Source organism: Oryctolagus cuniculus, chromosome 19 (genome assembly GCF_964237555.1).
Source record: "Oryctolagus cuniculus chromosome 19, mOryCun1.1, whole genome shotgun sequence".
NCBI lineage: Eukaryota > Metazoa > Chordata > Mammalia > Lagomorpha > Leporidae > Oryctolagus > Oryctolagus cuniculus.
Genome location: NC_091450.1, coordinates 8,110,187 through 8,227,539, shown reverse-complemented (window position 1 = coordinate 8,227,539; position 117,353 = coordinate 8,110,187). Strand labels below are relative to the sequence as shown.

At 41.8% G+C, this 117,353-nt stretch overlaps 3 protein-coding genes and 1 pseudogene across 9 annotated transcripts; 3 read left to right on the top strand and 1 right to left on the bottom strand.

Moving 5' to 3' along the window:
* Positions 1-1,058: 1,058 nt before the first annotated feature.
* LOC100350816 (uncharacterized) lies at positions 1,059-23,590 on the top strand. Of its 4 annotated transcripts, none has more exons than XR_011384516.1 (3): positions 1,059-12,142; positions 13,973-22,135; positions 22,675-23,589. XR_011384516.1 is itself a non-coding variant. In XM_008257961.3 (2 exons), the coding sequence occupies exon 2, from the start codon at positions 14,043-14,045 to the stop codon at positions 15,921-15,923; it is 1,881 nt and encodes a 626-aa protein (XP_008256183.3). In that variant the 5' UTR covers positions 1,059-12,259; positions 13,973-14,042; the 3' UTR covers positions 15,924-23,590. The 4 variants fall into 4 exon arrangements, 1 of the variants encoding a protein (XP_008256183.3); XR_011384515.1 differs by having other exon boundaries at positions 1,059-12,207; XR_011384514.1 differs by having other exon boundaries at positions 1,059-12,259.
* A 12,629-nt stretch (positions 23,591-36,219) lies between these two features.
* On the bottom strand, positions 36,220-78,398 carry LOC138847132 (transport and Golgi organization protein 1 homolog). Of its 4 annotated transcripts, XM_070064913.1 has the most exons (16): positions 78,240-78,398; positions 67,665-67,796; positions 64,228-64,249; positions 61,624-61,712; positions 61,283-61,360; positions 59,951-60,022; positions 59,412-59,484; positions 59,110-59,248; positions 57,870-57,968; positions 56,821-56,881; positions 56,677-56,712; positions 56,532-56,599; positions 56,315-56,397; positions 54,574-54,644; positions 38,370-38,526; positions 36,220-36,392 (listed from the first exon to the last, which is right to left on the bottom strand). In XM_070064913.1, exons 1-16 carry the CDS (start codon positions 78,303-78,305, stop codon positions 36,316-36,318), a joined length of 1,323 nt encoding a protein of 440 aa, XP_069921014.1. In that variant the 5' UTR covers positions 78,306-78,398; the 3' UTR covers positions 36,220-36,315. The 4 variants fall into 4 exon arrangements, 3 of the variants coding, with proteins under 3 accessions (XP_069921014.1, XP_069921015.1, XP_069921016.1); XM_070064914.1 differs by lacking the exon at positions 57,870-57,968; XM_070064915.1 differs by lacking the exon at positions 67,665-67,796 and having other exon boundaries at positions 78,240-78,392.
* Positions 78,399-83,586: 5,188 nt separating this feature from the next.
* Positions 83,587-117,106, top strand: LOC103348607 (ankyrin repeat domain-containing protein 26). Its single transcript, XM_070064911.1, has 11 exons — positions 83,587-83,824; positions 91,250-91,322; positions 94,674-94,737; positions 98,900-99,093; positions 100,288-100,451; positions 101,960-102,077; positions 103,668-103,805; positions 109,285-109,502; positions 110,645-110,873; positions 115,803-115,847; positions 116,940-117,106. Exons 1-11 carry the CDS (start codon positions 83,661-83,663, stop codon positions 116,991-116,993), a joined length of 1,461 nt encoding a protein of 486 aa, XP_069921012.1. The 5' UTR covers positions 83,587-83,660; the 3' UTR covers positions 116,994-117,106.
* On the top strand, positions 87,627-88,994 carry LOC100350561 (multiple inositol polyphosphate phosphatase 1 pseudogene; annotated as a pseudogene).
* Positions 117,107-117,353: the final 247 nt, after the last annotated feature.

The following is a 117,353-nucleotide window of genomic DNA, read 5'->3' as shown; positions in this document are numbered from 1 at the left end:
GGAAAGCACCAACCCAGATGGGAGAGGGAGAGGGTGCAGGCAGAGAAATAGGGTCAGAAGCCACAAGACGTCCACTCCCACCATGCTGCCTAGTTTTAAAATTTCTTAAAAATCAGTCCCATCTTAAAATCCACATGTTAAATGTTCCTTCGTGGTCTCCATATGATATTGGAAATGACACCCTAAAATTATATCAAAATGTGGCCCTTTCAAGTTCCCCAGAAACACCATCTGGGATGCCACATATGGCATGAAAATTTGGGGTTCCATATATCACCACATGCTTATTAAAAAATCCCCAATATTAATAAGCCTGAGAGGGTTCTTGCCTAAGATTTAGAGAAGAATTCTAAATACCAGCATAAATAAATGAGGCAGTGTGGTACATTTTAAGCTTTTATTTATCTTCTGGGGTCTTAACCAAAAAGTCATTGCCCCAACCTCGTTTAAGAGATGTCTCCCTATGTTTTATTCCAGCAATTTTGTATTTTCAGATCTCAGATTTAGGTCTTTGATCCATCTGAGTTGATTTTTATGTGTGGTGAAAGGTAGACATTTAATTTCATTCTTCTATATATGTTTATCTAGTATTGTCAGCACCATTTATTGAAAAGACTATGGGATTTTCATCAAAAATCAGCTGTTATATATGTATGTTTGTATTTATGTATTTTTTCTCTGTTTTCATTTATCTTTTTGTATCCATCTTCATGCCAGTTTCATTCTATTTTAATTACTATACATTTGTGAAATCAGGTATTGTTATGCCCCCAGCTTTATATGTTTTTGTGTAGGATCACTTTGGCTGCTCTGGGTATTCTGTGGTTCCATATGAATGCTAGAATTTTTTTTCTAATTGAATAAAGGATGTCATTGGTATTTTGATAGGACTTGCATTGAATCTGTAGATTTGCTAAGGAATATGAATATTTTAATGTTAATTCTTCTAATTCATGAACAGGGATGTCTTTCTATTTCCATGTGTTTTTGATGATTTATTTCATCAGTGCTTTATAATTTTATTGTTGTGATCTTTCACTTATTTGGATAAATTTATTACTAAATATTTTTGTAGCTACTGTGAATACTTTTTTCCTGGTTTATACTATTTATTTTATTTAGGATACACAAATTTCATCTATTTCATATATACAGATTCAGGAACACGGTCATACTTTCCCTCCTAACCTCCCTCCTGCCTGTACTCCCACCCTTCTCCCTCTTCCCTCTCCTATTCCCATTCTTACTTTTTACAAAGATCTTAAACTTACCTTTACAGGAGATCATTATTGGTGTATAAAAATGCAATTTTCTGTACATTGATTTTGTATCCTGTGACTTATTGGTTTATCACTCCCAACATATTTTTACTGCAGTGTTTGAAGATTTTTATCTAAACTCATGTCTCCTGAAAAAAAATAAACAGATATTTTTCCTTCCTCCTTCCCAATTTTCATCCCCTGTATTTCTTTACCTGAGTATTCTTGTGAGTACTTGAGATACTGTATTGACTAAGAATGGTTTATGGGGTGTCCTTATCTTGTTCCAGAACTCAGAGGAAATGTTTTAGCTTTTTCCCGTTCAGTATGATAGTGGCTATTAGTTTATCATATAGCTTTGATAATTTTGAGCTATGTTTCTCCTGTACTTCGTTAGTTGAATTTTCTTATCATGAAGGGATGTTGACTCTTTCTATGGAAGCATTCTCAGCATCTGTGGAGATGTTCATGTTTTCTGTTCATTCTGCTGATGTGATTTCATTGATTTTTTATAGATGTTGAACCACATTTGCATTCCTGTGATAAAACCCACTTCATCACATTACATGTTGTTGTTGAGTAATATGTATATACATATATCATACATATGTGTATACATATATATCTTTTTGATGTATTATTGCATTCATAATATTTCCAAACCCTCACAGCCTAGAAATTGCTTGAAATAAGAGAGCTGGAACTCATTACCCATGCTTTTGCAGTCCCAGAAAGTCAAAACACTTTCCCAAGGTCACAGAACAACAGAATGTACTAAAGAAAATATTCAAAACCAAATTCCCTCAGATGGAAGACCTCTCTCTCTCTCTCTCTCTCTCTCTCTCTCTGCCTCTGCTCTCTCTATGTAACTCTGACTTTCAGATAAACAAATCTTTAAAAGAAATCATTATATTCATTCCCAGCTGATACAGTTCCACATTCCAGCCTTGTTAGTTTTAGTGTTTGGCCTGGATTATTCTTTCCTGTGGGGGGCATCCTGGACACTTGTTTTGTCTCAGAGAACTGTGGCTGGAATTACCCAAAAAATGGCAGCAGGGGAACTCCAAACCTTCCTGAAATAGGGCTGGTTGGGATTCCAAAGACAAGGTTGCTAAATGCCAGGGTAACTCCTGCAAGGCACTTATTAGTCTCATTCTCAAAGAAGACTGCAGCTTCCTTGTGTGGACAGCAAGCAGGGTTCCCAGAGAGGGATATATCATGTGAGGCTCCTGGTTCCTGGTTTTGGTCTGCCCAGACTTGGCCATTGTGGCCATTTGGAGAATGATCTTCCTTCCCCTTCTTCCTCCCCCTCCCTCCTCATTCTCCTCTCCCTTCCTCTCCTTCTCCATCTCTCTTCCCCATTTCAAATACATGAATATATAAACCTTTTTTTAACAACAACAAAAAAAGCTGTTCAGGCAGAGGGGAGGAACCCCCTGTGGAGGCCAAGATGAGTCATTAGAAAAGCCAGCATAGAACCAGGAGAGTCTGGTCATGGAGGCTGGAGAGCAAGAACCTGGTGGCAAGGAGCAGCAGAATCTGTGGGTGCTTCCCCACGATGGAGGACAGTGCCACCTCACAGGGAGAGCAGGGGAGGGAGCTCAGATCTCAGGAACTTACCCAGCAGGGAGTCCCTGCATCCCTGGAAGAGCTGAGAATGGCTGGAGGTGGAGAGCATGGAGTCTGACCAGCACAGCCCTGGGTTGCAGGGGTGGGTGGTGCTAGAAGGGGAATGCTGGTCTCAGAGGGAAGGCTTCAGTGCAGAGGAGGCTGAGAGAAAGCGTTTGTTCTTACTTCAGTCTTGTGTGTAGGCAGGGGAAAAAGCACACAGGTATATCAGGCTGCAGATGGGCCAGCCAGGGGCTTAGATGGAGTACATGCAGGAAGGCACTATGGTGCGTGACCAGCCCAAGGCCAGCAGGGTGGGGGTGGGTGTGACAGTTTCTGTGTCCTGTGCCATATGTGTGTAAGGCTGAGAGGCCAGTGGCCTGGAGGTCTTGGAAGAGAAGGGCATTGATGAGGGCTGCACCTCCTCAATAGTTTTTCTAAAGTTTTAGAATAATTTTCTCCTTCACAAAGCAATTTTTTCTCCCATTTTGTTTTGGAAACATGCATCACTTCCATTTTGTCTTTTCTTTTGATTTAATATTGTTTATGTTTGATGGAGACCAAAGGCCTCTATCAGGCAGATTTTTCTGGCCCTCCTGGGAGCAGAGGAAGCAGGTTGTAGCAGCCTGCTGATGACGGCTGCTGTAAGACAGTGCTGCTCTGCAGCCCCAGCTGGTCCTGCCAGGTTTCCCATGAACCTCACCCAACTTTGAAATTAGTGACTCGTATCTTATCTACAAACTGTGCATATTTCCACAACATGCAGACCAAAAGAAGTGTTTGCAGTGGGGTCTGACCAGTTGGTCTCAGACATGGCCCAGCCCCCAGTTTTCCAATGCTCAAGGGCCAGAAGAAGAGGAGGCGTATCTGAGGTCACTGGCATTGATTTGATATTACAAACTCCTTAGCAGCATCGTTGTTCCATGCTACATTTAAGGCCATGTTGGAAACTGCCTAGTCTTGTTTATTTCCTAGGAAGTGAGAAGTAACTTGCTGAGCATGCTCTCCAGATGTTTCCTGAGGGGCCAGGTGGTGTTCCCTGGTTCATCTCCTTGCTTCCCTCACAGCACTGCCCTGGGTTTATGGGGGTTAAAGACCCAGAGTAGGTGTCACCCCTGGTGGGCCTGCAGGGAAACCTAGAAATGACATTGGCCTCATGACTCTCCAGGGCTGTAAGATGAACCCTGTGCATCTGCAGCCACCAACAGGATGGTGATGAATGCATTCCCACCACTGCTCTCCTTGCCATGATGGCAGCAAGTGGGCTACACTTTTAGAAAAGATAGGAAAGGTAGCTCCTATCTGGAGGTGCCATGAGTGCCCCCCATTCCTTTTCCTGTTTGTCCATCAACAGGCAAGACAGTGGCTAGGAGACAAGCCTAGTCTTAGATGCCCTTAGTTTCTACTTTCCTCTGAGTGTCCGCTGATGGTGCATGTCCCTTTGCTTCCCCCTCAAGACTGTATGCTGTTCTGTAGTCACCCCACCCCAGCCCTCTGGATCCTGATCCAGCTCCTGTACACAGACACACAGCTGCCTTGTGAGCAATGCGAGCCTAAGAGAGGGCCTGGTAGAGGAGCCAGGCAGAGTTTGAATCTGTAGCCATCCCTGAATGGCTCTCTTCCCCAGGCAGCTCCCTGGCTGTCCTGTCCCTGGGTGTCCTTGCAGGCTTGTTCCAGCACAGTTCTCAGTGTTGCCAGCTCCCCCAACCTTTCCCTACCATCCTTCGGGTTGAAATTTTCTTGTGCTCTTCCATGAGATGCTATCTTCTGTGCTCCCACAACCAAATGACATCCAAGGAACTGAGTGAGGGATGGCATTGCCAATGAAGGGCAGAGGGGGAGGGGAGAGGCACTCGGCTCTTCAGTTGGAGAGGGGTGAGTTTGGTAACTGAAGAGGCCCCAGAGATGTGCAGGCCCTGATCCCTCAGACCTGTGCTAATGACCTCTCAGGGAGAAGGGTCTTTGCAGACATGCTTAAGGACAGAGGGATAGGCCATCCCTTGGATCATCTCAGTGGGCCCCATGTGGTCACAGGACCTTCATTAAGGGGAGGCAGGTGGAAGAGCCAAGGGAAGGTGGCGGAAGCAGAGCTGGAGTCAGGAGATGCTGGACCCCTGGCCTTGAAGTGCAGGAAGGGCTGAAAGGGTGAAGAAACAGCTCTTCCCCCAGGGCTCCACAGGGAACCAGTTCTGCCTGTGCCTTGTTTGGACCTCCCCAAGTTCTTTCCGATTCCTGTGTGCTGAACTATAAGATGGCAGATTTCTGTTCCTTTAAGCGACTACATTTTTTCACAACAGCAAGCGAGGAGGACATTGAAGTGTTTTAAGCACACCTATACACATAGGCACATGCATATGCACATTTGTGCAGGACCATTTTGGTCATCGGGAGGGGGAAGTTTTGGTGGAATCTGTGCTAACAAAGTTTCAGGTGTTGCTACATTTTTATTTCATAATGCTTAATGCTTGCATTCAAAACTTTTATTTACTTGAAAAGCAGACACAGATTTCCCATCCACTGGTTGACTCCCCACATTCCTGCAACAGCAAAAGCTGTGCTAGGCCAAAGCCAGGAGCTGGGGATTTAGTTGAGTCTCCTCCAAGGGTGGCAGGAACCTCAGTATTCAAACCATTATCTCCTGCATCCCAGAGTGATTGTTGGCCGGAGTTGCAACCAGGAGCAGAGCTAGGACTTGAACACAGGCACCCCAATATGCAATGAGGGTGTTCCAAAGAAAATCTTAACCATTGTTCCAGCGTTTGCATTTTGAACACTTCATCTGCAATGCTATCTCAGGGTTGTGATGTTTTAAAATCATAAAACATGGGAGGAAAAATGAACTCAATATAATTTATGGCAGTGGTCTGGAAAGGAGAACAGCCATATTACCACAGTGGGACTTTTGAGTACCTATTCCTCATGACTTTGATCCTTGTATTAAGGTGTAAATTAGTGCAATAAAAACTCCTCAGATCGAACAAATATCGACCTCTGTGCTACTCTGACCCACGTGGAGATGTAGAGTGTTTCCATCTCCCTGGAGGTTGTCCCCCTCCCCGGATTCTGACTCCACACCTGAGTGGACAATGGGGCTGTGCCTTGACCCTCCAATGTTGCTTTTCCACCTTTAGTCCCTGGCACCCTCTCTTTCCTCTGTCCAGAGCCTGCCCTCCAAGTTTGGCCCTGGGCTTCCATATTGTTGTTTCCTGGAGGAGTCTTCAGGAGCTCATCCCCACTCAAGCACATGTTGGACTTTACCTGATTTCCCCGGCTTATGTTTTTCATAGCACACAGTTTGAAATAGCTTTAGTATTTCTGCTAACTGAATTCTGGTTTGTCTCCATCTACTGTGAAATGTCAGCTCCTTGAGGGGGAGGGGAATGATGGTCTTTACCTGTTAGAACCTGCCTGCCCCATTCAAGTTGCTCAGGAAACACCTCAGAGGTGTGTGAATGAATGCAGGTGTCTTACTGGGGACTGTCACATGCTCAGATGGCCTCTGCTGCCAGGTGGATCCTGTACATTTCTTCATTCTGTTTATTTCTGAAATCAATTTCATGTCAGCTGAGTCCTGCTCTTTCTGGCGGTCCCAGGCCATTGAATTTTCTTCCACATCAACTACCTTTAGACAGTCAGTCACAAACAGAAAGAGCTTTGTGATACTATATCTCCTTGGGATCCTGATAGCTAAGGAAGCAGTGAGCTAAGATGAGATGCATGGGGTGGGGGTTACTGAACATGCAAAGGGCAGTCAACTCGTTCAATCCCAAAGTCATGGCAGACAATAGAGAGCAGTGTACACCACACACTACGTGCTACATACTGCATAGTATGTGCACGTACACACTGCATGGTGCACAGTCATCTTTGGGGGTTGAGAGAAGTGGGTGCAGGGACCCACCCCTACACAACTGGTGGTTGGAGATGGGGGTGCTCTGGAAGGGCTCACATGATCTTCAGCTGGGGCTGGGTGGCAGTGAGGATGGGGCAACGGAATTGTACCATTGCCTGCCTCGGGGTGCTCTTCAGCATCTGTCTGCTGAGTGTCCAGTGGGCTGATATCCCTAGTGGGCCTGGGGCTTCTGTGGGCCAACTACACAGGCATCACTGGGCAAATCTAAGAGGCTACTGCTCACTACTCCATGGCAGTTTCTAATCTCCCTGAGTTTGAGGCATTTTCAGTTGTAGCAAGCTTTTGACCCCAAAGGGCAGGGATAGGGGAATCAGAAACTGTCTTGAGCTGCAGAAGCTTAGAGCTTTGGAGAAGGAAGGGTGGAAGTCAGCCTGGACAGATGTCCAGGGAGTGGGATCTGCATTGCTGTGTGCACTACCCTGACAGCCTCAGGAAGGGCTAAACAACCAAAGATGCAAGGGAAAGGGAAACAGGAAAACCCACCAGCAAGGCCCAGGGAAGGGCCGTGTATTGCAGCCTGGTATTGCAGAGGGGCCTGGGGCTGGTGATTGGCAGCAGGTCTGTGTGGCACTTCAGGAGACCAAGAGGAGGGCTTGGGCACAGGAAAGTACACATAAAGGTCAACTCCTAGCCACTGCATGAGTTCAGAGCCAGGTTTCAGGCCTTACCTTGATCTGTTTTGTGCTGCCTTAATAATATACTTGAGGCTGAGCACCTTATGAAGGAAAAGTTTATTTGGTTCATAATTCTGGTGACTACCATGTCCACAGAGCATGGCATCAGGTGAGGGCCCCCTGCCCATGTAAGAACAAGGAAGCAAGAGTGGAGACAGTGGCCATCTGGTTTTTTTTTTTTAAATATACTTTTATTTTTATGGACATAGTAACTTTCGTATTTATGAAAATACAGTACAATTTCCTACCATGCCTAAAAAGTGAAGTGATCAGATCAGGATAATGGGCATGTGTATTGCACAGGCAATTGCACACATGCACAGGTATTGGCATATTTTATACCTGTATCATTTTTTTGTGTTGAGAACATTGAAAATTGTTTTAGTAGCTATTTGGAAATACTCAGCTGTGGTCATCCACAGTTACCTTGCTGTGCTGTAGAACACTGGAAGTTATTCCCTCTATTCAGGTGCACCCCTGTACCCACTAACCCTCACCTCTGCTTCCCTCCCACCCTGCACCCTCTCCAGGCTCTGGTAACCACTGTTGTATTCCCCACATATCTGTGATCAACTTTTCCACTTCCACACATAGTGACAACTGTTGTATTTGTCTTTCTCTGTGACAGGCTTATTTCATTGAACACATTGCCTGAAAGTTCCATCAGGTTACAGCAAAAGATAGAATTTCATTCCCTTTTAACATTCCTTTGCATGTGTATATCACATGTGGTCTATCCATTCTCCAACTGATGAGCACCTGATTCTACATTGTGGTTACTGTGAATAGTACAACACTAAACATGGTGCACACGTCTCTTCAGCATACTTTCAGCTCATAGAGACACACCCAGTAGTAGGAGAGCTGGAGCATATAGCAGTTCCGTTTCTGGATTTCTCAGGATTGGCCACATAGTTTTCCAAAATAGTGATAGTCATTTCCATTCCTACGAAGAGATCCCCTTTCCCCACACCCTCATCAGCATTTGTTATTTTTATCTTTTTGATCAAACTGTTCTAACTGGAATGAGATGTTGACTTTGATTTGCAGTTCCCTGATGATTAATGACATATCTTTTTCCATATTCTTGTAGGTTGTTTGTGAATCCTGATTTCAGAATATCTGTACAGGTTATTTCCCCATTTTATAATCAGATAATTTTTTGTATTTAGATTCTTGAGTGTCTTCTTCATTATGGATATTCATAACTAGTCATTCTCAAAAAGAAATTTCTCTAAGGTGCACTTCTGTGTTTTTCAGTCATTTTAGAAGAGTCACCATGGGGGCTTCTAGCTCTCTCATTCCCTCTGTTCAGTCAGTTTGGTCTGTGACCTAGGCTCCAGGTCTTTATCACTTCAGGGCCTCTTAGTGGATCCAGTCTTGAAGAGGTTTTTTTTTTTTTGTTACATTTTAAAAATATTTATTTATTTATTTGAAAGCCGGAGTTACACAGAGAGAGGAGATGCAAAGAGAGAGAGAGGTCTTCTGTCCACTGGTTCATTCCCCAATTGGCCACATGGCTGGAGCTGCACTGATCCAAAGCCAGGAGCTATGAGCTTCTTCTGGGTCTCCTATGCTGGTGCAGGGGCCCAAGGAGTTGTGCCATCTTCTATTGCTTTCCCAGGCCATAGCAGAGAGCTGAATGGGAAATGGAGTTGCCGGGACTTGAACTCCCCCATGTGGGATGCTGGCACTGCAAACGGTGGCTTTACCCACTAAGCCACTGTGCAGGCCCTGAAGGTCTTTAAATTTTTTTGTGTGGGTCTTTGATTTCTTATATCAGTGTTATATTACTATTTCCATTGTAGAATTCTTTCACATTCTTGGTTAAATTTATTCCAGGATATTTCATTTTATTCATTTTAACTATTAAGAATGGGATTGTTCTTATAATTACTATCTCAGCAGCTTCATTATTGATTTATAAAAGTGCTTTTGATTTCTGCATGTTGATTTTGTGTTCTACAACTTTACTGAATTTGTTGAAATAGAATCAGTAATAATATCACCTGTAACAGTATTTTACTGGAGTCCTTAAGCTTCTCTAAATATGTAGAATAATATCACCTGCAAACATGGATGATTTCACTTCCTACTTTCCCATTTGCATACATTCTATTTCTTTCTTTTTCCATTTCTATGGTTAAAATTTTCAGTACTTTACTGAATAAAATTGGTGAGAGTGTATATCCTCTTGTTCCAGACCTTAGAAGTATCGCCATTTTCTTCACCAAACTGTCTATTCTTAAAATTCAACTTTTACTCACTTATCAGATGAATAATTGTGTCTATTTGTTTAATTAATGTTAATAAGGTGGTTCATTTTTCAGACATTCATTCATTATTTAATTGTACATTAATTTGCCTCTATTTTGCATTCTCTTTTTTCTCATTTTTTATTGTTTTTTTTTTATTTAGTAAATGTGAATTTCCAAATGCAACTTTTGTATTATTGTGGCTCCCTCCCAACCTCTCTCCCTCCTGCGGCCCTCCCCTCTCCCACTCCCTCTCCCATCCCACCCTTCATTGAGTTTCATTTTCAATTACCTTCATATACACAAGATCAACTTAGTATACACTAAGCAAGGATTTCAACAGGCTGTACTCACACAACCACACAAGGTATAGGGCATTGTTCGACTAGTAGTGTTGTTTTTAAGTTTCATAGTAAAACACATTAAGGACAGAGATCCTACGTGGGGAGCCTGTACTCAGTGACTCCTGTTGTTAATTTAACAATTGGCACTCATATTTATGATGTCAGCAATCACCCGAGACTCTTGCTATGAGCTGTCTAGGCTATGGAAGCCCCTTGAGTTCACCAACTCTGAACTTGTTTAGTCAAGGCCATATCACAGTGGGGGTTCCTTCCTCCCTTCAGAGAAAGGCACCTCCCTCCTTGATGACCTGTTCCTTGAAGAGGTTTTACCTATAGGTTCTGCATTAACATCCCAAGAGGAACTTTCGTAAACCACAAACTTCATTGTATCATTCCATAGCCCCACAATTTATTGAATCCTTAAAGCACACATAGAGAGATGCTGGCAGCAGAGTGCAGCTTAATGTGGTGCACGTAGAGGGATGCACCTCAACATGAGACCCAGGATGAGGGACTTTCTGCAAGGACTTTGGAGGGGTCCATTCACTCTTCCACCTTGTGAGGACACTTCAAAAAGGGGCCATCTTTTTCCTAATGTTTGCATGTTGAACTCAGTCATACTGGTGTGTTTAAAGGGGTACAATGCTCCCTTTCAACTCTTACACATATGGTAAATAGCAGGCCTCCAGCCTTCCCTTTCATTATCAATTTTTTGAAGAGGGCACCAACATAGAAGCAGAAAGTGAGCCCTTTCAATTACTGGATCTGCTGGTCCTCAATTTTACTCTCCCCAGCCTTGAGAACAGTGTGAAAATTTTCAAATACCCAAGACAAGGTCTTGTTACAATAGCAAAAAAGCACTGAAATCTCTGGGAATGTCTTGCTTTTCTCCCTACAATTTGAAGCATAGCTTTGCAGGCTACAGATTCCTTAGTTTGTGATTTTTGTATTGCCTTCTGCACTGCACCACATCAGCCCACTGCCATGTGGTCCTCCAGGGATTCCGATGAGCAATCTGCTCATGAACATAGGGGAAATGATGGAAGACACCTCCCTCTCAGCTCTACAGATATGAACAATGCACCGAGCTGTCACGGGCAACAGAACATTTTGTGGTAGTGTCATAATGCCGGGAAAGTGATCCCATCATGTTGAGACCTATCACTCAGATGTTACAGAGGAAGGAAAGGCTATTTGGGGTGTAGACTTTAGGAGGCAATTGGAACATTCTACATGTGCTAATTTTGCAAAAAATAAATATCAATTCCTATCACCTAAACAAAGATCTTTTGGGAGTACTTCCTCTTTAATCAAATGGACAGATACTCCTGGAAACTGCCGTGGAGTATCACTAACTGTGATTGGTCCATTTCTTGCTCTGACATTGGAAGGCACACTGTGATGTCATTCCAACTGCCTGTTTGAATCCCTGGCTGGGCGGAGGATTTTGTCCGTTTTTTCCAGGAAGCAGTTGGATGCTGACAGGCGAGACTTGGACAAAGCTACGTGTTTTTCCATATTTTGTTGTTTTTGCTGTTTTGTCTATTTCTTGTTAGTGTGTTGTTTATTTTGTTCTTTTATTGTTCTGTTCATTTTGTCCTCTCCCTTCCCCCACAATCTTTTACTTCTTATCTGTGCATTTTTATTTTATTTAACTATCTCGTCATTTCTCTTTTGATTTCTCTTGTCATTTCTTCTATTTATTTTCTGTTTTCATTTTCTAATTCTTTAATTCTTGTGTATCTCACCTTCTTTTTCTCATCTGTAATCACTTTCTTTACATAGGAGGATTAGTATTGTAAGTTTAGTTATAAGAGTTGGTGTTTTACTTTCTGTGACAGTTTTCCATGTTTCTGTTTTGTCACTTTTGATTATTTTGTTTGAATCACTGATTTGTATAGTGTAATTCATATATAGTGTTTGTTCAAAATATTAGCATAGTGAATAGAATTAATCTTAATAATTAGTGTACTTCATATACTGTTGTTTTTGTTATGCCCAGATATGCCCAAGATATTATTTGATATGCCCAAGAAGTTATCAGCAACCCATCACACTAAAATCCAAAAGCAAGGTTTTTATTAAAAAGGTAAAAGCCGCAACAGGGACCTCATCCAACCAACCGGCGCAGCGGAGGAAGGAGAAAAGGCCCAGGTCTTTTTTGGGGGACACTTTTAAAGGGGAGATACATCAACAAGGGCTTAAGGTGCGGGGCCTTTTATGATTGGGCAGGGTAGGGGGGGTTTCTATTTGGCTTGAGCTCAGGAAGTTACCTCATTTGGTAGTCTCTACTGAGCTGCCCTTGGTCTGCTGAGCAAGCTGTCCTTGGTAAGCTTTGATATCTCCGTAATGCCTGAATGGCTGCTTGTACAAGGACTCGGGTCTGCTATGGGAAACGGAGGTTGCTTTTTATTGTTTCAAAATAGAGTCACTTTGGCTCTTCAGTTTTGTCTGTTCTTTTTAGTGCTGTTTCTTTTGTTCTTTTTTTGTTTTGTTTTCCTTCTTTTCTTCCCCACAAATTTTTGCTTTTTATCTGTGTGTATTTTATTTAAAAATCTCATTTCTTTTTTCATTTCTCTTGTTGTGTTCATAATATCACATAGTGAATTAGAATTGGTCTTATTGATTAGTACAGTGAAGTTCATATACAGTTTTTTGTCTACTTGTTCTTTAAGAGCTTTATTTTTTTATTTTTTATTGTTAGTTTTCTCCAACTCAATTTTTTTTCTTTTTATCTCTGTGTATTTAATTTAAATATCTTTTCTTTTTCTTGTTATATTAGTAATATGAGTATAGTGAATAGAATTAATCTGTAGTACAGTAAATGTAGTGTTACCTCTTAGTTGACTTATTCATTTGTTTCTTTCATTTTATTTATTATTATTATCATGTTTATTTCATTCATTTGTTTTTGTTATGTCACTTTTGATTATTGTGTTTGACTCACTGATTAGTATAGTGTAATTCACATATAGTGTTTGTTCAAAATATTAGCATAGTGAATAGAATTAATCTTAATAATTAGTGTAGTTCATATCCTGTTTTTTTATCTGTTCTTTTTAGTGCTGTTTATTTTGTTAGTTTTTTGTTTTTCCTCTTTTCTCCCCCACAAATTTTTGCTTTTTATCTGTGTGTATTTTATTTAAAATATCATTTCTTTTTGATTTCTCTTATCACTTCTTCAATTATTTTCTGTTTTCATTTTCTAATTAATTCTTGTGTATCTCACCTTTTTAATTATTTCTCATCTATAATCACTTTATTTACATAGGAGGATTAGTATTATAAGTTTAGTTATAAGAATTGGTGCTTTACTTTCTGTTATGGTTTTCCATGTTTTTGTTTTGTCGCTTGATTATTTTGTTTGATTCACTGATTAGTATCGTGTAATTCATATATAGTGTTTCTTCAAAATATTAGCATAGTGAATAGAATTAATCTTAATAATTAGTGTAGTTCATATACTGTTGTTTTGTCTTTTCAGTCCTGTTTATTTTGTTCTTTTTTTCTTTTTGATTTTTCCTCTTTTCTCCCCCTCAAATTTTTGCTTTTTTATCTGTGTGTACTTTATTTAAAAATCTCATTTCTTTTGTTGTGTTCATAATATCACATAGTGAATTAGAATTGGTCTTATTGATTAGTACAGTGAAGTTCATATACAGTTTTTTTGTCTATTTGTTCTTTAAGAGCTTTATTTTTTAATTTTTATGTTAGTTTTCCTCCCCCAACTCAATTTTTTATCTCTTTGTATCTCTGTGTATTTAATTTAAATATCTTTTCTTTTTCTCTTTTTCTTTTTATATTAGTAATATGAGTATAGTGAATAGAATTAGTCTGTAGTATAGTAAATGTAGTGTTACCTGTTAGTAGTATTAACATATTGACTTATTCATTTGTTTCTTTCTCATTGGATTGCCAGGTCACCGTAGGTGCTGTAGGAGACTAGCTAGTGTTACTCCCAGTACACTAGACACAAAGATACCCCCACAATGAGTGGTGACAGATCCTCCCACACAGAGGAGGAGGTGTTCCGGGGATATGAGGTCCTCAGAACCCTTGGCAAGGGCAGCTTTGGCAAGGTGAAGCTGGCCCGCCATATGGAGAGTGGGAACATGTTGGCTGTGAAGATCATTGCCAGAGGGCATGGGGATTCCTCCGAGTTCCCACAGGCAAGGGTAGAAGCAGAGATTATGAATTCTCTGCATCACCCTCACATTGTCAAGCTAATGCAGGTAGACTACACTGCAGAAAAAGCCTACCTGTTCATGGAATATATTAGCGTGGGGGACCTTGGAAAGTTAGTGGCAGTGCGCGGTCACCTGCAGGAACAAGAGGCATGTTGGTACTTCAGTCAGACCCTAGAAGCTGTGGAATACTGCCATAAGCAGCACATTGTCCACAGAGATATAAAATTAGAAAATCTCCTTGTGGACAGAAACATGTGCATTAAACTAATTGACTTTGGCTTAAGCCAAAAGCTGAATGAAGGCCAACAACTCAGTTCATTGTGTGGCAGCCTTCAATACTGTGCCCCAGAAGAATTCTTAGGTAAGGAATTCGATGGGTACAAGGCGGACGTGTGGAGCCTGGGCATGCTCCTATACACCATGGTGAAAGGGTGGCTGCCCTTTGAAGGGGAGAGCTTTGCCTGCCTGAAGGAAGCCATCCTGGGTGGCTCTTACCTAGTCCCCTCCTCTATAAGCGGGGAACTGGAGCAGCTGCTGGACTGGCTGATGACCTACGACCCTGCTGAGAGGCCCACAGTGGCAGATGCTATGGGCCACAAGTGGCTCAGCATGGAGCAGAAAGGGCCCAAACTCAGTGAGGACACAGCTGAACAGTCTCTGAGTTCAACCGAGGACGAGGACCTCAGTGACAGTGTGGAGAGCCTGAGCTCTCAGGAGGGCCTCAGAGAACAGGACGGCCCCCTGTGGGCCCAGCTAAAGGCTGACCTCAGAGGAGGAGGAAGTGAAATTTACATGGGGCTCCCAGGTCCTTCGCATGTTACTGAAGGTCCAAAACACCTCTCAGGCCTTCTCTTCCAGCTGGGCCGTGAGGAGGAGGATGGCTGCTTGTCCCCTGCTCTGAGCTGGGGGAAATCCCAGGAGGGCTTCCGTGGAGCAGCAAGACCTGAGCTCACTGAAGTGGAGCTTCTAGCATCTCCGGAGGATGCTGAGGCCCAAAACTACCTGGTGGATCTGGGCTTTCAGCTGAGCCATAAAGCAGCCTCCCTGACAACCAGTCTCCAAGCCAGCGCCATGTCCCCAGTGCTGCCTGAAGGTGACCAGTCGTCAGGGCTAAATGCCTGCCACGGAGCCCGCAGGATGGACGGTTCACCACCTGGCATGATGATGATCCACACTCCATGCCCAGTCCTCAGAAACAACAGCCCCGTGTCCTCTGTGTCCACTCTCAACACCAGCAGCAGTGAGGCCTGCAGGTCAGATAGTCCCCACCCTGTCATAAGGAGGAGGACCTACACTCCTGGGCCAGTCCTCATCTACAACAGCTCCTTGTCCTCCATAGCCACCATCAGCGTCACCAGCAGTGAGGCTGAGAAGACAGATGGTCCCCAACCTGGGATAAGGAGGAAGACCTACATTCCCTGGCCAGTCCTCCGGTACAACAGCCCCGTGTCCTCCATATCCACTCTCAGCTCCAGCAGCAGTGAGGACCACTTGGCAGACAGGAGCTGTTCCCAGGGAGTGGCAGAGAACGAGAGCCTCCCAGAAAACCAACAGGACGAGGAGGCAGGGACCTCGCCTGCTAAAGCTGCCAAGAGCAAGGGCCGCTGGGGGGTCTGCAGGAGGATGGTGAACTGTCTTCTGCAGGTGTGTTGTATCCTGCCAGACCCAGAGGAAGACCTCTGAATTCAGTGGAGAAAGGTGGCCCCGTAGCTTCATTCACTGGAAATGCCCAAGAGGAAGTTATGATCCCTGGCTGGCAGGAGGGATTGTGGGGAGGCAGTAAGAAATAACAGGCAGGGAGTGAAGTCAATGGGTCTCATAGGAGGAGCTAGGATCAGGTGTGAGACCAGACCACATCACAAGGTCCTGTGTCTCACGTGCTTAGCAGCTGATCAGGTGAGCATAACCTCATTTCAGTGGTCAGGTCAGTGCATTTCTCGGTTGTCACATGGTTCAAGTAGTCAGCAGAATAACATTTTTATTGGTTAGCCTCCATAACCATATGCTAGCCACCAGAAAAACAGACACCTGATATTGAAACGCTGTAGTGAATGTATCCACGTGTAAGGACTTACTATAGAAGCTCCTTTAGAAGAGGCATAACATACTGGGGCACAGTGTCAGCCTCAGGGACCTTTCTCTATCTGGATTCTGAGGACAGAGTCACACTGTGTGCATTCAGCAGGACTTACCAAGAACTGTATGCATAAACATCTCCCTGATTCTATAAAAAGTAGAAAAAAGGAACAAAGAGACCAGGCCCTGGGACTTCCAAGAGCTGTACAAACCTTGCCTTCACTGGGCAAGTAACTCCCACATTCTGAGCCCTGGTTACTACTAAAAAAGTTTGGGAGGAGGCTGGCTCTGAAAAGTCCTTGTGACACAGTGAGGTCTGGAGTTTCTGGGATGACAAATCCAGCCATGTGCTTGCTCAGGGAAACCCTGCTTGGATGCATCCATCCCCAGGTACATGTGGAAGATAAGCCTGCCTTCTAGCATGAATGTACTGGACTCTCAGGTTATACTCAAATAGTCTCCCATCCTGTTTTGGGATGTGTACAGGGGCCACTGGCTGCTTGGGGGATGATTAGCAGCTGCTGGCCCCAGTGGCCCACTTAGGTATATGATGTCTGGGGTCACTGTCAAGTCCAGGCTAGTATTGGCAGCTATAGTCAAATTGAGTAATTTTGGTCTGCATTGATAGATATTGGGTGGGGATTCTTTTACCTTTTAAATCATTCTAATAAAACAAAACACAAATGTTACTATTTTAACCCTTTTAAAGTATACAGTAGTGGCATGAAGAGCATTCACAGGGTTGTGTGCACATCACCACCACTCCTCTCCTCCACGTGAAACACTCCCCATCCCCCTCCCCAGCCTCTGGCACCCCCAGGTCTACTCCTGTCTCAATGAATGGGACAACTCTATCTCACGTATTATGCAGTATTTGCTCTCTCTTTAAAATTTCATTGTATTTGCTCTTTGAGAGGCAGAGAGACAGGCAGAGCTCCCATCAGCTGGTTCACTCCTTGCAGGCCTGTAATGGTGAGTACTGGACTAGGCTGAAGCCAGGAGTGGGAAATCAATTCAGGCCTCTCAAGTGCATGGAATGAAGCCAATCACATGAGCCATCAGCTGCTACTTCCCTGTCTGCAACAGCAGAAAGTTGGAGTCAGGAGCCAGAGCTGAGAGTGAAACCCAGTAACTCTGACAGGGTACGCAGGCATCTTAACTGCCTGCCCTTGGTGTTTGTCTTTCTGTGGCTGGCTTGTATTATCCAGTCCTCAGGATTCATGCTTGCAGTAGCAAGTGTCAGAATATCCTGCCTTTGAAAGGCTGAATAATACTCTGTGCTTCAGTTGGACCACATTGTTTTTCCACACTCATTTTCTTTGGATGGTCCCATGGGTTGTTTGCATATTGGGGTAATGTGAATAATGCTACTGTGAACATGGGTACAAATTACTCCTTGAGCCCCTGTCTTCAATTCTTTTATTATATATGTGCTTACATATTTGAAAGACACAGTGACTGAAAGAGATCTCTGCCTCACTCCCCAAATGGCCACTACAGTGAAGGCAGGCCAGGATAAAGCCAGGAGCCCTGCACTCCATCTAGGTCTCCCACATAGTTGATAGATGCCAAGGACTGGAGCCATAATCTGTTGCCTTCCCATGAGTGTTAGCAGGAAGCTGAATTGAAAGCCTATTAGCCAAGACTGGAACCAGACACTCCAATATGGGATGTGGACCTCCCAAGTGGCAGTTTAATTGGCTACACCACAACACCCACCCCTGTTTCCAATTCTTGGAGTCATATGCCTAGATATATATACACCTAGATGTATACATACCTAGATGGACTACTTGATAATTCCATGTTTAAAAATTTGGGTGGCAGTTCTCTTTTGTGGTGTAGCAGGTTAAGCCACCACTTGGAACACCCACACTCCATATTGGAGTCAGTTCATGTTCCAGCTGCTCTACTTCCAATCCAGCTCCCCGCTAATGCATCTGGGAAAGGCATGAAGGTTGTCTCAAGTACTTGGGCCCCTGTCACCTACATGGGAAACTCAGAAGTTCCTACCTCTGGCCTGGCCCAGCTTGTCTGTTCTGGTCATTCGGGAGGTGAAGCAGTAGATGGAGGAGTCTCTCTCTTGTCCCTGTCTCTGTCACTCTCCTCCCACTCCCTGCCACAGGCTTTGCCTTTCAAATCAATAAATCTTTTTTTTGTTATAAGGAAATACCTTATATTTATTTTTAATTTTAAAAAATATTAATTTGAAAGGCAAATGTACAGAGGCAAAAGCAGAGAGTGAAAGGGAGACTGAGAGAGAGAGAGAGAGAGAGAGGTATCTTCCATCTTCTGCTGCACTCCCCAAATGCTCACAACAGCCGTGGCTGGACCAGGCTGAAGCCCAGAACTTGGATCTCCATCCTGGTCCCTCAAGGGAGTGAAAAGAACTCAAGTATTTGAGCCTTGACCTGCTGCCTTCCAGGGTGCACATGAGCAGAAAGATGGACTGGGGACCTTAACTTAGTCTAGAGTCCAGGCACTTGGATGTGGATGCAGACCTCCCAAGTAGTGTTTTAGTTGCTCGGCCCATTTGCCTGCCACAATGTTTAATTATTTGGTGAACTGCATCCCATAGCTTTCTGTTTTATGTTTGTTAAGGGCACATCCCAGGTCCTACAAACTCAAGGGTGGGGGGTTGAAAAAGTGATGGGACAAAGCATGTAGCCAGGTTCAGACCATGGAGCTGGAAGTCACTGAGCCCTTGCCCCCTGCAGTTCTAGCCTACTTGTCCACCAAACAACCCTTCCTGGGACACATCTCCTTTCCCTGTGATCTGAGGGTGAGGGGCCAAGTGAGTAGCCACTTACCTTCTGACCTCATACACCAGCAACACTGGGAAAAGCAAGCTCTTCAGCTGGAGACCAGGACAGAAGGAGGTGCTGCCTCTCCCGTTCCCCTCCCCCAGCTGTTTATGCTGCTGGCCACTCCCCACCTATGCTCATGCATGTGTGTTCTTTCTCCTTTTAATAAACGTCATCATTCTGGGCAGTGTATATGTGCCTGTACTTAGAATGCCTCTCTAAATAGAAGGTACAGACCTGGAATACACATTCAGCCCCACTTTCTCCACTTCTTATGGGTGAGCCAGCCAGGTGTCTGAGAAAGCCCAACAGGGAACTGAAAATGCAACAGTGGTAAGTGGAATTTAATTTGTCCCTGCCTCAGCTGTACTAAGCTTTTACCTCCTTGTGAAAATTCAAAAGTGTCTCCCTCAGTCTCACTGCTCTTCATCTCAGGCAGATCTGTTAAGATGCAGTTGTGGGCACCTTGTTCCTAAGTTATAGCATTAGGGGATGAAAGGCGGCTATGAGATGTCTTAGTAAGGAGGATCTGGACAGAGAAATGGGAAGAGAGTGGGCCAGTTTGTGGCCTTGTGCCCAAATTCTTTGTTTCTAGTGTGTAGTATGTTTTTAAAATTTTAGATTCATTCTCGCTGCTGAAAAACCTGGAACTTGCATTTAGTTTCTACTGGATGCAATACACCTGGCTGAAAAGTTTGGTCTTAAGATTTTGAATCATGGTGCTTTCCTTATTAAGATGGGCAGATGGGCCAAACAACTCACCTTGTGCTAGCAAACTTCTCTTCATCTGACTGGCGTGGTCCTCAAAACAGGTGTGCAGTGTATATGTGCCACACCCCCTGTCAGCAGGCGGTACTTCCTAACATGGCAGGAGTTCCTCATCAGGAGCCGAGGGAGGGATTTTGCCAACCATGGAAGCCTCAAGTGTGGCTTCAGCTTTTCAGTGGAAGATGGAAATGGACCCCACTTGACCATGGTGGACCCCATAGCTAGGACAAGCCATGTACCTAGTCAGCAGCCCTACAATTTATCTTAGCTTTATGCTGGTTTCTGCCACCCTGGAATACACAGCCAGGTATGGGTTTCAATGCTACCTGAGGTCACAAGCTCTAGAGAATGCCCCAGAGAATGTCCAGGGCACAGAAGCTTCAGGGCTTACAAACTCCAGCAGCTGGTCTTCAGGCATAAGCTGTGTTATTTTTACAACCCAGGAGCTTTTCCTCCTGGCATGAGGAACAGTGCCCCACTAGAGATGGGTTTCTTGCAGAGATGACATCCCATAAGTTCATGTTGGATGCTGGGAAAATGCCCCACTATACATGTGTTTGCTGCCAAGTGGGTTGGCACCATTGAGAAAGTAGCAGCACTCTTCACATGGCCAGATTATGTAAGGCATGTTCATTCAAACAATTTAATAGGGGCATTGAGTAATGAAGATGCCCTTAGATAAAGATCAACCCACAGGGGCCCTGGAGGCAGGCTGCTTAAAACTGAGAACCTCAAATTGGGGTATAAAACATTGTAATGTATCCAATACAACTAGTACAAGGGATCTGAATCACATGTATAAGCATAACAGGGCTTGTGGAGAGCCATTATCACTTTTGGCTTCTCAGGTTCTACAGAAACTTCAGCTATATATGATTCCTCATTCATCCCTGTGGACTCACTCCTAAGGGTACAGTTTTTAAAAACCTCTAGAAAATCAAGATACAAAGCGGTTTACTGACAGCAGTAGTTGCATGAAGTAAGGAGTTAAAAAGGCAGGTTATGCCATGGTGGGTCTTACTCAAGTGATAGAATCTCAGACATTGCCATCTAGCACTTGATTGAAAAAGGCCAAACTTACTGCTTTAACTAGAGCCTTGTAATGAGGAAGAGCTAATGAGTTAAAATGTACGGGCTCCAGTTTGTTTTCCTTGAGTTCCATGCACATGGAGCAATTTGGAAAGGAAGAGCCCTCCTGACTGCAAAGAACTCTCCCATTACATAAGGAGAAGAGATGTTGGCTCTCCTTCAGGAGCACTGGAGTCTTTAGAAAGTGGTTGTCATTCACTGCAGGGGACACAAGAAGACAGATAGCCATGCTATTCAGGGAAATGTGCTAGCAGATAAGGCAGCAAAAGTCGCTGCTGCAGAGAAGGTTCTAGAAATAGCTTTACTACCTGAGCTTTTTGGTCACTAAATATCCTCACTACACGAGCCCTGTCATAGAATGTTCTCCTCAACCAGGCTACATGAAGGATGCCAGTGGAGGTGGCCATTCAGTCATAAGGCCATGTGCTGAATGGAAGATTATTAATATATGACTCTCACTGTTTTGGAAGAGGTGGTTTAATGCCAGGAGTTCCTTGGGTGTTTGGAGGGTAAAGGCTGCATACTGTCATAAAGACAATACCTCAGCATGTAGTGACTGATTTAGGTTTTTCTTATCTCCATGCCCCTTGGAGACCTTAGTCATCATATAAACTCAAAAAGCTAGTCATATTCTTAAGATAATCTTGGCTAAGCTTTGCCAAGAGACCTCAGAAACATGGCTTAAATTCTTACCTATTGCCCTCAGGATCAAAGTGGCACCTAAGGCTGCCTGACTAAAATGCTATATAAAAAGGTCTTCTTCACCTCTGACACTCTCTTTGACTCAGGGATACAGGATCAGATAAAAGTTTATTATTAATCTTTTTCCTATACAAGAGGCTAATGGACTGTGGTAATAAAATTCTCACAGTGCCAGGTCCAAAAAGTCATGACAGCGTGTCCCCAGGAGACCAAGGCTGAAGAGACACTTGCAGCAAAGACTCTAACTCTGATCAATTGCAGCTTAAATGAAAGGGATCCTACCAGGTGCTACTCCGCACTCCTACTGAAGTCAAATTCAGGGCATCCCAAGCTGGGTACCTTTGTCAAGGATCTCAGTTCTACCTCTTTAGTCTTCACAGGTGCACACAGAGAACAAGTCTGCTCACTCTTGTGAATGCATTGAAGACCTCAAATACATCTTCAAAGGGCAAAAGGGTGAGTAAAATCTGCTTTTTTCATATTGAACCTGCTACACTTAATAGCCCACATGTTTTACCTATCTTATTCTCTCAGGAGGCTGCTGTTGTGAGGAAAACTCCATAGTTCTTGTAGTATGATAGTAGGAGATCCTGCTAGGCCATAGAGAACCATTTAAAAATCTGTTCATTGTGTGGGCCAAACTAGAGCCTACACTTCAGGCCAGATTTTACAGCAATTGCTTGAGTCCGTGGGTGCTCTAAGACAGTCATGGACAACTAGCTGGCCATAAAATGCATACTGGCAAAATTAGGAGCATATGCAGTGATTAATGGAACTGCGGCATCTGCTCTAACAGTTGTATATTCACTGAAAAGGATACTAGTAGTCTTTATGGCTATGCTAGATGGTTTTACAATCTGGGCAAAGACAATCTATCAATGCCCATGTTTTGGGAAACAGTGGAATATACTCCTCCTATCTTGAAGGGGATTCAACTTGAAATTTACCTTTTTTCCAATTATGCTCATCCTGATTGACAAACTTTTCTGTTTCAGAATTTGACAGCTTCTCAAAATGATGATGACCATGCGGGACAACAGCGATTGGCCGTGACAGATGAAAATTTTCCAGCTCATGAGATGGATCAATTAGATAAGAAGAGGTTTCCAAACCCTGGATAGGTAGGGACAACGCCCCTGGCCAGCAGGAAGTAGCTACAGAAGACGGATCATCATCCTTCAGCACCCCCTTAAGATTAAGGGTCGGAAATCTCTGCGGGGGGGGATGAGATGGGATAAGGCAGGTAGCTAGCTTAGGGCCACAGAGCTGGAAGTCCCAAGTCGCAAGCCCTCACCCCATGTAATTCTATCCTACTTGTCCAATAAACTGCCCCTTACTGGGCATGTTTCCTTCGGGGGGGCACATGCCATGTGAATAGCCACCACACTTCTACCTCAAAAGCAGCCAGCACTGGAAGAAGTGTGTCCTGCTCTTGGGAGACGGATGCTGAGGTGCTCTCTCTACTCTCCCATCCGTTTTCTCCTTCTGGCCCTCTCCCCACCCACGCTCACGTTTCCTTACTTTATCATCCCTTAAATAAATGTTATCATTCTGTGTACTGTACATGTTTCTGTGTTTCAAATGCTTCTCTCAGTAGAAGACCCCACTTCAGGGTTAAGGTTCTATTTGCAACAGAAGGATCCCATATCAGAGGGCCAGTTCAAGTCCTGGCTACTCCACTTCCTATGCAGTTCCCTATTGAAGCACACTCTGGGAAGGTAGCAGGTGATGGCCAAAGAGCTTGGGCCCCTACCATGTGGGAAAGACAGATGGAATTCTGGGATCTTAGCTTCATCTTGGCCCAGCATCAGCAATTTTGTCTGTGTGGGGAGTGAACCAGTGAATGGAAAATGTGTTTGTGTGTTTGTGTGTGTGTGTGTTAGAGAGAGAGAGAGAGAGAATGAGGGAGAGAAAGAGAGAGAGAAAGACTCTGCCTTTCATATAAAGAACAACAAATATTTTTTTTTAAAAAAGACAGATTGTACCGGGAGGTGGGGATCAACAGTGGCTATCTAAGAGCCTGTCTATACAATTCAGGCCATGAATGAAGCTAGAATGTTCTGTGTGGCACCTGAAACATGTAAACCATACAAGCAGGAACAAACTCTATGAACAAGGTGCCCTCCAATAGGTTTTCTGTCTAATTTAATGGGGATATTGAGGCTCAGTGGTGAAGTGAGTTGACATTGGTAAGATGCTGCTACCAGTGAAGCAAAATTGAGAACCTGCGCCCATCTCACTCTAAACGCAGGCTTTTTCCTTTGCACCTCCCTTCTCTGATTCTCATTAGAGTGGTGTGAGAGACACACTTGGGGGTGGGCATTTGGCTTAGCGGTTAAGACACTGCTTGGGACATGCATGTCCCATATTGGAGTCCTCGGTTTGAATCCTGGTACTGCATCCAACCCTAGGTTCCTGCTAGTGCACACCCCGGCAAGTAGCAGATGATGCTCAACAACCTGGGAGACACAGATGGAGTTCCAGGCTCCGGGGTGTTGTCTGCCATGGCCTGGCTCTTACAGGCATTGGAGATTGAGCCAGCAGTTGGAAGATATCTATGTCTCTCTTTCTTACAATAATAATAATAATAAATGAGTAACATAATAAAAAGCCTAAACCCTGACACTGAGCAGGTGTTGGCAAAAGTTCATTCCTAGAATTTCAGCAAACAGTAACCACAGATACAGGCACTTGCACCTATGCTTACATTGTCATCTCTTCTAAAACCAGCCTGGAGGCATCTGGGAAACGTCCCAGCTCAGTTAGTGGAGGAAATGAGCACCCAGTTGAGCCTGGAAAAGCCAGCTGGGTGGTTAAAGTGAAGGCAAAGACAGGATGTTGGAGCTGCCTCCTCCACTTCTGTCACTTGTCATGTCACACATGGTGTGATCACACTGGCCCTGCCAACTCCACAGGCCATTTAGGTTTACCTATGGGGCAGATGTTTAATTGGAGCTTAAGAAGCCCATGTCCCACTCTGGAGTGCTTGAGTAAAGTACTGCAATTGGCTCTTGACTCCAGATTCCTGCCAGTACACAGCCTGGGGACCAACAGTGATGGCTCAAGTGATTGGCGCCCTGAACAGAGATCTTGGCTCCTGGCTTTGGCTTAGCCGAGCCCTAGCCGTGGTGGGTATTTGGAGAGTGAACCATCAGATGAAACCTTGCTGGCTCTCTGCTGTTCAAATAAATGTCTACATGCAAAATTTAAGTAAAAAATAAATTTTCCCATAATATTGCTAGTAGGCACTTGCTTTAACCCAGGAATACAGTAACAAGCAAGATGTGTTTAATTAGGGGCTTCTGTTGTGAAGCAGCAGGTTAAAGCACTACCTGTGATGCCAGCATCCCATGTCAGAGCACTGGCTCAAGTTTTGATGCTCTGTGTCTGATCCAGCTGGTGTGTATCTGGGAGAGCAGTGAGGTATGGCCTGAGTGCTTGGCTCCCTACCACCCACATGGGAGACCCTAGTGGAGTTCTTGGCTCCAGGCCTAGTTCAACCCTGTTTCAGCCATTTGAGGAGTGAACCAACAAAAGGAAGATTCTCATTCTCTCTCTCTCTCTCTCTCTCTCTCTCTCTCTCTCTCTCTTCATCCCTCTTTCCCTCCCCCAATCCCTCTTTCTCCCTCTCCCTCCATTTTAAATAAATAATCTTTTTTTAAAAAAAGATTCAGTGATCCAACCATCATCCCCAGACATGCATGTTGATTGCTAAGCATTCACCACCAACAACAGCTAGTGGAGCTGTGTGATTTGGGAAGCTTGCAGCCTTGCAAAATAAAAGTCATCACTCCCACTTTACAGAGAGGGAAAAAGGACAGTCTGACACTTGCCATAGGTGAAATTGGTATAGAGAAAGCCCTACATCCAATTTTAGCCTGATAAGGCTGCCAGATTTAGCCAAGAAAAAAACAGAAGTACCTGAAACAATAACACCCAAATGCCCAGTTCCATTTGCATGCTAGATAGTCATTGAATGACCCCTTAGTGTAATCATATCCCAAATGTTCCATGGAGTGCAATATATTTTTTAAAAGTTTTTTTTTTCCATTCATCTGACATGTGAATTGATCTGAGTTGATCAGAAATGCAAATGCATCTAAATATTACATAGAATGTTAAATAAACTCACAAATTATGCATTGGTCAACTGTTGAGAAAATTCATTTTTGAGTCCTGTATTTTCTTTTTTTTTTTTTTTTTTTTTTTTTTTTTTTTTTTTAATCTTTTATTTAATGAATATAAATTTCCAAAGTACGTCTCATGGGTTACAATGGCTTTCCCCCCCATACCGTCCCTCCCACCCACCACCCTCCCCTTTCCCACTCCCTCTCCCCTTCCATTCACATCAAGATTCATTTTCGATTATCTTAGTATACAGAAGATCAGCTTAGTATACCTTAAGTAAGGATTTCAACAGTTTGTTCCCACACAGAAACATAAAGTGAAAAATAATAGATGATTTTTTTTTAAATGATGATGAAATCAGATCAGACCTATTGTCATGTTTAATCCCAGTGAGAGTCAAGTTGGGAATTGATAGTTTCTTTTTTTTTTCTTTTTTTTTAACAGAAGATCAGTTTAGTGTACATTAAGTAAAGATTTCAATCGTTTGCACCCCCATAGAAACACAAAGTGAAATATACTGTTTGAGTACTCGTTATAGCATTAAGCCTCAGTGTACAGCACATTAAGGACAGAGATCCTACATGAGGAGTAAGTGCACAGTGACTCCTGTTGTTGACTTTACAAATTGACACTCCTGTTTATGGCATCAGTAATCTCCCTATGCACCAGTCATGAGTTTCCAAGGCTATGGAAGCCCCTTGAGTTCTCCGACTCTTATCTTGTTTAGACAAGGTCATAGTCAAAGTGGAGGTTCTCTCCTCCCTTCAGAGAAAGGCACCTCCCTCTTTGAAGACCTGTTCTTTCCACTGGGATCTCACTCACAGAGATCTTTTTGCCAGAGTGTCTTGGCTTTCCATGCCTGAAATACTCTCATGGGCTTTTCAGCCAGATCCGAGTGCCTTTAGGGCTGATTCTGAGGCCAGAGTGCTATTTAGGAAATCCGCCATTCTATGAGTCTGCTGAGTATCTCACTTCCCATGTTGGATCACTCTCCCCTTTATTTATTCTATCGGTTAGTGTTAGCAGGTACTAGACTTGTTTATGTGCTCCCTTTGACTCTTAGTCCTTTCATTATGATCAATTGTGAACTGAAATTGATCACTTGGAATAGTGAGATGGCATTGGCACATGCCACCTTGATGGGATTGAATTGGAATCCCCTAGTATGTTTCCAACTCTACCAATTGGGGCAAGTCAGCCCGAGCATGCCCCAAATTATACATCTCTTCCCTCTCTTATTCCCACTTTTATGTTTAACAGGGATCACATTTCAGTTAATTTTCAACACTTAAGAATAACTGTGTGATAATTACAGAATTAAACCAGTCATATTAAGTAGAACAGACAAAAAAAAAAATACTATGAGGGATAATGTATTAAGTTGTCCATTAGCAGTCAGGGCTATGCTGATCAAGTCACCATTTCTCATAGTGTCCATTTCACTTCAGGAGGTTTCCTTTTTGGTGTTCAGTCAGTTGTCACCGATCAGGGAGAACATATGGTATTTGTCCCTTTGGGACTGGCTTACTTCACTCAGCATGATGTGTTCCAGATTCCTCCATTTTGTTGCAAATGACTGGATTTCGTTGTTTCTTACTGCAGTATAGTATTCTAAAGAATACATATCCCATAATTTCTTTATCCAGTCTACCGTTGATGGGCATTTAGGTTGGTTCCAGGTCTTGGCTATTGTGAATTGTGCTGCAATAAACATTAGGGTGCAGACCGCTTTTTTCTTTATCAATTTAAACTCCTTTGGGTAAATTCCAAGGAGTGGGATGGCTGGGTCGAACGGTAGGGTTATATTCAGGTTTCTGAGGAATCTCCAGACTGATTTCCATAGTGGCTTGACCAGTTTGCATTCCCACCAACAGTGAGATATTTTAAAGATCTATATATTTATTTGAAAGGCAGAGTGACAGCAAAGGAGTGAGAGACAGAGATATGTTCCATCCACTGATAGATTCCTGAAATTCTCGCAACAGATGGAGCAGGGCCAGGCTAGAGCAGTGAGCCAAGGACTCATTCCAGGCCTCCCATGTGGGTGGCAGGAACCCAATTACTTGAGCCCTTGGCATTGCCTCCCAGGGTCTGCATTGGCAGGAAGCTGGAGTCAGGAGCAGAGCTGGGCATCAAACACAGGCACTCTGATGTGTAACAGAGGCAGGGAAACTCCACTTTTTGAATAAGTTATCCTTTCTTTTTTGAATTCCCTGTGGTACTGAGTAAAAAAAATTCAATTGGGCATATTTGTGTGGTCTATTTGGGTTCTCTGTTCTATTGTCTATGTCTGTCCTTTTCCCAGTGTCACAAACTCTTGATTACTGCATCTACATAGTGAGACTTGACACTGACTGCAGTGAATCTTTCCACTTTGTTCTTCCCACTCTCCCAAGGCTGTCTTAACTATCCATATGAATTTTAGAATAAGTTCACCAAGACCTACAAAAATCTTCCTGGGATAATGAAGGAATTGCATTAGAGTTATTAACTAATTTGGTGAAACCAGCACCTTTAGTATGTTTATCCTGTAATCCATAGGCACAGTATGGTTACCAGTTCTTTAGATGTACTTTGCCTTTTTAAATCAGTGTACAACATTATACATATTTTGTTAGTACTATACATAAGCATTTCATTTTCTCAGATTAGTTGAAAGTGGTATAGTTAATTTCAGGTTCTACATCTCGATTGTTAGTATTCAGAGAGAGAATCAAGTTTTTTATGTTTTGTAGCTGGAAAACGTGCTAGGGAGAGGGGGGGAGAGGCTCAGGCAGCATGGCCCTTTGCAGTAGGCCAGGCCCACACAGCTGGGACCACCTGTCCCCAAAGCATCATGACATGAAGAGAGCAAGTCCCACTCACCTGGACCTGAATCCATCCACATCTCCTGAACTTCCTTCTTGCCTAGAAAACAAAGTCCAGCTCAGCCAGTCACTTGACACAGGAGTGGCCTCTAACTGCTGTAGAATATGGAAGGAGCAGTGCTTGGCAATGATGACATCATGGAGCGCAGTCACAATGGCACCCTCCTAGATCAGCAGGTGTCAGGGTCAGGGTTCCCAACCCCCTGAGGAATCAGAATCCCCTAGCAGTGGGGCCTGTGGTCATCCTTGGATCAAGAGAAAAGGGCAGATGTGTGGGAGGTGTGTCATGGGCTCAGATGTCCCGGTGCCCTCTGTCACCTGCTGGACAAGGTCCCAGGTCCCTGCCACCCTCCATCCTCCTTTTCCTCCTCTACAATTATATTTTGACTTTTGAGCATTTGCATTTTGGATTAATATGAGTGCAATGGGTGACCTCACAATTGGCATACAACTACCTGAGGTCCCCGTACTTTGTCCACCCTTGCAATGACCAGAACTGGGGACTCCCAGTGGCCACAACCTCCTGCCACATGACAGGCCTACCCTAGCACTGCTGATCCAGGCTGTGCCTCTTTCCCTCCTCCTGGCTTCTCCTTGCTGCTGCTGTTGCTGTTGGGTATCAGAGTCCAGAGACTAGGGGAGGGGTCAGGCAGGCTGCCTGCCACCTTTCTGGGACCTTGAGCCAGCAGGGACAGACTCTGCATGAGGGACAGGGACTCTGTCCTGGACACAGGCAAGAGGTTAAGGATTGAGTCGCTGTGACTTCACCACCAGCCCCTGACACTGGTGCTGACCACACAGAGGCTGACGGTGTCTGTAAGCATGTGGGAGTCAGGAGCATCCACAATCCCTAGGGCTCCCAGATGAGGGACATCCATGTCTGGGGACACCTTCACTTCAGCACCACTAGGCCCCTTCCAGCTCCTCAGGTGGGCATGTTTACCTCTGGCTCCTGCAGGGACAGTGAATGCCTTGCAGGATTTGTGGAGCCTCCTGGGTCTTGCTGTGGCCAAGTTCCTCACTATTCTCCCTGTCCTGGGGCCTGAGCTGTAATATCCCACTGGGGACAAGTGTGAGCCTGTGTGTGCACGTGCATGTGCACAAGCCCATGTGTGTTCCTAGCTCTGCAGGTTCCATTGCTGCTGTTGTATTCACCAGTCTCCTCACCACCCTTGTCTGGTCTCTCCTGGAGGTGAGGCTGGAGGGAGGCCAAGGGCATGGTCCTGTAAGGAAGCTGGGCTCTGGCTAGTGGAGGTGAGTGTGGTGTGGTGCTGGGTGTGATCTGTAGAGCAGGGATCCCCACCCTGCCCCAGACATCACCACATTCAGGGGCTCCAAGGATGAACCACTTCCCAAGGTCTCAGGGCAGCTGGGTTACCAGGTGCTGCTGACCAGGCCATGGGTTGAGTAATACAAGATGAGAACTGGGAGAACTCACTTGAGGGACATTGCTTCTGTCACTCAAGGGGTCATACGGGGGCACCTCCCATCTGTCATCCCTTCCTCTGCCATCCACCCTCATCATTGGAGACTAAACAGGAGGGAGTAGTGGTGGACATGTCCCTGCAGCCTGTCCTACCCTCCTGAGCCCCACAGGGTCCCACCCCCCACTCCTTAACCCTGACTCATGCTGTGATAACCCCACACCATGGCCAGGGCATGTGACCATCAGGGTTAAGGAAATGACACAGCTCCTCCTACATAGAACAGCCTGAAGCCTCCCAGCCCTGCTCCTGCCAGGACAGTCATTCAGGTCTCACTGAACCTGCGCTTAGTCTTGGATCCCACTACACCCCTGCCTGACAATTCCACATCATTCCATCATGGTCCTCCTTGTGCTGACCTCCTGTGAGCTCACAGCTTGCCTGGGAACTGAGCCCACAGTGTCCAGTGTCTCCATGGACTGCACTTCCAGTGTCTCTGCTCAGGACAGGCCACCAGTGTCCTTGTCCCAAGGAGACTCTTCATGTCCATGAACTCACCTGTTGTGTCCATCACCCACTGGTCCACTTCTTCAGTTGTCAAATTATAGTATATATAGCAATTATTCGTAGTCAATTTGTATCTGTGCTCTAGGGTGAATCCAAGATTTTTGTTCAAATAATTAAAGGAAGAAATATTTGTAGAAGATAATTCACGTTTCCCATTTCTAATGTTTAGGTCTTTCAACACACACTGTGTCTTTTCTGTGAATCCATAAAGAGTCTTGTGGTTTCTGGTCCATAACATGAAGCATTTATTGAATGAATGAGTTCTTTTGAAACTACCAAGTGTCTGCTGCATGATTAAACAATGTAAAAAAGCTCCAATACAAAAATATTTCAACAGTTTGTGAAATATACTGTTATAGAATTCTCTAAAAATTACCTATAAAATTAGTTTCTCATTTGAAATTATTCTATTAAACACAAATAACACATTGACAATAACTCTTGTGGTCCAAGAATATCCCCCATCAATACTATAAATCCCAAACACAAAAATCCTTCAGATATTATTTAGATATTTAAACCAAACTATGATCATAGTAAACACATTCATTGATCAAGTACAAGACATTAGAATTGTGACATAGAGACATTAAGAACACAACTATAGGTGCAGTTTCACCGATTTTCATAAATCTTCTAGCATAGTGCCCAGGACTGTCTTTGTGCACCCACTCCATATATATGGTAGTGCAGCACACATCATACTGAAGACTACTTCCCTTCATTACTTGGCTGTTTATATATGTTACTGAAAAACAGGCCAAAATTTAATGCCAGTGAAGACAAAAATATAAAATTAAAACAAAATCTTGAAAATACATTCTAATTTTTTAAATTGCATGAACACTATTTCATCTAAGCTAGCATCAAAATAAGCAGGAAGAATTTAAATATCAACAAAAAAGGTGAAGGTTTGACCGTTCCTAAAATATTCATAAATATTTTCAATAAAAATAAAAGCACTTTGTCAGTAAAGAAATAATGTCATATCTCTTGCCAATTTAGAATGCCAGAGATTTGAAGATAAGTGTGCAGTATAAAATATCTGTACCATATTGTAAAATGCAGTTCAAAAATTGTAATCGTCCTGTGACTATATAAGGGAATTTTTTGACGGTGCTATTATGTTAATATTTTAAAGGGATCATCCAGGTAAACGTAGTGTAAACAGCAATATACTTGAATGACTAAGGTTTGTTCACACCGTATAAACTACAGCCTGTACTCACACGGTTTACCTGGCACTGCTGCTCTTCATCACGATCGGTCCCTCCATTAGAGAGACTGCAGCAAGGATTCAATCATCTGAAACACTTTGAAGCACACAGTGAGGTCCTTTAATCCATAAGCAGCACCCTCAGCTACTTCTCTGCTAGGAAACACATGAGCAACACCTGTGATTCCCTCGCAGACTTGTGCAATAGCAACTAGAAGGAAGACGGCAGAAAATCATCTGGCAGGGAAAGTAAGACTCTGTGCTAGTCCTCTTGTGACATGCTTTCTGCACGTTATGTGACCTAAACTATGACAACTGTATTTTTTTTGACAGGAGAGTTAGTGAGAGAGAGAGAGAGACAGAGAGAAAGGTCTTCCTTTTTCCATTGGTTCACCCCCCAAATGGCCCCTACAGCCGGCAAATGCGCCGATCCAAAGCCAGGAGCCAGGTACTTCCTCCTAGTCTCCCATGAGGGTGCAGGGCCCAAGGACCTGGGCCATCCTTGACTGCCCTCCCGGGCCACAGCAGAGAGATGGACTGCAAGAGGAGCAACCGGGACAGAATCCAGCACCCCAACCAGGACTAGAACCCAGGTTGCTGGAGCTGCAGGTGGAGGATTAGCCTAGTGAGCCACAGTGCTGGCCAATGACAACTGTATTTTAAGGACATATTTTCTTTCTAGAGGAATGTTTAAAAGTGGAGTCTAAAATTGAAAATTCTCATCCTATAATTCAGTAGTCTACCATCTGGGTTAAGTTTCCACACATGAGAATGTGCATTCCACAGGCAGAGCAAAAGTTAAGCAGTTTCAATCAAACTCCTCAACTGGCTTCTCTCTTCCTGTTGCTTTCTGCTTCACTAGGGCTGGAGGGGAAAGAGAGGGGCGTCCCTCCAATCCACCCCCACCAGCTCCCACCAGGAGCAAGGACTTGTAAAGAGAAAGCTACACTCCATCCTGCAAAGATGAACACACAGCAAGAATGTATCCTTTCTCCAAGGGAAGCCAGGCTGGGGACATCCACAGGGAGGGAACCAGATGCAAATGCACAGCCCTGCTCCTCCTGGGTGGGGGCTCGCCACTGGGGTTGCTCAGTGCTCCTGAGATTATAGTGTCAGGCACAAGCAAGTCAAAGCAGCTTCCACAACACGCATCTTCTATCAGACCAGTGTTGGGGAGAAAGGCGTTTCAAAGGGTGTTTCATGAAAAGTCCAACTGGTTGCCAAATTATACTCCAGTATGTATAAGGGAAATCAGCTAAAATCTTGAATTGTTTCAAAAAACAGTATTTCAGATAACCCCTGCAGTTACACAACATATGTTTTCAAGATCAACGCAAAACCAGAAAATTAGACGCCACTGAAACAATAATGAATCCCCTCAGGAACCAGAGCTGTGCCCTCCGGGAAGCCAACAGCCCTCACTAGACCAGTCAGGATCCAGGCTCCTCACTGAGCCTCTGGGGTTAAACCCACCCCCTGCAGATCTGAAAGCAAGGGACGCATCCCCAGCAGGGGGCGCCATGGAGTCGGCTGCCCAGGAGTTGTCCCACCCCCTCCCCTGATGAAGTGGCGCTAACACCACCAGCTGTCACCCAAAGGCAGCCCTTAGCTGACTTAACCACCCTAGTGTCCCCCAAACAGGCCCAGGTGACTTCTGCTGTGTGCAGCACTTCCTGTTGTTGCATGCTTTCTGAATTCCAAGCAATGTTAGAAGACAGTGCCCCACACAAGCCCTCTTTGAAAAACTTGTTTTCCCTCCTGCCTGGGGTGCACTTTTCATTCTTTTAAATAAGATTTGTTTATATTTTTGAGACATAGGGTGAGAGGGAAACAAGAGAGCACCAGTGCTTAGCGGCTCCAAGAGTTCATTGTATGCCTGCCCCCCCCCCATTCTACATTCACTCCTGTCACCCATATGAAGCCAAGATTTACCAGGTTTATTAGAAATCAAGACTTGGGATAGAAATAAAGAATGACTAAATCCAGAATACAACATGATTCAATCCAGAGGAAGAGCATGAACCCTCATTTTGGTGGTGGCAGGAATGATGGTTATGGTACGTACAGGTTTGTGCAAAGATTTAATTTTAAGCTTTTGCTAAGTTGTCTTTTCTAGTTGAGGAAATTTAAATTGGGTAATTCAGCTACTGCATTTCACAACATTTTCTATATCTCTGTGGCAATTTTTAAAATGAAAACTGATTCCTACTGTTTTCCAAATTTTATCTGACAGACAGAAAGACATACACAATGGACAGACACACACCCACAGAGACAGAACAAGAGCTGCCCTCTGCTGCATTGCTCCCCAAAGCCTGCCTCCAGCCAAGGGCTGAAACTGGGAGCTGGAAGTTCTATCCAGGTCTCTTATGTGGGTGGCAGGAACCCAAGCACCTGAGCCATCACCACAGCCTCCCTAGGTCTGGATTAGTGGGAAGCTGGACTCATGGGCTGCTACTCGGAATGCAGCAATGCAGTTTTTTATTTTTTAAAATATTTGTATTTATTTGAGGCAGAGTTACACTCAAAAGAGAGGGACAGAGAGAAAGGTCTCCCATCCACTGACTCACTCCTTAAATGGCCATAATGGTCGGAGCTGGGCTGATCCAAAGCCAGCAGCCAGGAGCTTCTTCTGTGTCTCCCCTATAGTTGCAGGGGCCCAGGCACTTGGACCATCTTCCACTGATTTCTCGGGCCATTAGCAGAGAGGTTGATGGGAAGAGGAGCAGCCAAGACACAATTGGCACTCATAGGATGTGGCTGCCACAGGCAGAGGCTTAGCCTACCACACCATGGCGCTGGCCCCAAACCCAGGCAGTTTAATGAGTGTCCTAACCAGTGACTTAACTGCTGGGCCTGATGTCCACCACATGATTCCTGTTTTAAGATGGAGAAGATCCCCAGTCCTGCATGAGCCCAAGGTACAGGAGCTAGAGAGCCCATGTATTATTGAAATGAGTAAAGAAATGTTTCTATTACATTAGATGGAATCATGGATACATTAGATAATTATTGCTCAAGGCTACCAATATGAGAGACTGGATCTTTAGCAAAACTTGAAATCAGTACTGGAATATTAGCCATCCTTGTGTCTAACTGCAAATAGGTGGTTGACTATATCCAGCAAAAAAAATTTCATATCTTCATGGAATTTTGCTAACAAGTATTAAAAACCTGTGAAAAATTTGTTTTAGAGTTAATATCCACTAATTCACTAATGTCAGAAAAAAGTCACATCCAGCACAGACCATAACGATTACAATATGCACATAAACTGTACTTTAACTTCCAATCTGCACCAGGCACTACATAATTTAATCTATGTGTGATTCATTTAAATTATCTCCATCGAAAGGACTATGGCTCACTTCCTAGTGGCCATGCTGCAAAGGCTGAGCACATGGATCTACCCTTCCCCATGACTGACATCAATGAGAAGATTCCAGCCTTATTCATGTGGATTTCTGCTGCAATCCATAGGAACAACTTTCATGAAGCTGAAAGAAATGAGCCATAATGGAGTGAAAAGAAGAATTCATTTAAAATGATTTTGGTAAGGTACACATATCATAAAGTTATTCTCTTAATGGTTTTTTAAGATTTATTTTATTTGAAAAGCAGAGTTACAGAGTGAGAGTGAGAGAGGTCTTCCATCCTCTGGTTCCCTCTCAAATGGCCGCAACAGCTGGAGCTGGGCTGACCCAAAGCCCAGCCTGTGAATGCTGTGTCTTGCCTTTTGCTCCTCAGTCTCTCCTCCCTTCCTCTGCACAAATCACTCTCTCCATCAGTCTCTCTCCCTTTGTCTCTGGGATTTCTTCTCTTCTGCACCCCACACATCTTTGTTCCCATGATGTTTCCCTCAATCTCCCTCCCCCTTTCTCTCCCTCCATCTGGCCCCTCTCCTCCCTCCCACCTTCCTCTCCCTCTGGGATTCTCTTGCATCATCTCCCTGGACTTTTCTGTGACTCAGGCCTCCAGGCTCTCTATTCCACTTTAGTCTTGTCCGTGGTTCCCCTGAAAATTCACCTCTGCCCATTTCTCAATAAAGAAACTGCAGGACTTTGGGACTCACAGGGCTTGTCAATCAATCTGTTTCAACTTCAGCTTCTCTTAGAGGACTCCTGGATTGGTGCCACTGAGGAGCAGCTGGCAAGATGAAGTCAGGCTCCTGACAAAGCCTGGACCACTGGTTGCACCCTCATGGTCATTACCACCAGGAATGGCTGCCCTGCTCCAGCCTGCAGCACCACAGTTTCTGCCCAGGTTTGGGCTGTGTGAATCACATGGTGTCCCCCTCAGGGGGATCAAGTGGCCTTCCCGGAAGCAGACACTTAGGCAAAGGCAGCACCACACAAGGTTTATTAGGAGAATCACACAGACAGATAAGAGAGGAAGAGTCCTCGTGGGACAGGGAAAACATTCAGAAAATGGGCATCAGGTGGCTTTTGGACTCACAGGCACAGCCTGTTCCGGATAGCTGAGCTTCCTATTCCAATTCCACAATGGCTCTCCTGGAAGACAAAAGAAATTGGGATTGTTTCCCCATCTACTGACTTCTCCCTTTCTACATTTGTCCTCCATGTTGTGTCTGCTCCTGATGTGTTCCATGTGCGGCTGTACCTGAGAGTCCTTACACCACACAAACCAACAGTCCTCACATCTCAGCCACAGACCTCGGCCCCCACCTGTGCACATTCGCACACTTCTCTTTCACCTTGTAGGTAGGATTTGCATTTTATTACTAGAGAGGGGAACTTTGCCTTTTCTTAGGAAACAGATTTTGCAAGTCTCTGGGTGTGAGCTATTGCACCCTCAGCTTCTTCTAATGCACTTAATGAGCATTTCTTGGTGATCTTGATAGAAGACGGCTGCATATATGTACTGTTAAGGTTGAGAACGGCCACCGCCCGAGGGACGACTCCAAAAGACCTCTCTCATGCAAATTGCAAAGGGTTTTTTTTTTATTTTTCCAGCATGCTGGGGCTCTCTGATCAAACCAGAACTGAGCAGCCCTGAGGAACTACAGCATAGGGTTTATAAAGGCAAAAACCGCAAAATCGGGAGGGGGGTGCACGGTTGCTATACACGGTTGCTAAGATCAAAAAGAGAGTACATCGTTACTGGGGTCAACATAATGTAAGACCTAGGTGAAATTAATATCCATCATAATCTTAACAATACCAGTTACAATCGTACAATTCTCATTTGTGATCTTGACATTAATCCAAATTATATGTAAGACATAGACAAATCACATCTTTATCATTAACCCAGGTGCAACCTTTCTACTTTCAAGCTTGAGCAATCATGCTAGGGGTTTTCTGTGCTCTCTCAAGGGTGATTGTAGTGCACTGCTATTGTCTGACTATTTGATATCATAGTTTCAGACCAGAGTCTCATGATGGGGGGGGGTTACTTTCCCAGAATGCAGTCTCAAGTGCTCCAAAATGGAGTCCCTACTGTCAAGGTGCTACTTCAGTACTAGATATTTGTAGAATATTTTTCCCATGGACTTAATGTCTTCCTGCTAACAACATCCTCAGAAACCAATAGGATCTCCACGTCACAGCTCCACAAAGCACTGTCCTCAGGGGCTGGGACAGCATGGGCACAGGGAGAGAGACCCATATTGCCTGGTGTGACACAGAGAGGCAGGGGTGTCTGGAGGAGCTGAGACTCCTTGTTGTGAGGCAGAGACAGCTGCCTGCTAATTGAGAGCCGACTTCATTGTCAGTATCCTTGGGGCATCATAAACTCAGGCAGAACCTGGACACACCCATGAGACTCCTTCCCTTTTCCTTCAGACTGTGGACAGAGGGCTGTAGGGCAACAAGACCACTCTGAGCAGGATGGTGCCCTGGACCACACTGGGTCATGAGGACTCTCCTCCAGCAGCTCCGTGTGACCCCAGGCAGCCTCTACCTGCTCTGTTCACACCACCTGTCCTGCTAGGTCAGCTTTCCAGCCCCCATTTTATGGAGCTCAAAGTGACCCTATACAGCCCCTCCTCATCTCCTCCTCTTTGCCACCCCTCATTTACACCCAGGAGGTTCACTCCCTCTTTTACACCTTGGGGTCCTTCACTGGCACGTCCATTATGGCAATGACCAGCCCAGTTGAGCATTGTCAGACCCTACCCTGCAGGACCCTGAACTTCTCAAAGCCAAGGCCAAGTCTCATCCCTCACAGAGCTGAGCATATCCCCCCTCCCCACACCAGGTTCCTTGCTCTGCAAAACTGCTATTTCTGACTTCTATAGATGACTTTTTTCCTCATCTAAACAGACACCTGCACAAGATAGGGCTGTGGTGCAGCCCACTGTGTGTCCTCAGAATCAATCATGAGCAGTTACAAGGCCCTCAGGTAGCCTCACCCTTGAAATGCAAAGCCTGGCAGAATCACAGGGTCATTTTGTTGTCAGAATAAAAATGAGAGAAAAGATAGAGGTACTCTTTGCAAGTCAGTTCATTCAGGGTAGATCATCCTACCAAATTCTGGAGACAGAGGTGCTGGCCGAGGTCTTGGAATCCACCAGGGTGGAGGAGGTGGCAGATAGCCCATGAAGGATTCTTTGTAGCCCCCCATGTGGTAGGGCATGTAGGGTGGTCTTGGGAAAGGAGGAGGTCCTCCTGCAGCCATGCTGACCTGCAGAGCAGAAGTTAACATTTTTTTAACTTTTATTTAATGAATATAAATTTCCAAAGTACAGCTTATGGATTACAATGGCTTCCCCCCATACCGTCCCTCCCACCCACAACCCTCCCCTTTCCCACTCCCTCTCCCCTTCCATTCACATCAAGATTCATTTTCAATTATCTTAATATACAGAAGATCAGCTTAGTATACATTAAGTAAGGATTTCAACAGTTTGCTCCCACACAGAAACATAAAGTGAAAAATAATAGATGATTTTTTTTAATGATGATGAAATCAGATCAGACCTATTGTCATGTTTAATCCCAGGGAGAGTCAAGTTGGGAATTGATAATTTCTTTTCTTTTTTTTTTACAGAGGATCAGTTTAGTATACATTAAGTAAAGATTTCAACAGTTTGCACCCCCATAGAAACACAAAGTGAAATATATTGTTTGAGTACTCGTTATAGCATTAAATCTCAATGCACAGCACATTAAGGACAGAGATCCTACATGAGGAGTAAGTGCACAGTGACTCCTGTTGTTGACTTTACCAATTGACATTCCTGTCTATGGCATCAGTAATCTCCCTATGCTCATGAGTTTCCAAGGCTATGGAAGCCCTCTGAGTTCTCCGACTCTTATCTTGTTTAGACAAGGTCATAGTCAAAGTGGAGGTTCTCTCCTCCCTTCAGAGAAAGGTACCTCCTTCTTTGAAGACCTGTTCTTTCCACTGGGATCTCACTCACAGAGATCTTTTGCCAGAATGTCTTGGCTTTCCATGCCTGAAATACTCTCATGGGCTTTTCAGCCAGATCAGAATGCCTTTAGGGCTGATTCTGAGGCCAGAGTGCTATTTAGGACATCTGCCATTCTATGAGTCTGCTGAGTATCTCACTTCCCATGTTGGATCACTCTCCCCTTTATTTATTCTATCGGTTAGTGTTAGCAGGTACTAGACTTGTTTATGTGCTCCCTTTGACTCTTAGTCCTTTCATTATGATCAATTGTGAACTGAAATTGATCACTTGGAATAGTGAGATGGCATTGGTACAAGCCACCTTGATGGAATTGAATTGGAATCCCCTGGTATGTTTCTAACTCTACCATTTGGGGCAAGTCAGCTTGAGCATGTCCCAAATTGTACATCTCTTCCCTCTCTTATTCCCACTCTTATGTTTAACAGGGATCACATTTCAGTTAATTTTCAACACTTAAGAATAATTGTGTGTTAATTACAGAATTAAACCAGTCATATTAAGTAAAGCAGACAAAAAACTACTAAGAGGGATAATGTATTAAGTTGTTCATTAACAGTCAGGGCTATGCTGATCAAGTCACCATTTCTCATAGTGTCCATTTCACTTCAACAGGTTTCCTTTTTGGTGTTCAGTCAGTTGTCACGAGAACATATGATATTTATCCCTTTGGGACTGGCTTACTTCACTCAGCATAATGTGTTCCAGATTCCTCCATTTTGTTGCAAATGACTGGATTTCGTTGTTTCTTACTGCGGTATAGTATTCTAAAGAGTACGTATCCCATAATTTCTTTATCCAGTCTACCGTTGATGGGCATTTAGGTTGGTTCCAGGTCTTAGCTATTGTGAATTGAGCTGCAATAAACATTAGGCTGCAGACTCCTTTTTTGTTTGCCAATTTATATTCCTTTGGGTAAATTCCAAGGTGTGGGATGGGTGGGTCGAACGGTAGGGTTAGCTTCAGGTTTCTGAGGAATCTCCAGACTGACTTTGAAGAGTTAAAAATTGTATATGTGCGGGTGTCAAAAGTTAAGCTTAAGCTTACAAGTTTAAACCTTCCTGGTGCAGCTGTGAAAATAAGACAGAGTAAAGTAGCACCTTGACAGTAGGGACTCCATTTTGGAGCACTTGAGACTGCATTCTGGGAAAGCAACCCCCCCCCATCGTGAGACTCGGGTCTGAAACTATGATCTCAAATAGTCGGACAATAGCAGTGCACTACATCACCCTTGGCAACGCACAAATACCCCCTAGCATGATTGCTCAAGCTTAAAAGTAGAAAGGTTGCACCTGGGTTACCTGGGCTAATAATAAAGATGTGATTTGTCTATGTCTTAAGATCATAATTGCTGATTGTAAGATTTTAGCAACCGCTTAGCAACCGTGTATTCTCTCCCTCCTCCCGATTTTGCGGTTTTTGCCTTTATAAACCCTATGCTGTAGTTCCTCACTGCTCCTCTGTCCTTGTCAGAGGGCCCCAACATGTTGGATCAATAAATTTAACCCTTTGCTGGTTGCATGAGAGAATAAGTCTCTTGGAGTCGTTCCTCGGGCGGTGGGCTTTTTCAGACCCTAACATTTGGAGGTTCCACCGAGATCTGACTGCTGCCTGTGGATGCCTCCAACGGATATCTCTCGGGGTGAGTAAGGCGCCTATTGTTTTGATTAAATGTGTACACTTTGATTTGTTGTTTGGTAAGGTTTGTTATTTGTTTGTAATCGGCAGCGTGGTTGTCGGGCTCGAGCGAGAGCTCCACCCGACTGTGGCGGGCAGACGTGCTCCAGAGCCACAGACCACATCCAGGGGGACGCCCCGGGAGAAAGGGAGAACTGGGGACGCCCAGTGTTTCCTGTTTGGTGAGTTGCCTGCAGTAGGGAAATAGACTGCAGAGACTCACATTTTGTTTGTACTGCTGAAACTTTGGTATTTGATCGAGCTCGTTAGTCTTTTGTATTTGTATGGGACGCCGTGATGGCTCCCATTTTGTAGACACTTTGTGTGGTCCTTGTGTGCTGCTTCTCTATGCTGTTTGTCTGTTTGTGTACATTGTGTTGTTTGCTAACATGGGCCAGACTGTGTCTACACCTTTGTCTCTAACTTTGAATCATTGGTCGGAGGTAAGCCACTAGGCACATAACCTTTCTTTGTCAGTCAAAAAGGTAAAGTGGCAGTCTTCCTGTGTCTCTAAATGACCTGCTCTCAGAGTGGATTGGCCCCCAGAGGGCTCATTCCATTTACCACTCATTAGCTGAGTGAAAGAGGCCGTTCTCCAGCCTGGCCGTCATGGGCACCCAGACGGGGATTTTAAGAAGACGTCTAAGGTCAGTATTCCTTCCCTCAAGCGGGACCGGATCTGTGGAAGTGACCGTTGAGTGTCCGGCACCCCACAGCTCTCCGAGAACGCGGAGTCCCCCCAGCCACGGCTTAGCTACGGCCGAAACTCCAGAGGGATTGTAAGGAATGGGAGGGAAATTAGGAAGGGCAGTTGGCTGAGAGCCTGGAGACCCCCTGAGCTCGCTTTGGCTTCCCGGCTGCCAGACTGCGACCCGAGGACCAGGTCTCTCTCTCGGAGGGACGCCTGGTCACGCTGCCTACTGCTACGCGAGCAAGGCTTAGCTTCGGTCGAGGCTAATATTGGCCCTTCAGGTAAACTCAGACAACTAGGTAGTGGGTAACCTTGAGCGATAGATTTCAAACCCCACTCAGCCCCCAGACATGAGGAGCTTCATTGCTTTCTGCCTTCCTCCTCCTCCAGGGGGGGCTCCCTCCCCCACTCTTTTGCTCTCCTCATCTCCATTCCTATACCACTGGCCAGGAGAAAGGGAGAGGGAAATTCCACAGGTCTCTCCACCCAGGGAAAAGCTGTTACCTGTTACCTGTTAACCCTTTCCAACCTGGTAGAAAGTTTTCCATCTTTGCAGCTTATGGTAGCTCTGGTGCGTCTTAAAGTTTTTTGTGAACTATTACTGTTGCTAAGCTTTGATTGCCTGAGGACTAAATCTAGAAAAAAGCTAAAGTTAACTATCTGTTGTAATTGACTGAGTGTCTGCAGTAGTCCTAATTGATCTGGCTTTGGTTAAATTATAGGAGGTTCCCAACACTCTTAGTAAAACGGCGCACCTACCCAACCCCACGGTTAGTCCTGCCAGGCCCTGGTGTGTGCAGTCTTCCCTGTAAATGGGGGAACACAGCCTTTCTCTGCACTCTATTCTAGTCCATGTGGCCTGCCGCACCCAGGCAGGCATAGCCAAATATCTCTAGGCAGAGCCCCCACGCCAGGGCTGCTTCTTTTTCCTCTCCTGGAGGAATTTCCAATTCAATACCACTGCTGGCCTTACCTAAGGGAGCCAGAACCTTAAGCCATTAACCCTTTCCAACCTGATTAGTTTTTCTCTTTGCAGCTAATGAAAACCTAAACAATGGTTTCATATGCTGATAATCAGCTCTTTTCTGTGCTGCTGTCCCTGATTCATCTGAGAGCGTTCACCTGTCTTGAAGGTTTCGCGTTTTGCTATTGTCATTATGAGTCTTGATTGGAAAAACTACAGCACGAAGTTTGTTTACATTGTTTATCTGTTTTTAATGTCTGAGTGATTACCCAACTGATCAGAAATGTACTAATTTTGGCTAAATGGTTTGACTCTCTGACAGCTTAAATTCTAAACAGAGTCTTCCAACTTTGGGCTTCCAGCCGGATCCCTCGAACTCTCAAAGAATGAGACTCTAAATTTGTTAAAATAACAGCTGCTTGGGTCAATTCAAATTATATAAAATATATTAAAATGTTATAAATGGTGTCAGACCTATACTGTATTTATGTTTTTGCTTTCCAGCTAAAGTGGTCTTATAAAAATAAAAGTAAATTCTATATATACAAGCCTTTATGTTGTTAACTAAAGTAAGCCAATGCAGATTGGTTCAGAAAATTGAGGTAATGCAAACACCCTTCGGTTTGCTCAGTGGCTTGCTTGCTCAGTTTTACATGTCTTTGATATGCTTTAAACTTGTTTCTCTTAATGAGGAAGATCTTTTCAAAGTTGTAAACATGCACTAGTGTTGGCTGTCCAGGAGGTGTTATCCTCATGTTACTTAAAAACATAAAAATGTAATTTTAACTTTTATTTCAGATAATGGTGTGGTATTCATTAATAACTCTGTCTTAAGTCATCTAGGCATCAGTGCTAAGTAAAACTTGGGAAAATATATTATATATATTTTTAACATCTCAAATTCGATAAAAAAAACTGTTTAAGTTTGTTAACATGTATTCTCATAGGTTGTCTATACATGACAATTCAAGGCTATGAAAAAGTAACTACGGGTATAAAGTTTCAAAAGGTGTAAACAAGTCATAAAAAGTTTTAAAATGTTTACAATTTTAAAATATTGTTTACAGTGTTGAGTGCTAATGCCAAAATTACACTAACCTAAAGTTAAAGTCTGATCTTCTGTTATAACAATGGGGTTTTTTTTTAATGTGTACTAATGTTAGTAAATATCTAAAAATGGTCTAAATCATAAAACTTGACATCTGTTTTTGCAAAAACTGTAACGTCTATTTTAACAGCGTCTGCTTATTCGGTTACTCTGCCATTTCTAGAGTTAGGTCCTGTAAGCTCTTTTTTTGACTCTGTTAAATAATCCTAAATTATGTAAACTCTTATATACAAGTTTTTTTTTATTTCTGGTTTATTCGACAACAAGAGACATAAAATTCATGTTAATCCATTGTGTACTCTACTGTCTCTGTTAAGTTATGGTTATGCGGCAGATGCTAGAAAACTGGGTTCCAGAAACCCAAGAAAGCTCTAGTGTCCACAGGCTACACGGTAAATACCCAGAAGCCAAAGAATGGCAGAGACCTCTGCCACAATTTCTCCTCTAAGTCAGGCTACACAGTAAACACTGGTTAAACTGCCAGTTAAATCTAAAAGCCCAAAAAGTCAGGCTAGAAACCCAACTCACTGCCTCACTTCTCCTCTTTTCTCTTCCAGAAGGGAAGTTACTACTGTTCTGCAGGACTCTCCTCTGTGATGTATGGTTTGATCCCCAGACCTTATGTAAGGGATGACTGACCTTTTCTGTAATAATGCCTAGCCACAGTATAGGGCCCCAAACAACATAAAAAAAAGGTTAAACTATAAAATAATGTAACAACTAGATCAATTTTTCAGTGTAAAAAGTTACACTGACGACCTCAAAGTATGCAAGCAGGTCACCACAGTTGATCTTACCTAAAAGGTCATAGTTCTCCTCATGGACATGGTCTTAACTCGCAGGAAAATACTAAGTGTCAGAATTTGCCCATGACCATAGTTTTTCTAGCTCACCCTGATATTAAAAAAATCTCCAAAAATCAGGGTTGGGTTAAGCACCCACTTGACTGACATCACAGAGGCTGCCTCCTTGGTCTACTTTATTAAAAACCAGGAAAACAAGGAGCAAGCTAGCAGCAAAGGATAGGCAACAGGCCAATCAATGGCTGCTTTACACGGTGATCTGCCGTCAAGGAGACCCAGCAAGGCCAATGCACCCCAAACGGCACCTGTTGCTGATATAAGGAGCCAGGGCATTGGGCAAGCAGCTGTCGTGACAGCAAATGCCTTCTGTCAGCCCTGCCAAGAGCATGGCCACTGGACACGGAACTGCCCTGGGTGTCGAAGGACTCCTGGTTCAGAACCGCTGACCCTGTGGCCCCGAGCTAAAAAGCCTTTGGCTCTGCCCAGCCTCTGCCCAGCTTCCAGCTCCAGCCACTGCTATTGAGGGGATGGCCTAGGGTCAGTGAAATGCAAGTTGCCTATTTCTATCAGCCTCCTATTCAGCTCTCCTCCTAGTCCAGCCATGTAATGCAAGTCAACAGGGTGCCTCCCTTAAAGGAGATTTGCATCTCTTTCAATTCCCTTCCAGCACCCCATGGATAGGTCTGGGCCTCACACACCCAGCCAGGCCTTAAAAGTCTATCCAATAACATTAAGCTTAAAAAGCCCTCCCTGCCAGTTCCTAAAAACAGGGCTTTCGGTAACAGCTAACTCAGATAGCCCTACACCGATTTGGACAGGGCCTCACTGAGGACTTAAAGGGCCTATCTCTTGAGGGGGGTGCACAATAATCCATAATATAAATGGTTAAATGTAAATAATTCATTAGTCTGTCTTTTTCCCAGCCTGAGACTCTAGTCTTGTACATTGGCTTAACTTCCTAGCAAAACTGGCTACTAAATATCAAATATATATATATATATATATATATAGTCTCTGGGTCAATCAGACTAGACAGGCACAAACCCAAATTTGTACTTTTCCTGGAAAAAGCCAAACAGCTCCAGGGCCAGGCCAAGCAGGGCTGGGATTTCTGGCCTGACATCTGGTCACGGAAATCCTGGCTATTTCCTCTCCTTGGCCCACTAACTTCTGCAATCTTGATGCTTCTCTTTGCACTGTGTGTTTTTAATGCCCTTGTTCGTTTTGTCTCTAACAGACTAAAAGCTGTTGAACTCCAAATGGTCATCAGGCAAGACTTCCAGCTCATTCCACTGGACGACTTGAGCAGCCCTCTGGACCGAGCAACACAGTCTTTCCAAGGCCACTGTTGCACACCATAAGACAGGTAGCAAGAGGAAATACCCAAATCCCCCTCAACGCCCACATGCCAGCTTTGAAGAAGTTACAGAAAATGGAACTCCATCCATAATCCCAAAGAAAAATTTTGGGTATTACCTCTTGAAGGGAAAATATTAGGCAGAAAGTCAGTTATGAGCTTATGTGTGTGTGACATAAAGGCCTAATGTGTCCAGCATATGCATCTACATCTCAGTCATCCTGACAATGTTTCACGGGCAGCCTGGCCTTTGCATCCTGCCCTGCCCTCTTCTACCTGATAACCTGCCAGGTGGAGATCCCCGCCCCTTCTGCCTGACAAATCTTCCACAATCTCCCAGATGTAGCCCAGTATCTGCATTTCAGTATTACAGAACAGGTGGGGGTTAAATCTCATTTTCATGGGGGTGGGTTATGCGTGGCCCTAAAAAAAAAATATTGTTTTTATGCCGACTAAACTGGGGTGGTTAGAAACTCCATGGCCAAACTCAGAAAATGACTGGAAAAATGGCAACGGGAGAGGGAAACTCAACAGGGCTGGTTTGAGTCATGGTTCGGCCAGTCCCCATGGTTTACTACTCTACTGTCAGCCCTAACAGGACTCTTAATTGTTCTACTCCTAATTGTAACCATAGGACCTTGTGTGTTAAATAGACTCATCACCTTTGTGCGGGAACAAGTTAAAAATGTTAAACTCATGGTTGTAAGACAACAATATGTCACATTTAAAGAGACAAAAATGAATAATCTCTAAGATTAGAGATCCTCACAACAAGGAGTGGGGAATGAAGAGTTAAAAATTGTATATGTGCGGGTGTCAAAAGTTAAGCTTAAGCTTACAAGTTTAAACCTTCCTGGTGCAGCTGTGAAAATAAGACAGAGTAAAGTAGCACCTTGACAGTAGGGACTCCATTTTGGAGCACTTGAGACTGCATTCTGGGAAAGCAACCCCCCCCCCATCGTGAGACTCGGGTCTGAAACTATGATCTCAAATAGTCGGACAATAGCAGTGCACTACATCACCCTTGGCAACGCACAAAAACCCCCTAGCATGATTGCTCAAGCTTAAAAGTAGAAAGGTTGCACCTGGGTTACCTGGGCTAATAATAAAGATGTGATTTGTCTATGTCTTAAGATCATAATTGCTGATTGTAAGATTTTAGCAACCGCTTAGCAACCGTGTATTCTCTCCCTCCTCCCGATTTTGCAGTTTTTGCCTTTATAAACCCTATGCTGTAGTTCCTCACTGCTCCTCTGTCCTTGTCAGAGGGCCCCAACATGTTGGATCAATAAATTTAACCCTTTGCTGGTTGCATGAGAGAATAAGTCTCTTGGAGTCGTTCCTCGGGTGGTGGGCTTTTTCAGACCCTAACAACTTCCATAGTGGCTTGACCAGTTTGCATTCCCACCAACAGTGGGTTAGTGTCCCTTTTTCCCCACATCCTCGCCAGCATCTGCTGTTGGCAGATTTCTGCAAGTGAGCCATTCTAACTGGGATGAGGTGAAACCTCATTGTGGTTTTGATTTGCATTTCCCTGATTGCTAATGACCTTGAACATTTTTTTATGTGCCTGTTGGCCATTTGGATTTCCTCTTTTGAACAATGTCTATTGAGGTCCTTGGCCCACCTCTTAATTGGGTTGTTGGTTTTGTTTTTGTGGAGTTTCTTGATCTCTTTGTAGATTCTGGTTATTAACCCTTTATCTGTCGCATAGTTTGCAAATATTTTTCCCATTCTGTCGGTTGTCTCTTCACTCTCCTGACTGTTTCTTTTGCAGTACAGAAACTTCTCAATTTGATGCAATCCCAATAGTTGATTTTGGCTTTGACTGCCTGTGCCTCCTGGGTCTTTTCCAGAAACTCTTTGCCTGTGCCAATATCTTGAAGGGTTTCTCCAATGTTCTCTAGTAACTTGATGGTGTCAGGTTGTAGATTTAGGTCTTTAATCCATGTTGAGTGGATTTTTGTGTAAGGTGTAAGGTAGGGGTCTTGCTTCATGATTCTGCACGTGGAAATCCAGTTTTCCCAGCACCATTTATTGAATAGACTGTCCTTGCTCCAGGAATTGGTTTTAGATCCTTGGTCAAATATAAGTTGGCTGTAGATGTTTGGATTGATTTCTGGTGTTTCAATTCTGTTCCATTGGTCTATCCATCTGTTTATGTACCAGTACCATGCTGTTTTGATTACAACTGCCCTGTAGTATGTCCTGAAATCTGGAATTCTGATGCCTCCGGCTTTGTTTTTGTTGTACAAGATTGCTTTAGCTATTCGAGGTCTCTTGTGCCTCCATATAAATTTCAGCACCATTTTTTCCAGATCTGAGAAGAAGGTCTTCGGTATCTTGATTGGTATTGCATTGAATGTATAAATTGCTTTTGGGAGAATGGACATTTTGATGATATTGATTCTTCCAATCCATGAGCATGGAAGATTTTTCCATTTTTTGGTTTCCTCTTCTATTTCTTTCTTTAAGGTTTTGTAATTTTCATCGTAGAGATCTTTAATGCCCTTGGTTAAGTTTATTCCAAGGTATTTGATTGTTTTTGTAGCTATTGTGAATGGGATTGATCTTAGAAGTTCTTCCTCAGCCATGGCATTGTCTTTGTATACAAAGGCTGTTGATTTTTGTGCATTGATTTTATACCCTGCTACTTTGCCAAACTCTTCTATGAGTTCCAATAGTCTCTTAGTAGAGTTCTTTGGGTCCCCTAAATAAAGAATCATGTCATCTGCAAAGAGGGATAGTTTGAGTTCTTCCTTCCCAATTTGTATCCCTTTAATTTCTTTTTCGTGCCTAATAGCTCTGGCTAGAACCTCCAGAACTATATTGAATAGCAGTGGTGAGAGTGGACATCCCTGTCTGGTACCAGATCTCAGTGGAAATGCTTCCAACTTTTCCCCATTCAATAGGATGTTTTCTGTGGGTTTTTCATAGATTGCTTTGATTGTATTGAGGAATGTTCCTTCCATAACCAGTTTGCTTAGAGTTTTCATCATGAATGGGTGTTGTATTTTATCAAATGCTTTCTCGGCATCTATTGAGATAATCATATGGTTTTTCTTCTGCAGTCTGTTAATGTGGTGTATCACATTGATTGTCTTGCGCACATTACACCATCCCTGCATAAAAGGGATAAATCCCACTTGGTCTGGGTGGATGATCTTTCTGATGTGTTGTTGCATTCTATTGGCCAGAATTTTATTGAGGATTTTTGCGTCTATGTTCATCAGGGATATTGGTCTGTAATTCTCTTTCAGTGCTGCATCTTTTCCCGGCTTAGGAATTAAGGTGATGCTGGCTTCATAGAAAGAATTTGGGAGGATTCCCTCTTCTTTGATTGTTCTGAATAGTTTGAGAAGAATTGGAGTTAGTTCTTCTTTAAATGTCTGGTAGAATTCAGCAGTGAATCCATCTGGTCCTGGGCTTTTCTTTGTTGGGAGGGCCTTTATTACTGTTTCAATTTCTGTCTCAGTTATGGGTCTGTTTAGGTTTTCGATATCTTCCTGGTTCAATTTAGGTAGGTTGCATGTGTCCAGGAATCTATCCATTTCTGATAGGTTTCCCTGTTTGCTGGCATACAAGTCCTTGTAGTAATTTCTGATGATTCTTTTTATTTCTGTGGTGTCTGTTGTTACATTTCCTTTTTCTTTTTTTTTTTTATTTTTTTTTATTTTTGACAGGCAGAGTGGACAGTGAGAGAGAGAGACAGAGAGAAAGGTCTTCCTTTGCCGTTGGTTCACCCTCCAATGGCCGCCGCTGCAGCCGGCGCACCGCGCTGATCCGATGGCAGGAGCCAGGATCCAGGTGCTTTTCCTGGTCTCCCATGGGGTGCAGGGCCCAAGCACCTGGGCCATCCTCCACTGCACTCCCTGGCCATAGCAGAGAGCTGGCCTGGAAGAGGGGCAACCGGGACAGAATCCGGCGCCCCAACCAGGACTAGAACCCGGTGTGCCGGCGCCGCAAGGTGGAGTACATTTCCTTTTTCATCTCTGATTTTATTGATTTGGGTCTTTTCTTTTTTTAGTTAGTTGGGCCAATGGGGTGTCAATTTTGTTTATTTTTTCAAAAAACCAGCTCCTCGTTTGGCTGATTTTTTGGAATGTTTTTCTTGATTCAATCCTGTTAATTTCTTCTCTGATTTTAATTATTTCTCTTCTCCTACTAGATTTGGGTCTGGTTTGCTGTAGGTTTTCTAGATCCTTGAGGTGAATTGAAAGCTCATCTATTTGGTGCCTTTCCAATTTCTTGATGTAGGCACCTATTGATATAAACTTTCCTCTTAACACTGCTTTTGATGTATTCCAAAAGTTTTGGTATGTTGTGCTGTTATCCTCATTTACTTCCAGAAAAATTTTGATTTCTCTTTTGATTTCTTCTATGACCCATTGTTCATTCAGGAGCATGTTGTTCAATCTCCATGTGTTTGCATATGCTCTAGGGATTCCTGAGTTGCTCATTTCCAACTTCATTCCTTTATGGTCTGAGAAGCTGCATGGTATGATTCTAATTCTTTTGAATTTGCTGAGACTTGCTTTATGGCCTAGTATGTGGTCAATCCTAGAGAAGGTTCCATGTACTGCTGAGAAGAATGTAAAATCTTTAGCTGTAGGATTGAAAGTTCTGTTTATATCTGTTAGATCCATTTGGGCTATAGTGTCGTTTAAATCTACTGTATCCTTGTTGATCTTCTGTCCTATTGATCTGTCTATTTCTGAGAGTGGAGTATTGAAGTCCCCCAGTACTATTGTATTGGGGTCTAAGTCACCCTTTAAGTCCGTTAACAAATCTTTTAGATAAACCGGTGCCCTGTAGTTAGGTGCATATACATTGATAATTGTTATATCTTCCTGTTGAATTGATCCCTTAATCATTATGTAGTGTCCCTCTTTGTCTCTCTTAACGGTTTTTGTGGTAAAGTTTATGGTGTCTGATATTAAGATGGCTACGCCCGCTCTTTTTTTCATTTCTGTTGGCATGGTATATCTTTTTCCAGCCTTTCACTTTCAGTCTGTATGGATCTTTGTTGGAAAGATGTGTTTCTTGTAAGCAGCAAATAGATGGGTTTTGTTTTTTAACCCAATCAGCCAATCGGTGTCTTTTAACTGGACAGTTCAGGCCATTCACGTTCAATGTGACTAATGATAAGTGGTAACTTTGCCCTGCCATTTGCCAAAGATAAGTTCTAATATATGCTTTGAATTCCCTGTAATCTTTTGCTGTGAGGTTTCCTTCCTTGGTTTCCTTCCTTTACCTTCTTTCATATTGATGACCGTGTTTCTTTGTTTCTGTGTGTAACACATCTTTAAGCATCTTTTGCAGGGCTGGATGAGTGGCAACAAATTCTTTCAATTTCTGTTTGCTATGAAAAGTCTTTATTTCACCTTCATTCACAAATGATAGCTTAGCAGGGTATAATATTCTGGGCTGGCAGTTTTTCTCTCTTAGTACCTGGGCTATATCTCGCCATTCCCTCCTTGCTTGTAGAGTTTCTGATGAGAAGTCAGCTGTGAGTCTGATTGGAGATCCTCTGAGAGTAATCTGACGTTTCTGTCTTGCACATTTTAGGATCTTTTCTTTATGTTTCACTGTGGAGAGTTTAATTACAACGTGTCGTGCTGAGGATCTCTTTTGGTCGTGTTTATTAGGGGTTCTGTGAGCTTCCTGTACTAGGATTTCTCTGTCCTTCTCCAAACCTGGGAAATTTTCTGCTAATATCTCACTAAAAAGGCCTTCTAATCCTTTCTCCCTCTCCATGCCTTCAGGAACTCCTAGAACCCGAATGTTGGGTTTTTTAATAGTATCCTGAAGATTCCCGACAATATGTTTTAGATTCCTAATTTCCTCTTCTTTTCTTTGGTCTGACTGTATCCTTTCCTGTTCTCTGTCTTCTAAGTCTGATATTCTCTCTTCTGCTTCTCCCATTCTGTTTGTAAGGCTCTCTATTGTGTTTTTCATTTGATCTATTGAATTCTTCACTTCAGTCACTATCACAGTTTCCTGTTGTACTAGTTGTTTCCTTTCATTTTGATTCCTCCTTAATATTTCATTTTCACGAGAGAGATTTTCTATCTTGTCCATTAAGGATTTCTGTAGTTCAAGAATTTGTTTTTGAGAACTTCTTAATGCTCTTATCAATTTTTTGAGATCTGCTTCTTGCATTTCTTCTATGTCATCATCTTCATAATCTTTAATTGGGGTGTCTTTTTCATTTGCGGGCTTCATGGTGACTTCCTTGTTTTTATTACCTTGGTTTTTGCGTTTGTTATTTGGCATATTGGAGATATTTAGTTTCTTCACTGTGGTGCTTTTTCTTGTTATACTATGACTCTAGATTAAGTGGACTATCTGTTTTTGATGGAGCCTTAGGACTTGAGATGGGTGTGGTCTGAGAGCTCTGTTTGGTGTGCCAAAGGTGACACTCCCAGGTTAGGCGTGGTAAAGCTCTCTCTCTCACTCTCCTTCTTTTTTTTTTTTTTTGATTCAAAAGGGAAGTTATTCTGCACAGCTGAAAGAAGTTGGAGGTAGTTAGCAGGCAAATGATATACCCGCAGGAGCCAGAGATCGGAAGCTCTTTCCCAAGGACCACACAGGGAATCTGTTCAGCCCTCAGAGTGGGCTCAAATTCTCCTTCAGTCTCCCACTGGGTTGCCAAAGTTACGGAATTGTAGCGTCTCTGGAGAGTGCTCACGTGAATTCCGTGAGTTCTCTCCCCCACCGTGTCTTTTTTCACAGTCTCAGTTCAGTAGCACCACAAATTTACTAGGTCCTAATCTCCTGTTAATTCGCCCCGCCCAGAGTCAGGTTTTTCTGCTAGGCTCAGGGCCGGTGCAGACCTGAGGTGGCTCTGCTTATGACGTATGTCCAAGATGGCGCCTGCTCTTTGTCTTGCTCACCCTTGAGAGGTGAGCGGAGAGAGAGAAACCCATGTCCGTACCAGTCACCTTTTTTTTTCTCTCTCTCTCTTCCAGCTAGCCTGGTGAACTCCCCCCCCCCCGGGGGTCATTCCCTCTAGTCTCCTCTCTCCGCTTGCCTGCCGGTGTCTCGGGCTATTGAGGTTCGGCTCACCTCGCGTTCCAGCGCTGGTGTGTTGAGTCTGCCGCTGGTGTCCCGAACTGTGGGCTCCCACGCTCTCCACGCAGGTCCACTCCCCTTCCAGTGCCGATGTGTGGACTCAGAGCCCTGGACTTCCCAAGCCTCCCCGCTGTTGTCTGTGTGGCACGCACTCCCCTTCGAGCACTGGCGCGCAGACCCTGCGGCTTCCGCGGCTCGGTCCCGCGGCTCCAGAAGTTAACATTTTGAAGTAGATTAATATCATGGGCAACACCAATACCAACACAACTGAATCACAGTACAGCAGGTGATAATGGCGGGCGCCTTCCTCTCCACCAGCTATTAAATAAGCAGCCTCAGCACCACAAAACTCTCCTCTTCCACTGGATCCCAACACATTGAGGAGTGAAGGGAAGTCACAGGATAAACTGCTGTCACCACATGTCACTGTCCATGTCTGCAGAGGTATGTCCCAGAGAAACAGTGCCATGGCAAACTGATAGACACACACTCCACACAGATGACCTCCATGTCAAGGACTACCCAGCACTGCACAGACATTTCTTGCACATTAAAAAGAGATGATTGAAGGAGGGGAAAGTCCACTTTGCACACATTAGAAGGCATCTCCCAATCCCTGCTTCCCTCCCTGGCTGAGGGTTTCCTCACTGGGGGTGCTGCCCCTGGACACAGGATCTCCTGGGGAATGCAGATTCCTGACATCTTGTAGGGAAACTGGGAATGTGATTTTCCAGAAACCATGTTACCCACTGCAGTTAGGTAGGCATGGGTATCTATCTTAATTCATAGGCAAGACTGAATTGGAAGTACTCTGGGAGCTGCACACTACTTTTATCTCCTAGACAAACAAGGTGGAAAATAAGAAAGTTAAAACAAGGTACATTTTCATTTCAAACTACAGATGTCCAGTGGCATCTGAATGGAGAATCACCAACATCAGCATCTACACAGGTTACACAAAAACCTGCATATGGGAACCTCAATTAGGCTCTCCTGGGAATTGGCCTTGCAGGTAAATACTGATGAACACTCTTCACTATCTCACAGCAGGTGAGCATTTGCCATTCTGCAAACATGATCCCTGAAGCTTCAGAACATTCCACAGAGGGTCCCACTGGAGGGTTTTCTGCACAGCCCATTTACCAAGAGAAATGAGACAGTGATTTGCTTTGTCCAAAAGCATTCAATATTGAACAAAACACAAAAAATCATGGATTCTGTGGGTGAAGATGTTCTGAATGGTTAAACAACCTAAATCAAAACAGGAAAGGAGGTATTTTATTCTGACAATGAAATGTGGCCTGGCCACCTCCCAGGTTATAGAAGCTTGGGGGGAGTCACTGTGCCATGAGGCTGAAGGTCACAGCCATCTTCTCTGCCAGTGATTTCCAGAAACTGACAAGCAAACCTTCAGGCTTCAGCCTGTAAAGCACCAGCACAGATGCTGAGCTGGAAAAGGAGAGGCCCACAGGCTCGTGGGGGAAGGCTTGGCTGCTTTGAAAAGTTACAGACACAGAAAAGGTATCACAGCACACACAGTCAGAAAATAATGGAAGAGAGAGTGCTGTATACGCAATGATCAGGTTTCAGGAAATCATTACAAGGAAAACGACCACAGCAATTACCTGTTCCTTCCTGGTGTCCTCAGCAGGGGATGAGCCTTGGTTCTTCATGTGACCTGCACAAGTTCTGGAATCTGCCCAACAAGAGACAGCACTGTATTCTTTCTTAACAAAATGCTTATATATATATATATATATATATATATATATATATATATTCAAAAGGCAGAGACAGACAAATTCCATCTGCGGGTTCACTCCCCAAATGCTAGCAATAGCCAGGCTGAGGCAAGCAGCAAAGACCTCCATCCAGATCTCCTACATGCTTGTCAGGGACTCAAGTGCTTGAGCCACCATCTACCACCTCACAGGCACATTAGCAGGAAGGTAGATCGGAAGCAGAGGCAGGACTTAGTCTCACACAGTCCACTGATATAGGATGCCGGCATCCCAAGAGGCAGGTTTCCTGGGAAGAAATGGGGTTATTCTGCCTCAGTGTTGAGAAAACCCGCACACCTTTTCACCCTCTAAACTCAATCCCATGTTAGGTCTCTGGTCAGAGGCCCAGGGTTTACCAGGTGCCTCAGAAGATCCCTGAGTACAAGGGGGAGGCCCATGTCCTCACTGAGGATGATACCACCTTAGCCTGTGCCAGGGGTTCTCACCACAAACCAACTCATTGTACCTAAGTCAGTGCTAAAATTAGCTGGAAATCAACATGATATGTTGATATACATACCTAATATGTATAGAGGAAATTATAGTTTAAGAACATCCTTGGATATAAAGAATATCAATAAACCCTGGCCAACCATTTATAAATGGAAAAGGACTTAACTATATTAATGATGAGAGTGATGACAAAAGGAAAATGTTTTCATTGGGTTTATTGTAAAATTTGAGGGTTATAATAATATAGAAATGAAATTATATAGAAATTTAATTTACTGATGGAGCTCTATAGTTGACAGTAAAGGAAAAAAAAGCCAAAAAATAACACAGGCTGACTAATGTAAAGCAGAGCTTGCAGAATATTACTAGAGGGACGATAGTCCAGGACATTTCCTCTCTTATCAGGATGCACAACCTTTATTGTCAAGTACTGTTGGTGCTACTAAGGCCTCTATCACTGACTCAAGGTGGACAGGAGGATCTGGCCAGGTTCCCTTCTATGCCCTTATTGTCAGTTAAAAATAACTGAGTTCAGGCTGGCTCCGCAGCTCACTAGGCTAATCCTCCACCTTGCGGTGCCGGCACACCGGGTTCTAGTCCCGGTCGGGGCGCCAGATTCTGTCCCGGTTGCCCCTCTTCCAGGCCAGCTCTCTGCTGTGGCCAGGAAGTGCAGTGGAGGATGGCCCAAATACTTGGGCCCTGCACCCCATCGTAGACCAGGAGAAGTACCTGGCTCCTGCCATCAGATCAGCGTGGTGCACTAGCTGCAGCGGGCCAGCCACGGCGGCCATTGGAGGGTGAACCAATGGCAAAGGAAGACCTTTCTCTCTGTCCACTCTGCCTGTCTAAAAAAAAGATTAAAAAAAATAACTGAGTTCAAGTGCAGTTTAGGAGAGTCCCCAGTCAGTATTGGGGTCTGAGTTCTACCCTGCCTGGGGTCTGGTTGAAGAGCCACTTGTCCAGGGCACATGAGGAAAACAGCACCCAGCCTCCCTGCAGGACAATCATTTCTCTTTGCTAAGTGCATGGAACTCTTCAGGAAATGGAACAATCACTGCCCAGAGTGAGAAGCTGAGGGTGTGGAATCTGCAGGGGACATGAAGCTATCACCCTCCTTCCACACTGCTCCTACCTCTCTGTGGAGGGTTCTCCCAGCCAGGTCCCCCTGACACTGGCTTCTGCCTCCTGGATTCCTCTGCCTGCATTATTTCCAATCTTGAAGATAGAGAAAAAACAGATTTAAGTAACAGAACACACACATACACACCCCAGAACAAGTCCTTTACTAGACACTCAACAACTTAGTCTTAAATCAGAGACACGCTTAAAATGCCTGCTCTTTCATGCACCTGTGTTGCAAGTGGGCAGTCTCCCTCTTCTGCACCATCAACTCCCGTTCCAGAGCTTGAGCCCTGAGCTGTAGGGAGGAAAATACATGCACATTCAGTTGTGGAGAAGAGGGCAGAATGGAAACAACACATGAAAAATTTTTACCTCAATATCATGAGCCTTTTGTTTATGAACAGCAATCTGAAAAGGCCAACACAGAAAGTGAGGGCTTAGGGACTCTCAGGGGCCCTTTAACCATCCGCATTAAGACATGGAGGACGGTGCAGCTATTGGGCAGCATGCAGTTACCTCCTGTCTGAAGGTCTCCTTTTCTCGCTGCTGCTGAGCCTGCATTTCTTGCAGTCTTCTCCTGTGATTCAGAATCACTTTCATCAGATAAAGTACAATGTTGACTATCAATTTAAACAGCTTCCCAATGTTACGCTATCCTCAGATGTCAAAAATACTCAACATGGGCCGGCGCCGCGGCTCACTAGGCTAATCCTCCGCCTAGCAGTGCCGGCACACCGGGTTCTAGTCCCGGTCAGGGCGCCGGATTCTGTCCCGGATGCCCCTCTTCCAGGCCAGCCCTCTGCTGTGGCCAGGGAGTGCAGTGGAGGATGGCCCAGGTGCTTGGGCCCTGCACCCCATGGGAGACCAGGAAAAGCACCTGGCTCCTGGCTCCTGCCATCGGATCAGCGCGGTGCGCCGGCCACAGTGCGCCGGCTGCGGCGGCCATTGGAGGGTGAACCAACGGCAAAGGAAGACCTTTCTCTCTGTCTCTCTCTCTCACTGTCCACTCTGCCTGTCAAAAAAAATAAAAAATAAAAAAAAATACTCAACATGATTGTAACAGTACAGAAAGAGTAAGCCCTACTGCTGCATCATTCCCTTATCCTTTATGTTACACCTGCAGGATTCCCAGCTGATGTCATCTCCTTATTTCCCTAGTTTTTCCTCCCTTGTGTGTCTTTTATCATAAAAGTCCATTCTATTACTTATATCCTTGCCATGTTTCTGAGGGCAGCAAGAACCAGGTCTATAAAATGGGGACAATCATTGTAATGGATTTGATCCATCCTACAATGAACTGTCTTCCTTAGGATTAGGAAGGTGGATTCTCACCACCCCAAAAAACAATCGAGTTTCCATGCAGTCAGGCCAGCATTTGGAATCAGGAACTGTGTAGGAACAGTATCACTTGGTCATTTGTAAACTTAAAATACTTGGTATAATCTTGTATGAATCGTCTCTATGTCTCTTGAACATTGCTTACAGTTTTCTTTTAACTGGGCCTAAGCATTATACAGTTAATCCAACCTTTGTTTCTGGACTGGTTATTTAGTCTCTGGACTCACACATAGTTCTCAATTTCTTCTTCAGCCCATTTCAAATTCTCCTCTTTCTCTGACAGCTTCATCTCCTTTTCCATCCACTCTTGTTTCCCTGCCATCTTCCTAGGATGGGAAAGAAATGCATATTTCCCAGAAGCCCATGTGGGATTATGCCTCCCCACTTGCTAACAGTCTGAGGGCATGATGGGAAAGTCCCCTTGCAGGCATCCGTATAAACACACAGACCCACAAACAGTGCAGAATCAGAAGTGAAGCCTCCCACTAACAGAAGATGATCCATTGGCCAGCTGGCAAGTTCTCTCTAATTACTGTGTGCTCCTATGCATTAGTAATAGGTCAATGAATATACATAGCACCTGACACTAAGCAGTTGTGACTTTGAAATGGTGAACACACATTTGTGGAAAAGCAGGTCAAATCACTTCATCACTATTAATCCCATTAGGATGAGACAGGGGTTCTCACTCATCTGCCTCCACCCATGGAGGAATGTGATTCACAGTCTGGCTGGGACCAGACAACCTGATCTACAGAGATCCTTCCAGCTCATGGAGCACAGGACATACACTGGCCTTTGCAGTGAATGACCTCCGCTGCTGAATGAATTAACAGCTCCCATACTGCCAGCATCCTTGCCTGAGGCCATCTCCTTATTTTCCAAAGCTAGATCACATCCCGCCACATTTTAATTTTTTCCCAATATTTTTACTCAATGACAAGCATTCAATTAGAAATGACTAGACACAAGAAGGAAAACAAAATGTGATACGACCAAAAAACCCAATAATATAAAGGTACACAAGAGAGGTTGAACAGCTGCTCCCTGCTGATGGCCTGAAAATGCCCAAATCTTTGGGCCCCTGCATCTGCACCCGGAAGAAGCTCCTGTCTCCTGGCTTTGTATCAGCTCAGCTCCCTCCATTGTGGCCATTTGGGGAGTTAGCCAGCAGACTGAAGACCTTTACCTCTGTCTCTCCTTCTCTCTGTAACCCTTCCTCTCAAGTAAATAAATATCAAAAAAAAGAGAGAGAGAGATAGAATGCAGACATGGACATTCATGATGCTCATATCAGTTCTTCCAGTACCCACAAATAAATTACATAAATTACAAAGGAGTGTATGACAAAAAGCTGAAAGGGACAGAAAAGTGCATATTACAGGAATCAAGGTAAAAAGGATGAGCAGAATTCTGTACCGACTGAAATTAGCACTAACATTACTGAGTCAGTTTAGGACATCTTACTTTGCAGCAGCTGCCACCTTCAGTTTGTAGATTTCATGAAAACTCTCCATATTCACATCCATCAGTTTGATTTCAGATTCCTTTGCTGCTTTCATGGACTTCAAGGTATTACAGCTTTGTTCCAGGTTCTTTTTACTTTCTGTAAAGGATAAAAGTTTTCTTTGTGTGTGTGCACATGGACCCAAGGAGTTGGCTGGAGTTGAGAGAAACAGCAAGGACCCTGGAGACAGGAACCACTCTTCACCTTCCCAATGCATTCATATTTACACTAGACAGGACCTCCCTCTAATGAAGGAACGTACCTTCCAGCATCCATATTTTGGCCCTCAAGGCTCTCAGCTGTAAATCCTTGACTCCATCATTTTCATCTTCCGACTTTAACAGATTTTTAAGAAAAGACATTTAAGAAATGGTTGCAGAACAATGCAAATGTCATTACTACTACAGAAATGCACACGCATATTGTTCAATAGATAATTTTACATCACCACAGACTTTATAGTTAATTTTAGTTTAGAACAACTAATTTAAAAAAGGTAAAAAGGAAATAAGAAAGTTCAGTTTTCTGGATCACAGTCTCTCTTCAAGAATGTGACTAATTTTGTTACCTGCTCCTACTAGATTGTCAACTAAGTATTTTACTTTTATAACTGAATTTCCCTGCACTGAAACCAATTTCATTAAAGGTGATTGGAGCTTAACTGAAAACACTGTAATTAGTTACTTCACAAGAACAAAATTCCACATAGCTATCATATAAATTTAATCTTCAAAAATGAAATATTTCTCATTGGAGATAAAATGTACAATAGAAATATTGAAACTATTATAGAAAGTTTACCTCTAAAATTCCTGAGTTGTTCATTGAAATAACTTCTTTCAAGTTTTCAGTAGATTTCCCTTTTTCAAATGCCTGCACATAAGATAGAAACAAAACAAGTGATAAGGTTTACAAATAGAGGCAGGAGTTTCACATGGTGGTTAAGACTCTGCTTGGGAAACATGTATTCCATATTGGACTGCTTGACTTAATGCCCTGGCTCTGCTCCCAAGTTTATCTTCCTGCTAATGCACACCCTGCACAGCAGCCATTGATGGATCAAGTACGTGGGTCCCTGCCAACCACATGAGAACACAAGCTGAGTTCTAGTTTCCTATCACTGGCCTGGCTGGCCCATGGCTATCACAGGCATTTGAGGGGTGAATCCACAAACGAGAGCACTCTGTGTTAGTCTGCATCTCTACTTGTAAAGTCAAATGGAGAAAGAATTAATTCAAGTGCTTTTTAATTCCATGAAAACACTAGCTGAAACAGCCAAAAAGCTGAAACAGCAATCAAGCACATCCCACGGCTAACTCTATATGTTATGGGCATATCATGGATCCAGATTGGGTCTAGAAGAACTGTCAAGAATATAATGAAATGAGAGGGAAAACACACTGAAGTAAGAATACTTTGTGCCATAAACAATCTTTCTGCTTAGGAGATAATGAGAGAAATGAATGAGAAGTCAAAAGCAAATAATGTAAAAATTTGTTCAAGTCAAACTGCTTGAATGAACTTTTCTTAATGGAACAGCTTTTCTTATTGGAATATTAATAAGGGAATAAAAATAACTCTCAGATTTCACTGACAATTTATTTCCTGAGCATTAAGAGGGGTAGGGGCTGTTTAAGTTCATCTAAACAGTCCCTACCCCCTTAATATTCCTTAGCTTTTCACACATTTCCTAAATATCTTGCAGGACAGCAATGAATGTTACAATAATTGCCCAGACAGGAAATCAAACACACTTCTTGGATCCCTCAATTTAAGATGTTACTTCAGTGTTTTTACCATAGCATTGAACATTTTTTTGGAAGAAGGTTCATCCCCCATATTCTTAGACTTTTACTCTGTGAAAAGCAATATAAAATGTACCAGCTGGATCACTAAATGGACAAATAGGCTCAGAAGCCAAATTTTGGTAAAATATAGGAGCCAAATTACTACCACATCATGATTCTTAGCATTCTGATCTCTTCCAGACTGCAGGTTATATGTACCTTGTACGTGGTAATTTTAGTGTTGTCACTTTTTTGCATTATCCTTCAATACAGCATATTGCATCCAGAATATTTATTTCTTTTACTTGTTTTTATAATGGATTTAATAAAGGCAAAAGGTTTTTACCTTAAGTTTCATTGATTCATCAGAGACCACCTTTTTTTGTCTTTTAGTCTCCTGAAGACGTTTTTTTGACTCAGTGATCTATATGTATATGTAATAAAGAATCAAAATACAAAAATGTTAATTAGAGGGCCACGTAACACCTATCCTCATGTATGATTCATTACACAAGTGAACAGAGCAGCACTTTGCATGCAGGAGGCTGACTTCACATGTGAAGAGTTTACAGATCTTATGAAGCAGGGCAGTGGATGAAAGAGGGCACAGTGGAATACCTGAACTAGATGTGGAAGTGACTCAAACTGAAACCATGAAAAATATGAAAATTGAAAGGACATTGATACCTTCTCTTCCAAAACAGAAATTTGTTGAATAAGTTCTGCATTTTCTTTCGTGACATTATTGATCTTCTCAGAAATTTGCTGCAAATTAACTAAAGGGAGATAAAAACTAAGGTTATAAAGAATAAAACAATATAGTTGAATTACCTCAATGTATTAGCAGAAATTACTTGTTATCTGGCATTATGGCCAGAAAATAACTTCCTAACTTCACTACTAAGCCTGAAGAAAGCAAACTTTACTTACAGTAATTTTAAAATCAATATAACTAGTAGGAAATAAGAACCAAATGTCAATTATAATTCTATTTGAAATTATTGGAAACATAGGAAATACATGTTTTCATTGAAGTACTCTCATCAATGGAAGATGCCATTTCATTCTTAGAAAATTCCATTACTTGGCAGGCACTGTGGCTCAATAGGCTAATCCTCCAACTGCGGTGCTGGAACTCTAGGTTCTAGTCACAGTTAGGGTACCAGGTACTGGCCCCAGTTGCTCCTCTTCCAGTCCAGCTTTCTGTTGTGGCCCAGGAAGGCAGTGGAGGATGGCCAAAGTGCTTGGGCCCCTGCACCCACATGGGAGACTGGGAGGAAGCACCTGGCTCCTGGCTTCGGATCAGCACAGTGCGCAGGCCATAGTGGCCATTTAGGGGGTGAACCAACAGAAGGAAGACCTTTATTTCTGTCTCTCTCCCTCTCGCTGTCTAACTCTGCTTATCAATAAAAGAAGAAAAAAAAAGAAAATTCCAATTCTTCAAATAGTTTTGTCTTCACCAAAGAAGAAACAGAAATCAAACACTCTAGCTACTTACATTTCTATTCCCTAATTATGAAGGAAGATAAATATGTTCCTTCCTCAAATACCATCATTTGAAATTCCCATGAAAGCAGTGTTCAAAGTGTCAATCAATTGGCTATTCCAGGGCCTCCAAAGACTTCCTGCTGCTCTGAGGATTGTCTTTCACAAGAAGCAGAATGGAGGGCTCTGGTGTGATGGTCTTTGAAGTATAGCATAATTTAATACAACCTGTTACCACTTAGTCTCTACGGGATCTGGATGAACTCCCAACCCTCTCAGATTGGACTTTCCACTACCAAGATCAGAATGCTACTGCCTACCATAAAAGTGATCATCGTGCCTTGATGCACCCATCCTGTAAGGTTGATGGCTCACATAAACACCTAAAGGACTCCTCTGACAGTCTTTTAGTTCTCTCATCTGACCTCAGATGTATCCTTATTTTTGTTCTGTATTTGCCCATGGTATGAGCTCTGCTGCCCTGAAATCACCCTTCCAAACATGACCAGTGATAAATTCACTATAAAAAAAAATAAACATGCAGAGCCATTGCTGTGGTATAGTGAGTTGATTCTCCACGTGCAATGTCAGGAACCCATGTGGGTGCTGGTTCGTGTCCTGGGTGCTCTAGCTCTGATCCAACTCCCTGATAATAGCCTGGGGAAATGTCAGATGATGGCCCAAGTGCTTGAGCCCTTGTCACACATGTGGGAGACCAGGATAAAGCTTCTGGCTTCAACCTGGCCCAGCCCAGCCATTGCAGCCATTAGGAGAGTGAACCAGCAGATGGAATTCACTCTCTCACGCTCTCTCAACTCTGCCTTTCAAATAAACTAAATAGATCTGTAAAAATAAAACATGTTGGGCCTATTATGTGTCTGGCAGCTTTGGCTCTCAATAGATAGCAACACTTATTTATTGCCCATAAAGCCTATATGAAATCCTTCTTCCACCTTATGCATCATTTCTGCTCTTTCTGCTCCGGCATTAAAGACTTTCCACGTAAATATCCTGACACATTCTCCCCTCCCCCAGAAAACCAGATCTTTTCTAAGCCTTAAGCTTTTTGATAGGTTCACATTATATAATTTTTTTAAAAAATCATTTTTGTATTTGAAAGTGAGAGAGAGAGAAGAGAGAAGAAGAAGAGAGAAGAGAGAGAAAGAGAGAGAGAGAGAGAGAGAGAGAGAGAGAGAGATCTTCCATCTGCTGGTTCACTCTTTAAGTGGCCATAACAACCAGGGTTAAGCCAGGTCACAGCCAGGAGTTTTATTCATGCCTCCCACATGGCTGACAGGAGCCCAAGAATGTGGGCCAACCTCCACTGCTTTTTTTCAGGGCATTTGCAGGGAGCTGGATTGAAAGTGATGCAGCCAGGACTTGAACTGGCACCCACAGGTGATGTCAGCATTACAGGCAGCAGTTTTACCTGCTATGCCACATGCCGGCCTCTCAGAGCATAGCTGAATCACATTTCCATTTCCACAAGAGCCAGGTCATGCCACAGTGCTCTCCCAGTGCTTCAGACTCTTAGCATCACTTGCTTCTTAAACATTTCTAGGCGAAGCTAAACTCATTTCAGTCTCCTATGCCCACTAATCCTTCTTCTTCCTGCATTTTTACAATAGATCACGAGTCCCTCTCCATTGTCATTTAGAAACCACTCCAGGAATACCAAAACCTTAAAGAAGTAATAAGCCAGGGAGTTATAAAAGTTACTGTACTTAGAGCTAGTTTAATAAAAGCTCACATCTAATACCAGTACTGAGAAAAGTATTATAAAGAAAACAGAGGCTAAAATCTTACCTTGATAAACTGGCTGTTTTATCTAGGACAAGGAAGAAACAAAGTTAACCTTATTATAATAATATATATTAGGAAATACATGCTGTTCCTGATGAAAGTAAAAACACTAATCTAGTGAAATAACAGTCATTTAGCTTAAAGGACTTCTAAAAGATTAAAAACAATGAAAGATATTTCCCACTTCATTGTGATCCTTCAGTAAACCATTTCTGATAGGCTGGAAAAGTAAAGTTATTTTTGACCAAAAAACCTATTTCCATTTTATTATTAAAGGAAAACTAATCTATTATTTTTATCCTAGAAATGGCAAATTTCATAATTAGAATGTAAATACATAATTTGAATTGTTTGGGGGGAAACCCAATATCTATAATGAAATCTTTTTTGGTTTTTTTTTTTTTTGACAGGCAGAGTGGACAGTGAGAGAGAGAGACAGAAAGAAAGATCTTCCTTTGCCATTGGTTCACCCTCCAATGGCTGCTGCGGCCGGCGCGCTGTGGCCGGCGCAACGCGCTGATCCGATGGCAGGAGCCAGGTGCTTCTCCTGGTCTCCCATGGGGTGCAGGGCCCAAGGACTTGGGCCATCCTCCACTGCACTCCCTGGCCACAGCAGAGAGCTGGCCTGGAAGAGGGGCAACCAGGACAGAATCCAGCGCCCCGACCGGGACTAGAACCCGGTGTGCCGGCACCACAATGCAGAGGATTAGCCTAGTGAGCCACCTATAATGAGGTCTTAAAAAAGAAAAGCCTCTATGAAAACAGAATGAATTCTAAAACATTTGTACTGCAATACACCTCTTTGATTCACTAGAAACACCTTACAAATTTTAAAATACAGTTGGATGGGGGCTGGCACTGTGGCGCATTGGGTTAAAGCCCTGGCCTGAAGTGCCAGCATCCCATATGGGTGCCGGTTCGAGTCCTGGGTGCTCCTCTTCCAATCCAGCTTGCTGTTATGGCCTGGGAAAGCAGTAGAAGATGGCACAAGCCATTGCCATCAGTCTCTGCCACTTTCAGTACCTGTAAACTGTAATGCCAGCTAAACTTCTACCAAGATACCCATAAAATCTCTCACAAAGGACCTGTTTAAATCAGTTCCTTTCACTCAATGTAATGTCGTGATTTTAGTAAAGAATTAGAAGGCATATTAAAAGACAAAAAAAATCAGTTTGATTTGAGAAGGCAAGCATTAGAATCACACTCAGATAAATTATCCTTCCAAAATGGACACAGACTTTCTGAGAAAAACATCAAAGAACTCTCTCTTTCATAAGCCACACTACAAAGATTTTAAAAGAGGCTCTTCAGACAGAAGGAAGCAAATATATGTCAGCTACTTGGATCTACATAGTGCAAGGGTAATAGGCAAAGGAGTAAGTGAGGGCAAAGTTGTTATCTTACTGATTGGTTTCTCAGACAACACTTTGCTTAATATAACTGAACAAAGTAGTAGTAACAATACATATAGCGATTATAGCTTATGGATTATAGCAATGTTGTAAGAAATGGGAGGGAGTTTGTGGAGTCACCTTTTACAACATAAATTTCATTTCCTGTGAATTGGATTACTTTTTAAAATGTGTATTTCCAATTCAGGGAGAACCACTTTTAAAAAAGACAACAAAAAGATAAGTTCAAGTATAATTGGTGTGCTAAACACAGTGAAATAAAACTTGCAAGATTCTAAGTTAGGCCCTGAAAAGGCATAAAAAGAGTGTAAGGCAAAGGGGGACAATGAATAAAAAACAGTAATAAACGTGATAGATGTTAAACCAATTATATCATTAATAATTTTAAATGCTAATAAAGTAAATACACCAATTAAAAGACCGTGACTGTAGAGTGGATTAAAAAATAATTCCCAACTGATGAATGTATACCAGGAGCCCATTTTCAAATCCAAGCTATAAATGCATTAAAAATGGGTTAGAGGAAAATGTACAGTTAGAACTAATCAAAAGAAAGCTGGAGTAGCTATTTCAGTTTCACACAAAACAAGCACAATGCAAGGAGCATTCAAGGATCACATGGTATTACAATAATGATAAAGGATCCACTTTTCAAGAAGACATGACAACCCTTAATGTATAAATACCTAACAACACAGCTTCAATATTCATGAGGCAAAACTGCACTGCAACTAGAAATAGATTAATTCACCCCACTCCTCCCTCAGTCACTGGCAGATCCAGCAGGAAGGAAGTCAGTAAAGGTTTAGAATAACTGAACAGCACTGATAATCTGCTGAATCAGTCCACACTACAGAATAATTCAGCCAGCAAAATGGAATACACTCACGTGGGCTCACACAGCACATTTACTCCATTCACTCAAGACATAAGTTCACTTTACCAAATGGAAAGGAGTAGGAATCATAGAATGTTTGCTCTCAGGACAGTGAAAGTAAGCTAGAAATCAATCAGAGAATTTTAAAACTTCAAAGCATTTGGAGATTACATCACACACTTCAAAAGAACACATGGATCAATCTTTCCAGACTTTTAAAAAATGTGTCAATCCACTCTGGAAAAAAAAAACCCTAAATGAAAGATCTCTGTGAGTGAGATCCCAGTGGAAAGAACAGGTCTTCAAAGAAGGAGGTACCTTTCTCTGAAGGGAGGAGAGAACCTCCACTTTGACTATGACCTTGTCTAAACAAGATAAGAGTCGGAGAACTCAAGGGGCTTCCATAGCCTTGGAAACTCATGACTGGAGCATAGGGAGATTACTGATGCCATAGACAGGAGTGTCAATTTGTAAAGTCAACAACAGGAGTCACTGTGCACTTACTCCTCATGTAGGATCTCTGTCCTTAATGTGCTGTACATTGAGATTTAATGCTATAATGAGTACTCAAACAGTATATTTCACTCTGTGTTTCTATGGGGGTGCAAACTGTTGAAATCTTTACTTAATGTATACTAAACTGATCTTCTGTAAAAAAAAAAAAAAAAAGAAACTATCAACTCCCAACTTGACTCTCACTGGGATTAAACATGACAATAGGTCTGATCTGATTTCATCATCATTTAAAAAATCATCTATTATTTTTCATTTATGTTTCTGTGTGGGAGCAAACTGTTGAAATCTTTACTTAATGTATGCTAAACTGGTCTTCTGCATATAAAGAGAATCGAAAATGAATCCTCATGTGATTGGAAGGGGAGAGGGAGTGGGAGGGGGGAGGGTTGCGGGTGGGAGGGACATTATGGGGGGGAAGCCATTGTAGTCCATAAGCTGTACTTTGGAAATTTATATTCATTAAATAAAAGTTAAAAAAAATGTGTCAATCCAAATTATAATGAAAACAACCTTATTAAAATTTAGGGTTATGGGGAAAACAATGAATGGAGGAGGACTGATTTTACCAGGTGCAAATGCAATTACTATACCAATTCCTCCTTATTTATCATATAAAACACTCCTAGTATACTCACAACAAGAACAGTTGTCCAGAAGAAAATGGCAAATGCCGAAATAGCCACGACTGTAGCAATAATGATAAGCTTCCGAAAAATCCCCCAAAAATCAGTACTGAGCTGAAAATGGCCAGGAAAGTTCTGAGGTAGCTGCAATAAAACATTGGAAACAGTGAGAAGACAGACATTGACTGTATTTCAGTTGCTAAGAACCCTAGGTCAGCCTGCAAGGAGTAATCATGTCCCTCAACTGACTCAAGTGGATTTCCTTGCTTCTAGGAAGACTGGGGTCCTGGTGTCTGGCACAATGGCTAAGACCCCACTGGTGATGCATGTATCCCACATCAGAGTGCCTGGGTTTGAGTCCTGGCTTTACTTCCATTCTATCTTCCTGATAATGTGCCCCCTAGGAGTTAGCAGATGACAGCTCAAGGATGTATATGGGTGTCTACTGTACAGGTGGAAAAACTGGACTGAATTCCAGGCTCCTGGCCTTGGGCTTGGCTCATCCTTGGCTATTGTAAAAACTGGGAGAGTGACCCAGCAGGTGAGGTGGAGACCATCTGTCCTTGTCTCTTTGTGCCTTTAAAATACAAATAAAAAATAATGAATTAAAGTTTAAAAATAAGCATAACTTGCCAGCCTCAAGTTTCTTGGGTGGTTGGTAGTGTTGTTAGATATCTGTGTGGGTGTCTTTGAGCACAGAGTATCCTGGTTCATTGTGGGCCCTGTACTCTCCTTTGTCTAATACTGGGTGAGAGTTCCTCTCCACCACATCTTCTCTTGTATTGATGATTTCTTTTAAATACCAGTACCCATTAAATATAAGTGAAAAGCTTATAAGGAGAAAATCAAATTTTAATGCTTAAATAAAATCAAAAGTGGCAAGAACAATGGTAGCATCAAAACACAAGATTTCTTTAACAATCTTCATATAAATTCTGTTGAACCACTATGTGAATTAAGACAAATGTTTCAGCTGAGTAAGTTAACACTGTGTTATTTACAACTTTTCTACATAGGTTGCTTTGGATTTAACTGTGTATTTGTTGAAATTTGGCACCTTAACCCTAAACAATTCCTATAGGATGGTGAATTAAACAGAGATGTTCATTCAGTAGAAATAATTCAGATGAGTTGGGAATGAAAGCAAATGAATTACTGATCCATACTGCAACATGAATTCTCTCAGACATATTGTCCTGAGCAGAATCAGGTGATACAAAATAGTCCATATGGCACACATGCATCTATTTATATGAAACTCTAGAAGAAATGTAATATAATGTTTAATCTAAATTGATATATAATGTTTTAATCTAAATTTATATAAACATTAACATTATATTTATATGTATAAGTTATACATATCAATTATAATGATATATATGATATATCATGATGTATATATATATATATATATAAAATGATATATCGTGAGAGCAGGTTAAGGGTTGAATCACTTCCTCGGAAGCCATTGTAGATCCTGAAAGGGATGTTGATTATATTGTTATATGTGTTTTTCAAGGCTAACAAGCATTAAATGTTTGTGACTTTTGCTCTATGTTAACTTTACTTCTAACAAGAAAGCATATATAAAAAATTAGTGGTAATCATCCTTAACCATATATAAAGAAGCACAATGATGCCTGCAATTCAATATGAAATGCACCCAAAGTAAGATGAACTGATACAAAAGTAGGAGGAGGGAGGGGTGAATTAATATATTAATTATATTATATTTATATAATATTAATTATAATAATATTTTAATAAAATATTCATCAATACTGTATGTTAGAGCTTATTTAAAAAACAACATATTTATTTATTTGAAAGCAGAGTGGCACAGAAAGAGACAGACACAGATCTTCCAGCCACTAGAGTTCACTCTCCAAATGGTTGCAATAGCTGAATCAGGGCCAGCCTGAAGCCAGGAGCCAGTAACTCCATTTGGGTCTCCCATGTGGGTGGCAGGAACTCAAGTATTTGGGTCATCATCCACTGCTTGCCACCAGGTTCATTAGCAGGGAGCTGAATCAGAAGCAGAGCAGCTGAAGTAGAGGATGCACAGGGAAATCATGGAAGTTTATGGAGGGACCACATTCTCACTATGGAATACTACTCAGCCATAAAAAAGAATGGAGTCCTGTCTTTTGCAACAAAATGGATGCAATTGGAAACCATTATGCTTAGTGACATAAGCCAGTTTCAAAAAAGACAAATATTATATGTTTTCTAGGATATATGGCAGTTAATATAGAATACCAAAAAATCTATAGGAATGAAATGCCCATTTTGGACTATTATTGTCATATGTAGCTCCTGTTTATACTCCTGTTGAACTGCAGTCTTCCTAATTTTTACTTGTGAATATTAGTGGTGAATTGAGTTTTTGAATATAGTTTGGATTAAAATGATGGCTTTGCAAAAACTGATGAGAGAGGAGAGTTGGAAGGGGATTGGGGGAGGAGCAGGGCAGTGAGGAAGTGTGGTTGTCTTCTTGGAACTGTACCTAGAAAAAACAGAAAATCTCTTCTCTTAATAAAATAATTAAAAGGTTTAGAACTAGAGTAAGCAAACTTGTCAACTTTAAATGATAAATGAATGATGAGAATCATTTGAGAGTTTTCCATTTCTGTGCATCCTTCAATTTCTAATTTCTTCCTATTCCCTTTCTCTCTTGAATGATTTGGATTTTTTATGAGCTCAACATTTTCCTGTAGTCCTACCAAGTAGAATGAATATTAACTTATCTTTTTACTATTATTCTGTTTTCCAACCTCTTTTCCTAAAGTTGTCAGTCCCTTAGATAAACATTATTTGACTTACACTTAGGTTACATATCTATAGCTGTCATCAAGTACACACAAAGATTTACCAAATAGTTCATGGAAATGCACAATATGAAAAAAAATGCCTAAATTTCAAAAAAATTGTAACTAAATTAGCTTACCTTCTAATTACATTTTGTATGAAATTTTTGAAGTGTCCTCATAAGTTTATATAACCCCTGGATGGTCACTTTTGTTCTCCTTGTCATTATTGATGGTGTCAGTTCTTTTGCTTTCCTGACTAACTTGCCAGTTAGATTGGCAGATATTTCTTTATGACTCATATTGCCCATCCACCAGGGGACAGATTTGTGTCTGTTTCTGCTTCCCTCAGAGTTCCATATAGTATTTCTTTTTGAAAAAGTAGTTATTTATTTGGGAGGTATACAAGAAGGAAAGAGTGCTCAAACTGCTGGTTTACTCTCCAAATACCTAAACTGACTGGGTCTGGAATGGGAGTAAGTCTGGAGCCAGAAACTTGGTCTGGGTCTCCAATATGGGTAGAAGGAATCCACGTACTTGAGCCATCATCACTCCTTCCTAGCGTCTGCACTAGCAGGAAGTTGGAGTCAAGTCCCAAAGAGGAGAATCAAACCCAGGCCCTCTGATGTGGAACATGTGCACCCTAACTTCTATACTAAATGCCCCCTCTCTATATAATGGCTTTGTGTTATTTTTATATTATTTTCAATTAATTGTGTCTTCTAATAATAGTTTTTGAGAGATTCTTTGGGGCTTGTGGATATACATCGTATGAAAATCATAATTATTTTCAATTATATTTCTCTGAACTAATACCTATCATACAGCACTAAAATTGTACTGATGAAACATCTGTACCTTCCAGTGCTGCTCCTTCTCTAGTGCTAAGTTATATAAAGTGTATCATATTTTAAAAATGCACTAAAGCCTCTCTTACTAAGGGACTCTTTTACAAAAGGATACTTTTTAATAAATCTTAATGTCCACATGAATGTCAAGGAATATTTTTATAAAACCATAAATATGATGAAATACATAGTTACTTCTCAAGATTTGTTAATGTTGAATCAAAAATATAAGTGTATCTTGATACAACAATTTTTTGAAATAATATAGACTCATTAGTAGGTTTCTCACTGTGCAGATTTTCTGCGTCCTTGTAGGAAATGTTGAGAAAGCACTGTCTGTGGTTCAATTCTACTTTCATTTCCTCACTTTCCTCTATTAGTTGATGTCAGTTTTCCCTCAGACTCTGCACTCCTTCCTTTTCTTCTTTCTATATCTTCACTTCTCTTTGAGCCACTTCATTAACTGGGATGGCTTCAGACATTGCTGCAATTCTGCTGCTTCCCAAATCCCTATGTGCAGGCAGGATATCACCTAAGCTGTCATTCATGTCTGGTTGCCAGTTGAAGTCCCCACCTATTTAACTCCAGAAACGTCAGACATGAGGTGTCCAACATGAGTGTCACTTATTCCATCATATTCTTGGTTCTTTTTTCCAAATTTCAATTTGCACTGCCACTGTCTATCCCATCCCTCGTGCACACAGAATGGAATTAAATTCCACATTCATCCTGTGCCAAACAAATCAGCGGTTACTCCTCTTCCTGATCCCCTCTCCTCCTTTTTTCTTATGTACATCGAATTTCTTGTTCTACCTTCTTGCTCTGTGTCCTAATGGTAAGTGGTCATGTCTCACTCTATTTTCTTCTACTCATTAGTTCTTCCCTATTTGCTTCTCTGGGGACAACATCTCAAGTGCAAATCTACTCAAATATCTACCACATTTTATTGGTCCCTCATCAATTACATCCTGTGTTTTAGGGAGGGATCAATAATTGTCATGTTAAAAAATTAAATGTTTTGATTGTTGGGGGAAATATTAGGATGTAAATAAAAATATAAACAATTCTACAAAAATAGCAAACACATAAAATTTTATTGTTGGAATTCTGTCAAATGGATAGGTGAATGATCACTTATTTACCAGTTCCTTGTACACCTTTACTGCATTTATCTCTCACAAACCAGGACCACCCACCTAGAAGTGGTGCAGTAGTTAGCACTACCACCTCACTTATGTTCTTTCTGCTTTTACCAATTGACTGGTTGTATCATATTCATGTGAATGGGGCCAGCAATATGGTGTACTGAATGATGCCAGTTCTGGACCCAGCTGCTCCACTTCTGATCCAACTCTCTGCTATGGCCTGGGAAGGCAGTGGAGGATGGCTCAAGTGCTTGGGCCCCTGCACCCATGTGGGAGACCCAGAGGAGGATCCTGGCTTCTGACTTCAGGTTGGCTCAGCTATGGCTGGCTACTGTGGCCATTTGAGGAGTGAGTCAGTGGATGGAAGACCTCTCTCTATCTCTCTCTGCCTCTGCCTCTCTGTGACTCTGCCTTTCAGCTAAATACATTTTTAAAAAATTCATGTGAACAACTCTTACACAAGTTCTAAACATATTTTGTGCTTCAGTCAAACACACCCTAGTGCACTCTGAAAAATGGAAGAGACTCCCCCATTGAATGGAGCTAGTCATGTGCAAGTGTTGTTCCTTCTCATGGGAAGAGATTCCTAAGAATCTGATGCTGTCAGGTCATAGATTTAGGTCTTTAATCCACGTTGAGTGAATTTTTGTGTAAGGTGTAAGGTAGGGGTCTTGCTTCATGCTTCTGCACGTGGAAATCCAGTTTTCCCAGCACCATTTATTGAATAGACTGTCCTTGCTCCAGGAATTGGTTTTAGATCCTTGATCAAACATAAGTTGGCTGTAGATGTTTGGGTTGATTTCTGGTGTTTCAATTCTGTTCCATTGGTCTATCCATCTGTTTCTGTACCAGTACCATCCTGTTTTGATTACAACTGCCCTGTGGATTAAAGACCTAAATCTATGACCTGACACCATCAAGTTATTAGAGAACATTGGAGAAACCCTTCAAGATATTGGCACAGGCAAAGAATTTCTGGAAAAGACCCGGGAGGCACAGGCAGTCAAAAGACAAAATCAACTATTGGGATTGCATCAAATTGAGAAGTTTCTGTACTGCAAAAGAAACAGTCAGGAGAGTGAAGAGACAACCGACAGAATGGGAAAAAATATTTGCAAACTATGCAACAGATAAGGGGTTAATAACCAGAATCTACAAAGAGATCAAGAAACTCCACAAAAACAAAACCAACAACCCACTTAAGAGATGGGCCAAGGACTTCAATAGACATTTTTCAAAAGAGGAAATCCAAATGGCCAACAGGCACATGAAAAAATGCTCAAGGTCGCTAGCAATCAGGGAAATGCAAATCAAAAGCACAATGAGGTTTCACCTCACCCCGGTTAGAATGGCTCACATGCAGAAATCTACCCACAACAGATGCTGGCGAGGATGTGGGGAAAAAGGGACACTAACCCACTGTTGGTGGGAATGCAAACTGCTCAAGCCACTATGGAAACCAGTCTGGAGATTCCTCAGAAACCTGAATATAATCCTACCGTTCGACCCAGCCATCCCACTCCTTAGAATTTACCCAAAGGAGTTTAAATTGATAAAGAAAAAAGCGGTCTGCACCCTAATGTTTATTGCAGCACAATTCACAATAGCCAAGACCTGGAACCAACCTAAATGCCCATCAATGGTAGACTGGATAAAGAAATTATGGGATATGTATTCTTTAGAATACTATACCGCAGTAAGAAACAACGAAATCCAGTCATTTGCAACAAAATGGAGGAATCTGGAACACATCATGCTGAGTGAAGTAAGCCAGTCCCAAAGGGACAAATACCATATGTTCTCCCTGATCGGTGACAACTGACTGAACACCAAAAAGGAAACCTCCTGAAGTGAAATGGACACTATGAGAAATGGTGACTTGATCAGCATAGCCCTGACTGCTAATGGACAACTTAATACATTATCCCTCATAGTATTTTTTTTTATCTGTTCTACTTAATATGACTGGTTTAATTCTGTAATTATCACACAGTTATTCTTAAGTGTTGAAAATTAACTGAAATGTGATCCCTGTTAAACATAAAAGTGGGAATAAGAGAGGGAAGAGATGTATAATTTGGGGCATGCTCGGGCTGACTTGCCCCAATTGGTAGAGTTGGAAACATACTAGGGGATTCCAATTCAATCCCATCAAGGTGGCATGTGCCAATGCCATCTCACTATTCCAAGTGATCAATTTCAGTTCACAATTGATCATAATGAAAGGACTAAGAGTCAAAGGGAGCACATAAACAAGTCTAGTATCTGCTAACACTAACCGATAGAATAAATAAAGGGGAGAGTGATCCAACATGGGAAGTGAGATACTCAGCAGACTCATAGAATGGCAGATGTCCTAAATAGCACTCTGGCCTCAGAATCAGCCCTAAAGGCACTCGGATCTGGCTGAAAAGCCCATGAGAGTATTTCAGGCATGGAAAGCCAAGACACTCTGGCAAAAAGATCTCTGTGAGTGAGATCCCAGTGGAAAGAACAGGTCTTCAAAGAGGGAGGTGCCTTTCTCTGAAGGGAGGAGACAACCTCCACTTTGACTATGACCTTGTCTAAACAAGATAAGAGTCGGAGAACTCAAGGGGCTTCCATAGCCTTGGAAACTCATGACTGGTGCATAGGGAGATTACTGATGCCATAAACAGGAGTGTCAATTTGTAAAGTCAACAACAGGAGTCACTGTGCACTTACTCCTCATGTAGGATCTCTGTCCTTAATGTGCTGTACACTGAGGCTTAATGCTATAACGAGTACTCAAACAGTATATTTCACTTTGTGTTTCTATGGGGGTGCAAACTGTTGAAATCTTTACTTAATGTACACTAAACTGATCTTCTGTTAAAAAAAAAAAAAAGAAAAGAAACTATCAATTCCCAACTTGACTCTCACTGGGATTAAACATGACAATAGGTCTGATCTGATTTCATCATCATTTAAAAAAAAATCATCTATTATTTTTCACTTTATGTTTCTGTGTGGGAACAAACTGTTGAAATCCTTACTTAAGGTATACTAAGCTGATCTTCTGTATATTAAGATAATCGAAAATGAATCTTGATGTGAATGGAAGGGGAGAGGGAGTGGGAAAGGGGAGGGTGGTGGGTGGGAGGGACGGTATGGGGGGGAAAGCCATTGTAACCCATGAGACGTACTTTGGAAATTTATATTCATTAAATAAAAGATAAAAAAAAACGGTAGACTGGATAAAGAAATTATGGGATATGTACTCTTTAGAATACTATACCGCAGTAAGAAACAACGAAATCCAGTCATTTGCAACAAAATGGAGGAATCTGGAACACATCATGCTGAGTGAAGTAAGCCAGTCCCAAAGGGACAAATACCATATGTTCTCCCTGATTGGTGACAACTGACTGAACACCAAAAAGGAAACCTGTTGAAGTGAAATGGACACTATGAGAAATGGTGACTTGATCAGCATAGCCCTGACTGTTAATGAACGACTTAATACATTATCCCTCTTAGTAGTTTTTTTTTGTCTGTTCTACTTAATATGACTGGTTTAATTCTGTAATTAATACACAGTTATCCTTAAGTGTTGAAAATTAACTGAAATGTGATCCCTGTTAAACATAAGAGTGGGAATAAGAGAGGGAAGAGATGTATAATTTGGGACATGCTCAGGCTGACTTGCCCCAAATGGTACAGTTAGAAACATACCAGGGGACTCCAATTCAATCCCATCAAGGTGGCATGTACCAATGCCATCTCACTAGTCCAAGTGATCAATTTCAGTTCACAATTGATCATAATGAAAGGACTAAGAGTCAAAGGGAGCACGTAAACAAGTCTAGTACCTGCTAATACTAACCGATAGAATAAATAAAGGGGAGAGTGATCCAACATGGGAAGCGAGATACTCAGCAGACTCATAGAATGGCGGATGTCCTAAACAGCACTCTGGCCTCAGAATCAGCACTAAAGGCATTCAGATCTGGCTGAAAAGCCCATGAGAGTATTTCAGGCATGGAAAGCCAAAACACTCAGGCAAAAAAAAAGAAAAAACCTAAATGAAAGATCTCTGTGAGTGAGATCCCAGTGGAAAGAACAGGTCTTCAAAGAAGGAGGTACCTTTCTCTGAAGGGAGGAGAGAACCTCCACTTTGACTATGACCTTGTCTAAACAAGATAAGAGTCGGAGAACTCAAGGGGCTTCCATAGCCTTGGAAACTCATGACTGGAGCATGGGGAGATTACTGAGGCCATAAACAAGAGTTTCAATTGGTAAAGTCAACAACAGGAGTCACTGTGCACTTACTCCTCATGTAGGATCTCTGTCCTTAGCGTGCTGTACATTGAGACTTAATGCTATAATGAGTACTCAAACAATATATTTCACCTTGTGTTTCTATGGGGGTGCAAACTGTTGAAATCTTTACTTAATGTATACTAAACTGATCTTCTGTAAAAAAAAAAAAAAAAGAAACTATCAACTCCCAACTTGACTCTCACTGGGATTAAACATGACAATAGGTCTGATCTGATTTCATCATCATTTAAAAAATCATCTATTATTTTTCACTTTATGTTTCTGTGTGGGAGCAAACTGTTGAAATCTTTACTTAATGTATGCTAAACTGATCTTCTGTATATAAAGAGAATCGAAAATGAATCTTGATGTGAATGGAAGGGGAGAGGGAGTGGGAGAGGGGAGGGTTGCGGGTGGGAGGGACGTTATGGGGGGGAAGCCATTGTAATCCATAAGCTGTACTTTGGAAATTTATATTCATTAAATAAAAGTTAAAAAAAAAAGAAAATAGAAAAAAAAAAACAAAAAAGAATCTGATGCTTGCTAATTCATGCAAATTTACTTATATCTGTGTGTGGTTCTCAGTCACTCTCCTTTCTCTCCTGGGTATAGGAGAAGTGTGATTTCTTAATGTAAGAATGAATACTTCCCAGCAGAAATCTGGCATTTAAGGACAGTATGGACTCTAATGGATAGTGTGTACTCCTAACAGTACGGACTCTTTCTCATTTGGATGAAGTAGCAGTTGGCACATGACACAGCTCTTACAAGGAAGGAGAGTAACTCATTCACCTCTTGTTCATATCACTCTGAGTGCCTCCCCTATTATGAGCATCCTGGCAGGATGCAGGTACTTATTTTCACATCTTGTGTCTGTCTCTGGGCTCCCTTCAAATATAGTCCCTAGGGACAGCCTCCAAGAGCTGAGGAAAAGAATGACTCAAAAGTTACCAAAAGTCAACAAAGCAGATAATCCACAGCAGAAGTGACAGTTCACTTGCAACAATCTAGTACTAATACCACTCACTCGGTACCACTGTTTCAAGGCTGCCTGGTGTCAACACACATGAGTCTTATCTCAGTGACACTGCTACATGTGTGATGGAACCAAAGGAGCAGCAGCTGAGGATCTCCCACAGATCCTGCAGGAACCAGGCTAACAATCATGACTCCTAAGAAATCAGTGTTTCCTGTGTTATTTTCACCACTACAACATGTAATCCAGTGGCTTCTAGTATATCCACACGTCCTCTTTTGATACTATGAGGTTACTGTTTTCAGGATTCCACCCTGTCAGGCTTTCCTGCTGTTGATCAAGCAGAAGTTGATGCCACAGGTGTGGCAGAGGTTTGTCAGCCTGGCCACCACACCTGTAATGAGGCCCTTCATCTTTGGAAAGGACTGGATGGCTGTGCAAGAGCCAGTGAAATGGTGTTACCTAAACCACAGTGGGACACAGCCAATAGAAGGAAAGAGACCAAAGTGAATCTGGTGTTTACTCACATTCTGTGCTGTGTGACTGGGCAACCCCAGCACAGGGAGCCAGAAGATCCACCTCCATACCTTCATGTCTGGGTCCTCTCAGTGCACTGAGTTACCAGGAGTGAGAGACTAGGGTGGGGGGTAGAGGAGAAGGGTGTGACTTAGGGTGGGGCAAGGACTGAGCTCACAATTGGCTTGCCAACAGGGCAGGGCAGTGATTGGCTATCCATTAGGTGGGGGAGGGGGTGTGGCAGTAATAGGTCACAATTAGGTTGGGGATGAGGAGCAGTGTGGCAGGAAGAGGAGAGCAGGGTGAAGAGAGTGTCAGGGTCAAAGTAGGGTTTGGGAGCAGGGTTCAGAGATCAGTGGGAGTTGATCCACAGACCAGCTGGGCACACATAAGGATGGGAGTCTCAGGAGTAAGTGAGGGATGGCACAAACCAGGACTCTGGGTCTCTGTTCTCCTCTTTGGTGGTCACCTCTCCCACCTGGGATGTTCATACTCTCCTGACCAATTCCCTGCCATGTAACCCCACCTGATGTGCAGAACAACCCTGCCCGGCTGAGCCAGCACAAGGAGACAAACCAAGAACAGAACCTCTGCAAACTTCTTTCTACTTCTGACTCTGGTTCTTCCTGTAGCTCCTCAGTGGCCCCCTTCTGGGTAGATCCTTTCTGTTGGAACTCCTCATGTTTCCCACAGTCACTGATGGGGACAAAATATACTAAATAACTGATCACAGTACTTCAGGTAGAACCTAACATACAAGCATGGTGAGAGGTTTCACAAGTCCCTCTCATGAATGGATTTAAAGAGTAAATAAAACATTAGTAAAAAGTATAAGGCCTTAGCAGCAAATCATCTTAACTCTAACTTTCTAACTTTATAGAAACTCAAAGGAAGGTGGATATGATATGTCACTTTTCTATGTCATACAATAGCTTGGGCTTTAAATTTGAATTCCAGTGGGGGGTGGAGGAAAACCAATCTGTCATGATTGACCTTTCAGGTATCTCCAAGGGGACTGTGCATTTTAAGAGAGAAAACTCATCAGATTTCCACGTGGGTGATCAATGATATCCACAGCCCTGGAGAACACAACTAAGGATGGGAGGCTGGGGGTGGTCCTGGACATAGACATTGTCTATGGAATGTGTCTTTAACTCAGCAAACCAGTAAAGGCTCTGCTTATGTTCTGGGATAGTCCTTGCCTTCTTTGTTCTTTGCTTGCACACATGCAGATGTGAGGCCACATCCTTTTATCCCTGTGACTTCCCTTTATTCCTCAGGCTGCCAGGACCCAGTGAAAGAGGAGAGTTTTGTGACTCTGATGCTTCTTATTTGATATCAGGTGGAGAAGCGCCTATCCCTTCCTCTACTCTGGTTCAGCATTCATTGGTGTTGCTTGCATCCATCAGACTGATATATTTGCACACGTGAACTCGTGCTCTGCCCTTCAATATGGATGTAGGATTATCCTCTTCTTTCCTAGGATTCCCCTATGTGCCTGAGCCCATGGGTATGCCGTCAGCACCATTCATGGGCTACCAGTCACCTCCTACACACTCATGGGCTCTTGGACCTCATCCAGCACCTCCACCTCCAATGTCTGGTATGATGATCTTCACTGAGGGAACTGACTTGTAAACTATACCGATCTTTTCTCTCACTGTAAATCATTACAAAAATGTCCCGGATGGTACCACAGGGATTTACAATACAAGGGTGAGGCTGTCTGGGGGCCCTGTAACTTGGATCAGATATCCTGATGACATACAGTGGGCTACATCACCACCCCAACAGCAGGTGACAGCAGGTGTCCATTTAGATGAGGAAAGAGATGGCCTACAAAAGCAAAAAGATGCAAATGTGACATGGGAGAGGGGTAATGTGCCTGGCTGTGGAAGGGGTAAGATCTGTCCCTTTGAAGAATGAGAACTTCACAGGGATGGGACACACAGCACACAGTAAAGAGCTGGTGATCACAACAGAGGCACCAGTGAAGGGCATAAGAGTACAAAGGAGAGAATGGAGCTCCTGGGTGTAAGGGGTAGGGGATAGGAGGAGGAAGTGTAGAACTTTATTTTCTATGTATTAATAATAAACATTTTATATTATCTGTCCTTAGGAAAATTAAAAAACAGCAAATAGTAATAGTCATTACTATAGAAAAATTATTTCTTTCTTTAGATGTGGAGTTTTTCTTTAAAGATGTTGAACTTTCCAACTATATTAAATTATTCTTGCAATCCATTTATCAAATATGACCTGAACACATCGTAGAAGCAGTATCATGATCTAGGCATTCCAAAACCCTGCAAAATTCAGAGCTGACACAGTAACTGACTTGCCCCACCAACATCACTTTGGGGTTTCTGGGTGTATGATGTGGGCTGCCTGCCTTGAGGTGCAGAGGACTAGTAAATGGAAAGAAAAAATTGCCAGCTCTGGTATGCATGGCACCTACCTTGCTGCTGAACACCACATACAGGAGGGCCGTGCTTTCTCCTGTGATTGGTATGGAAGGTTAGTCAGCTTTTCATTACTTTAACATACAAGAGAGGAGCTACTCAGGAAAGAAAATGCTTATTTTTGCTTACAGCTCGGAGATCCTTAGTTGAATATCAGACAGCCACATAGACTAGCTCTGGTGAGGCTGGCGATGGTGAAGCCTGTGTGGAGGGATGATCCCATGGTGAGCCTGGAAACACAGCGAGAGACACAGCAAGCACGCCAAGGTTAAACAACCAATCTTCTCATGAGAACCACTCTCTGAGGGCAAGCCTGCAAGACCTAAAGTCTCCTCCAGCAGATTCACCTAACAAAAGCCATAATTAGAACAAGTATCTACTTTAAATTGATCAATTGTCAACATAAGACTCTGGAGTTTAAATGATCTGGGGGAGCAAGTCATATCCAATTCATAATAGAGAGGTTACCATTTATTAAAGGTCAATTATAATCTTCCACCATTCAAATGACACAGTAAAAACATGTGCAAAGACAGGCAGAGAAACACAAGTTAAGGGGGATCCCAGAAGTAGCATGAAAAACATGGCAATATGGACTATGAAATAGGAAATATGTCAATGCAGGTGTTCAGACACCTCAGCAGTCATCTGAACAATATAAAACAAAATTTAATCCTCACTTCAATGTGAATAGTAAAGTTATAAATGATGGCCATGGTTTAATATTGAAAGTGAAATCATGGGTATTTCTCCATGGATAATGAAAACCTCAGTTGATGTTTAGGGATGAGGCCAGGAAACTTTGCTGACTGGGTGTCAATTCAAGTGGATTAGCAATGCACCTTTTCTCATAAATCATTTCATCTGTAACTCACTCATTCAAATAAATAAAATAAATCTTAAAAAATCAGAAGTGAGAACTGAAATACTGGTATTAATTTTCATTTATTCTTCATAAATTTCATGCTAATGTTGGAAGACTATTGGGAATTGCAACAAACTTTTAGCTTGTATGTGCTATGGGCATGATCAGGGTAGAGCATCTAAACTGGTATGTCTCTGTGACCTGTCATCAACAGCAATGCAGCATACCCAGGGCTGGAGGCTTTCAGGATTCCAACTCTGCTCAGCTGGAGATAACGGGAAAATCAGGAAGGACCAAGAAAGAAACTGGTGTTAGGCAGTTAAATACTTTAAAACCTTGTTTGGAAGTTGTACTCACATGTTTCTTACTCAAGTTATTGAAATCACATATACACAAATGTGGGTATTTCAAAAAGTTGATAGAAAATTGAGGTAAAAGTTTGTTTTGTTGCAAAAACTGTTTGAGATGGTAATTCACAATAATTCATGTAAAATGTGTAGTACAGGGGTAGACCTGTGGCCTGCCAGTTAAGACACCAGTTGGAACACCCACATTCCATTTCAGAGTATCAGGTTTTGAGTTACAGCTCCTCTCTGCTTTTTTTTTTAACTATTTTTATTTTGAAAGCCAGAGTTGAGAGAGACAATGAAGCCAGAAACTAGCAACGTCTCGGCCTCCCACGTCAGCAGCAGGGCCCCAACACTTGAGCCTGCTTCCTCTGCTTATTCCAGACCATTCTCAGGCAGCTGGATGGTAAGTGGAGTCACCAGGACACAAACCACGGCCCATATAGGATGCTGCGTCACACGTGGCAGCTTTAACACCACGTCACAACACTGCCCCTTCCCCAGCTCCTCTCAATTCCAGCTTCCTACTAACGTGCATCCTGGTATGTCCCAGGTGATGGCACAAGTACTTGGGTCCGCAACCCAAATGGGAGACCATGATTGAGTTCATAGCTCCTGGCTTCAGGGTGGCCCAATCCTAGCCATCGAGGGCATTTGGAGTAAGAACCAGAGGAGGAGCTGGGGGCGCTTGCTCGCTCTCAAATAAATAAAGTTCTAAATTAAGAATTAAACAAAGACAATATTTACCCAGTAGGACTGTTACAAAAGATTGATTCTGTTAAAATTATTTTCCTAACTCAATTAAAATCAAATCCCACTAAGGAATCCTCCGATTTGGCAAAGTAATTAACAATTCATCTAAAATAATGTAAACACTACCAAAAGAACACTAAAAAGAGGAATAAGGAGGCAGAAACTTGATACTGTAACGGACATCAAAATGCTGTACATTTTATTGATAAAGAAGCAAAGGCAGTGCTGTTCTGTTTCACGAAGCAGACAGTAACACTCAGAAACAGAACCTAGAAACAGAACTTCAGATAAAATAAAGTGACCTTTAACCTAATGCCAAAAGATGAACTGTTGGGTACAAGAAGGTCTCTGAAAAGCTGTTTTTAAAAGAAGCTCTTAAATATTACACTATGCTCCAAAAGTCGTCATGGACTAAAGATTCACTTAGGGAAAATCGCAAGAAGTGAAAGTCAGAAAACCTTAAAGGTAACCCTGAGTCAAAGAGCGAACAACACGAGGTGTGCATAAGTGGGGTTGTGTGTTTTCTGCAAGATGCGCATTGAGTTCTCACAGACTCACATAATGACACATACCGCCACCTGCAGGAACTCATGAAAACAGCTTTTTGTTGTGAACCCCCTAAATTTCAAGGGATACTGGCTGGGACCCAGAAGGATGTAGAAGGGGTCATAAACCAGGGGCAAGGAGCGTCTTCCCTGAAATGAGGCCTTCATCGTGGTGAAGTTTCCACCACTGGAGTCCCAGGTGAGTGCAGAGATGGCTTGTGCACAGCGATGAGTCTTTCTTTTGCAAAACGTCCCTAACACTCAGGCACGTATCGTCAATTTTACAGGCAGAATAATCGCTGTTTGGGAACCCCTGGAGCTTGCACATGCGCAGCGAACCGGCCGCCCCCCCACCTCCGCCGCACGCCCCCGCCCCCACCCTCTCCACACACGCATTCCCTGGCTGTTTGGCCACTGTTATCCGCCCAGAGCCAGGGCTCCAGAGCCGCCGGCAGGGGCGATGAAGAAGATTTTCACCTTGGCGGGTAGGAGGAGCAGGCGGCTCTTGGGCTTCTCCGTTGATACCTCTGGGGATTCCGGGAATCAAGCGCGGCTGGTCTATCGTCCGCGCCACAGGGTCCGCGAGAAGATTTGGCTGGGAGAAAATGACAGGGACCAGAAGAGGTAGGGGACGGCGAGCTGGCAGTGACGGGAGAAGCCCGCACCTCCCGGGGCCCTCCTGTCACCGCGATGCAGGGTCGCCACCTGTGCTGACCCCGCAGCGCCTGGGACAGGGAACCCGAGCGCCTCGGCCGGCTTCTGAGAAGCTGCAACAGAGCCGAAACTTCAGCTGCTTCTCGTCTACTCACAGTTCTCCTCACAGACTGCTGTATTGGCCACTTAAAGTGACATCATCAACCAAACTCGACAAAGCTTAGTGTACACGTTACACACACACACTGCTGTATGCATTATAGAAAAGTGGAGATGAGAGAAAAATTTCCATAATATATCAGTTTCTGGGCTGAAATTCTTTGAGTGGAATCCAGTATCCCTTTTATATCCGTGCACACATTTCCTGTCAGCGCACACCTACCCTTCTGAAAGATCTGAGAAGGAAACATTGAAGCGGGAAGATCGTTTCATGTTCCTGAACAGGAAGACTCATTTTTTTCTCGAAATGTGAGCTCATCTGTTTTTCTATTTTATATAAACCAAATAAAACAGGAGGGGTTTAAACTTTTTGAGTTACACATGATCTTACTGTTCTGATGACACTGATTTGTAATATATAAAGAATGGCCTTGTGATTATAAAAAATGTGCAAATTTCCATATTTTACTGACCACTGAACAATTTATTGACCAATAAATGAAGATAAGTGACTAAAACTCCAAATATATGTAAGAAATTACAAGTTGATAGTGGTCATGTTTCATATTACTAGGCAAAGGTGGATTACTTACAAATGATGCCTGTTAATTTGGGGAAACTGGCTAGGATTTTATGTCACAAAACTACATTCTTGATGTACTAAATATTACCAATTTTAAATACACAAAACGAGAAAAGTGCTAGGAGAAAACACAGTCCCTTCAATGGCTTTGTGTGATCAAAAGCCTTACTAACGGTTTCCTCAAAAGCAATCATTCTGAAGGCTCACTGAGTAAAATAAAAACTAAATCCCCCTGGCATTTGGCACAGGGGTTCAGATACCACCTGAGACACCTGCATTCCATGGATGCCTGAGGTGAAGTCTCAGCTCTGCTTCCAAGTCCAGCGTTCTGGGGATGTAAGCCTGGGGCTGATGGAAGTGAAGGTGCAAGTAGTTGGGTCCCAGGAACCCAAATGGGAGACTCAGAGATTTCAGGCTTCAGCATGCCCCAGACCTGGCTGTTGTGGGCACTTGAGGAGTCAACCAGGAAATGGAAAGTTCTTTCTGCCTCATTCACTTCTTTTTAAACAAAAAGAAAATAAAAATAAATTTAAAAATTAAAATGACTTGTATAAAATACAAAAATAAATAACAACTATTTTCCAAAACACTTACAAAATATATATTTCAGATGAAAAATCCACTTTACAGAGAATTCTTTGAAATAAACAAAGTACTTTTTTGCCAATTAGCAACCAATGGCATAGAAAAAAGGATTTATTCTCCTTGGTAAGAGAAAGAATTTTTAATAATTTATTTATTTGCTAATTGTCCCTTTGGGACTGGCTTATTTCACTCAGTATGGTGTTTTCTTGATTCCTCCATTTTGTTGCAAATGACCAGATTTCATTTTTTACCACTGTGTAGTATTCCTTAGTTTACATATCCCATAATTTTTTTATCCAGTCTTCCATTGACAGGCATTTAGCTACTGTGAATTGAGCTGCAATAAACATGGAGGTGCAGAAAGCCCTTTTATTTGCTGATTTAATTTCCCTTGGGTAAATTCCAAAGAGTGAGATGGCTAGGTCATATGGTAGCGCTATATTCAAATATCATATATTCTCCCTGATCTGTGACAACTAACTGAGCACCTAAAAGGAAACCTGTAGAAGTGAAACTGACACTATGAGAAGCAATGACTTGATCAGCCCTTGTTCTGACTGCTTAGGAACAGCTATTTTATCCTTTTTAGTATTTTCTTTTTCTACTTAATACCATTGGTTAAACTTTTTACTTAACACAAAATTATCCTTAGTTGTTTAAATCCAATTGAAAATTGATCCCTGTTTAAAAAAATATATGAATGTGAATAAGAGAGGGAGGAGATGTACAGTTCGGCACATGTTCCCATGGACTTACACCTAAGAGTAAAGCTAAGAATTTGTCATGGGACTCCAAATTCCATTATGTTGGCAGGTGCTAATGCCATCTTACACATTAAAGTGGTCATATTAGGTGTGTAACTGATCATATAGAAAGGACTAAGTGTCAAAGGGATCACATAAATAAGATCAAGTTTCTGCTAATAGAATTAAAAAGAGAGAATGATCCAACATGGGAAGCGGGATACAGAGCAGACTCATAGAATGACAAATGCCCTAAACAGCACTCTGGCCTCAGAATCAGCCCTTAAGGCATTCTAATCTGCCTAATAAGGGGTCATCAAAGCAGGATGTACTTTTCTCTGAAGGGAAGAGAGCACTTCCACTTTGCTTGTGGCCCTGTCTAAATACTGATGGAGTTTGTGGACTCAAAAGGCTTCCATAGCCTTGGCAGCTCATGACAGGAGCCTCAGGGAATCACTGAGGTCATGAATAAGAGTGTAAATTGTTAAATCAACAACAGGATTCACGGTGCACTTTGCTCCCCATGTAGGACCTCTGTCCTTAATGAGTTGTACTATGAGAATTAACAGTAAAACTAGTGTTCAAACAGTACTTTATACTTCGTGTGTCTTTGTGGGTGCAAACAGCTGAAATCTTTACTTAGTATAGAGTTGATCTTCTGTGTATAAAGATAATTTAAAATGAATCTTAATGAAGAATGGGATGGGAAAGGGAGTAGGAGGTGGGACAGTTTGGGGGTGGGAGGGTGGTTATGGGGGGAAGAACAGCTATAATCCAAAAGTTGTACTTATGAAATTTAAATTTATTGGGGCTGGCACCATGGCTCCCTTGGTTAATCCTCCACCTGTGGTGCTGGCATCCCACATGGGTGCTGGGTTCTAGTCCCGGTTGCTCCTCTTCCAGTCCAGCTCTCTGCTGTGGCCTGGAAGGGCAGTGGGGGATGGCCCAAGTGCTTGGCCCCTGCACCTGCATGGGACACCAGGAAGAAGCACCTGGCTCCTGGCTTCATTTCGGCACAGCGCTGGCCATAGTGGCCATTTGGGGGGTGAACCAATAGAAGGAAGACCTTTCTCTCTATCTCTCGCTCTCTCTCTCTCACTATCTATATAACTCTGTCAAATAAAAACAAAAGAAAAATAAATAAATTTATATTTATTAAATAAAAACTTTCTAAAAATAATTTATTTGAAAGAGTTACAGAGATGGGAAGAGTTGGTGGAGAGAAAATGGGAAGGAGGGAGAGAGGGATAGAAGGAGAGACAGGGAGGGAGGGAGGGAGGGAGGGAGGGAGGGAAGCAGTCTTATCTACTGTTCACTTATCAAATAGTCACAACAGCCAAGTCTGGCTAGGGTGAAGCCAGGATCCAGGAACCCCATCCTGGTCTCCTACGTGAGTTTCAGGGACCCAAATACTTAAGCCACCTTCCACTGCCTTCCCAAGCTCATTAGCAAGAAATTGGATCGAAGTTCAGCAGGCGGGACCCAAACCAGAACTCTGATACAGGATGCTGGAATTCCAAGTGGCAGCTTAACTCATTGCACCACAATGTCAGGCCTCAAGACAAAAACTTCAAGTTAAAATGGGGGCTGCCGTAGCACCTGCCGTGGCCCTGGCTGCGGCGTTGCTCTCATCTCTCGTGTGCTGCTCTCTCCTGGGGCCCAGTGACCCAGTGGCCTCGGTGTTGAGCCCCTACTTTGGCACCAAGACTCGCTACGAGGATGTCAACCCCAGGCTGGTTTTGGACCCCGAGGTGCACCTGCACCCCGGTGCAGCTGGTCGCCCTCATCCGCCATGGCACCCGCTACCCCACAGCTAAACAGATACGCAAGCTGAGGCAGCTGCACGGGCTGCTGCAGGCCCGCGGCCGCAGCAGTGCGGGCGGTCGCCACCTGGGCGCGGCGCTGGCCGATTGGCCCCTGGGGTACGCCGACTGGATGGACGGGCAGCTGGTGGAAAAGGGACGGCAGGACATGCGACAGCTGGCGCTACGCCTGGCATCGCTGTTCCCGGCCCACTTCAGCCGGGAGAACTACGGCCGCCTCCGTCTCCTCACCAGCTCCAAGCACCGCTGCGTAGACAGCGGCGCCGCCTTCCTGCAGGGGCTGTGGCAGCACTACCACCCTGGGTTGCCGCCGCCGGACGTCGCAGATATGGAGTGTGGACCTCCAAGGATTAATGATAAATTGATGAGATTCTTTGATCATTGTGAGAAGTTTTTAACTGAAATGGGAAGGAATGCTACGGCTCTTTATCACGTAGAAGCCTTCAAAACTGGACCAGAAATGCAGAACATTTTAAAGAAAGTTGCAGCTACTTTGCAAGTGCCAGTAAATGATTTAAATGCAGATTTAATTCAGGTAGCTTTTTTTACCTGTTCATTTGACCTGGCAATTAAAGGTGTTAAGTCTCCTTGGTGTGATGTTTTTGACATAGACGATGCAAAGGTATTAGAATATTTAAATGACCTGAAACAGTACTGGAAAAGAGGACATGGCTATACTATTAATAGTCGATCCAGTTGCACCTTGTTTCAGGATATCTTCCAGCACTTAGACAAAGCAGTTGAACAGAAGCAAAGATCTCAACCGATTTCTTCTCCAGTCATTCTCCAGTTTAGTCATGCAGAGACCCTTCTACCACTGCTTTCTCTCATGGGCTACTTCAAAGACAAGGAGCCCCTGACAGCTTATAATTATAAGGAACAAATGCATCGGAAGTTCCGAAGTGGTCACATTGTACCTTATGCCTCAAACCTGATATTTGTGTTTTACCATTGTGAGGACGCTGACTCCTAAAGAACAATTCCAAGTGCAGATGTTCCTGAATGAAAAGGTGTTACCCTTGGCTCACTCACAGGAAACTGTTTCTTTGTATGAGGATCTGAAGAACTACTACAAGGACATCCTTCAGGGTTGTCAGAACAGTGAAGAATGTGAATTACCAAAGGTGAACAGTACATCTGATGAGCTGTAAGCCACTAGAGAAAACTTTTAATTCTTCACCAAACTGTAGGGGTGATTACATGCTTTTAAGAGGTAGGCAATCCTTTGATTACAGAAAGTTTTCACATTTCTTGAGTATTTCTTTTCACAGAAAAATGTTTCTTTTTGGATCTGGACATGATATATAAGAAATGATTCTTCACTGGAGCAGCTTCTTAAAGAGAAAAATATCTATTTAATGAAACAGCTGGCACTGCAGATATTAACAGAAATGAAATTCTTCCTGTTTAAGATACCTCACACTGAGATAGGATGTAATTTCAAAATGATACTTGAAAAATGCTTGAGTAACAATTAATAAAATATTAATTGAATGACTCATCATTTGATTGAACTGAGTCTAGGGACTACCAAATGTGCTAAAGTTCTTTTTGCCTTAGGTAGGACAATTCTGGTATTACTTGTCTGTCTTAATCAGAAATGTTGTGATAAACCGAGTATTACTTGGGAAGAAAGCTAACATCTTTCTAGATGAGAGTTTGAAACTTACAGAGCAGAGTCTGATTTAAAGAGACACTTTCACTGGAGCAAGATAAAAAGTATAATGTGTTTGTTGGTAGTATTTGTAAAACATTTGAACACTTTTTAAATAATTCCTTAAAGCTTCTAATAGATCTTAGGTTGTCTTAAATTATCATACCACTTTTACAGAGATAGCAGTGGAAGGACAAACAGAACAGTTACCAACAAGTCAGATGGATGGAATCAAAGTTTCTTAAATCTATTGCTTAGCTATCTTTTCTGTTGTTTTTGGCTTCTGTTTTTATATTTTGCTTTATGAAATGTATCTTTGGTTGTTTGATTTTTTTTTTAAATAAAGACTTCATTATGGCTGGCTTTGTTTTCACAGATTTGAACCTATCTCAAAGAAGAGTTCTGAGTTCTGTCAAATACCATGAGACTGTTTACTATAATAAAATTCTTGTGACTTTAAAAAAAAGCTAAAATGGGAATTAAAATACTGTTTTCTATCAATTTGTGAGAATAAAGAGCAGAATGTACAGTGTTGCTTAAAGGTTATGTTGCCTATGACTTTTAAAATAAACAATTTCATGTTGTGTATTGTACAACATTTAAAAATGCATGCATTCTACTCTTCAATTATATTATATAACAGTATATTTCAAAAGTAGCCAAAGATAAATCAATTTATTTACCCAGCGCTACTTAAAATAGCAACTTACTAAGAAGAACTCCCAATGGATGTTACCAACTATAATGCATCTACAGGATGCAGTCATGTACGACCACTGAAAGTGGCATAGACAGATATATGTGGGCATGCACAGATATATCTGGTATGCCATGTAAGGAAAAAATCAGTTTATGCGTATGTTAGCTAAGAAAATGTACAAAATATGATAAAAGGTGATATTTCAGGCTGGTGATTTATATGTGAAATTTTCTTTTTTATTTGTTATCTCTACAATGAACACATAAAAATTCTAATAAAAGGTTAATAACAGAAGAATCCTTGGAAAGAGGAAAAATATGAATCTAGCAAGATAAAATGAGTTACTTGCAATTAAATGTTTATGGATTATTTATACTAACTTTTAACCTCTTCCAAAGTAAAGGAAATTTTTTATCTGGGTTTCTATTATTATTTATGCTTTTAATTATATATTTTTCATACTATAAACTTTATTGCTTATGTATTGATAATAACCATTTTATATTATGTGTCCTTCTGAAAATTAAAAACAGCAAAAATAAATGGTCATTACTATAGAAAAATTATTTCTTTACCTTTTGGACTTTTTCTTTAAAAAGATGTTGAACTTTCCAACTGTATTTAACCTTCCTGCAATCCATTTATCAAATTTGACCTGAACACATATTACATACTTCATATATTCTCTCAGAACTCTAGCATATTTCAAAACTTTGTTTTTCTGTCCAGTATCAGCAAGTTGAGAATTAAAATTGAAGTAATGAGGGGCCTGTGCTGGGGCACAGGTCAATGCACCCATATGGGTTCTAGTCCCGGCTGCTCCTCTTCCAGTCCAGCTCTCTACTATGGGCTGGGAAAGCAGTAGAAGATGGTCTGAGTGCTTGGGCCCCTGCACCCACATGGGACACCTGGAAGAAGCTCCTGGCTCCTGGCTTTGGATTGGCACAGCTCCGGCCATTGCAGCCAACTGGGGAGTGAGCCAGAGGATGGAAGACCTCTTTCTCTCTCTCTTCCTCTCCTTCTCTCTCTCTGCAACTCTGACTTTCAAATAAATAAATCTTTTTTAAAAGGGCAAATTTAATTATATAAAGGATAATCAAATATACAGATAACTGATCTCTCACACTTTTATGTATTTTTCTCTAAAGACTTGCCATCAAACTTCATCTTGGTGATCCATTGTCTAAATCAGAAGAAAAAGACTACGATTTTGATGCCAAGGTAAATGCTCTATTATGAAACAAATGTTCTTGGTCAGAATTTAGTTCTATATATTATTTACTTTTTTTTTTTTTTTTTTGACAGGCAGAGTGGACAGTGAGAGAGACAGAGAGAAAGGTCTTCCTTTTGCCCTTGGTTCACCCTCCAATGGCTGCCATGGCCGGCGCACCACACTGATCCGATGGCAGGAGCCAGGTACTTATCCTGGTCTCCCATGGGGTGCAGGGCCCAAGGACCTGGGCCATCCTCCACTGCACTCCCTGGCCACAGCAGAGAGCTGGCCTGGAAGAGGGGCAACCGGGATAGAATCCGGTGCCCCAACCGGGACTAGAACCCGGTGTGCCAGTGCCGCACGGTGGAAGATTAGCCTAGTGAGCCACGGCACCGACCTTATATATTATTTACTTTTAAAATAGAGCAGTGCTCTATGTATCATCATCTCACATGTTTAATGGAAAGTTGGTTAGAGAAAATAATTTTGTAGAAATATGATTAGTTGTCATTTTAAAATGTTTTTAGTTTGGTAAATATCAAAAATAAGTATACACTTTAAAAAGGTAAGAGTGAAAAGAATGGGCTGAGAAATATATAGGGGAACATTAATAGGAAACACTTTACTGCACTAGAGGGAATATAAAATTTGGTCAAGGGTGCATTTATAAAACACTGTGACTTTTAAATCATATCAACCTTTTAGAATGGATGTGCCTAAACAAATCATGAATGAACCAAATTAGCTGTTATAGTAATCATGGGATCTCCCTGGTGTGCTTCAGTTCTGAAACTGTTAGCATATGTCAGGGAATTTTTTTCTTTTCTTAGATCTTTTATTTTGCCATCATGTAATTTTTAGGAGACAATTTTCCCCATTTCTATTCTTGGTTCTGAACTTAGACTATTGTGATATTAGAAATTATGGAAATTTCAATTTTGGGTCACAATGGATTCCACTCTTTTTTCTAAGTCATTCCATTAACTGCATAGTTAAAACTCTGCATATAAGAGAATACATGTTTTTCCCAATACAATAATAAGTTCTAGAAGCATAAACTCTTAACAACATATGAAAAAAATTAATTTCAGAATTTTTTTAAAAAGATTTATTTTATTGGCCAGTGCCACGGCTCAATAGGCTAATCCTCTGCCTGCAGCACCAGCACACCGGGTTCTAGTCCCAGTTAGGGCACCAGATTCCATCCCGGTTGCTCCTCTTCCAGTCCAGCTCTCTGCTGTGGCCCGGGAAGGCAGTGGAGGATGGCCTAAGTCCTTGGACCCTGCACCCACATGGGAGACCAGGAGAAAGCACCTATCTCCTGGTTTCAGATCAGCGCAGTGTGCCAGCTGCTGTGCGCCGGCCCAGTTGCCATTGGTGGGGTGAACAAATGGAAAAAGAAGACCTTTCTCTCTGTCTCTCTTCTCACTGTCCACTCTGTCAAAAAAAAAAGATTAATTTTCTTTATTTGGAAAGACAGAGTTAGAGAGGTAGAGACAGAGAGAGAGGCTTCCATCCATGGTTTATTCCCCAGATGGCTGCAACAGCCAGAGCTGCACCGATCTGAAGCCAGGAGATTCCTCCAGGTCTCCCACATGGGTGCAGGGGCCCGAGCACTTGAGCCACCTTCTGCTTTCCCATGCCATAGCAGAGGAGCAGCTGGGACTAGAACCAGTGCCCATATGGGATGCCAGCATTTCAAGCCTGGGCATTAACCCTCTGCACCACAGTGCTGGCCCAGAAATATTTTGGACTGTTGTTTGTTTAAAAAAATCTAATTTAAGTCCTTATATCACTTTCTAAAGATTAAAATTTTAGAAATTTTTGTATTTGGTACTATAAGTATTCATGTAAGCTCCTTCATCGCTGTGAGCTATTGGAAATTAGGTAATATTTATATATTTCCTAGAGCACTTAGAAATAAGGTATTAAAAGGGAGATCCAAGATTGTTAAATAGGGAGAAACATGTTGATTTTGGCCTGAGAGAGATAAAGAAAAGCAGAGTAACTGCATTCCCAGGAGAAGCTGAAGAGAGGTTTGCAGTGGAAATTCTACAGAAAGAAGAGAGACACCATGGAGCAGTGTGGACAGTACAAACACCCAGGAGTGAGTGGGGACATCACCAGCAACTCCCACAGCCAGGGACTGTAGGAGATACCATCTTCTTGAAGTGAAATGAGAGGAGTCTGCAGCAACCTGTTTGGTGATATCACCAAAGGGAGATCTTTGCACACCAAACTTGTTTTGATTTTGGCCTGGAACACTAGCAGGGTCAGGGTGTCCACCTAGCCTCATGAAGGGAGAACACATGGTTTTCTTCTGATCCCCCCATAAAGGCATCTGGCAACTAGCAGGGAAGAAACACCATCTTAATAAGACAAGCAGAGGCTGTTGTGCCTTGCCTGCATGCACAACTAGGGAATGTTATTGGAGGGATAAACCCAAAGTCCCCACTGACTTTGATTCTGTTGGCTGGCAGGGGGCAGGAAGCCCACTGAGGCTTGAGAGGCACTTTCCGCCCCTTACTCTATCAATGTGCACCCAGACTCAACCTACCAAGGTGGAGCACTGACAAGCAGCTGGCTCTGGGAAAACCTCTAGGCTGTAGACAGAACAGCCTGCTCCCTGTGCCTGTGGAGCCCTGCATGCTATGACTGAGTGTGCTGTAATGCCATGATAGGGCATGGGGGATAGCTGGTTCTCTAGGAATCACTGTATCCAGCTTCTGAGGCTCAGATTTCACTGAGGACCTGGGGTGGGTCATTGCAGAGGGTTCTGGGCTCACACTGAGGCCAAACAGATCCTTTTTGTGGTTCCTGTGAACGTGTGGGTGGGGAGTGTAGTCACTGTGGGCTCACCCTGGGCATGGAAATGGGTGTGGAATTTCATAGTCAGAGAAGATCCTTCTGAGTTTGGTACTGAAGCTGCTGCCTGAAGGGTAAGAATGCACCATCCCTGTGACAGTCTAGGAAGAGGAAAGAATGAACCGAGTCCTGGAACAGTGGATCTCATTCAAATATCAATTTGTTTTTAGCACTGGGGAATGGCCAGGACATATGAAATGGGATAACCATATTTCTTGTCATTTTTATATTATATGTGAAGAAAAGTGTGTAAATAAGTGCCTGGCATATTTGGGAAGCTAAGGAAATAAATACTGTTCTTAAATATTACTATAACTTTTTGAAAATATTTACTGGGAAAAACTCACTTTAGTATCAATATATGCTTCTGTTACTTGTAAGCTGAAATGCTTTTAAAATTTGAAATTTGTTTATTTGCTTAGAACCTGTGAAGTATTTATATAACTTATTGTTGACACTAATTATTACAGCATATTTCTAAATGTCCTCTTCAGAAATATGATGGCAAATGTGGGCCTGCTGATCAAAGAAGGAAAGATATAAATGAACAACTACAAGGTAAGAGCTAATTTTTTAAAAGTCATTTGACAGAATGTTTGTCTAAAATATGAGCACAGATAAGTTCTAATAATAAAAGGAACTAACCTATTATATGCATAGTAAGGAAAAAGGTAAGTAAAATGCTGATAATTTTGCATTTTACCAGCCATCAGCAACAGCTTAAATTGTGAGTGCCACTGAAGAAACTGAATTTTAGTTCCATTTAAAGGGAATTTTTGATCTGAGGAAAATCAAAACACACAGAAGTAAAAAAGAGGAAATAAGAGTAAGAAAGGTAGAGGATTCAGGAAGTAAAAAAAAGTAGTTGAAACAGGTATATCAAGTGGAGGATGATAAAATAATTCTGTTTTGAACCTTTTAAAAGGTGAATTTTTTGCAGTGACATAATTTTAATCCACTCTATAATCACAGGCTTAATTCACCACTAACTACAACATTGAACAAATAGAAAGTAGGAAGACCACAGTTCCACAGGTATATAAGCAATCATATCACAAGATTCCCTTTTAACCCTGTAATTTTTTGTATTCTATATTAACTGCCACATATCAGAGAAAACATGGTATCTGTCTTTTGAAGACTGGCTTATTTAAGTATAATGGTTTCCAGTTGCATCCATTCTGTTGTGAAACACAGGACTTCATTCTTTTTACATCCTTGTAGTATTCCATAGTGTACATACACCACATTTTATTTCCCCAGTCATCAGTGGATGGACATTTGGTTGATTCCATATCTTAGCTATTATGAATTGAGCTGCAATAAACATGGTTGTACAGATCACTCTTTTTTAACTTTTATTTAATAAATATAAATTTCCAAAGTACAGTTTTTGGATTACAAGATCACTCTCTCATACACTGATTTCTTTTCATTTGGGTAAATTCCCAGGAAGCAGATGGCTGGGACATTCAGTGGGTCTAAGTTCAGATTTTTGAGGTATCTCCATACTGTCTTCCACAGTGGTTGTAGCAGTTTACATTCCCACCAACAGTGGATTAGGGTAACTTTTTCCCCACATCATTTCTATATTTGATATTTGTTGATTTCTGTATAAGAGACATTCTAAAGAGGTTTGAGGTGAAACCTCATTGTGGTTTTGATTTATATTTCCCTGATGACTAGTGATCCTGAGTATTTTTTCATGTATCTATTTGACATTTGAATTTGATCTTTTGAAAAATGCCTGTTCAAGACCTTTGCCCATTTTTTTTAAGATTTTATTTATTTATTCGAAAGTCAGAGTTACACAGAGAGAGAAAGAGAGGCAGAGAGAGATCTTCCATCCACTGGTTCACTCCTCAATTAGCTGCAACAGCCAGAGCTGCACAGATCTGCAGCCAGGAGCCAGAAGCCTCCTCTGGGTCTTCCCACGTGGGTACAGTGGCCCAAGGACTTAGGCCATCTCCTACTGCTTTCCCAGGCCATAGCAGAGAATTGGATCAGAAGTGGAGCAGCCGGGACTCAAACTGACAGACATATGGGATGCTGGCACTACAGGGAGTGGCTTCTGCTACACCACAGTGACAGCCCTGATGCCCATTTCTTAATTGGATTGCTTATTTTGTTGCTGTTGGTTTTCTTGAGCTATTTATTTATTTAATTAATTTTATTATTGGAAAGGCAGAGTTAGAAAGAGGGAGGGGGAGAGAGGGGGAGAGAGGGGGGGGAGAGAGAGAGAGAGAGAGAGAGAGAGAGAGAATCTTCCATCCGCTGATTCACTCCCCAAATGACCACAATTCAGGAGCTTCTTCCGGGTCCCCCATGTGTGAGCAGGTGCCCAAGGACCTGGGCTGTCCTCCACTGCTTTCCCAGGCCACAGCAGAGAGCAGGATTGGAAGTGGAGTAGCCAAGTCTTGAACCAGCACCCATAGGGGATGCTGGCACCGCAGACATCAGCTCTACCTACCACGCCACACCGTCAGCCCCTATCAGGAAGTCTTTTCCTATGCCAATGTCTTGCAGAGGTACCCTGACATTTTTCTTTAGTAAACTGATAGCATCATGCCCTAGATTTATATCCTTGATTCATTTTGAATTTATTATTGTAGAAAGCATAAAGTAGGGGTCTTTTTTCTTTCTTCTGCACATGTAGATCCAATTTTCCAAGCATCTTTTCTTTTCTCCAATGAGTGATTTTAGCTAACTGTCAAAGATTAATTAGTTATAGATGCATGTATTAATTTCTGGAGTGTCTATTCTGTTCCACTGGTCTATATGTCTATTTTTTGCCAGTACCTGGCTGCTTTGATTATAACTGCCCTTTAGTATGTCTTCAAATCTGGTATGGTTGTGCCTCCAACTTTGTTTCTGTTTAAGATTATTGTAGCTATTCAGGGTCTCATAGCTTCCATGGCAATCTTAACATCCCTATTCTAGATCTGAGAAAAATGTTGTTATTTTGATTGGCATCTCTTTGAGTCTCTTAATTGCTGTTGGTACTTGGACAATTTGGTGATATTCTCCTAATCCACAAGCATGCATGATTTTTTTCCATTTTTTATCTTCTTTCTTTAATGTTTTACAATGTTTTTATAAATGTTTTATAATGTTTTTCATTGTAGATATCTTTCACATCCTTAGTTAAATTTATTACAAGGTATTAAATTTTTTGTAGTTATTGTGAATACTAATCTTAATAGCTCTTTCTCAGCCATGACATTCTCTGTGTTTACAAAGGCTGCTGATTTTTGGTCCTGCAACTTTAAAAAACTTTTTTATGAATTCCAATAGTCTTTTAGTGGAGACTTTCATTTTCCCTATATACAGGACCATGTCATCTGCAAATAAGGATAATTTCACTTCCTCCTTTCCCAGCTGTATCCCTTTGAGTACTTTCTCATACTTAATGGCTCTAAAACTTCCACTGAGTAACAATGGTGAACATTTACTATTCATTTATTTGAAAGGCAGAGTTGCAGAGAGGCAGATGGAGAGAAATAGAGAGAAAGGGAGGGAGGAGGGATCTTCCATCTGCTGGTTTACTCTCCAAATGGCCTCAATGGCCAGGGCTGTGCCAATCTGAAGCCAGGATCCAGGGGCTTTTCCAGTTCTCCCAAGTGGGTTCAAGGGCTCAAAGAGTTGGGCCATCTTGTACTGATTTCCCAGGCCATAGAAGAGAGCTGGATCTGAAGTAGAGCAGCCAAGACTCAAACTGGTGCCCTCATGAGATGCCGGCACTGCAGGTTGCAGCTTTACCTGCTACACCACAGCACCAGCCCTATGTCTGCCCTTCTCTCTGGCATCACTGAACTTCTTGGTGATGCCCGCTTCACCAGCCCCTATTTTTCAGACAACTACACCCGTTTCATGTTTTTCCCTCTCTTGATAATGTCACTTTTTTCTGTCCTCTACATATTTTAAACTAATCTCAGTCTTTAAATCTCAGATCAGGAATCGTCCATAAAAGAGCCATCTATGTCATCTTAATTTACATCCTTTAAACCCCAGTGCCTAACACTTATCTGGCACACAATAAAAGCTGATTAAAATAAGTAAAGACTCTTCATACAAAGACGGTTATCCTACTCTGCTCTAGAACATTGGAAGCTATTACTGTATCCAACTGTACTCCTGAACCCATTTACCAACCTCTCTCCATTTGCTCCCCCCTCCTCTTTCCAGCCTCTCATAATCACTGTTTTACTTTGTATTTCTATGAGATTCATTTTTTCAGCTTTCACAAGTGAGAACACACAGTTTTTATCTTTCTTAGCCTGATCTATTTCACTTAATATAGTGTCCTCCAGATTCATCCATATTGCTGCAAATGACAGGATTCTATGCTTTATTATGACTGAACAATATTCCACTGTGTATATGTAACCATGTTTTCTTGATCCATTCATCTGTTCATCTGTCAATGTAACACCTGGATTGATTCTATATTGTGGTTATTTTATATCTTTATTTTATAAAGATTACAGCTTTTATCTAACTGTTCCACATGGCACATTTAAGTAATTATACAGATCTGTCAAGGAAACTAGTCTTAACAATGCAAATTACAATCTATTAAATGTATTAGGCTTAGGACACATTCCTCGCTATGGTGGTCTAGAAAGCCTTTTTATATTTGGAGCTTACTTACACCAAGGAAACACAGCATATGATTACAATAAAAGTCACTATACAGGAACAATTTTTTCTGCTATTACAGACTCTTACCAGAAAACAAAGCCAAATAGGCAAATGATCAAGAAGCTACTATGTGACAATTGGAGTAAAAACAATGATAAACACATAGAACCTGAATTAGAAAAAAATAGCTTTTCTCTACCACACAATGACTTACAAATTACAGTCTGGGAAAAGCAAGAAATTCTTAAAGGAAATCAAAATATCCAGCCACAGGTCTGTATAAACTTAAATTTACAGTTTGATATTTTTAATTTGCTTTAGTATATTATTGTCATAGCATACACCAAGTGAAAATATATTTGATACCAGATTTTAAAATTAATAGATCATAATTTAATAGTCAATATAAAATATTTAGTTAAAAACAAGAATTTGGAATTCAGAACTTTGGAATTGAGAAAAAAACCTAAATATTATTTGCTTTTCCATTCTTATATACTTCTTCCATGATACAAAAAGTAATGTAAAATATTGACTCATATGATTAAGTCATTAATTTTTGTACATTATGTTGTTGACCATTGAGTTGGCTGAAACAATAATCATTGCCAATGGTTCAAAATTTGCGGTTTTTTATTCCTAGACTTTAATGTCAAAGTTAAAAATTTCATCTGCTTGGAATGTAACTGGCTTGAGCATCTACATTCAGGGAGAGAATTTGGTAAAAAATCACCCAGTTGCTTTTTTTTTTTTTTTCTGACAGGCAGAGTTAGACAGAGAGAAAGAGAGAGAGAGAAAGGTCTTCCTTTTTCTGTTGGTTCACACCCCAAGTGGCCACTATTGCTGGCGCTTTGCGGCCGGCGCACCGCGCCGATCTGAAGCCAGGAGCCAGGTGCTTCCTCCTGGTCTCCCATGCGGGTGCAGGGCCCAAGGACCAGGACCATCCTCTACTGTATTCCCGGGCCACAGCAGAGAGCTGGACTGGAAGAGGGGCAACCAGGACAGAATCCGGCACCCCGACCAGGGACTAGTGCCGCAGGCGGAGGATTAGCCTAGTGAGCCACAGCACCGGCCCCAAGTTGCTTACTAAGAGTCACAATTTCTAGCATGGGACCTTTGATAAGTACAGACAACTTTCTAACTTGTTATATTTTAAGCAGAAAAAAGCAAAGTATTATATAATATTTTAGCCACTGTCATTATTGGATATTATAATATAGTAGAACTAGACAGGGTGGGAATAAAACAGTAAAATTAAGAGGGGCCCCATTTGGAAGTTTTGAAAATTCAAGAATAATTGAAACCAAAAATTTACAAAAACTTCAATGACATGTATTGATGAAACTAAGTAAACCAAAAATATTTCATTGACTGAAATCATGATAAAACTAATAATCAAATAGTAACATCCATAAAAATGTTTTTTATTGCACAAGGAGTAACTTAATATGAAACTTTTCATTAAAGTTTGAACAAGAAAGAAAGACACACAAAAGTAATGAAATGGGAACATCAGAAAACCTCCCATATGATGATGATCATGGTGGTGGTGGTACATTAACTCAACAAAGAGAGAGTGGAAAAACTGATCACCAGCAATTTCCTACTAAAGAGGATGAAGAACATAATGGGTGAGCCTGCAGCAATATTTTACAGATGACCGTTATTGTCCTATCAAACTAATTCTGATTTGGGCTAATATTAAGGAATATAAAATTCTGCACATGTACTAAGGATCTTCAGTCTTGCCTTATAATAAAAATACAAATCAATATTTAAATATTATCTTCCTAATCATATTGACGCATGTTTTATTTTTAAGACAATAACCAAGCAAATATGAGGACAAAAACATTTTCATAGAGTGTTGGTAAATAAAATTGGGAAGTCCTTTTGAAGGGTAACTTAGTAGCATGTATCAAAATTTGGTATATGTTATCCCTTTAACCTTGCAATAGATTCACTCTAGGACTAGGCCCTACTTGAAAACATGGCCTATTTTGTACACATTTGTTAGCACATCCATGATAGTATTTTGTTGAGAATTTTTTTATCTTGTTCATCAGTGATATTGGTCTTCGGCCTGCTAGGTTCTCCTTCATGCACTATATCCCCAGTGGCATGGGATGCCACAGTCTGCCCTTACTTCACTCTCTAAACCTGGTGTATCCTACAGCCCCCAGCTGCGAGATTGGTTGACCTTTGTGACACATTTATGGAGAGGGCTTATCTCTGACAGGCCATCTTTCAGAAATGAAAATTTGACTTCATTAGTTGGGGAGTGAGGCTAGTAGTCATTAATTAACTGAAGAGATTTAAAACTGGTTGTGGGTGATTATTTCTTACCATGGCTACAGGGAAAACTTAACAAGATGCTTTCCATTTAACAATTGCCTTCAGGGGCAAGCCTAAGCGCAGCAGACAAGATGTCCATTGAGATGTCCTCCCCTATCAGAGTACCTGGGTCTGATATCTAGCTTGGACTCTTAACTCCTTTCTTGTTCCAAAATGAATTTTTAAATTTCCTACAAGGTTACACTGTAGTCAACAATATGAGCTAAACATACTGAAAAGAAGGATACATAAAATGTATGGAGTATCCAAGAGCCTACTCTTGGATAACAGTAATCAAAGTTTTGTGAAAGAAATCTGAAGGTAGTGTCTCAAACTAAATCGTTTTTAGAGATACATGTATTTCCTGAAGATTAATTTTTTCTAACCACTACATACAACTATAAATAGCAATCATTAAAGATTCATTAATTTAAATCATCTTTCCTAAATCAAAATTAATTAGGAATATGTGAAGAAAAGGTAATTTTTGACTTGTAACTTTACTTAAAAATTCCTTTTGATAAACTGGTTATCAATTATCAGAACGTTCTTTCACCACTACCTTTCAAGTATATCTGCCTTTGGAAGAGATTAAAATGATAAATTAGTAACAGGAAAATTAAAAAGTAAAGATACTTGAGAACATAGACATTTCATTATAATAAACATACTAAGATCATGATAACAAAATGATTTTTTTAGTTTCTAACAAACTGAATTTTAAGATAAGTATATGTAACTGTATATTTACCTTAAAACAAGTAAAATAGAACAGGTAATGCTCATGCATTGTCTAAAAATTTAGGGAGCAGTTAAGAAGGAAAGAAGAACAATGTAGTAAGGAAGTGACAGTGAAACAACTTGAACTGACCCTCAGAACACTAGAAATGGAATTGGAGGCTATAAGAAATAACTTGAATCAGGTAAATTAATCTTTGCTTTATTCTTTATAAATATCATTACATCTATATCTATATTTATATCTATATCTATATCTATATAAACTTTAATGTCAGTGTTGTGATGTAGCAGGTTAAGCTGCTGCTTGCAGATGCTGGCATTCCCACACAGAGTGTTGGTCCCCATCCTCATTATTCCACTTTTTTTTTTTTAACAGGCAGAGTGGACAGTGAGAGAGAGAGAGAGACAGAGAGAAAGGTCTTCCTTTTGCCGTTGGTTCACACTCCAATGGCCGCCGCGGCTGGCGCACTGTGGCCGGCGCACTGTGCTGATCCAAAGGCAGGAGCCAGGTGCTTCTCCTGGTCTCCTATGGGGTGCAGGGCCCAAGGACTTGCGCCATCCTCCACTGCCTTCCCTGGCCACAGCAGAGAGCTAGCCTGGAAGAGGGGCAATCGGGACAGAATCCGGTGCCCCGACCGGGACTAGAACCCGGTGTGCCGGAGCCACTAGGCGGAGGATTAGCCTAGTGAGCCGCAGCGCCGGCCATTATTCCACTTTTGATTCAGCTCCCTGCTAATACACTTGCAAAAGCAGCAGAAGAGGGCCCAAGTACTAGGGTCCCTGTCATCCCTATGATTCGAGACCTGATTCCTGGTTCCTGGCTTTGGCCTGGTATAGACCTGGTTGTTGCAGTCATTTGAAAAGTGAACCAGCAGATGGAAGGTCTCTTTCTGTCTCTTCCTCTCTCTCTCTATGCTCTGCCTTTCAAATCAATGAATACATCTTTTTTTAAAAAAGATATCATTTAGATTTAACATAACACAAATTGTTATCCTAAAGATGAATTATGATATTTACTGCTAAAATTATTGATTGTAAATCACGGCACCTAGTGAGACTCAGTACATGCTTCCTGCATGAAGCAATAAAAGGTGAATTGAGATTAGTCACTCACGTGTTAATGTAGACATTTTATGTTAAATAAATAGTTTATAAATGGCTTTTAAATTATAGTGAAGCTAGCAAAACGTTTTATAAATAACTTCATTTATGATAACATGTGACTGTACTTAAGAAGTATTTTTGCTTTGAAGAATTTGGCTGTCATTTCTCCTATTAAAATTTAAATAATTGGGGCAGGTGCTGTGGGGCAGCAGGTTAAGCTGCCGTCTGCAGTGCTGACATCCCATATGGGCACTGGTTTGAGTCCCAGCTGATCCACTTCTGATCCAGCTCCTTTCTAATGTGCCTGGGAAAGCAGTAAAGGTGGCCCAAGTGCTTGGGCCCTTATATCTATGTGGGAGACCTGGAACAATCTCTTAGCTCCTGGCTTCAGCCTACTCAGGCCCAGACATTGCGGCCATTTGGGGAGTGAACCAGATAAAAATCTGTGTCTGTGTCTGTGTGTGTGTGTGTGTGTCTTCCACCCTGTATTCTGATTTATAAGTACATAAATATTTCTAAAAATTTTGAATAATTCAAGTGACAAGAAAATCTTTAGTAGGTTGCTTTCTTGTAACATTTATTTTTTCTTAGGTTCTGCTCTTACTCTTTTATGATTTTTTTCTTTTCAAATGTTTTAAGACCAAAAAGTTAATGAAATGTGTCTCTAGGTTGAAGAAGAGCAAAACAACACCCAGAGACATCTTTCTGCAAAAGAGAAGGCCATAGTATTCAAAGACGAAATTCTGATCATTCACCTTGGCAAGCAAAAAGGGACAGAAATGACTAAAATGAAAATGAATGATGAGGTATTTTTAGTCATTTTGAAATCTGTGTTTTCATATGTATATGTATTCATACAGTTGCAAGGATAATTGAAAGTATAGCGCATTTTAAAACCACATCTAGTTGAAAGTGGTGGTGGTGGTGGCATTCTTTCAGTAAATACCGTCTACATTTATTTTCTATTTTTATAAAAAAAAAATCTGCTAGTACTCATGGATAAATTGTATGTATTACTTTTTTGTACTGATGCCAGTATTACAATATGAGACCATTGCTATAGGTTTAGTCTCTACCATTTCCAAGGAAATCCTGACATTAACCCAGTTTTCTACTCAGCTCACAATTAGTTTGTACTAATATAGAATAAAAAAAGTATCACATTATTTTAGGTTTTGAAAAAAAATTTGTTATGCTCATATCGAGAAATCTAACCTAAAATAGTAAAAGACAAAATGTAATGTTAATGAAAACAACACTAGAAAGTTAACTCTTACAAAATCAACAGAAGAGTACAATACCAGGTATCTACAGAAGTAATCCACATGGAGAAAACTGAGTGTGGGGTTGAGAAGTGAACTAGAATGAAGAGACCAAAGTATAACTAACCCCAGGGAAGAGGTCTTGGTCTAGAAATACAGATTAAGCAATGTAAGTTGAAGCCTTGATATTTGAGGAACCTTGAGAGAATTTTTAAAGAGTAACAGAAAGTGAAGGAACTAAAATTCAGGGGTTTCTCCCTTTAGCAGTGAAGGGGGGGGGGGGGCAGTGGCGCTGTGGCATAGTGGGTGAAGCCACTATGAAGCCATATGGGTGCCATTTTGAGTCTCAGCTGCTCCACTTCAGATCCCGCTCTCTGCTATGGCCTGGGAAAGCAACAGAAGATGGCCCAAGTGCTTGGGCCCCTGTTCCCATGTGGGAGACCTGGAAGAAGCTCCTGGCTCCTGGCTTCGGATCAGCACATCTCCGGCCATTGCAGCCAACTGAGGAGTGAACCAATGGATGGAAAATCTCTCAATCTTTCTCATTCTCTCTCTCTCTCTGCCTCTCCTTCTCTCTGTGCGTAACTCAGACTTCCAAATAAATAAATCTTTTTTTAAGATTTTATTTATTCATTTATTTATTTGACAGGTAGAGTTACAGACAGTGAGAGAGAGAGACAGAGAGAAAGGTCTTCCTTCCATTGGTTCACCCCCCAAATGGCTGCTATGGCCGGCGCTGTGCCAAGCTGAAGCCAGGAGCCAGGTGCTTTTTCCTGGTCTCCCACATGGGTGCAGGCACCCAAGCACTTGGGCCATCCTCCACTGCCCTCCCGGGCCACAGCAGAGAGCTGGACTGGAAGAGGAGCAGCCGGGACTAGAACCCAGTGCCCATATGGGATGCCGGCTCCACAGATGGAGTACTAACAAAGTGAGCTGTGGTGCCAGGTCCCAAATAAATAAATCTTTAAAAACAAAAAGAAGTGAAGTGGGATTAGGGAAGCAGAGGGTGGGATGTGCTTGCTATTAGCCATTGTCACTGAGAAGGATGGTAGAACGAGGACTGAAAGAGCACCGGGTGACCCTTAAGAGTTGTGACTGCAACTGTAGGATTGAAAACCCGATTTTAGCAATAATTGATTTTTAAAAGAGATCTGTGGATAAGACCATGCATTAAAGGCTATGAGAGTCCAACAAAAGGAGAGAAACAGTGTAAAAGTAATTAGAATCAAGCAAGTTATTTTTTTGTCTTATAGAGCAGACTTAAGCTTTATACCTAAAGAGAAATGGAAAAAGAAAAACTAAAGATAAGTAAGGATCAAAAATTTAATAGGGGATGGCATTGTGGCATACTGGGTAAAGCTGCCACCTAGAGTGCTGGCATCCTATATGCATGCCGGTTCAAGTCCCAGCTGTTCCACTTCTGATACAGCTCCCTGCTAATGTGCTTGGGAATACAGTGGAAGATGGCCCAGGTCCTTGGACCCCTACACCCACGTGGGAGACCTGGAAGAATCTCCTGGCTCCTGTCTACAGATCAGCCCAGCTCCAGCCATTGTGGCCATTTGGGGAATGAACAAACAAATGGAAGAACTCAGCTTCTGCCTCTACCCCTCTCTCTCTGTAACTCTGCCTTTCAAATAATTAAATAATAATATTTTTTAAAAAATATATACCAGATGTGAATTTTCAAAAAACTCTCCATATGAATAAAGCCTACAATATTTTGAAACTCAAATATATAATTTTTCATTTTTCAATTTCTGAGATAAAATTTTGTGTTTACATTACAGTAAAAGATTTAATGCTCCACTAGAGTTCAACGAGTAAAAAGTAAAAACATCACGGTTCAACAGAAATATAGACAAAGACTATAAACTGCCATCAAATTAAAATATGTCAATTCCACTAACATGGTGAATTTCAAAATAATCACATATCATTTAAAATTATAGTAGTATACCATTCTTAACAATTTGTTTGAAAAAGATATAAAACAAAGTTGTGAAAAGCATATTTACAGCAATACTGATACAGGCATTTCTTTTTTGTTGTTTTTGTTTTTCACTTTAGCTCCCACATATAAGGGAGACCATGCAGTATTTCTTTTTAATGAGTTTTTAGGGCATCTTTTGAATCAAAAAGGTAAATTAAAGACATTATTTAAAAAGTAATTCATTAACACTTAATATTTTATGTGCAAAACCTTCTATTTTTCACTTTCATTTGAAAGGTAGATTTGGAGGGAAGGGGAGAGAGAGAGTGCGAGAGAGCAAGATTTTCCATCCACTGGGTCACATCTCAAAATCCCACAACTGGGGCCGGCACTGTGGTGCAGCAGGTTAACACCCTAGCCTGAAGCGCCAGCATCCCATATGGGCGCCAGTTCTAGTCCTGGCTGCTCCTCTTCTGATCCAGCTCTCTGCTATGGCCTAGGAAAGCAGAAGATGGCCCAGATCCTTGGGCCCAGGCACCCACATAGGAGACCTGAAGGAAGCTCCAGGCTCCTGGCTTCGGATTGATGCAGCTCTGGCCGTTGTGGCCAGTTGGGCAGTGAACCAACGGATGGAAGACCTCCCTCTCTGCCTCTCCTTTCTCTGTGTAACTCTCATTTTTAAATAAATAAATATATATATTTTTTTAAATCCCACAACTGCCCAAGCTGGGCCAGGCCAAGGCCAGGGTCCCAGAACTCAACCTGAGTCACCAATATGGTTGACAGGGGCCCAAGCCCATGATTCACAGCTGATGCCTCCCTGGTTACACTTTAGAAGGAAGCTAGATGATTACAGTAGCCAGAAGTCAGATGGTGATATGGGATTTGGACATTCCAAGCAGCAAGTTAATTGCTGTGCAAAATACCTGCCTCAAAATCATTATTTTAACAAATAAATGCTGGCAATTTAAGGTCCAGAAATGATCATAAAAATCTAAAACAATGTGAGCTATTTTAAAAGGTCATTATTTTAGAAACATGCTTAGCATCAGGATTTTAGTGAACATATTGCCCATGACTCATAAAAAATGATATTTTAAAGAGTCTTTATAATTAAAAAATAATTTTCTTTAAAATATTTTTCAAAGTCTGAGGGTAACTGATTTTGTAAATGAGTCACAGATATTTTAATGCAGTAAATTCTGGTTTCTTTACATTTAATAGTCTTCCTTAAGCTTATGTCTCACATCGATTTTAGTTTCCACCACTATGTAGCAAGAAGTCTCTTGCCTCTAGGTTTTAGTGTCATTTTCTTCACTGGCCTGAAGCTCTTCCTGTCAATCTCTTTAAATGCCATTAAGCTTCCACTCACATCTCTTTGAAGTACTTTTGTTTTTCATTCTTACTCTTCTATCTTTTCAACTTCTACCTCCCTCTTGTCTGAAGGCATAGTACGTGCTTTAGATCTTGGTTTCTTTTTTTAAAAAAATAATTGTACCCCTCCATATTTAGTATCAGTTTTCTATTACTGTGTAGCAAAACATCTCACCAGTCAGTATTTCTAGGACAGGTCTATGACCTGGCAGTTAAGAGGCCCATGTCCCATATCAGAATGCCTTGGTTTGATCCTTGGCTCTGGCACCAAATTCTAGCTTCCTTCCACTGTAGATCCTGGGAGGCAGAGGTGGTGGCTCAAGTTACTGGATCCCTGCGACCCATATGGGAGACCTGGATTTAGTTCCTTGTTGCTGGGTTCAGCCTCTCCCTCCACATTCACCCCGCACTCCTCTTCTTTCTTTGACTCTCTCTCCCTCCAAAAAGTAATTCAGTTTCAATGCAACATTTATTTTGTTTACAGACTGCAATTTAGTCAAGAGTCAAAGGGCCACTCATTTATTATGCACTTAGCATCAACTGAGATGAAGCTGGTGAACAGAATCATCACAGGTTTATTTACTAACACGTGTAGCAGTTGAAGCTTGGGTTTGATAAGATAATTCACTGGGCAGTCGGAACACCTATGTGATGATTTGCCTTTGGCTGGGGTTTCCTCACAACACCAGGGCTGGACTAGAAGGGTGAGCTTCAGTAGAAAAACTCAGGTGGAAGCTGTATCACATCTCATCTTCTATCCTAAGGAAGGTCACCCAATAGTGTTTCATATTCTGTCCAGCAGAAACCACAGTCAGTTCATATTCAGGTGACAGCACATCGTGGAAGAAATGTCACCTTCTCTTACAAACTGATAATGACTATATATAAAAGAAATCAGTTATTTCTCAATATCACTGAAAGCCAGTGCTGCGGCTCAATAGGCTAATCCTCCGCCTTGCGGTGCCGGCCCACCGGGTTCTAGTCCCAGTCAGGGAGCTGGATTCTCTCCTGGTTGCCCCTCTTCCAGGCCAGCTCTCTGCTGTGGCCAGGGAGTGCAGTGGAGGATGGCCCAAGTACTTGGGCCCTGCACCCCATGGGAGACCAGGAGAAGCACCTGGCTCCCGGCTTCGGATCAGCGTGGTGTGCCGGCCACAGCGCGCTGGCCGCAGCGGCCATTGGAGGGTGAACCAATGGTAGAGGAAGACCTTTCTCTCTGTCTCTCTCTCTCTCTGTCCACTCTGCCTGTCAAAAATAAAAAAAATCACTGAATTTTCAGCAAGTTTTGTTGCTACCATTGTTGTTTAGTGGAAAATATCAAAGGTCGACAAGACAACTTTATTGACTGAGTTACTTTCATTCAGGAAAATACATAGATCAGCTCATTAAGTTTGTATACTGTGTGATGTGATTTCTCATTAAATCCACGAAAAATATGATATAGAAATTGTTATATTCTTTAATTTTATATGACATTATTTTGAATTTAAAAATTAAAATTGATTCTACTTTTTTGATTATTGTATTACATAAGTAGTAACATAAGAATGATTTACTTTTTATTACAATTCATAGTTCATTCATGGGTAACAAAGTACATATTTTAAACTTCTTATTTCACATTTTTAAAAATTGCTCTCTGAATCACTGATCCAAAACTAAAGGAAACAAGTATACAATAACTATTCATGTGGTAATTATTTTTTAAATTTTCTCTAGGAACAAGCATCATCCAAAGAAAAAATTCAGCAGTTAAAAGAGACTAATAATGCTTCAATAATGAATCAAAAGGAACTCAGAATTAAAGAACTGGAATATGAACTCTCCAAAATGAAAGCTGTTCAAGAAGATTCTATGATAAGAGAACTGGAAAAATATAAGCAACTGTATCTAGAAGAAGTACAAGTTAGAAAAACATTATATAATAAGCTAAATGAGTAAGTCAAATCATAGGCATAGAAAATAAGTTCATTAATATGCATCAGGTATAATTTTAATTAAGATATGTTGCTGTTATTAGTAGGAAATGAGTTAACTAGACAATTTCATGAAATGTTACTTGATGAAATTAACATAACTTTAGGACAGTTTATATAAATATTAATTATTCTAATTATTTTAGAGAAGACTGTTACTAAAACCCACGGGGTCAACTACTACAACAACTCCTAGCACTACTGGCACTCAGTAAATTAACTTTTCCTTCATTGTTATTGTTGATGTTATCACTAGAAAGTGCCTTGAGGACAAACGATTCTCTAGGTTTTCCACTCTACTTGTGGAATAGGTAAAGTTTAACTTAGAGAAGTGAAGTGTAATTCAGAGTGTTTCAAATTAAAATGTTTGCCAGCTGGAGGAAGTGTGTGGAAGACAGAAAGTCGAAGTCCACCTCTGATGCACTGGTAGCAATGTTATGCCCTAAATGCCCTTGCAAGTGCTGTGGAGTTTTTGATCACTGACTCAACTATGTGATTCTCCCCTAGAGAATATTGCTCCAAATTATCCCTCATTGCTTTAGTTTTTCTCAGGAAATAGGAAAAACAGGTGAAAAGCGCAGTGGTTCTCAAAGCAAATTCTTGAAACTGTCTTTGAGGATGTTCTTTAAATCTCAAAACTGGCTGGCCTTTTAATTGTATATATTTAAAGGTTGCAACATGATGGTTTTGATATATTTTATAGAGCGATAAGGTGACTTTAGTTGAGAAAATCAACATGTTCATCATCTCACATAGTTATCCTTTAAATGCAAGTGATACCAGTGCCATTCCCAAGAATCTCGTAAGTAGAGCCATTCCAGAGGCATCAGGTCAACCATACATCACTGATAGCCATTTTTCTTCCTCTCAATTTTTTTGAATCATCTGTTTATTAGTGATCCCCCAAAACATATGAATTATTTTGAATAATTTAAAACCTTTGTGTACAATAGGTATGTCCTGATATACTTTCACTGTTAAAACACTATGTAATAGGAAATTCCATTTACTCTTATGACCAGTTTCTTTCAAATGCAAGTTATTTGGGAATTATTTGGGGGAAAATCAAAATACTAAGTGTTTATCTTCTGTAATCTTAACAGGACTAATGTCACATTAGCAGAGGTCAGAACCAAACTTCTTCTGGAGAAGCAGCGGAACAGAGCTTTACTCAACACTCTTACTGTGAGACCCATCCTAGAGTCAACTTGTGTTGGAAATTTTAATAATAGCTCAGTGTTGAATAGAAATCTTACTCTAAAAGAAAACTTAATGATACCAACTTCAAGACAGCAGTCTTCATATAACAGCATGGTGGACTATTTGTTCATGGTTAGATTTTCTCTTTTTCCTTTGGGTCTAACAGTTTTATGACATTTTAGCTTTTATTTGGCAAAACACTGAATTTAATTGACTTATGTATATTAATGTCATAATTAATTAACACAGAAAGAAAATAAATTTTATACCATCAAATTTTTAGTATTTCACTCAATAAATTTAACCAAACTGAAACATTTTAAGTTTCTTTTAAAATTGCATTTAAATTGGGCTTTAGGAATTGAGTAATTCTGCCTAACAACATGATATACTTTGAAATATTGGGCTCCATTTCTAGTTGATTTTCACTGTACTGTAGTTAAAAACCCTTTTATGGTTTTGTTGCACCATTAGTCCCCTGAAATCATTAGTGAGTGGTTGACATATAAACTTTTAACAGACAGATGTTTACTGTTTAAAGGATTTCAAGATAAACATTTTTATATATTAAACCTATAGCACTAAAGAATATCAAGTTTTGTTAAGTTATAATTCTTGGATCTTTTCTTCAGTAACAGTATATCCTTAATTGTTTCTTATTAATAAAGCAGTTTTACCACAATATTTGCAAAATGTGTTTACTGCCAGGAAAATGTACAATTTTAAGTAATTAGATGAAGCAAATATTTGGATTTGTAAAATGAAGTTCACCTTTCTTGCCATCACTTGAGTGTCTAATGATTAAGGTGGCAACTATCAATTGCAACTACTATCAAACAAAATCAGTTCTCTTCTTCCATCTCAGAATCCTGCGTAAAACTGCACATTGTGCCCCGCTCCAACAAAGGTGTAACAGGAAACATCAAGTACAAACACACAATTTCATTCATGGTAAAAGTCCACTTCTGGGTATGTAGAAATGGATCCCACAGTGACAAAATATATCAATTGTGAAGCTGGTAAAACCCAGCTGACCCAGTTTAAGACATTTGCTTTATGCCTTGACCATTTTTTGACTGGGGGAAATTACAAAACAATTCAACATTTGTTCAAACAAAAAATAAAGACTCATGGCAACCAGTTTTCAATTTGTATTTTTGCTATTTAATTGATGCACACTGAATTATAGTTTTGATGGTGTTTTCAGGATCTCTGTAATGCAAAGTACATCTGGCTCACGTTAAATGATGACTTTCTATGTCTTCATGACTCAATTTTGGTAGATTGTATGTGTCTAGGAATCTATCCACTTCTACTAGGTTTCCTAATTTGTTGGCATACAGCTCTTTGTAGTAATTCCTGATGATTCTTATTTCATTGGGATTTGTTGTTACATTTCTTTTTCACCTCTAATTTTATTGATTTGGGTCTTCTCCCTCTTTTTTCGTGGTTAATTGTGTCAATGGTGTATTAATTTTATTTTTAAAAAGACCAGTTCTTCATTTCACCAATTTTTTGTATTTTTGTTTCAATTTTGTTTATTTGCTCTCAAATTTTAATTATTTCTTTTCTCCTACTAATTTGGGTTTGGCTTGGTTTTTAGGTCCTTGAGATGCACTGATAGCTCATTTATTTGGTACCTTTCCAATTTCTTCACATAGGCACCGATTGCTATAACCTTCCCTCTTAACACTCCTTTTGTTATATCCCATTTTTTATATGATATATTCATTTGCTTTCAGAAATTTTTTTATTTCTCTCTTGATTTCTTCTATGACCCACAATTCATTCAGGAACATGTTGCTCAGTTTCCATGTGTTTGCATATGATCTAGAGATTCTTGAGTTGCTGATTTCCAGCTTTATTCTGTGGCCAGAAAAGACACATTGTATTATTTCAATTTTTTTGAACTTGTTGACACTTGCTTTATGGCCTGGCATATGCTGTATTCTAGAGAATGCTCCATGCACTGATGAGAAGAATGCACATTCTGCCACTGTGAGGTGAAACGTTCTGTAAATATTTGTTAGGTCCATTTGGTCTATAGTGTCAATTAACTCTGTTGTTTCTTTGCTGATTTTCTGTCTGGTTTATGTGTCCATTGCTAATAGTGGGGTGCTGGTTCCCTGTTACTATGTGTTTCAGTCTTTGCCTCACTTTAGATCCATTAACATTTATTTTAAATAGCCAGGCAGCCAGGCACCTTGTATTTAAGTATGTATATATTTCTCACAGTCATATCTTCCTGTTGAATTGATCCTTAATATTACATAGTGCTAGTCCCCGTCAGGGTGCCGGATTCTGTCCCGGTTGCTGCTCTTCCTGTCCAGCTCTCTGCTGTGGCCTGGGAATGCAGTGGAGGATGGCCCAAGTCCTAGATGAGTGGTGAAAAATTCTTTCACTTTCTGTTTGTTGTGGAAGGACTTTATTTCACCTTCATTCATAAAGGATAGCTTAGTAGGATACAGTATTCTAGTTTTTTTTTTTCTTTTAGGATTTGGACTATATTTCACCATTCCCTTCCAGCTTGTATGGCTTCTAATGAGAAGTCAACTACAGTCTAAAAATACTCTGAAAGTAATCTGGCATTACTCTCCTGCATATTCTACAATGCTTTCTTTATTGTTTTACTGTGGAGAGTTTTACTACAATGTATCATAATGAAAATCTTTTCTTGTCATGTCTGTTAGGAGTTCTATGTGCTTCCTCTACTTGGGCATCCCTTTCTTTCTCCAAACTGGGGAGATTTTCTGTAATTATTTCACTAAGTAGGCCTTCAAGTCCATTCTCTCTTTCCACACCTTCAGGAACTCCTAAGACCCATATGTTTTGTTATTTGGTAGTATCCCATAAATCTCCAACACTGATTTTTAAATTTTCTATTTTCTTCTTAGGTTTTGTTGTTGTTGTTTTTGGTCTGACTGCAGGATTTCTGAAGATTTATCTTCTATCTGCTTTTTGCTACCTCCCCAAATCTGCTGTTAAGGCTTTCCACTACATTTTTATTTGATCTATTGAATTCTTCATTTCTAATTTTTTTTATTTCTCTTTAAAATCTCAATTTCATGAGAAAAACTTTCTTTCATGTCATGCATGGTTTTCTCTAGTTCCTGAATTTGCTTCTGACTGCTTTTGAGTAATCCTATAATTAACTTTTAAAATTCCATTTCTGACATTTCATCAATCTCTTCATCTTCACTTTCTAATATTGAAATGTTGTGTTCCTTTCTGGGGTTCATGGTGTCTTTCTTATTCTTGTTTCTTGAATTTCTGCATTTATTTTTAGGAGTTAATTTTTTCCCCCTCTGATGGCTTTTATCTTTGAGCTGTGCCTCTGTGGCTTGGTGGAATGTCAGTGCTTTCCCTGAATGTGAGAGGTATGTGGTGGGTGTGTACAGGGGACCCTGGTAAGTGCTCTGGAGTGCAGCAAGTATCCAGGGTAACACTCAGATTGAAGGTGGTAGCTCTCCTCTTACTAGCCAAAGGTGGGAGGTGGTCACGTCTGTTAGTGTGATCACTCCCTCACCTCCCCTCCTTTAAGCTGAGCAATGACTGGGTGTTAGTCAACAGTTTGCTCAACACTCATTGTCGTGAATAATCTGTGGAGTCCTCCCTGTGAGCACAGCTATGGATGCAATGAGCTGCCCCAGCAACCAAGTTGTTCCAATAGTGTGGCTTTGCACAGAGCTTGCCCTGAACCCCAATTACATCCTGCCCCCTTTCACATAGTCACAGTGGTTTTTTTAACTTATTTTATTTATTTGAAAGAGTTAGAGAGAGGTCTTCCATCCACTGGTTCACTCCCCAGATGGCCACAACGGCCGGAGCTGTACCAATCTGGAGCCAGGAGCCAAGAGCTTTTTCTGGGTCTTCCACACAGGTGCAGAGGCCCAAGGTCTTGGGCCATCTTCTACTAATTTCCCAGGCCACAGCAGAGAGCTGGATCAGAAGAGAAGCAGCCGGGACTAGAACCGGCACCCACATGGGATGCTGGCACTTCAGGCCAGGGCTTTAACCCACTGCACCACAGTGCTGGCCCCAATCACAGTGTTTTCACAGCCTCAGCACCCAGGGATCCCATAGTCAAGCAGTGCAAGAGTCCACTCCACCCCCTAGCCTGTATGGTCCATAGAAAAACTGGGGGGTTCCCAGAGACACTGCCTGTATGTGTTTCACCTGGGCAGAATGAGTCTGATCCCCCCAGCCAGACTCAAAGTCATTGAGGAATGTGGATTTTTCCCTCTGGTAAAATTCCTAGATCACAAGCATGCACAGTACCCACTGGCTGCAGCCCTACTCCTTTCACAATTGTACTGGGTGGGTACAAGAGGGGATGGGGCACTTCCCTTTGGTGAGGATGGCTCCCCCTCTCTGCCCACTACCCGGAGTGTACAGCAGAGCTGTTGTTTCCCCAATGACAAGGTGGGGACAGGCCCCTCTAACTGACTCAAACTGCTGTGGTTGCCTCTGCCAACAGTCCCTGTTAAGATGTTGGGTGTGCACGGAAGAGCTAGAGCAGCTTCTCCTGTTTATGTCCAAAATGATGTCAGTCTTTTCCCTGGAGTGGAAGGGGAAGAAATGGAGAGAGGGAAACACATTTCTTTCTTTTTCCTCCCTCTGGGTGAGCAGTTGCCCAGCTCCCCTGAGGGTTCCGGGTCAGACTCAATCATGGTGCAATCTACTAATCTCTCCCTCCAGCTGTATCAACAGTGGTGTGAGCCAGTGCAGTCTGAACTCACCTTGCTCACCAGAGTGGGCTGTTGTGTACTTCGTTGTTTTCAAACTCTCTGCTCCATGTCACTGCTGCACGTTTGTCCCTTCACTGAGGTCCATGCCATTTCCACTGCTTTCACAGGATCTCCCACTGAAGTTTTCCCTGAGTGTACCTTCTCCACTTTTTCTGATCAGTTTATGCAGCCTAGAACAGGCCTCCCTGTTGCTATTCTGCCATCTTTATTTATGAAATTATTTAAGGCATTTGCGAGTTAGTCATAGTATTATTTAAAGGTCACATTTTATAATATCTCATTCCAATGATAACTTATATTTAACTTGTTTCAGATGCTGGAGGAGATGCAAACCGATATAAGTAGAGACCTAGATGAGGTATGTTGCCAAAATGTGCCAATTAAACTTAGGTTAAATCTAAATTTAATTGGCCTCTGAAATAAACTATAAGCAGGAAATGACATCACTATCCAATGTTTGGTTAATAGATGCTAGTGTGAACTTCTTACATGCATCTAATAAAATATGCAAAAACAAACATTGAGAATGAGTAATATATTTATTCCTTAGTCATCATGCTATATAGTTTTTTAAAAATCTCAAAAAGCTTAAGCAACTTTTCTGTCTCTACACTTTCTTGACTTCTGCCATCCATCTGACATTGTTAGCCTGCATACTGAAACTATTCAAAGAAAACTAAACTATGGCACCATCAGGTTTTCAGGTGTATAGTAGTGACACAGTAAGAAAAAAATCCCAACTCATCTGGAAATACTTAGCCAAGCAGTTAACAGTTCATAAGCTGTTACTTGATAGATGGCATTTAACTTCTCTAGTCATTTCCCTTGTCACTGGTCTACCTTTCACCTCCCAGGAAATTCCACATTTCTGAGCATGAAATAAAAACAGCCAAATTCTTGTCAAGCCAGGCTACACTATTTATAATTCCACAGTCTTCTTCTTCGTGTCTAGTTTTTTGCAACTATTCTGCTTCTCCCTCCTTCTGGTATAATTTTTACTTGTCCTGCAGTTATCAGTGTTATGTAACCTCCTCAAAAATCCTGCAATATTATGAAAACAAGACACATGTTCCTTATGTGTGTTCCAGCAGCACTCTACTCCATTCCTGTTGTGTGCACTAATCTATATGGAAACTGCCTGTTCATCTGGTTTTTCAGGGGGTTATTGTATTATGGGTGATAGACTATATCATCTTCATTATGTAATTCCACTTTTCAACAAATGGTTGCCCAATAAATGGGTGAAGAATGAGAAAATTAGAAGCTCTGAAACTTAACTCACAATAGTACCTAATTCCATGTACAACTATGGGCAAATAACATGTACAATAGTAATTTTGTACTATAGTTATACATATTTTTTTCTTCTCAACAGTGATAAAGTTTTCAGTTTTTATACTGACTTATTTAACTATGAAGTCTTTGACATAAAGATTATTTTTCTTTCCAGATATTGCTGAACTTGGATCTGGATCTTACGGAAACTTTATCTAATGTCAAATGAGAAGTCAAATCTAAATCAAGAACGAGTTTTGAAAGAATTACTGTTTACACACTTGAAAGAAATATTATATATTCTGTGAGATAATAAAATTTTCTTGGGACCTGTTCATATAACACTTTAATGTTTCCTATTTAAAATATGGCGTAAAGGCCAGCGCCGCAGCTCACTAGGCTAATCCTCCACCTTGCGGCACTGGCACACCGGGTTCTAGTCCCGGTCAGGGCGCCGGATTCTGTCCCGGTTGCCCCTCTTCCAGGCCAGCTCTCTGCTGTGGTCAGGGAGTGCAGTGGAGGATGGCCCAAGTCCTTGGGCCCTGCACCCCATGGAGACCAGGAGAAGTACCTGGCTCCTGCCATTGGA

Bases quoted from the DNA above. Each gene is read 5' to 3' on its own strand.
- LOC100350816 (XM_008257961.3), top strand. From the start codon at position 14,043: ATGAGTGGTGACAGATCCTCCCACACAGAGGAGGAGGTGTTCCGGGGA.
- LOC103348607 (XM_070064911.1), top strand. From the start codon at position 83,661: ATGAAGAAGATTTTCACCTTGGCGGGTAGGAGGAGCAGGCGGCTCTTG. The intron at 83,825-91,249 runs GTAGGGGACGGC...TTTTCTCTAAAG, and splicing joins AATGACAGGGACCAGAAGAG to ACTTGCCATCAAACTTCATC. The intron at 109,503-110,644 runs GTAAGTCAAATC...TAATCTTAACAG, and splicing joins TTATATAATAAGCTAAATGA to GACTAATGTCACATTAGCAG.
- LOC138847132 (XM_070064913.1), bottom strand. From the start codon at position 78,305: ATGAAGGTATGGAGGTGGATCTTCTGGCTCCCTGTGCTGGGGTTGCCC. The intron at 61,713-64,227 runs GTAAGATTTTAG...ATCTCCCTTTAG, and splicing joins AAAACAGCCAGTTTATCAAG to TTAATTTGCAGCAAATTTCT. The intron at 60,023-61,282 runs GTAAAAACCTTT...TCTTATGTGCAG, and splicing joins ATGAATCAATGAAACTTAAG to GCATTTGAAAAAGGGAAATC.